Source organism: Adiantum capillus-veneris, chromosome 6, assembly GCF_014529385.1.
Source record: "Adiantum capillus-veneris isolate H3 chromosome 6, ASM1452938v2, whole genome shotgun sequence".
Classification (NCBI taxonomy): Eukaryota; Viridiplantae; Streptophyta; class Polypodiopsida; order Polypodiales; family Pteridaceae; genus Adiantum; species Adiantum capillus-veneris.
Window position 1 is genome coordinate 127,954,611 of NC_140936.1, and position 144,179 is coordinate 128,098,789.

Genomic DNA, 144,179 nt, shown 5'->3' on the forward strand with positions numbered 1-144,179 from the left:
AAAAACATAGACTTGCGCCTGTTTACATATGCTTAGGGGATGGTTCTGCAGTCTCTTCTGATTCTTTCTCTTCCCTTGGCTGCCGATCTTGTTGTGTGGGGAGAGGTCCCTAGCCTCGAGGCAATGTCTTCTCCCCAATGGCCACCCGGTGTGTGCGCAGTATTTTATCTCTTAGCCATGGTGGATCACTCTCTGATTCAATGTCTATATGGACCACCCGAGTCTTGGATGGTCCTGCTTGTGATTGGTGGCCCGACGGCTGCTCCCTATCGGACTCTGTTGTTTTATGGCCCTCTTCTTCTCTCCAGCGCTGGGCACGTTGCTTCATTCTCTTTCTAGGTGTTATATCTTGATGAGGTGGAGATTCAACAGTCCTCGATGACTCTCGTGCCCTACCACCATGCCCACTACCAGAAGAGTTCCTGGAACAGCCAGGTGTTCGTGGCCGTTTTCATGTGCCTTTAAGCCATGACAACATCTCACATCCTTGGAGGGTGTTTTTGTTGGCAGGCGGATGCTCTTTCGCGGTTTTTTTGGTGCGCGCCATTTCGTTGGTAAGAGCTCACCTGTTCTTAAGAAATGAGTGGTTTATGGGAGCATCGAATATTTATAAGGGCCCTTTTAAAAAGGGCCCTGTTCACATTTTTTTTAAAAGTATTATTTTTTAAATAAACATGTCGCTAAGAGTTGGACCTTGCGTTCACGTTTAGTGACTCGTGAAGTATCCACTTTGATCCTTGTCGCACTCTGCATCGCCACCATGCAGCATGCTTGGTGGGACCTTGCGACATTTGCCACTTGTTGCTATGCTCTTGAGGACTCCATTTCCTCACTTCAATAGCAATCTTGGATTGCCGCGCACGCTCCATTGTGAGCTTACGAGCAAATTTTGTGCAAAAAAACCAGTTGAACATCTCCTCCAAATAATTGGATTGCACCATTCCACCACCATGTCAAGTATTTTTGAAGTACACTCCCCTTGCTCGATAATGGGACTTCTCCATTCCTTGAGTGCTAAAAATTTCAAAAAAAAATGCTTGTGCATAAAAAATGCACCATGCGCAAACAAGATATTTTGTTCACATGAGTAAACGATCCACATTATTAAATAAAAACAATCCCTTGTAATGAATACACCATGTAAAATGACTTACCATGTAATGTGTGAAGTTATTTTCACCCCAAGAAAGGGTGAAGACCTTGGTAAAATCCGCCAAGGCTTCTTGAAATGATTGGCGTTGTTCTTCTGTTGTGCTGTTAAGGCCCATAAACTTGACCATTTTATCAAAATGTTCCCAAACTTGCTTGCGCTTGTTTGCAAGCTCGCCATTTGAATCATTGTCAGTAGTAGCTTTGCATAACTCCTTCCAAAGCTCCCAAAGGTTACCTGCCTGCTGGTTGGAGCTGTTTTGAGCATCATATCGACTTGGCTTTCCTTGGGAAACTTTCTTCAAAAAGTGTCTAGCTTTTTGTCCACTCATTGGCAACACTTGTTGAGCAATTTCATGGGCCTCCCCTGTGTTCTTTGCAGCGACAATAGACACATTTCCACCGTGACAGCCAATGGAATTCAAGAGTACCCCCACTCTTTCGATCGCTTCTTGGGACTTTTCCAATGGTTTCATTGTGAAACCATAGTCAATGTGGAGCTTCAATAGCCTATCAAAAATGCGCATGAATTCGTGTAATGTACAAAAATGTACATTCGATAGAGGAAATAGAAAGATTGGATTCCAAGCGTGGTCCTTTTGATCACGGTCTGGGGCATTGAGCATGGGACATCTCAGAATAGATGCTTCCCATTCTCTACCTTCATCTCCGACATCACGACAATCTAACCCTTGTTCTCCATGCTCTTGCCATGGAAGCATGGAACCAACCTTTGCAGTGCTGCCCCTTGTTTGCAGCCAAGCAAACACTTTATGGTCTTCAAATCCCCACCTAAGTGCCACTCCACGTCATAACTACCAAAACCCTCAATCTCCAACTTTTGACCTACAATTTGGGAGTGTATTACTTCTGTGATCCATGGAGTTCCCTCAAAAATTCATGAAAGTACTCCATTGGTCTCTTTGGGCACCTCAATAGCACCCAACCACCAAATGTCTTTCTCTGATTGCACGCTAAAAAATGGGGGGGGAGATGGCTCGACTGAATCCCTTTGCTTGGTTTGGAGAAGGGCCTCGTTCATTAGAGTGACACTTAGCCTCTCTAACCTTCGGCCTTTCACTATTTGACACTCATCGAGTTTCAGCACAAAAGTGACTTTTGTGCCAAGCACTACAAAATAAATAGTGCTAAGACCTTAAACTTCAGAGTCTATGATAAGAATAATACCAAAGAAAAAAGTAAAGTGTGTCACCTTCTTCAGGTAACTCATAAAACCTAAGCATGGCTTCTTGAAGCCTTCTAAGATCCACGAAAATATTGTTCCACATTGTGTAAGGAAAGCCCTTCTCCGAAGGTCTTATGGGTTGTTTCTTACCTTTTCCCCTTGTCTTTGTTGCGCACGAAGCATAATGGGAAGTTGGCATTGTGTCCTCAATGTGTAGGTATGTCCCAATGCGGGAGAACACATCTTCATTTGTGGCCTTCTTTGTGAGCTTCACCTCGTGAGGAACGGAAAATAGGTTTTTCACAATGCCATGTTCTTTGAGGGCATCCTTTAGGAGTTGGAAAATAGCCTGATAGGCTTTGGTGCTGATTCCAGCCTCATCACAAGCTTGTTGAACGTCATCATCACTAACCACATTTCTTAATTTACACATAAGGTCCTTGGTGACTACATCCTTAATGTGCTTACCTCCAGGTGATTGTAAGATAGAAATCACGTCCTGGGTATTGAGACAGTTGGTGAGAAGGTTGACTCGATCATCTTGGCTTGATCCACCGCATGCCTCCTGGATGAAGTTTCTAGCAACAAATAAACATAAATGTTAGAAAATAGTGTGAAGTAAGAATGCATCATGCAAGTAAAGACCAAATCACCTTGTGGCTGTAACTCGTCATTTGCGTGCTCCTGTGCAAGAGTTTCAATGGATGAATACGTGTGTTTGCGTTCCCTTGCACCAAGGGGTGTTTCTTTCAAGTATGTGATGGTGTTGGTAAGCTTTTGGATGTGGGAATCCTTTTCTTGCATTTGTTGTTCAAGAGTTTTAACTACCCTCTCGGAAGAGGCAACACTCTCTTGTAATGCCGTCGTCTTGAGGTGAAGAGCTTGACATTCATGCATCCACATATGCAAAGAAGCACCTGCACCCATACACAACCTCTTGCAATAGCCTAACAAGCCTGCTTCTCCCCTCCCAAGAAATAGAAGAAATGTGGAAAGGCTATTAACACTAGAATGGTAACACGACACTTTTATGCCCTTGGACACTTTTGTGTCCTGTTAAGTGACCATTTTGCTTGAATTATTTGAAGAGTATGAAAATGAATTTCTAGGTTCTATATATCCACAAATTTGCCTTATGAGTTGAAAAAAACTTAGCACTTTTTTTTGAGTATCGATCTCACCATTAATCTTACTCTTGCACAACATTTTTGAACCTAAACTGTGTGAAAAAACGGGCTTGTTTTTGGCCTTTTTTCAATTTTTGGCAACTATACCACTCTAAACGTCATGTTTGTGAGGTTTAGATGGCTAGAGGTTAGGCCTTCATAGTTCTCAACAAGTTTTGAGGGTTGTAGAGAGAGCTAAGTGTTAAAATTGAAAGTTATGACCAATTTATAAGAGTTGCATAATCCTGTTTTTTGGCCAAAATTAGCACTTTTATGATTTTTTTGGTGGCTTTCTTGATATCCAAATTCAATTTTGATTGTGTAAGTGTAATGTAGAACATAAAGCTAATCTTCCTGGAGTTTGGGGGACCTAATATGCTATATAGCATAGTATATGATGATGGTTGAGTTTTTTGATTGCTGAAGAATACGATACATTTTAGAGTAGCAAGTATAAATTTCTCAATATTGCTAGTTTCTTAGGCCAATTTTGTGTATTTTGTAGGTAGTAACCATATCTAATCATAGACTACAAATTTGGCTAGATATTGAGTAGTTTTTATGGGTTTCTAGAGGTCATAATGCTAAACCCAGTTTTTTCATGTTTGCTGTATTTAGCACTTTATCATTGCCCCCAAGGTTCCAATTGTAAGAGATCCATTATTCTTTTGACATGCTCCATGGCTCCTTTTGAATCCAAAGGCCCAAAGGAAACTAAGAAAACATGTATATAGTATGTGTATTGAGCTTGACTATAGAAACTTTGATGATAGGTCCGCAGAATGGCAAAAATGCAACTTTTTTGTACCTATTTTTTTTTACCAAAAAACCATTAGTGAGGTAAAAGCAACCATATGTTTTGGTCACCAACCCATTGAAGTTAACGGGGCATTTTATCTCATGTCCTACAAAAACCCCTAGTCTTATTTATATGCAATCAACCATAAGAAATTATTGTTTTGGACAAAATGCACTGGTCCATCAACTTTGGAGGCTTGTAGTGACCAAGGGATGAGAAAAATTACAAGTTTCTCATTTTTTCCATATATAGTAGTTATTGAACTATAAGCTCATGAAAGGATTTTTCAAAATGAGTGGATCTACTATGGTTTTGGAATTTTTTCCAAAACCCTTAAAGGACACTTTTATGTCCTGTTAGGTTACCATTCTAGTGTTAAACGGTGGATGGAAGCGGCTTATAGGATCGTAAGGGTATAAATGGCCATCCACCCAAATGTCAACATTGGTCTCACAAGCGGTGCGACATTCTTGTGATGACCTTTGATCACCCTCACTAGCGGTCTTCGGTGCAAATTCCGTGGGTAAGCGAATATGTATGCTTTTGGTGTGCGGAGTACATGGTGGTGGAAGCAAACCATTTGTGATGTCCGTGAGCACCATGAAAGCTGTTGCGTGAGGAAGCAAATGATGAAAAGATAAAGGGGAAAGGGTAGAGAGGTTGAGGAAGATGGGAGGAGAGAAGGAGGGAGGGGGGGGGGGAGGGAGAGATTGGGGAGGAGGAGGAAGGTAGGGGCAGGGAGGGAGACGGAGGAAGGAAGGAGGAGGGAGGAGGAGGAGAGAACAAAATGTTTATTACTTTTTGGGGGAAAAGATTTTTGAAAAAATGGACTTTCTAAGCTTGTGGGTTAAAAAATGGGTCAAAAAATGACTTTTGGATATGTATATATGTTGGGAGGGATTTTTAAGTAAAAAACAAGTAAAAATGAAATTTTTTTTTAAAAGTCAATTTTTGACTCTTTGTAACCCACGTTTTTGCTGATGTGGACACACCCCTATGCTTCCTTCGCTTTAAAAAAAGCTAGAGAGATAAAGTAACCCTTTAGGTCCACATCTTACATTTGTCTACAAAAAAGGCTAGAAAAGCCTACTCAAAACTACCTTCTTCAATGCCCTTGCCCCCTAAATGCCACACAACATTAATCTTAATCCATAAAAATTAGGATTCCTTACAAGGCCCATGCAAGGTTCATATTTCTCCTAATGGATAGTCCAAGTGCAGGGCACCCGGGTATTAGAAAGACTTATGCTCTCGTATGACGATAGTTTTACTGGTTAGGTTTACATGGCTTTGTTCAAGCTTATGTCTTGCATTGCCAAAAATGTCAAGTTAACAAAGCAGAGCGCCTGAAAGCAAGTGGACTCTTACATCCTTTGGAGATTCTCAATGGAAAATGGGAAAGTTTCTCTATGGACTTTATTGTGGGTTTACCAACTTCTGTACGAGGTCATGACTCGGTATGGGTGGTCGTAGACCGGTTGACTAAAATATGTAAGTTTATTCCAACCAAATCAACGGTTAAGACTCCAGAACTAGCCAAGTTACTGGTGGACAATCTATGCAAGCTGTATAGTTTTCCAAGTAACATTGTCAGTGATCGTGATTCCAAGTTTAACAGTCACTTTTGGAGGGCTGTGTTCAAACGATTGGGTACACAACTAAACCTCAGTACAGCTGATTATCCAGAAACAGATGGTCAGACTGAACAAGTTAACCAAGTACTAGAGGATATGTTAAGAGCATACATTAGCAAAAAACAGTCAGACTGGGAAGAATGCTTACCTATTCTCGAGTTTTCCTACAATAGTGCTAAGCATGTCACAACTGGATTTAGTCCTTGCCTGCTCATGTATGGGTTTCAACCTAGGTCACCTGTTACGATGGGGTTGGCAACTGAAAAGCAAGGATTTTCTCCAAGACCACATGGATATGCTGAAACTCGCTCATCAGAATGTCCGACAAGCGCAGGATCGGTATAAGAAGTACGCTGTCGAGAAATTTGCGGTCTTGCCAGGAAAGCACCGAGCTTATGGTTGTGAGAGTTTGTGAGAGAACTCAACAAAAACTATATGAAGGAGTTAAACCATAGATTCCATGAAGACTAGGGTTTGGAAAGAAGTGCAATCAAAGAAGACCCACTCTTTCTCTCTTGCACTCACAGACACAAATAAAGAACACCAAAGAGAATGTCAAAAACAACACAATGATAAAAACATCAAGGCTATGGTCATATCGTATCATGGGTAATATGAAAGGGTTAATAGATGAGTTAATGGCATTGAATCTTGGCTGACCAAATAGGCTACGAATTGTTCTTTGGAATTGTAGTTTTGTGCTTACCATAATATATATATTTTGTCTAGTGATTGGGATTAATTGTGTGTACAAATCCTCTTGGGTCATAGCAAGATAACCACTCTTATGTCAAAAGAAAAGTTATAGTCTATGAGAGGTAGTATGATGGGATCCGATGATAGAAGTATTTCATTGAGCCTTTCTGGCCCAAAGAGAAACACTATAGGTTGTTGACAGTGTATTTTACGGCTAATCCATACGTTAATTCTAATACATTGTACAGAGTGAAAGCGATAGAAATTATCATCATGTGGATTATTCATCATAACTATAGTACGTGTAAAATGTAGATATGAGAGAAGAGAAGGGAAGACAAGAGAAGAGAGTTTCCCTCCCAACCCCTATTCTTGCCTGTAGGCAATAAAGATACTGCGGGGAGAGATGTACCTGTAGCAAGGAGAACCTAAAATTTGTAGAGAGGATGAACTACTAAGAGTGAGAGAAATAGATTTGGTTAAGGAGATGATATTAGATATATATATATGTTGGATTAGAGATGAAAAAGAAAACAACAAGAAATCAAGAAAAAATCAATGTAGAACACATCTTACTTGACAAACCCTTTGGCACCATTATTGATGGAGAGAGAAGAAGAGGGGAGAACTCCACTTTGATTGATACGCCGAGAAGACCTTCTTTGATTAGAGTTGATCTTACAAGGTTAGCTTGTTGCAATAATGGCTAGTCTTCTTCTAGGAGAAAGTGTAGGCTTGGGCTTATGTTAATGGCTAAGTACAATTTGGCATTTCTACTCACTCCCTCATGAATTCCTCTCATCCATGGCTTGAATGCTTGAGTCGTTTTTCAAGGAAGAAAAGGTCTCTTTTATAGGTGAAGGGAATCCCCAAGGGTTTACACAAGAAGAGAGGAGCCAGTGTGAACAGAAATTGGAAAAGTTGAAAATGAGTTGTCCCTGCATGATGTGGGCAGACTGGGATCCAGTATTTTGATCATATCTCCTCAACCCTGGCTCCAAATAAAAAAGTAAAAATATGGACAAAAAATTTAGCTCATTAGCTACGACTTTCATTTTAAAATTGTTTTCCAATTCGGATTGAAACCTTGTGTAAAAGAATCATTAAAATAGGGTCCATTTCTACCAGCAAAAGTTTTCCTGTGGTCCCCTTAGCCTAGACTTTCATTTGATTCCAAAGGACACCTCATGCCATATGAAAGCATGACATTTCTCCAAGAGAAAGTTTTGTAATCATGCTTATAATAATGCATTAAAATAAGTGTATCTTTGAAATCATGCCACCTAGTGTCCCACTAGGATTTGATTCCCTCCTAGCAGCTATTTAAAAAGAAATATAAGAAAAATATGAAAAATACATAGAATATATATATATATTGGATTTTACCCTAGATATAGGATCTAGCTAGGGTGTGAGATGATAATGAGATAGTAGAAATAAATAATCAATGCTTTTTGCCCCAAGTTAAAGAGGCGGAGCTATTGATGCTTTTTCCATAGTATTTTCTGATGGTAAAGTAAGAAGAGGTTACCCTTGAGAAAAATAATAGGATGAGATAGAAAGCATATTATTATACTTAAATATGCATATGTAAATTATAAAAAATATAACTATGTATCTAAAAAGTTACAAGATAACTCTTGTAAGATGCGTTCCCACTATGTACGTGTCAGAGCACGACATCCACCCCCTCTAAATCTGCACATCCTCTGGCATGTGCCAACCTCATGGTAACTTGTGAAAGCAATTGTATCCCCTGTCATCCCATGACCTCCTTCAGGATCATATGGGTAACTCAAAAACTTATATTGTACTAAGCATTGAGATTCTCCACATATTTTAATTCCTGTCGGATCAGAAGGAATTGTTATATACATCTGTCTCCAAAACATCTGTAACAAATCTCCATTATGCGCAAAATCTTCATGACGTAGAGACATAAGTTCCTCATCCTCCTCTTCAAAAAACACTTCCAGGCTTCCTGTAATATACTTGAAAGATTTTTGAAACTACACTTCAACCTTCTCACCAACCTCTAAATCCATATGTACCTCTTTCGCATAGAAGTCTGAATCTGCATCTTCATTCTCAAAAGAATCCTCTAGATAGCCTTTCTCAACATCGAGAGAAACCTCATAAATATGCATGGTAAACCTCTCATCAATTCTCTCACCTTTTACCAAATACCTCTCCAGATTTACATCATAAAACTTTGCATACCTCTCAAATATGGTGTCTAATTCCCTTTCCAAATCATCCTGGTAGGTATGCTCCCGGTCACTTGTAACCGACTGCTCAAAAACCTCCTTGGAGTTAGTCTCTGACACAATATCCTCACCCCTTCTTCCTTTTTGACCCATTGCTAAATTATCTTCAACTGAATCATGTCTCCACTCATCTAGAGAGAACCCTTCTTCATTACATGACTCTGGTGTCAGCATAGAGCTAGCATCCTCTTCTTGCTTCAAGGCATCACCATGTATACCCTTCCTATCCATAGCAGATAGATGCTCACAAACCTGCTTGCAATTTATACCTTGTGACACAAGACCTAAATCCCTTTTATGCCTCAGATATTGTTTGCATACCTGCAGGCAACCGAAATTCTTAGAACCCTGTATAGTAGGCACTTTATGGCAAGCATCTTTATTTGCATCTTCACACAGATAAGAAATATCACCTCAATCACATACCATATCCGAAGAGGTTTCTTGCTCTTCTACTCTATCCTCTGATGTCACTTCAACCTGTATAGCATAACCAAACACTTCTCTATCTTTGATTTGTGAATCTTGAAGATTCATAGCTTCATTCGCAGAACCCCAATCCTCATGTAGAGAATCTGCATCTGTCATTCCTTCCTCTACCATGGAATTGTGAAAGCTTGCTGCATCTAGCTCTAAATAAGGCACAATTTCATGAGTCATCTGCATCACATCTACTACCCCATATATACAAGACATACATATTACTCTGTCAATGCACTCCTCTTCTTCCACCTCGTCTAGCTGAGGTACTTCACAATCCGCAATGCTACTAGTAGAGCTATACTCACAAAGGAAGAGATTTTCAGTCACCCCCTCTAAATTAGCACTTTCGTAGCTAGGCATATCCATTTGGGTAGTACCACATGCATCAAAATCGCATAGGAAAGCATTGATAATGGCTTCTTCATCCTGGTATATGTCTTCAATATAGGCATCCGGCTCTTCTAAACTTGGTAAAAGCTCCTGGATCTGCTCAAAAGTAGATTGTAGCACATCACTAATATAGACGTCTTCCACCTGTTTTCCCTTCACATCCTCTGTCAAAACCATAGCATCCTCATCCTTGTATATACACTCATGTGCATCTTCAAACGAATCAAAAGGAGCGTCCAAATCATCTATCATAGCCGATGAGTTTGCATCATCCTCTAAGTCGCTTTGAGCCATTTTAGGCACTTGGATAGCATCATGAGAGTCATTATCTTGAGATACGAAGGTTACAAGACCCAAGCGTTCATAGATAGCTTCCACTATGTCTGCTTCATCTGCATACAATAAATTTGCATCTTGCAAAAGATGTGCATCTATTACTGCTTCTAAATTATCCTGTATGGATGTGTTGACACTTGCATGGCTTACAGGAGACACCAACTCTAGCTGGTTACATCCACTTCCACTCTGCTCCATCTCTTGGTCTTGATGTTCCAAGCATACCTGTGTTATAGCTGTAGAAAACTCACCCCAGTTGCTTGCATATACACTTGCATAGTCTTGAACTTGGTGCTTGAAATCATCACTCACAAGTTCAACAAATGCTGCAATCATCTGAGCTTCTGGAATTTCTTGAAGCCTCATCTCTGTCACATAGCACTCAAGATATCCTTCTGGATCATAGCCTTTGAATATATTAAGCTCATTATATACGGATTGCCTAGCGCTTTCAATCGCTTTTTGAATCCGGTCTTCTTCTTCAAGCCATTTGCATCTGTTTGCAAGCTCTTTCATTTCAGCATATAGCTGCTCCACTTTTCTAGCCATCTTTATGTACTCTCACCCTGGCTTGTTCACGTCGGGTTCACCAAAAATATGTCGACAAATTTGCGGTCTTGCCAAGAAAGCACCGGGCTTATGGCTGTGAGAGTTTGTGAGAGAACTCAACAAAAACTATATGAAGGAGTTAAACCATAGATGCCATGAAGACTAGGGTTTGGAAAGAAGTGCAATCAAAGAAGACCCACTCTTTCTCTCTTGCACTCACAGACACAAAGAAAGAACACGAAAGAGAATGTCAAAAACAACACAATGATAAAAACATCAAGGCTATGGTCATATCGTATCATGGGTAATATGAAAGGGTTAATAGATGACTTAATGGCATTCAATCTTGGCTGACCAAATAGGCTACGAATTGTTCTTTGGAATTGTAGTTTTGTGCTTACCATAATATATATATTTTTGCTAGTGATTGGGATTAATTGTGTGTACAAATCCTCTTGGTTCATAGCAAGATAACCACGCTTACGTCAAAAGAAAAGTTATAGTCTATGAGAGGTAGTATGATGGGATCCGGTGATAGAAGTATTTCATTGAGCCTTTCTGGGCCAAAGAGAAACACTATACGTTGTTGACAGTTTATTTTATGGCTAAGCCATACATTAATTCTAATAGATTGTACAGAGTGAAAGCGATAGAAATTATCATCATGTGGATTATTCATCTAGGATAACTATAGTATGTGTAAAATGTAGATATGAGAGAAGAGAAAGGAAGAGAAGAGAAGAGAGTTTCCCTCCCAAGCCTTATTCTTGCCCGTAGGCAATAAGGATACTGCGGGGAGAGATATACTTGTAGCAAGGAGAACCTAAAATTTGTAGAGAGGATGAATTACTAAGAGTGAGAGAAATAGATTTGGTTAAGGAGATGATATTAGATATATAGATATATATATATGTTGGATTAGAGATGAAAAAGAAAACAATAAGAAATCAAGAAAAAATCAATGTATAACACATCTTACTTGACAAACCCTTTGGCACCATTATTGATGGAGAGAGAAGAAGAGGGGAGAACTCCACTTTGATTGATAAGCGAAGTGCAACACCTTATTTGATTAGAGTTGATCTTCCAAGGTTAGCTTGTTGCAAGAATGTTTAGTCTTCTTCTAGGAGAAAGTGTAGGCTTGGGATTATGTTAATGGCTAAGTACAATTTGGTATTTCTACTCACTCCCTCATGAATTCCTCTCATCCATGGCTTGAATGCTTGAGTCATTTTTCAAGGAAGAAAAGGTCCCCTTTTATAGGTGAAGGGAACCGCCAAGGGTTTACACAAGAAGAGAGGAGCCAGTGTGAACAGACATTAGAAAAGTTGGAAATGAGTTGTCCCTGCATGATGTGGGCAGACTGGGGTCCAGTATTTTGATCATATCTCCTCAACCCTGGCTCCAAATAAAAAAGTAAAAATATGGACATAAAATTCAGCTCATTAGCTACGATTTTCATTTTAAAATCGTTTTCCAATTCGGATTGGAACCTTGTGTAAAAGAATCATCAAAATAGGGTCCGTTTCTGCCAGCAAAAGTCTTCCTGTGGTCCCCTTAGCCTAGACTTTCATTTGATTCCAAAGGACACCTCATGAAAGCATGACATTTCTCCTGGACAAAGTTTTGTAATCATGCTTGCAATAATGCATTAAAATAAGTGTATCTTTGAAATCATGCCACCTAGTGTCCCACTAGGATTTGATTCCCTCCTAGCAGCTATTTAAAAAGAAATATAAGAAAAATATGAAAAATACATAGAATATATATATAGGATCTAGCTAGGGTACGAGATGGTAATGAGATAGTAGAAATAAAGAATCAATGCTTTTTTCCCCAAGTTAAAGAGGTGGAACTATTGATGCTTTTCCCATAGTATTTCTGATGGTAAAGTAAGAATAGGTTACCCTTAAGAAAAATAATAGGATGAGATAGAAAGCATATTATTATACTTAAATATGCATATTATAAAAAATATAACTATGTATCTAAAAAGTTACAAGATAACTTTTGTAGGATGTGTTCCCACTATGTACATGTCATAGCACGACAACGCTGATGAGAAACGTTGCAAGTTACCTTCGAGGAAGGGGAGGAAGTATTTTTATGTGTGCCAGAACATTCAGAAAGTCTAAAAAGTGGGCCAACACCTAGATTATCTCAAGGATATTGTGGGCCTTTCAAAATACTCAAGCGAGTAGGTGATCGTGCCTACAAATTATTGCTACCAACACATTCTCTTATTCATCTGGTGTTTCATGTAAGCCGTTTACGTAAGCGGTTACATGGGGACGACAATGTCATTGACCAACAGATTTTGGTTGATTTCGTTGAACCTCCTACCTTACCGCATTACCCTGAATGTATTCTCGACTATCATGAGTTACATACGTGTCATCATGTACGTCAACAAGCCTTAATCAAGTGGAAAGATCAACCTTAGGAAGGTGCCACTTGGGAAAACATTAGTGTTCTTAAGAAGAAGTTCTCAACTTTTGTTTTCGAGGACGAAAACTCTTCTTTAAGGGGGGAGTAATGTCAGGACAACGGCAAGGCCGGGCTAGGCAGTGTGGAAAGGGAGTCCAACTAGGAAAAAGGGCTAGGAGCCATGCTATATAGTGGGTGGTTGGGAGGTGGACTCCTAAGTTCTAGTTCCCCTTGTCTGACATCCCTCTTAGGTACCATGTCTTAAGTTCAAGAAATTTGAGGTCTCTTGATGTGTTCCTTTAGCATTAAAACCTCTCTCTCTCTCTCTCTCTCTCTCTCTCTCTCTCTCTCTCTCTCTCTCTCTCTCTCTTGCATGATGCATAGAAGCATCGAGCGCTCAGGTTTTTTTAAGCTCTTTAAGATGCAATATCAAAGTAGAGTCACCCATCAAGTTTGAGGGCTTGACTTTCTTTTTTTTTTTCGAGAAAAAGATCCTTCTATTAGTTAATGAAAAATGCCCATAGGGCTACGTCCACCTCTGCAGGAGAGGGCTACAACAAGCATGATGGGGAGACTCTCCCAATGAAAAAAAAGCATATATACAATGGGGCTAAATCAAGAGATGGGAGGAGGGAAAATCCACACAGGTGGATAGTAGTGTCATCTGAGCACCCCCTGGACCATGGTGTAAAAAGGCCCAGGGCGCCAGAGTCGAAGGAAAGCCTCTCGGCGCTCCCGCATGCGGTCAGAGCTACCCTGTAGTCCCTCAAGCTGTCCTCTGAGAGTATGAATCAGCTCTAGCCAAAAGTCACGAACAGTCTCTGCTGGTGGCACAGGGCGAGCCTCAAAGATGCGGAAACAGCGGACCCGCCAGATGAACCAGAGAGCTAAGCCGCTGATGAGCTCCCAACACTCCTCCCTCTCACTGCTCCACTCCTGTGGAGTAAGATCTGTAACAGGCTGGAGTGTAGGTCGCCCCCCCTGTATCACTATCATCCTGCTGGTGGAAGATAGCTCAAACTGAAGTGCCGGGCCCGTGAGGGTGGACCAAGCTGCTGCCCCCCAAGTGTACTGTCGAGCCGTGGAGAGGGCAGGCATCAGCCGAAGAGCTCGTAGCCACATCTGCTAGGCCGAGGGACAGTCCCAAAGACAGTGACGCTGACTCTCCACCAACTGGTCACAGGCTGTACATGCGGCCGAGAGACCACTATGCACAAGCCAACTCCCAACTGTTGTGGCTCTGTGTGCAACCAACCACTGGAACAAAGTGACGCGCCTCGGCTGTCTGGAGTCCCACAGCCTCTGCCAAAAAGCTGCCAAGAACTCAACTGTGAGGCCCTCCTCCTACCAATGGCGTGCTGCAGCGGGGCGGGCCTCTCTCTGCGCTGCAAGTATATGACGTCCTAGCCGAACAGTGTACTAAAAGAAAGGGACTCCTGGGCGGTCTGTAGAAGAGAAGGGGTCCCTCCATAGCCACTCACCAGGATCCCACTGCACTCATGCCAATGGACAACACTCCCAAGCCCATAGCCTCCAGTGCCCTGTCTCAAGAGCTGTTGGGTCAGGGTCTATGACGCAAATCCTCCCACAGATGCCCACAACACGGATGAGACCCGAGTACTCCACACTCTGTCGAAACCAACCCCCACTCACCCGAGGCAAGAGGATGACCTTCGGGAGCGTGTGTGTATCTGACCAAAACTCGAACTGAAGGGATGCCAGCCGCCTTGGCAGCTACTGATGCTGCCGTACGAGGTGTCTCCAGAACAGTCCCGATGGCGGAGCCAATCCTGGAGAGAAGTGGAAGGTACTCCCTCCGTAAACTCGAAAAGCAGACTGAGATGGGGATGTCTGCCTCCTCTACTAGCACATCCGAAGTCGGGTCAAAACCATGTTGCCACTGTCGAAAGTGGGCGCGTGATGCTCGGATAGCCAGTGGACTCATAGCTATGACCTTGGAGGCCATCTCAGAAGTCTCGAACTCGATCTGGTAGTACCCCCGTCCGAGGATCTGAACATCCAAAATCTTGCCCACCTCTGCGAGAAGGCGGGCCTGGAGAAGGTCTCGCAGCTCTCTTCTGCTAGGACGGGTGCCAAGAACCTTACAGATGACAGAAGTCGCCTGCAAGCGCTCTACCTCTGCGGCAAGGCTCGCTTGCTCTGTCGGCAAAAGAGCAAGTTGAATGGTGGGCTCAGCGAGGTCAGGCGAGGGGGCTTCAGGCGAGTCCCTCTGTGGCGGAGCTGGAGCCTCCATCTGTGTCTACTGCTGAGTCGAAGAGGCGGACGGAGAAGAACAATCTGCAGCCGAGGACGCCGAACACTTGTCCGAAGAACAAATGTTGCAGAGCCAGGCGCAAAGAAACCTTCGGGGATAATGCGGACAAAGGGGGGGAGGGGGGCGAGGGGGGAGCAGCGGGTGGGCTAGGGGGCAGCTAGGGGGGGAGGGCGGCGGGCAGGCTTGGAGGGGGAGACAGCGCAAGGCGGGAGGGGGTGGGGGATACAGCGCGAGGGCGAGGGGGGGGGGCAGCGCGAGGGGGGCTGATTGCAGCGCGAGGGCGAGAGAGAGAAGGGAGGTGAGGGGAGGCGATGGCGCAAGAGGGGGGGGAGCGCGCAGCAGCAGCAAGCAAGACACGACGCACTACTTGGAATTACAATCTTGTATTTGCTTGACTTTCTTTATGTCCTTCAATTGAAAAAGTAGAGTCTCACTTTAAATGACACATGGATGCCTCTAGGGTTCATCTCTCTCTCTCTCTCTCTCTCTCTCTCTCTCTCTCTCTCTCTATCACACACACACACACACACACACACACACACACACACACACACACACATGCGCACATCAGTATCCCATGGGAGGTTGTAACAGATTTTCAATAGGCATAGCATGTCCTCGAGGTGGTGAGAGAGTGATTGTGGCTATAGTGGGCATTCAACCTTTCTATATCTTTTATACTCTTCCATTTTGGGACTATTTGAGATTCCCAATGTTTGCAATAAGCCAAGGTTTAGTGTAGTTTTACCACTAAAATTGCAAATTTTTGGCTAGATTCCAAGCTTGCCTTGAAGAAAATCGGCAAATTTTTGTAAGTTTTAGTGTAAATATCCTCAATTCTTTAAATTTTGACTTAAAATTCAAAAGATTTTTATCGTGCAATTTTTTAATAAGATTTTCCTAATTAAAATATTATTTTTGGGTAGGTCCTATTCAAGACCTCTCTCTCTCTCTCTCTCTCTCTCTCTCTCTCACACACACACACACACACACACACACACACACACACATACACACACCAATTCAAGTCTGAGACCATTCGACTATGTCCCTTCACACAAAGCTACAATGTGCAATGTGCACATTCTCGGAGCTAGAAGGACAATTATACATGGAGGTGCCAAGTGCGAGATTTTACTTCAACATTATACATTGCGTGGAATCTTTGAAAGTTCTACATTTTTTGAAGCTCAAGTATAAATTTCAAGGCTAGGCGTGCATTTGTATAGAAAGGAAAAGGGACTTCTTTATCCTCTGCACTATCTAGCACGGGCACATTCAAATGGGATGGATGGTGGGGTCGTTCGGATCATCAAATTCAAATTGCTGAGTAAATTTAGTGCAAAAAAGTAAATTTGGGCCAGCAAGTAAATCCGAGCTAGTCAAGATTGTCTCACACCTTGCACATTGAACCCACGACTTGCCCCGTTCAAGGCATGGACTCTAACCACCACGCCCGCACGCTTTTACTGAAGATCATGGTACTTCAATGCATTACATTGTAAGTGCGGACTGATTTGTAAATTTGTGTGTCAATCGCATGGTCTACAATGCATGCATACCATGATCCGTCACCTCCACCGTTGATCCCATTTGAGCATGCACATGCCATGTAGTGCTTTGCATTCTTTATGGCCTTCAAAGTGCAAAGTAGAGCAACCCTTTACAAAAATAGAAGTAGTCAGCGTTCAAATTTGAAGGTTGGAGTCCGTGTTCAAAAAAAATGTGTCTTAGATTCGCCTTGAACGAGCTGAAAACTCAAAACAATTCCTTGAAGGAAGAGGTAAAAGAAAAATATCCATTTGAATAATCTATGATAAAAGAGGTGCATTGTAGAAAATACCTATTATGCGAGAAAATTTCCTCTTTAGATCTACCCTAAAGAAAATTTTGTATGTTTGTGAAATTGACTTTCCCAACACTGCATGGAGTTTCACTCCATGGAAGGTCAAGGACTATAAATAATGGCTTGGTCAAGGACTATAAATAATATATATTGGATGAAGTACTAAGAACTTGACTTTTTGATAGAACTCAAAAGTATGTCTTTTTATTTTCTACAATAGTAGTTAGTAGTACTTACCACCTACCCTTCACACTTTTGCATTTCAAACCAAAAGTGTTTTAAGGCTTTCTTTGAAATGATGAAGAGTGTGACACATGTGGATGTCCTCTCCTTTCTAGGAAATTTTAAACTGCATTATATATATAGTATAGAAGCAAAAACTTTTAGTTTTAAAAAGCTAGAGGAAGCTTTTTAACTAACGTTAAGGATTTTAGGTTAAAAAGCTAAAAGAAGCCTTTTAAAGTGGACGGTTTGTGAGATTTTCGACCTGCAGAGACCATAGGAGAAGGTGTTGAATAAACGTGCATTTTTTGGGCCATTGAAGTTTGGACGGCTAAGATGCATGCTAGGTGGGTGGAGAGGAAGAAGTACTAGGGCCTAAGGTCTTTTCGTTTTGGTGAAGGACGTTGCAACGCGTGCATGACAGGACCAACGTGAGGTGACGCTTCTATAAGGCAGCGCGCGGCGTTCTCTGTACTACGTGCGTGACAACAGCGCTCTTTGCAGCGCGTGCGTGATAGAATTGACTCAGCGTGCACGTCTCTGGTTGCTTTCACAACCTGCATCACATGCAGCAAGGCTGCTTCAAAGTTCGCTCTCTTCTCTCTCCCAGGATGCAGCCACATACGGGTACATATATGCAGGTTGTGCTTGAAATTCTGTGTATGCGCGTGGGCCTGAGGCTGCTTTCTCTTCATGTATGCGTGTTCATTCGGTGCATGCCTAGGGCCTTTTCGACTGGTGTGCAGATCGTTTGGTGAGCAGCATTAATTATCTCTTAACACCATGTGCTCAGAGACTTGCCTTCATCACTTGTGCCCCTTGCAATGCTTGCATGCCTGCACCACCCTCACAGCGTCTGTGGCATTGAATGCTTGATGGAAAGCTGACTTTCTGCAGTCGAACAGTAAAATCCTCTATTATATTATCAAATTGTATAAAAGCACATTCTCACACTGTGTTCGAGAAAAATGTGTTGCAACTTAATGTCTTGTCCTTCATGGCTAGAAAAATACATTTTTGCTGAACAGTGAAAATAAGAGGGAAATTGAAATTCTCTCGCTTTATAGGTAAAAATTTGAATCTTTTGTTGACAACTACACCAAAATTTGTGTAAATTTCATGGTTTTCTTAAAGGCAATCTTAAAATGTAGTTGGGATTTTCAAATTTTAACCGGTTAAAATAGACTAGATTCCGGTTTTTTTCTAACACTACTGCCGTTTCTAATCTCAAAAATGTCAATTGAGAGCAAGGAGAAAAGGAGAAGCTCCACCTCGAAATAGATAAAAATAATGTAAAAACTTGAAAAATAAATCTAATTTTTAATTTTTTCTCTGGGCATATTCAAGAAAAGAAATTTTGTATGTCCGTAAAAATATTTCTTCCCGAACACTTTAATCGAGAGAGAGAGAGAGAGAGAGAGAGAGAGAGAGAGAGATGCACGTGCGTGCATCAATTACACTAAAACTTGTGTAAATTTGACGATTTTCTTAAAGGCAAGCTTAAAATCTAGTCGAGATTTTCCAATGTTAACCAGTTAAAGTAGACTAGGTTCCAGTTTTTTTTTGACACTAGTGCCGTTTTCAATCTCAAAAATGTCAATTGAGAGCAAGGGAAAAAGGAGAAGTTCCACCTCACAATAGAGAAAAATAATGTAAAAACTTGGAAAATAAATATAATTCTTAACATTTTTCCTAGGCATATTCAAGAAAAGAAATTTTGTATGTCTGTAAAAATATTTTTTCCCGAACACTTTACTGGGGAGAGAGAGAGAGAGACAGAGATGCACGTGCGTGCGCGCACACACTCACTCATTTTCATGATGAAATTGTTCAAATGAATATACTAAGGCTTGAAAAGACTTGAAATGTCACCTATAAAAGTTAATGTGAAGGTGACTACTTCAATTTAAGCTTGTGCATTCAAAAGCTGTGTGGAGGCAAATATTAAAATCATATTATGTTATCAACTTCTATAAGAGTATAAGAGGAGCCCTTCTTTTGCCTTTCTGCATCTCAGAATTTGTAAGCTCATATAGTTATAGATTACCTTTAGCTTTGCTTGCCAATGGCTTTTATAAAATTGTGAAAGAGCAGCCCTTCTTTTGCCTTTGTGCACCTCAAAATTTGTGAGCTCATTTACTTATAAATTACCTTTAGCTTTGCTTGCCAATGGCTTCCAAAGAACATAGTGAGAGTTCTCTTGTTGTCGAAGGACGAGAATGGTATGTAAGCAGTGGAGACTCCGATGGTGCTAACAGCATGGATTTCGAAGGCGGTGAGGCTTATTGATGCATTTTGTGTTGTAGTTGCTCATTTTGGCTCGCCAAACTTTCGAACAATTTGTATTGTGAAATCTATCTCTAACTTGTGTTGCGAATGTGGCGCCCGTTCTAAATTTGGCGAATATCAATTGGCGAATGTTGTTGTTCAATAATCGTTATTTCCATTACTCTTTTGCAAATGTAATGTTTGTTTTGGTCATTCTCTTGTTTCTATATTATACTACGCTTGAATCCTTCCATGGGCTTCGCTTCTCTTGAATCGCTACTCACATTATCAAAAGATAGTCAAAATGCAACAGTAGGTCAATAGTAATGTTGCTCTAATCAATTGTTTTACCTCAAGAAGTAGAAGAAGGCTTACCAGTTAGGGGTTTTTAGAAAACGTCAAATGCATTGCTTTTGAAAATAGTGATCGAGCACATCGCATGTCTAACGTGTAGGGTGCGCTCCCATAGCAATATTTCGAGTGCTTGAGCCTATGCGCACTACCTCTTGAATACACCATTTGATGCACAACGAGATTTTGAAACACTTAGGTTTTATTTTGCATCCTTGAATTGTGCATTGTCTCCAACACAGTAGCTTTGCATGCGTAACACGTGCACACAATATGCTTGCATGCTCATTCTCATTAGATAGCCATCGAATCTGTGTGTGTGTGTGTGTGTGTGTGTGTGTGTGTGTGTGTGTGTGTGTGTGTGTGTAAGTAATACACAGAAGTGTACGTAGACCTTTATAACAAGTACATTCAACACTCTCATATGATTATTTATCACAAGTACATTCACCACTCTCATATGATTACCCATCTTCCTATAATTGCAAGCACATCTATACCTTCTAGTTGCATTAGTATCCAAGAAGTAACCATACGAAAAGGTTGTCACGCAAGAAAATTTCTATCGCAAATGAGTGCTTCTATTTCTACCTATCGTTGCCCAAGTTTTCCTTATATGTGAAAGGCATTACGTCCTCATAATTGATCTTCTATAGAGCTCCAAAGGTTGACAGAAGGTACTCCAAGCTCAAGTCGTAAATGTGTCGACGTGTCCTCAATTGCATGCACATCATCGCCGCCTCACAAAAGATCGAAGGAAGAGGTGCATAAGCCCCACAAGCCTATTCCACGCGCATTGTTTCATTTGAACGACTCGGTGAACTCTGGATGTGAGCCTTTAGTTTTTCGAAAGTGTCTTTCTTTGAGAGTTCTTTTATCGAGTCGTAGAGCTATTTCCTGATTTTACTATCTTTTGGATTATGTAGGCAAGCAAGTTGTGGAGGACCCCATTAATTGTAAAGAATGAGGATGCAAGAGAGCTACACAAGACAAGCACAAAGCACACAGAGATGGAAAGCTTCTTCTTCTTCTTCACAGAAAAGAGAGTACAAAATGACTAAGTGCTAAAGCTGAAAAGTAGCACATATGTACATGCGGTCACTAAGTGTGAACTCGCTAGAAGCGTACTAGGCTGGCACTATAAGTGTAGTCCAGCTGTAGAATCACTGGCAGAGATCCTCCGTGTCGGTCACCTAACGCGCCAGTGAGTAAATGTCGTAAGCGGCCAAGACCCGTAGTGGATGCCAGCTCAAGGTGTAGAGCTCGACATCTCAACACTCCCCCTCGAGCTCTGCATGTCGCAGAGTCCAAGCATAGTCCGAAAACGTCGAAGCTTCTCAGCTCCGAGGGCCTTGGTAAAGATATCCGCTATCTGCTCCTCTGTGCTGACGTAGACCAAGTCGATGTCGCCCGCCAACACTCGCTCTCGAACGTAGTGGTAATGGACCTCTATGTGTTTGGTCCTGGCATGGAACACTGGGTTCCTAGCCAATTGCATGCTACTGAGGTTGTCACAATGGATGAAAATCTGCTGGTCCACCTGCACTCCCAAGTCCTCAAGTAATGTGCGTAGCCAAGCTACCTCGCACGCCGCAACTGCTACACCTCTGTACTCGGCCTCTGTGCTCGATAAAGCAACCGTAGGCTGCTTTTTGCTGCTCCAAGTAACAGCAGCACTCCCAAAAGAGAACATGAAGCCACTCGTAGATCTCCTATCAACAATGCTACCTACCCAATCTGCATCTGTATACCCATACAATGCTAATGGTGCATCTGCTACATAGAACAATGCGTAGTCAAGAGTACCTTGCACATACCTAAGTGTGCGTCGTACTCCATCCAAATGTGGCTTCCTCGGAAGCTGCATGAACTGCCTCTCCAAGCCTACTGTGTAGCTCAAGTCTGGCCTCGTGATAGTCAAGTAGATTAGACTACCCACAATCTTCCTGTACATGTTGACATCCTCAACAACATCACCCTTCTCTGCACTCAGCTTTGCATTCACATCCAAGGGAATAGAAATTGGCTTACAATCAGCCATACCATACTTTGACAACATGTCCAAAGCATATTGTCTCTGTGATAGCCATACACCCTCTGGAGTCCTGATCACTTCAATGCCAAGAAAGTAGCGCAACTCGCCTAAATCTTTCATTTCAAACTCCTGTTTGAGAAGACCCTTCACATGGTCAATCTCCATAGCATTGTCACCAACAATAATAAGGTCATCTACATATATGGTAATGACCACAATCCCCACATCACTCTCACGTACATAGAGTGAATGATCAGCATGAGCTCTCCTAAAACCAATACTGACAAGATACTTGGCAATCCTGTCATACCATGCTCTAGAGCCTTGCTTCAAACCATACAAAGCTTTGAGAAGTCTGCATACATAATCTGGGTAATCTGGATCGACATAACCAGGTGGCTGATCCATATACACTTCCTCTTGCAACTCACCATTCAAGAAGGCATTCTTTACATCCATTTGATGCATAATCCATCCTCTAGATGCAGCCACTGCTATGACAGCTCTCACAGTCGTCATCTTTGCCACTGGAGCAAAGGTCTCCTCATAGTCTATTCCATACGTCTGTGCATAACCCTTTGCGACCAGCCTTGCCTTGTGACGCTCAATGTTACCATCAGCCTTATGCTTGGTTTTATACACCCATTTACAGCCAATAGCTTTCTTGCCACTTGGCAATGGCACCAACTCCCATGTGTCATTTGCTTCCAATGCAGCCATCTCTTCATTCATTGCATCATCCCAATGCATATTTCCAACTGCATCCTCAAAACATGTGGGCTCCACATCCTGTATCACCTTAGCCATGTAGGCTTGGTGATGCGCTAGATACCCATCATAAGTCAATTTCTGAACTGGATTTCTGACTCTATTAGATCTGCGCGGTCCTGGGTCACTCCTTTGCCCTCTAGCATCTTCTTGTACTTTCCTTACACCAGGTGTCCTGACAGTCGGAATCCCAAATTCCTCATCAAGACTTTGTTCAGAACCATCTGAATCCATGTCTACATGTGAAAAACCTGATGATGCATCAACCATAAAGGGAGGTTCATCAACCTTTTCCTTTCCTTTTCGTGATACATTCCCTGTACCTGTTGGTGGAGTAACCTGCGTACGTAGTCTACCATTCCATGGTTTCTCAACAGAGCCACGAGAAGAGGACTCTTGTGGTCCACTCAAAACCTGTGACTGTGGCCTCACATTTTGTACAACCACATCATCTTTTACATCAGCCCCAATAGTGCCATGTGCATTACTGTACCAGCTGCTCATCTCATCAAAGACTACATCTCTGCTCACTCGTAATTCTCGTGTAGTAGGATTGTAGCACCTGTACCCCTTTTGTTCAAGGGAATATCCCACAAGAATACATTTCTCTGCTTTAGGATCCAATTTCCTACGCAACTCATCTGGTACATGCACGTAAGCTATGCAGCCAAACACTTTCAAGTGTGCCAAATCAGGCTTTGTACCTGTAAACTTTTCCTCAGGTGTTACATCATGCACCGCAGCTGTAGGTGTCCTGTTCATAATGTACACAGCTGTATTTACAGCTTCAACCCAGAAATGATGAGGCATGTTCTTCTCATTCATCAATGCACGTGCAACCTCTGCAATGTGCCTGTTTTTCCTTTCTGCGACCCCATTCTGCTGTGGAGTATATCTGCATGTAAACTGCCTGTGTATACCATGCATTCGCAGAAAATCTGAAAAATCATTGGAGAAGTACTCTCCCCCTCCATCTGACCTCAATGTCTTGATTTGCATATCTGTCTCCTTCTCAATCATGACTTTGAAGTCTTGAAAGTGACCAAACACTTCACTTTTGTTACGCATGAAGTAGACCCATACTTTCCTTGTATGGTCATCAATGAAAGAGACATAATACCTGCAACCATGTATACTTGCAGTATCGGTTGGACCCCAAACATCTGTGTGCACCACCTCAAGTGTCTTTTTACATACATTGCGCTCATGTGAAAATGAGCCCTTTGACTGTTTTCCAAACTGGCATGCTGCACACACTTTATGCATACCATCCACCTTGAATTTGGGCAAACCTTTTACAATCTGTTTTGATTGCATGCTGCGCAATCTCTGCTCATTGACATGGCCAATGCGTTTGTGCCAAATGTCAACATCAGCCACAACACCTGTGCCCTGTGCAAATAATGCAGCTTTTACCTCAGGCATGTCTACATTCAGCGTAAACATTCTGCCCACACATTTGCCCTCTGTGATCAGCTTACAGCCATTCTGGAAATCTTCTACATAACAGCCATTTGGATTGAAGCGAACCTGCAAACCCTGCTCAACCATTTGTCCAACAGAAACAAGATTCTTTGTAATGTTTGGGACATGAAGTACATCTGCTAAGTACTTTGATTTCCCACTCTTCGTATTTAGAGGTATGTCCCCTACATGAGCAATGGGGTGAGCTGTGTCATCTCCTGTCTGCACATAGCCTGACACATCTGGTTTGCGCATATCTCTAAACCACTCTCCACGAGACGTCATGTGATTAGAGGAACCTGAATCCACATACCAAACATCATCTTGGGTGGAATTCTCTGTAGTCATTGTATTCATTACATGTTGCATAACAAACATGCGCTCGTTTTTGCTGTCATCTGCATCTCTGCTAGTAGATGCATAGTTTCCCTGTTCTCTCTTTCTACTTGCTTTTCCCTTTGGACAGTCACGTGACATGTGACCTCTTTCACCACAAGTCCAACATTCTCTACTATCTGGAGTATGTTGCTGCCTGCTTGATCCTGCACCACGACCTCTTTGACTCCCCCTGCCTTGAGACTGGTTTCCCCTGCCACCTGTATTGTTTTGATTTGATTGACCTTCCAGAAATTGGCCCCTGCAACCCCTTGGGCCTCGGCCACGACCTCTACCTCTACCTCTGTTGGAGTTAGAATAGAAGGCCTGTTCAGAATTATTTCTGCCATGAGAAGAAGATGTGTCAAGGTTCTTCTCCTCAAGAATAAGCATAGAAATCAAATCTTGGAACACGGGGATGTCGTCTCTTGTATTCATGGAAGACCTAAAATGTACATACTCATCTCCTAGACCATCCAAACATGCACGGACAATGTCATCGTCTTCCACTGAGACTTTAATAGATCCAAGAGCCTCAATGATACTCTTGATCTTCAAAGCATAATCATTGATGGAGAGGTTGTTCCTCTTAACCTGATTTAGCTCCGACTTTAGTTGAAGCTTCCTGGCCTTGGTGTTCACCTCGAACACTCTGCCTAAGTTTTTCCATGCAATGGCGGGGGTTTCAGCATCCTGTAGATAGCCCATCATGCCATCTGTGATGCTCATAGAAAGCCAATACATCACTTTGCTCTAGCCTTGTTGCCAGTCCCTCAAGGCTTTCCTTTGTTCTGCTGTAGCATTTGCCTCCGAAATCTCTGGTTCCTTTTCATTGTCTCCTTCTACATAGTCCCAATAACCTTTTCCTTTTAGGAAATTTGTTATTCTGAACTTCCATGCAGGGTAGTTATTTTTCTCAAGCTTCTTAGTAACAATCTGACTGAAACCGTAAGACATCTTGAAGCACTAAGACAAAATAGCTGCAATTTGCAAAAACCTGCAAATCTGCTGAACCTGCTATCGTGGTTCCTGTAACGCTTTCTACACTCAACGAGTGTCCACAATCAAGCGTTTCACAACCACTATACTTGTACAGTAAATCTCTGTATACTGCACTTTGGAGACCTGTTCGGCATCTGGTCGTGGATTGCGAACGAAGGGATTGTGATGCTCTTGCTCTCTTAGCCTCTCTTGCCTACACCAGGCTCTGATACCATGTAAAGAATGAGGATGCAAGAGAGCTACACAAGACAAGCACAAAGCACACAGAGATGGAAAGCTTCTTCTTCTTCTTCTTCACAGAAAAGAGAGTACAAAATGACTAAGTGCTAAAGCTGAAAAGTAGCACATATGTACATGCGGTCACTAAGTGTGAACTCGCTAGAAGCGTACTAGGCTGGCACTATAAGTGTAGTCCAGCTGTAGACTCACTGGCAGAGATCCTCCGTGTCGGTCACCTAACGCGCCAGTGAGTAAATGCCGTAAGCGGCCAAGACCCGTAGTGGATGCCAGCTCAAGGTGTAGAGCTCGACATCTCAACATTAATGTCAAGAAGGAAGCATATCTTGAAATACCTATTTCGCCTTTGTCTACTGAGCCTCTGGTGCCACTGCAAGGAACAATCGGCCTAAACCATATTGAGGGCACACCTCTGAACATTGCTAATGATCCAAGTCCGATTGAATTCGAGCCTTCTATTCAAGATTCTAGGCTATATGGACCAGATGAATCATCTCAACTACATAGCAAGTCTATTGAACTTAGTATTGTTCCATTTGCTCAAAGTCTTCTACCACAATTCTTGATTACTGACATCTCTGATTCTAGCCCGCGATTCTGTATTGAGGGCAAGATATTGAATCTGTATGGCACCTACAAAGTTGTCCTTGACCAGCTGAAGTACAACCGCTACTTGAAGGTCGACCTAGTTGATGAAGAATGCACGGACACTATCACGGTGGTGGTGAATGATCCATACATAGAGATCTACGTCGACAAGCTCCACCTCAATGACTTTGCTCACATCGACAGCCCAATTGTTAGGCGCAAAAATAGAGCAAATGGGGGATCAGCATTGTATTCCTTGTACATTGATGCTACAACTGTTGTAAGCGCAGCAAAACCTTTCCCAGTGTCCCTCACCTTCGCCCCTGATTGCAAGATACGTGCATTTCTTGATGACATAGGTGCACAACAATTCAACCGGACGTTCTCAGTTAAGCACACTTGCTTTTGTTATTTTACAAAAGCACGACTCACAATCAAGAATTTGGTGGACCTGTCGGTGACCTTCTAGTTGCAGATGGTCCTCTCCCATCAGATAGGGCATTTGTAAGAATTGACCTACCTTGCTTATTGTTTTCTAGTCTTCTATTATAGATTTGAAATCTTCCATCATATAGCCATGGTCTTTCTGATTTGATTTACATAACTAATATTCTCTTGAGCTAAGTTTTGTGAACTCTCGCAAAGATGACTGCCAACAGTTGCTTCAAGAAATGGTTGTTGATGGCCCTGTAACGTGTGTCGCAAGAAACATTGGAGCATTCCTCGGCAAACCAAACACCTTGTCGATACTAGATGTCACAATTCTAGTGCCTGTTCGTAGTGTGCGCCTCAGAGAGGAGCTTGCTACTGTCTTCCAGACTCAAACCGAAAATTTGGGGTACAATCATGAGGTGTGCAAGTCCCTTCTCTCAAACTCTGACATAGTTATCTTGTGTAGGTTGTTGGCACGCTTCGGTTCATCAACTTCAATAGCGTGTTGTTGGAGAAGCATTGTTCGAATTGTAAATCCACAAAAGTCTACAGACTAAGCCAAGCACCTTATTGCGGATCTTGCAATAAAAACACCACAATAATCACGACACCAAAGTTGGAAGCACATATTGCAACAAAAGACAAAAAGCTCCTCGATGTGCAAGTCATTGGTGCAGGAGTTGATTTAGTCCTTGCATTGGATAGGACCTTCAACGAAATCTACATTGAGTCTGCTTTTGAGGCAAGAGACACCTTGGCAACAACCTCACGCTTTGGCCACTTCAAGATCAATGCAAGTGGGCATGTGGTGGCATAGCAAACCGAAACTTAGTGTTGTGGATGTCCATCTTTCATTATTAGCTACCCTTAATTTTGCATGCTTGTTCTAACTATATGCTTGAATGAAACCAATTCTTCCATCCTCTACTTTTTTGTAACGTGCTTTCGCACAATTTTGGTTGTGCTCCTAACTATTGTGGTTGTTGCTCAAAAGATTGTCTATTTCTCTTTTCTCTCTCTCTCTCTCTCTCTCTCTCTCTCTCTCTCTCTCTCTCTCTCTCTCTCTCTCTCTCGCGCGCGCGCCCTCCTTCATACACACAGACATACAAACACACACACATAGACAAATAGCCATATTGATATTTGCATACGTACGTGTGAAAACATAGAGACACACACCCAAAAACAAAAAAACACACGCACACGATTTTCACTAGACATGGAGAATGCTACTGATTTGAGTATTCCAAAAGAGATAGACGTTCAGATGATATTCACGCAAACACATCCTTTTAATCAACAATTGTTTCTAGCACTCCATAGTGTGTTGCAAACAAATTAAGCTTTGGATCATTTAGGCTTATGATGCAACAATGCTTGTTCGAGAACTATTTAACGAATTTTATCATGCACTCTTCAGCTTCATTGTTCTTTGCATCACAGTTGGAGTCCTTAAGTGAAAGAGCTACACAATTGAATGCTTTATATCAAACTTGCAAAACATCGATGACTCTCACAATGTAAGTCATAAATATTTTCTCTCACAAATTCAAAAAAGCACTTGTTGTAATCCTTCGCAATGCTACAAGCGGACACAGCAAACAAGAAGTAATTGAAAAATCAATCGAACAATTTAAAAAAGGGCTTCTAATTATGGATGCATCTACTATGGGCTTAATCTATTATCCTTTCGTAACTTTGCCATCACATAGTAAGCTTGTCCACTGGACAATTGCAGAGTGTGATGAATTAACGCGCTTATGGAGGGAGAACGTGGATAAACTGGCTACTCAAATTGCAAATCTTTTTCTTGAAAAGAAACCACTTTGTGTCCATACACACTCTGCAATTACAACAAAACTAAATCGACTACGACATATAGAGCTGACAAAGACTACCTCATCGAAGCAACAGGCTTCCATTCATCCACAACAAAAAAGCAAAATTTTGATCAAGAGGCTGAATGACACACCTACATATCCATGCGAAAAATGTGGCCGTTTGTTTTTCCACTCACAAGTCACACAATTCACTCCTCCACCATGCTCACATGCTGGAGGTGCAAAACGAAAAAGATGTTGCTCTCTATTCTATTGTCGCGCATGCAAACACAAACCAAACAAATCTAGGGTCCCGTTTGAGAGCTTGCATACATTCGGCTTCAACGACCCGCTACTGCCAATCATGCAATTAAACAATGTCGAGGCACGCCTAGTCTCCATTCGCATACCGTTTGCAAAGATTCAAGAGCTAACTTATGATGGCCAATATGGTTTGCGAGGGAGTGTCGTCAATGTTATTGCGAATATCGAAAAAACACAACAAGTGCTTCTTCGTTTTATCCAGGATGAGGCTTCAGTCTTGATAGGTCTCAGACGCAAGCTCGAGTACACACATTGCTACTTGTCTGGCCTTGTTAGACCTTTATTGACAGTAAAGGCCACACACGCTCTTCTTCACACCTCTCTGTATAAAAAGGAAAACATAACCATAAATAATAAATGGCTTGCACAATTTCAAGAAATCTCGCACTCATCACTTCCCCTACACACAAGCACATGTGAGGTAGAGGACGAGGAAACTATTGACAGCATCACTACCGCTGAGCAGGTCGTCGATTATAACGATAAAATTTTGCACGTTGCACCATCGGAGGGCAACACACCACTTGGTTTGTTTGTTGATGAGTTTTGTGAGGAGCTTAGTTTTCCTACAATCTTCTTTGGAGAGCCTAGAAAATACCACCAACACGTATCTAAAAATTACCAAGCAGTAGCCAAATGGGAGCTAATGCACAAAGATAGACGTTTTGCGCTCAACATCGAAAACTTGTTTTTCAAATCAGTGAAGATTATGACACAAAAAATACTATCCTCCATTTGGATATGCCTCCGCAAAGAGAAACTCGAGGGAGCAACCTTGTGTGCCGGACAGGTTTGTTATGACACAAACATAGAGAAGGTAGTCTCGTCTCAACTCGGCTACAGAGACTTCGAAGCGCTTCGTACCTCGCCGGATTATAAAGAGAAGTTAAAAAAAAAGGTTTTCGCCATGATTCGACAACTAGGGCCCGCAACTTTCTTTGTGACATTTTCCTCTATTGAGAAACGTTGGGACAAGCTTGTCGATGCCTTGCAATAACTAGTCCCATTGAAACACGATAGCAATGAGAGCGATAGCTGCTTTCGTAGACGCTTGGTACAAGCAGATCCAGTGACAACATCTTGCTTCTACCTTAACCGCTTCACAACCATGAAAAGAATACTGCTTAACGACAGCACATTCTGTGGAAAAATCCTTGATTATTTCTTTGTTACAGAGTTCCAAAGCAGTGGCAGCCAGCATGACCATGGTCTTCTATGGGTTGAAGAAGCTCCTATATTAGACCATGACACAGATGATACTATTGTGACATTTGTGGACAAGTACATAAGTACAGACAGCTCTAAGCTACCATCAGAGCTTCGTGAAATACAAACACATTTCCATAGAAAAACTTGTCTCAAGAAAGGCAAGTCTTGTCGCTTCGCTTTTCCAAGGTTCCCCATGCCATTCACAATCATTCTCAGACCCACCATCAATGACTACGAAAATCGAAAAAGAAGAAAGAAAACTTTTAAACGCATTAAGAACAGCCTTGATACACTTCCGAGTGGAACTACCGTTTCCTTTGAAGAATGGATACGAAGCCTCCATTTGACATTCAAAGAATATACTTTGGCAATAGCAAACTCACTATCCACAACAACAATCTTCTTGAAAATCTTGAAACGAGATATAACAGACATTTACACAAACAATTTCAACCCCACGATTTCCACACTATGGGATGCAAACACCGACATTCAGTTCGTCTTGAACGCACATAGCGCAGCAAGTTATTGCACATCATACATGACAAAAATCGACAACACATTGATAGGAGCAATAAAATCTCAATTCGATAGTTGTGTCGCCAATAATGCAACAAAAATTGAGCGACTACGTAAGCTCGACAACACTATTGTCAACACACAACAAATTAGCACACAACAAGCATCTTACATAGCATTATCATTGCCACTCCATTCCACAACTCGTGACTTTGTATACATAAGTACTAACCCTCCTGATCAACGTGCATTGGTCCTCAAAAGAAAAGCATCTCTACAAAAACTTGACTCATCCGACAGAGACATATTCTTCCAAAACATTATTGATAAATATGTTGAAAGACCACAAAGCCTCCATCATCTATGTTTGGCTGAATATGCATCAAAAATTAAACAAGAGGGTACAACATACAAAGAATTGCGCAAACCTAGGATCATAAGGTTCGTCAAATATAACCTTCTTAAAAACCCAGAAGACCACTATAGAGAACAATGCTTGCTATATCTCCCTTGGATCAATAATGAAAACCAACATCTGATAGAATCGTCTACAGGAGTGATGTATATAACCAACATCTACAACTCATAAAATCAAATGAAATCAAGTTCAATAAAGACCCAAGCCCAATAGACAAATTAAAGATGCATTGCACTTCCACCCCAAGCACAAGTACTACGACCAACAACGACTCACATGCTTCAGATCATGCAGACATTCTTAATGACTTCCAAATAAATACGCACTCTAGAAACTCTTTCCACTTATAGCATTTCAAGTACACCTCCATGACAAATGATGACTTCCACGCAGGGATCAAAAAATTAAATGAGCAGCAACGACACATATTTGACGACATCATGTTGAAAAAAAGAACTCAACCCAACAAACAAATACACCTCTTCCTCACAGGAGGTGCAGGAACAAGGAAAACATTCACATTGCTATTGTTAGTAGAAGGACTTCAAAGATTTTACAGCCATAGAAACGCTTCAAATCCAGAATCTCCAATAGCATTGCTCATGGCGTACACAAGAAAGACAGCTTTCAGTATTGGTGGCACAACAATCCACTCGGCGCTTCACTTGCCTCTAATTACTTCTGCACATACAAGATTGAGCGCCAAAAGCTAGATGCCCTTTCTCTCCTTTACAAAGACTTGAGAATTGCAATTTCTGATGAGGTGTCTTTGATAGGCTCAAGCATGTTTTCCATGGCCGAATCACACTTGCGAGCAATCAAGCGCGTTCACGATAAACCATTCGGTGGGCTGGACGTCATTCTTTGTGGTGATCTATGTTAGGCAAGCCCTGTTAAGGATAGCGGATCTTCACGCAAAAACATGAACTTTAGAAGCAGTTTCTCCATCGTATTCGCACATTCATCCACAATGCTACGAGCTTACACTAACAATGCGACAAAACGATCCAACGTTCGTAGAAATTCTTAACAGACTTCACGTTTCACAACATACTTCTGAGGATTTGGAATATCTTAACAGCAATTACTATAGACCCGTTCCAATCAGCCATCAAGTTTCTCATCTATTTTACTCCAACAAAGAAAAGGACGCTCATAATCTTGTTGTTTTCAATCAAATGGAGGCAACAACCCAAACTTTCATCGCTATTGATAAAAGAAATAACTCATGCAACAAAACAATTAACATCCCTACAGATCCCAAATTCACTAGAGGATTGCACTCAACACTAAGCCTAAAAACAGGTATTGTTGTCGAGCTATGCGTAGGAAACTTGGATATTCTTGATGGGCTGGTTAATGGAGCAGAAGGCGAGTACAAAACCTTTACACTAGCCAAGGAAAAAACAATAATCTGGGTTCACTTCTCCAACCCTGTGATTGAAAATAAAAAACGCTATAAAAATCAAACATTGTATTCATCAACCATTAACAACCGATGGACCCCAATAGAACGTGTGGTTCGTGAATTCTAGGTCGAGAAAAACTACTTGAACGTAATCTCCAGATACCAGTTCCCATTGCAAGCAGCTAGTGCTTGAAAAATTCATTGTTCCCAAGGTCTTACATTGCAAACACTAGCCTTCAATCCTGGAAACATACGAACACATGGTCTCGCATACACAGCATTGTCACGCGTTAGAGACCCAGCAAACCTTTACCTGCTCAAAACAATACAACCTTCCCATATCAAAGTCGACCAAATTGTACTACAAGAATTGGATCTGCTAAAAGTGCAAGCTAAATGGATCTCCACCCAAAAGTCATTGCAATCTTACTCAAACACACATATCATCATTTAATCTCTCAATATTGTGTCCTTTAATAGACACATAAGAAAGATTACAACAAATTCCATTCTAATGACAGCACATGTGCTTTGTTTGCAAGAGACAAGACTAACAAAAACAATACCGCATGCAATACCAGGCTTTCTAATGCAAAAGTGGGTGTCTCGATTCTCCACGAAGAAACACTAACCCACTTTGCCAATGGGAACATATCTCGTCCAGGAATTGAGATGTTACATACAACGATCAAGTTCACAAACAACAAAATCATCAAGATAGTTTCCCTCTACAATTCGCCTTCGACACGATTAACAAACTTAATAGACGCATTAAAATCATTACTTGAACAACACACTATGGAAATTCCAATCATTATCTTGGGTGACTTCAACATTGACACTAAGGTTCCTAACAGTTCATACAACCACCTCTCCTCTTTCCTGCACAAATATGACATCAGACAATTCATAAAAGATGTTACAACAATCTATGGATCTTCTTTAGACCATATTTGGGCTAGCTCGGCAATATTCGAATACGAATCAGGATCCAACTACATGTACTGGTCCGATCACTCTGCAACATACATTCTGCTACCATTTCACGACCTTTGACATTGCCATTCCCCATTCATTTATCATCCTGCAGGCCCCCGTGATCTTTCACCTTGTTTTCCCCTCTCTCACAATCACATTGTACAACCCCGAACGAGGAGGGACGACCAAGGGCACGTGACACTACCACAAGGGAAAGCAAGGGTGCACATGTGCGCGTAATAATACACAAAAATACACCCCCCCTCTCATAAAATCCAAAAACATAAAATAGAATTCAAGAGTCAATTAGAAAGGAAACCAAGGTGGAAAACCATACATGAGTATATAGCAACCACCCCCCGAATATGACATGCAGGGTCATCAAATATTCGTGTCTTATACCTGCAAGATTTGGAAGAACTCATGCATGTTTACCGTGTGACAACTATAGGAAGGGGGCAAACCCAAGATTGCATGTATCAGCAACAAGGAGTAGCAGGCTATGATTATCAAGGAGTGAATCAAAATGCAGGGTGCTCTGCTAAACACACTGTAAGCCACCAACATTATCAGCCTTAGAAAGAGGAAACTCGTCCTTGTGTGGCTAGTGGCAACAACATAAGGAAATGGTTCTCCAATGGGTTCCAAAAACCACGCCAAAAATTAGGAAAAGGCCTCGTCACCAAAAATGGCCAAAGAGATATAAATCTTTAAGTTGTTGGTTGCCCAAGAACCTTCTTCAGGCACAAGAATATTATGAAGGCAGGTGGGGTCTTGCAATGATAGAAAATAAATTACTTCATGTATAAGACATAAATGATCCTTTATATCTATGATGTATATGTAGCATACCTGCTAATACACTGTGTTGGCCTTATTATAGTACTAGAAAGAAAATTGCAACCCCTACTCTTTTCTTGTGATAGAGAAACTTACTACTCTAGACTTGTAAATTTCACAAAGTTTTACTCCCTCGATCTTCTACGTACTTAATGATATCCCACACTTGACAAAATGCTAGAATAGTTAGAGAGGGGTGAAGAGGCAAGAAGAGGCACATGAGTATGATTATCATGGGTACACACTATATTTCATTTCATGTCAAACACTTTGACAACCATTTTTGTGTGTTTGTGTGTGTGTGTGTGTGAGAGAGAGAGAGAGAGAGAGAAAGATCGAGAGAATTTTGTGCAAACTCAAGGGACCATGTGCTAGAAAATCTTCCCTCACCACCAATGGGTTCCTCCCACTGGATAGGTAACTTGAGTGTCATCCTTGTAGCACTGAAGAGACAAACAAACGGAGAGAGAGAGAGAGAGAGAGAGAGAGAGAGAGAGAGAGAGGCCCAAAGAATATGTGATTTCATCGAGAGAGACATGTTCACTTCACATCTGCTCCTTGGTCCTGCCAAGTTGGGCATATCTTGCAATTAGCACATTCCTAGAGACAACATTTTGAGACAGGAAGCTCTTAAAGCACTTTTTGTCACTACAAGAGGTTGTGTGCTCTTGTGACGCTGTCAGCGACGGAAATACACTGGGTTTTTATAACCCTCGGCGTCGCTAAAACCGTCGCTACTAGCGTCGCTATGAGAGCGTCGCTATAACCGTCGCTATAGGCGTCGCTATGAGCGTCGCTATATAGCGACGCTCATAGCGACGCATATAGCGACGCCTATAACGACGGTTATAGTGACGTTTACACAGAAGACTATAGCGACGCTCATAGCGACGCTACAGAGCCATAAATAGCGACGGTTATAGCGACTCCCGAGAGAATTTTTTTTTGGTGACAAGGCATTGAATGCCCTGCCACCCATCAACCATATTGTACTTGATTCACTTTTTTAAAAAAGTGCAAGGGTAGATAATAGACCCAAAATAGTCACCCACAAGACGCATTGTTTGCAAAATTGACAAGCGTAAAATTGACAATTGTACACATCATAGGCAACATGAATTGATTGGCAAATGTAATAATGACAATTGTACAACATCATAGGCATAAAGAATTGATTGGCAAAAGGAACTGCGGTGACAAATGTAATAATATACATGGTTCAAAAAGACGTATAAAATCCGTCTCATGATACATAAGCTATGAGAAACCCTAAACTAATGCTATCTAGCTACGGATAAACTGACGTCGTCTAGTCAGACGTCTCATCGCGTCCAAGCGGCGTATCTATCGGATCCTGCAAAAAAAGACAATAAGACAACTTTCAGTAAGTATAAACATATAACGACATTTATAAAACAATACAAAAAATAGAAAAGAGTAAACCCTAATACTAACCATGCCGCCGCGAGAACTGAGAATGTCCATCAGGGCGTTTAAGCCCTTCCTGCCTGCGTACTCGCGCCCGTACGGTGTGGGATCACGTCCTGTCATCGACCACTGTCAAAACATACAAAGATTTCATTATGTTAGAATTAAAAAACTCATAAACCCTAAACTATCGAACATAAAGAGCAATGCGAAAACACTTACAAAATTGGCCTCAAATGATGCCCATCCATCGCTCCCCAAGTGGTGCGAGCTCCCTGCCTCTACTCGCGCTCTGGCTGCATCCTTTTGTTGCTTCCACTTGTCGGGATTCTTGCGCGCTGCTTTCTTCGCATTCTTCCAATCTTCTTTGGCCAGCCAATCTAGCCTGTTCCACCCATTCTTGATTGCTTTTTGCACTTCGGAACGCTTGAGTTTGCAGTATTCGCGCATTCGAATCTTCATCAGGTCTTCATTGAAGCGCTGATCCCGTGTTGGAACGGGAAACTCATCATGAAGTATGCTGATGACTCTGTTTTTTAAATCACTTGGTACTTCACTCCATTTGTTTAGTATGTAGTGTCTAAACAACTGAGATCAAAGACCACGCATGCGCGAGATCACCTTCTTGCCCTCATCATCCATGATGATGCCGCCGCTGAAGTCGACGGAGTAAGGCAAGCCCTCTGGTCGGTGACGCGTGAACCTGGGTGTCCCGGCAGGGGTCTCTAGCGGCGTGTCGATGGGGGTACGGACGTCAGGTGTCTCCACCGGTGTCTGGGCCCCGAAGCGAGGAGTGTCGAGTGGGGTGGCTCCTGGCGGAGTAGGTAGAGGTGTGTAGCTGCTAGGAACAGTCAGCCGCGCAAAACCTGGTGTAGATGACGATGCTGTGGCTGGTGTGGGGGCGGGCAAAGAAGGGGAGGGTAAAGAGCCTCGTCGAACACGAGGCGGTGTGGAGGCATCGGCGGCGGAATCCCCACAACAACCGCCACCACCACCACTAGAGCGCCGGTGTCTAGACGAGTGTGAAGATCGTCTCGTTGACGCCGAAGCTTCGGAGCGCGCCGAATGCTCCGAAAGAGAGGGAGATGCGGATGGAGTAGGAACGCGCGATGATGCACGAGAGCGATGACGCTCCACGTACCACTGTTTCTGCTGCGGTGACAAAGAAGAAAGAAACTCCTCATCATCCATACCTGCATTAAACACACAAATATTTAAACTTAATATTGAATGAATAGAGTAGACAATGACGCAAAGACCATTAAATACAATGACGTAATGACGCAATGAATTGAGTGATAGAAGAGGCAAGTCGAAAACTCAAAATTTTCAATCAAAAGATGTGAGCGCGAGTAGAAAAGAGCGTTATACACCATGGAAGGTACTTAGAGAGCCAGAGCTTTTACAACACGGAGCAAAATTGTTCAAATACAATATTTGTGGCTTTAAGAGATCTCTCTCTCATCCTCGCATAACTCAGCATAACTTCCTATATCTATATAGAGCTCTCCGTTTAAACACATATCCTCTGTTTCATTTTGTAGCTCCTCTGCATGCACCCCATATAGAGTAGTAGCATCTTGATGCTCGTCTGGCACCACCGCAGCGGCTTCTGATTGAGCATCTTCTCTGATCTCCTCCATTGATGCCGTTGTGATTGGCACATGGTAGCCTTCATACGTCCTTGCACTACGAGGGGCTACCTCTATGACGTACCACCAGTTTGATGTAGACTTTGTAGGATGAAATATTACCTGCCAGAGCCACATAACTTACATGAGAGCTTTCAAGCACATAACTTGTAAAAGGGGGATGTTAACTATTTACATACTTACTTGTTCACAATGCTCTGGTAGTACGAAAGTGTCTCATAGTTCAGTCCATTTCTTAGTAGAATCCACCTCAAGAAAACCAGACTCTCCTCTACGCACAGTAGCGTTGCGACCCTCCATGATTATCTTGAACCATTGCACGTCGAACAAGTCGACAAAAAATCCTCTGTAATCGATCCTCAAAATCTCTTGCAGCGTGCCGAAGTAAGTGAGTTCCACCACCACAGGATCTGCATCAGAGGAACGTCGTCGACTAGACTGTTCAAATTTTGCTATGATTCCACAATCTTGAGTAAAACGCTTTTTGTCGATCCGTTCCACCCTAAAATGTCGACCTTTACACCATGCTGCTGTGTATGACTTATACTACAACGAACAAAGATTATGAGTGGCCGTTCAAACGTTTAGAAATAAAGTCACTAGCATGTCGTACATTGCAAACTTACCTTGGTCGCGCAACCCCGAGAGTACTCCCACTCTTCCTCAGTCACTTCGTCACCGCATTGTTGTGCGCTTTTCAATTGGTTGTGCAACCATCTTAAGCTCATGAAGGTTGGTAGGCTCTCCAGACCCGTCGGATAGTGCATCGATGGTCGTCTTCCCCGTCTCCACTCGATTCGTGCCCTTTGTCGCTCTTGCTTTGCATCCTCATATTGTGAAATCCACTTTTGCATCACTGGATTGTGAAGCATGCAAAATCGGTTGATTTTAGCCTCTAGATGTTCAGTCATCTTCTTCTCAACACCGAGATTGCACATGACAATCCCAGATATGCGCTCATCATCTATGGTTCGCCATAGCGTGTCCCGGGCTTTATCAAATCCGTCTAGCCACTCTCCAATGTACACTAGGGACTCTGATACCAACCAACCTTCTGCCATGCTACCCTCCGGACGTGCCTTTTGACGCACATATCCCTTAAGCGTTTTCATGAAACGTTCTAAGAAGAACATCCATCTGGAATGAACTGTGCCAGCTATTTCCACCTCATCAACTATGTGAACAAGAAGATGCACCTGAATGGTTAGCATGGTAGTAGGAAAATGTTTCTCAAACATGCACACAAGCTCCGCAGCATTTAGTTTGGCGAATGGTATGGAGTCTACGTTGATCTCCTTTTGTGAGATCCATTGCACCAGCTTTGCAAGTTTGTAGATTGTGTTACGGATGTCGAGAGACAAACATCCCTCAATGGCAACCGGTAAAATAAACTGTAAAGTATGTGCAGCAATGATATTAAAGTCCACATTTTATGCAATGATATTAAAGTCCACTATGAACGTACCTGACACATTTTATGCCAATCGTGTGACTTCAAACCGGTAAGCTTTCCTTCTTTAGTAAAACACGTTCGGAGCGAGTGCATTACGCCAGTGGGGGTCCGCAAAGATCGAATGGTCTCTTTTACTTTGCGTTCTTGGGCTCCTGTGAAAATCCATGGTGCTTTAGGGAGTTTTATCGATCCATCAGACGCTGTTTGCGGCCAATATTGCTCCATACGATCCACATTTCTAAGGTCAACTCTGGCTCCCAAAGTATCTTTCTTGCCGGTCAGATGGTCCCATAGTAGATTACCCACATTCTTGAATATGTGCATTGGATCGAGCAAGTGATTGATCATGAGTCGGGGCCAGTATGGTAACTCGTACCATAGAGATAGTCTCTTCATCCCTGGAGGCAATCCGTCATCGCACATCTCCTTTTGCTCTAACCATGCTTGTGCAGACATCCTTGGTGGCTCTCTTCCCAAAAAGCCGTCGCGTAACACATGATTCTCTGGAAGATACGCTTGATGACCTTCGTAGATTTGCTTCTTCAGTGAGGGCGCCCTACGTGCATTCAGTCTAGGTCCACATGTGACACATGCTCTGTATCCGCTTGTTTGAAGCCCTGCATGTATACACATGATAATAGATCAACTATGGGAAAAAACAAGATTTACAGTGTCTGAGTGAGGAGTGTCAATAGATCACCTGAGCATTCTGTTAGCCCGGGATAGTCATGCATGGTCCACATTAGAATGCCTCTGATCAAAGCATTCCGTCGTCCTGTGTGTCGGCTCATATCCACCACCTCTATGCCAATCCACAATTGTTGTAGCTCTTCCAATAGTGGACGAAGATACACATCCATATTCTCCACTTTATATCGCCCTGGCACAATCAAGCTTAGCCATAGGTGCCCCTTCTTCGTAGTCAACCACGGGGGAATGTTGTAGTTGACGATGACAACGGGCCATACACTGTAAGATGTTGATCTTTGACCAAATGGATTTACGCCATCCATAGCCAGGCCTAAGCGCAAATTTCGAGCTTCCCTGGCAAAATCCGACCATGTTCCATCTATATGTTTCCAGGCTGCGCAATCTGCAGGAATTCGTAGCACACCATCCGAAGATTTATTCTCCTCATGCCATGATGCTAGGGCGGCCATGGACTTACATTCGAAGAAATGCTTGATGCGAGGAAGCAGAGGAAAATGTCGCAAAACCTTTTGTGGAATTTTTGTCCCGTGGAGATCTACTCGATATCTTTCGGAATCACATTTCGGACACTTCTCCATGTCTATGTATTCCCCTCTGAAAAGAATGCAGTCATTAGGACAAGCGTGGATAGAATTGTAATCCATCCCCAAGTTTCGCAAAATCTTTCTTGCTTCATCTCGGGAATCTGGCATCACATTGTCAGCTGGTAGTATGTGCTCTTTAAGCAATCTACACAACATAAAAATACGATACAGTCGTGTAAAAATCTATCAGATCATTATACATTTAGAGTTTTATTAAAGTAAACTAATTGTAATAGATCACCTGAAAAGCGCTGTGACGCTAGTGTCACTCCATCCAAACTTTGCCTGCATGTTGAGAAGAACCAGGAGTGCTTTCAATCTAACATACGTGCTCCATTATACAATGGCGTATCGGCTTCACTTTTCATATCATCATAGATAAGCCTTTCTGAATCCATGATCGTCTCGATCATTTCATCAATCTCGGGCTCAAACATTGCCTCGTTGGGAATGTGCTCTGCATGATCATCCCCCGAGCTGTCAGAGGCTACATCTTGTGGCCTCACATATGCTGCTTGACCAAAGCGCCTGCGAACACGTCTATTGGGTTGCAAGATTGCTGCTTGTTGGACAGCGTCAGAGTCGGACGAGTTATAATTGGCAACAACTCGATCTATAATAGATGGATCGAACTCGCCAAATTTGCGAACGTGCTGCAAAGAAACACGTCTTGTTCGTCGCACAGCATGCTTGCATTGATTACAAGGACATAAGACCCTCGTTGAGAGATAGGTGTTTCGGTTGGACGGTCCCACATCCTCGTCACTACTCATAATGAGGATAAAAATCTTATAACCTGGACAACAAATTTAATATTCTATTGGCATTCTTCGTCTCTCTCTCTCTCTCTCTCTCTCTCTCTCTCTCTCTCTCTCTCTCTCTCTCTCTCTCTTTACCTCACATTCTCTAGTCATGTCCAATCCCCGCACACCTCGGTCTAGAGGTGCACGGAGATCAGAACCACCGGGTTATAATCTCGTCTTTATTGGTCAATACCTATATTTGTGGGTACAAGAAATCTACAGACCCACGTCTACATGATACTGCATGTAGTGGACAAAACCCCTTTGCCTCTTCTCTAGCTGTAGCACTTCACAGCATCTTAACATCTTTTCACAGTAGATCTTTTCACTGTTCGTCTAACTCTAAACTCTAAATCGTAAGTAATTCTTGCGTGGACTCGATCTAACGTAAATAAGCGTAAATCTAACTAAAAATAAACATAAATCTAATTTAACGTAAGTCTACATCTAACCTAATCTTTAACGTCTTTTGGGATAGTTTCCTATGACGTTAAAACTCGCTTCTTCTTGTGTGTGTGTGTGTGTGTGTGTGTGGGTAAACCTAAATAAACCTAAGTCTAATCTAATATAACATAAATCTAAATCTAACGTAATTTATGTTATATTAAAAATAAAGAACTAAACTAACAGGGATTATAAGAACCTTAAAACTGATTTAACACATAATTTTTCACATAACTCGGCAAGAGTTGGCATTCTCATCACTAAAGATGTGAGAGTTAACTTCCGGCGGTGACGCTCCCTCATCTCCATCCACATCTGACGACAACAATTGGCCCTTTAGACCGTTCTTGCTCTTGTTACTAGCTTTGAAGTTGCTGTTGAATGACTAGAGGTTGTCTAGATGGTCATTGTGTCGGGGATGTAGTGACTCTTGCCGCCCTGAAGATCCACCTTCTTCCCTATCTTCTGAAGACATTTCACCAGTACTTTTGGATCGACGGAGCCCACCATGAGTGAAGGCAGCAATACCCTATATTCCATTGAGGGCTTTCTTCACCCGCTTCATGCAGGCATCGCAGTCTATGGAGACCTAAATCTAATCTAATATAACGTAAATCTAAATCTAGCGTAAATAAACATAAATCTAATCTAATTTAACTTAAATAAACCTAAATCTAATTTAACGTAAGTCTACATCTAACCTAATCTTTAACGTCTTTTAGGATAGTTTCCTACGACGTTATAACTCTCTTCTTCTTGTGTGTGTGCGCGTGTGTGGATGTGTGTGCCAATAAAAAGAGATAAATGGTATAAACTTTCTATCACCCATGCCAAGTATGATAGATTGGTTATGCCATTTCCCTCTTGAATAATAGGTCTTGAGTTCAACTCCTCGTCGGCTAGATCTTTAGGTCTTTTAATTTTAATTAGTTTCCTACGACGTTAAATTAGTTTCTCTCTCTTTCTCTCTCAATGTGTGTGTGTTTTTTTGGATCCTATGCATGTTTTCTCTCTCTTTTCCTCTCTCAATGTGTGCGTTTTTTGTTTATGCATGTTCTCTCTCTCTTTTCCTCTCTCAATGCGTGCGTTTTTTGTTTATGCATGCTCTCTCTCTCTTTTCCTCTCTCAATGTGTGTGCATTCTTTGTTGATGTATGTGTGTGTGCGTTTTTGTTTATGTTTGTACTTTCTCTCTCTCTCTCTCTCTCTCTCTCTCTCTCTCTCTCTCTCAAAAACACTATGTGTGTGTGTGAGAGAGAGAGAGGGAGAGAGAAAGAGGGGAAGGGAACATGAGAGTGAGGAGAGGGAAGGAGCATACCTGGCTCTCCTTCCTCTCCTCGTGTGTGTGTGTGTGTGTGTGTGTTTGTGTGTGTGTGTGTGTGTGTGTGTGTGTGTGTGGAGAAGAAAAAGAGAGAGAGAGAGAGAGGGAGAGCGTTACCTGCTCCTTGCTTGAGGGCGCCGAAAAACTCAGATCTAAGATTTGAGTTTTTGGGCGCGCTCTGTTATTTTTTTACCCCAGTCGGCGTCGCTATGAGCGTCGCTATGCGCGTCGCAAATTTCTTTGGAAATTTGCGACGCGCATAGCGATGCTCATAGCGACGCCGGGATTTTTTTTTTTGAGCGTCGCTAATATGAATAGCCTCTTGTAGTGTGTGCTTTATGAATTGCACCATATTTGGCATACATGTTGACCAAGGCAATGCCAAGCACGATGTTTTCTTTCAACAACCCCTGACTAACAATATCATCGTGTATGTTTTTGTATGTATTAGCATCTTGTATAATGCCACATGCTTTCAAGGTGCAAGTGTATGTGATTACATCTAAAGAGATGCCTCTCTCTGCATTTATTGTAAACAACACTCTCTCTTTTTGCATCTGACCATGACCTTGCTCAACATATCCTGCAATCAATGCACTCCATGAGGCTACATTGCTTCTGAAGAAACACTTGGACAGACACCCTCGCTCGCTCTTACCATGACACACATGGTATTGATAAGGAGTGCCATAAAGTGTCACTTCACTTTTACTCAATGCTGAAAATAAAACATAGGATTGAACCTAATTCCTAAAGTTTGGTATTTAATGTATGCAGCTACATACCAATTTAGATTGATATACATATGCCATATTGATATACATTTGGGTGCTTACATATCAACAAAACTTCAAGCATTGAAAAAACATCTTTAACATCCTCAATTACATGCATGCAAAGTGTGGCAAAAGCTTTAGGAATAGGAGTAGGCGCAAATGCCACAATCGACTACTTAAAGATATAGATAGATAACCTTAGACAGTCTAATTTCACAGATAATGCTAATGTTATTAGCTGGAATCTGAGAAGATTTGACTTGTTTCCACCTCCAAACCTGCCTTCAGATTCACCAATAAAAAAAGGCAAACCTAGATTCGAGCTGTGAAACATTCTTCCTCCTAAGCCATGCAATTGAATGCCCGTGCTACACTGCAGATACAACTTTATTTATTCTAAAGAAAATATCCAAGCCCCTCGTCTCCATGAGCGCATGTCCCCTTCGTCCTAGTGCGGTGGACGATTCCATTGCGGTGGCTCATGCTAGGTGGTGCTCAAGCGTCTGTCCAGTTGCTCGTCCCACAATACTGACGACGCTACTTGTTGACGACGCACAACACTATAGCATGTCGCCAACTACTGTGGTAATGTTGCTGCCGACAACGCAGTAAAGTTGATGTTGATTGTAGCATACTCGCTCCACTCTCTTTCCTTTTAAAAATTTCCATGCAGGCACCCGTATGCCCACCTCTTCTTCCTACGACGCCTTGCCACCGGCATCGACGCCTAGCCCCACTGCTGCGCAGGAGCTTGAGGCTATCCCTATGCCATCATTGTCTCTACCTTCAACTCTTGCTACAAACCCAACCCTCACCTCTGCTTGCTACTGCGTTGGGCAGCTGCCTTCGACTCCCACCTTCCGCCAATGCCAAGCCATCCAACATCTACCGTTGATAATTAACCTAGTTGCTTTTCAACAGGCTCAGATGCGGGCTCCAATCGGGTGTGGTGTGTGTGTGTGTGTGTGTGTGTGTGTGAGAGAGAGAGAGAGAGAGAGAGAGAGAGAGAGAGAGATGTCTGAAGGACTGGTGTCTGCTGGGCAACTGCAAGAAGCAAAAATTTTAGGTGGGATTGCACTAAACCAAAATACTTTTGGACCGACTCCAATGTAGCCAAGATGGACCAGAGAGAGAGAGAGAGAGAGAGAGAGAGAGAGAGAGAGAGAGAGAGAAGGGAGCTATTTGGAGAGTCGGCTGGTGGGCAGCTGCAGGAAGAAATGCTATTTGGAGCTGCCGTTGGTGCTGCATCCATTTCTCCAAAGCCCCTCTCTCTCTCTAACTAAACCTTAGACGGCCATGGAGCCATGAGCCCAGAGTCTCTCTCTCTCTCTCTCTCTCTCTCTCTCTCTCTCTCTCTCTCTCTCTCCGGTGGCTCTCTCTAGATATGGGAGTCTCACGGATGTGGCATCCTTGAGAGTCCTCCATGTGGCAAGGAAGTTGACCGGCCCAGCCGGTGCAGTAGATCATGGTTCGAGCACTTAGGCGTTTAGTAAGTTGCACAAAGGTGGACATGCTCATTCCAAAAAATGATTAAACATTACGCGAGAGCAGGCTCGGGGGTTTGAACACGAGCGTCCACGGGAAGAGGTTAATGCTCAACCACCAGCATAAATTGTTTGCTCGTTCCCCGACCCGTGTTTAAACCTATTTAATGTTTAAACTTCGGGGAGGGGGGGGGGGGGGGGGGGGGGGGGGGGGGGTTGTTTTAAAATCACCCACTTGCCGGTAAGCGGCCTCCCTGCCATTTCGGCTCAGAGTCCGAAATCTAGGGTGAGCCCTTTCGGGTGGCCATGGAGCCATGAGCACATAGGCTCTCTCTCTCGTGGTCATATATAGACCTCCAAGGCCCACACCTCACTGAGAAGATAGCATCCAATCAGGCCAAAAATGGGGTATAGGGTGGATACAAAATGTCCTTGCTCAAGAGCTGGAACCCATGACAGGCTGCAAAAGTCCAGCCTTTGGAGGGGCTGCTCTTATTGCATGGGGAAAGGGTCGTGAAGATCAGCTTTTCTTACGCGTGAAGACCGTTGCGTGGAGAAGCGCCAAGCTCAACACATGATAGGTAGAGAGATACAGAGGTACAGAAAAAGTGGGAATAGGCATGGCCCCACCCGCTCCTCTGCCGTGTATTCAAAGAGATTCATCTCCATGGATGGCGGTCTCTGCTCGACAGTGCCCTGTCCCTTGCACCTCCTCTCATACCTCTCCCAAGGCCCAAGCCAAGAAATTATGACACGTGCAAAGGCTACGTTTCATGATGGGCACGACATAGGATGTGCGGCCTGTTTGGACCGAGGGAGGGAGCTACACCGAGGAGCTCCCGTTGTAGAATGGCTCAGGTAGGGAAGCAGAGGGTCGATGAAGCCAAGCACAGCCCTGGAGTTAGCTACAACGCTCAAGGCCTCGCATGTTGAAGGAGAGGCTCAATGAAGCCAAGCACAGCCCTGGAGTTAGCTACAACGCTCAAAGCCTCGCATGTTGAAGGAGAGGCTCGATGAAGCCAAGCCTAGCTATGGAGTTCAAGGGTTGTTTGTCTACAATAATGATGTCTCGAAGCAGCTTTCGCTAGCTCAGGCCCGGACACGTCCTCTCTTCAATGTACCGGCCAGCTTGACTGAGCGAGAGTGGGCGTAGGCAAAGGCGTGCAGTTGCCTGGGCATTGCGGGCACGAAGGTTGGAGCTACAGAGTCTAGAGAGCATTACTGGAAATCTAGGAACTTCTCTCTCTTAGCGTGTGCACATGGAGTGCGCCCGACGTCTCAAGCGGTGAACAAAGGGTTATGGACCACTGACAGCGTTGCACGCATCTGCACGTTTGAATTACAGAAGCGATCGGCGGCTCACCCTCGCCATCGGAACTGAGAGGAGCTCGTCCTAATGGTTACTGCCAGTGAAGCACCCGTTGCTTGGCGGGAAGATCCTCCATTGGGCTGCAGCATTTTGCACTCTGTCAGATTAAAGACTTTTAGCTCTCTCTCTCTCTTGCTTTCTCTCACTACGACACCTCATAGCTGCTTGCATGTGCTTGATATCCATCGGTAGCCGTCGGCAGTGCAGGCAACCTTTTTGACACCAGTTACTGTGCATGTGCGCAATCTCTCTCTCTCTCTCTCTCTCTCTCTCTCTCTCTCACACAGCATGAGTACAAGGCGACGGCCAGCCAACCAAACAGAATCTTGCAGGAGCATGTGTCAACATGGCGCATGCTTTTTTTTGGCCGTGGAGTGGCTGGCTGGCCGTTGTAGCCCAACCCTCACCTCTTATATACTGGCCAACTCGTGCGCATTCATTCCAACCAATCACCGCGGGCCTTGCCAACGGCTTTCCCCTCCTCTCGCGGCTACTTCACATGCGCACCCGCAGTTGTTTTCTTCCCCTTCGTCAACCTTCCATAGCGCATTCAGCTCGTGCAGTTCTGTGATTGCAAGTCAAGCTTGCTTGCTTTCTCGAGGGTTCGCGTGACCAAGTGCTTTAGATTGCATGCGCAGCTCTTACGATATCGAGCGCACCGTTTCCAGCTTGCATTAACTTTGTGACTGCATGTCGTCAACCTAAAGCTCATTCTACTGCAATACCTGAGGTAACATTATAGCAATTCCATTTCAACCTTGCTACTGGTGTACATTATTAGCTCGGGATTTAAGTCGTAATTAGGATCTCATATATGCGCAGCTCTCTGTTTTCCTGAAGCAAGGAGGATTGGACGCCTACTGCAACGCCCACAATCCATCGTTGCGAGCTCCCACTGATTGCAAGGCCAAGGCCACCAGGTTACCAACTCATCTCAATCAATTCGTTGTCTTCATTTTATATTTTTGGTGTAACATGTCCTCAATAGTTATTTAGCTGCCTGGTATGAGTGTTTGTTTTAGTGAGTAAGTCCCAAAACTATTTTTTCATTTCTTTTTAGAGGAATCATTCAGAGGAGATGCTTGGGTTCATCTAGTTTGAAAAAAAAAGGAAAGTCGAAGGGAAAGTCTATGTATCTCTCTTTTAACTTTCCAGCTTACCTCTTCGAAGATGCTTAGGTGGTTTGAAAATTACCAAAATACCCTCTGTAATTTCAAAAAGTCTCAAAATACCTTTGTATCTATTTTGGCTTGATTTTTCAAGATTTTCAAATCTTTATTCCTTTTCGACAATCGAGATCTAGTTTTGAGCGCTTAGCATGTAATTTGTCACAAATCACAAGAGATCCATTTTTGAGCGCTTAACACGGATTACATCGCAAAACAAGGCGACTATGTCTAAAAATAATGAAGCGATTACTCTCCAAAGCCTACATAACGAACTCAAATTCTGTCATTTTGAAGTGCCTTAGAGAAATTGGCTTGGTTGAAAAGGCCAAAGGGGAAGAGGGCACGTGGAGGAAGAAGAAGAGAGTTTTAACGTCGTAGGAAACTATGTCAAGAGACCTTAAAGATTGGCCAACGAAGAGAGTTGAGAGAGAGAGAGAGAGAGAGAGAGTGATTTTTATGGATTTAGAGCTAGCACCCCTAAAATTTCAAAAATTCCAAAGGCTACATGACCAACTCTAGTTCTGTGATCTTCTATTAATAGACAATGAGTCTTCTTATGAAAAGAAGAATTTTGGGAATTTATGACAAAATACTGGGGAGCTTTGGGAATTTTTGAAATTTGAGGCGAACATCTGTCAGCGGATGATTTTTGGCCCGGCTGTGGATCGCGACAGACGACGACGTTGGGAAGAAAACGAGAGAGAGAGAGAGAGAGAGAGAGAGAGAGAGAGAGTTTCTTTTGTTGGCCTTTGAAGGCATGCGTATTTTGTGCCTGTGGTCACCGCGATGAAGTTGCAATGGTGCTATGGAGCGCAAACTTGCCCAATGCCTTGGCGCATGATGGGAACCTACAGAAGGGAAGGGGTGGAGGGCAGGAATGCGTCCGCGTCAGAACATCAAAGCGTTGCTGATAAAGGCAACGAAGGAAGCAAGGATGGGGATTGTGTGTGAGGCGCAGGTACTGAGACAGTCAGATGCGACGCGAAGAAGAGGGAAAGGGGAGGGGGTTCTATGGCTCCACAGTGGCAGTGGTGAGGGTGGCCGCAACGTGGGAACCAGCAAGGAGCAAACTTTTGCTTTTGCAAAGAGGAGTCAGACGAAATCTTTCGACTTAATTAATTAATGAAATGTCCTATAGACCAAGTCTGTATAGTATAGTAAAAGAAGTATAGTGAGTAAGTAGCCAAAACGTTTTTTTTTAAGTCTTATTAGGAAGAATAAACCAAGATTCCCACTTGAGTGAAGAAGAAAAAGGTGGCTGAAGTAATGAAAAGCACAAACCAAGCTTTAGCGGATAGTGCACATGGAAAAATAGGTGGCGCATGTCGATGCCCAAAATCTTTTTTTTCTTTCTGATTTTATTGCGCTACTCTCATTAGAGGAGAATCAACGATCGCGCGAGGCTAGGAAAATACATTTTCGCTAACCAATGAAAATAAGGACAAACTTGAAATTATCCCAAATTTTAGGTTGAAATTTGAAGCTTTTGTCTGTAATTACGCTGAAATTTCTGTGTCCCGATTTTCTTAAAGGCAAGCTCAACATCTAACCTAGATTTCAGAAATTCAACTAGTTAGAATACACTAGAGCCTGGTTTTTTTGTGGGCGACTTGAAATTATCTCGGTTTTAGGTCAAAATTTGAAGCTTCTGCCTGGTAATTACACTAAAACTTGTGTAAGTTTGTCGCTTTTCTTAAAGGCACTAGACCTCGATTTTTTTGTCCGCTGCGGGTGTTATCAGGTCGAGGAGAAAAAAAACAGTGCACCACACATGGAAGAGAGAGAGAGAGAGAGAGAGAGAGAGAGAGAGAGAGAGAGAGAGAGAAGAAGAAGAAGAAGAAGAAGAAGAAGTAGTGAGTTTTAACGTCGTAGGAAACTATCCCAAGAGACCGACGAGGAGGGTTGAACTTAAGAGAGAGAGGCCAGCTGGCAGGTGTGTTAGGCCAATAGGGGGTGGACGCAGAGAGACAGAGAGATCTGCATCTCAAAAGACTGTTGAATAGTTGTAAGGGGAAATAACGGTGATCGGCATGTGGAGGAGGGAGAATGGAACAGATGTAGAGAGCTGCATCACGACATACACAATTTCTTGTATTCTTGGTGAGCGCAAGCCAGTGGTCTTGCTGCATCACGATCCCAGGAAGGAGAGTGGTGATCTTGCTGCATCGCGATCCCAGGAAGAGAGAGAGAGAGAGAGAGAGAGAGAGAGAGATGGTTGATCAGAGTTCCACTATGGACGATTGGAGGAGGGAGGGAGAGAAGGAGAGAGACGCAGATTCTTTTGCTCCATGACCCTGAGAAGGGCGCTTCCTGTGTCAAAGTGCGGAGCCGTTGCTGATTCTGGAATGGCACACTGCTCAGCCATTGTGGGATGGTGCAGTCTCAACCTTTGGGGACGACGGGGATGCCCAGAGGAAGGGAACGCAGAGATGGTGGTGATGACGAGGCCAATGATGGCGATGGCAAGGCCGATGATGGCGATAGACGGACTTTACCTTTAAATTTATAGATTCCAAGAGAATCTCAAAATCTAGGGCGTTAATTAATGAATATGAGAAGAATAGAGCCAATAGGTAGCTCCCTTTATTTTTAAGGTGACTCTACTACTTTTGTTTTTCATTACATAGAATCTCCCCAAGATCCTTTAGCATCTCCAATTAGCATGTCCACGCACGTCAGTCCATGCACGTCACCATTTAAAACCAACCTTAATGAGTAGCATTTGAACTCATCACGTATGTACTATGAAACTCAACTTAAACCACTAGGCTATTCGTCTTGGCTACCCTTAGGGCTCCCTTAAGCACTAAAAGAAACAAATACCCCTACCCTACCCTACCCCTACCCCTACCCCCCTTTCTCCTTTGGCTTTTTTTCCCCCACCCTTTCCTATTCCTTTCTTTCCCCCCCCCCCCCCCCCCCCCCCCCCCCCTTCTCTCCAAAAAAAGAAATAATAATTAATTAATGGTGTGTGAAAAAGTCGTTTTGGCTGCCTACTATCATTGAGTTTCAAGGACTAACTAAAGTTTCCTTGAAGTTTTCTCCCGTTGGAATTGTTTAACATATGAAGCTTATATACATCCACAAATACAATCTTCATTCGTGATATTTTTTTTGCTTTCCACACTTTATTTTTAAGCTGCATATTATCATTGAGTTTCAAGGAACTAACTAAAGTTTCCTTGAAGTTTTCTCCCATTGGAATTGTTTAACATATGACGCTTATACACATCCACAAATACAATCTTCATTCGTGCTATTTTTATGCTTTCCATAGTTGCTTACCAAATGGTTATGAACTCTCACATACACAATTTGAACATTTCTGATGATACTTAAAGGATACATGCTGTTCAACAAACACTATTAAAATTGCACTGAACTCTCTCAGTCACACATACATTTTTTATGATATCGTATTGCCACCAGCTTGCCAATTTGTTAAGTTGTTATGTACCTTACACACACACAAAGCGAATAAATCTTAATATATGAAGTCTGGTTTCATTGTCTCGCACAAACACACATTAAAATTTTTTATTTTATTTTTTACACAACATTTTGTGACTTGGATGGATGTGTGGGTGCCAGGGTGAACAATGAGCCATTTTAATGTCCACATTCCAAAACGGTCGTCACGGGGGGGCACTAGGCCAAATAGCGTTCAGAAAGAGAGTGAGTCTAGGGAAAAGGATGTGGTCTTGGCACGTAAGTGGGGAGTGATGCGAGCCTTTTGAATATGCTTCAGAACGAGAATTGGCTAGATTCCCAAGTCAATGATTCCATCGGGGACTCCCAAGACCGTAGTGCAACTTTTTATGATCCCCATACACTTCCTGTGGCTGCGACTCTTGATCGCCCCCCTAATTTGCAGCCTATTGCTCCAAATGCCCAACTCTTAGCTCCTAGGGCTCCCATGCAACTGCTTATTGGTGCACGATCGGCTCCGTTTGTGCAGGTTTTTGGTGTCAGTCCTTCACTGATTGCGAGTACTTTCACACGTTCTTGTTCAGTTCGTGGTCCCTCTTCCATTGCCCGAGGCTCTAGTACGGCTGCAGGACCTTCTATTGCAGCTCATACACCCCATGTTGCTCACGTTTCCACTGCGGCCATAGGACCTCCCCCTACTGTTAGACCACCCCTAGTTGCTCCATCCATAGTGCCTCCCGCTACCGTGAGACCATCTCCAGCTGCTGATGTGTCTAGCCAAAGCACATCTCCAGGCTGAGGAGGATGGAGAGGCAAGGCGGGAGGTGGATTTAGATGATGGTGGGGAGGTCGGTGGCACAACAGGGGACATGAGCGATGGCACAACAGTTCAAGATAGCAACGAGGCTTTGGGGCAGGCGTTAAAGCACAAAAGGTGAAGGAGCCTAAGCGTGCTTCATTGGGGACCTTTGCTCGCGCTCTAGGGGATGGGTGGAAAGGGATGTCGGACACGATGAATATTATTGACAAAGAGAGACGTGAACATGAAGAGAGAATGGTGAAGGACCTACGTGACCATGAGGAGAGAATGCTCAAGCTGAAGCAGGAGGAGGACACAAAACGGATGGAGATCTACATGCGGGTTCAAGCTGAAATTGCAAAAGCACTGGGGAATTGATTCAAGGTATGCTTCTTCACCTCTATATAGAAAATTCAGAGAGGGAGGGAGATTGCACATTGTGTGTTCATGCTCACGTGCAAATGTTCATTTTTGTTATCTTTGCATTTAACGTGTAGGATGGACGAGGCCGCAGAAATATTTTGGCTACTATCGTCTAATTGGCATAGCATATGCCCTATTGATGAAGACCTCTACCACATTGCATGGTTGACTGGGAGTACTCTATACACCTACTTCTTGTTCTTATCTTGCATGTTGTTACTTGTATCATCTGTGTGTATGTTAGTTGAGAATGGTTTATTGTCCATTCGGCCACGCATATGCTGGTGTTATCCTAGGCAAGCGGCATTCTGGCAAGCAATTCACTCTGACTTTTGAAGTGCAGCTTATCTTGAAAACCAAGCCACATTCAGGATGTATTATAGAATGTCATATGAGGCCTTCCATGATCAGTTGAAAGATCTCATTTTGCCCATCTACCATGTGGAGAGGTATGTGAGTTTCGTAGGGAGCCTATCCAAGCTGACCTTGCCCTTGCATGTGTGCTTTGGCATTTTGCTCATGGTCACTCTTCTCGTACACTGTCGCAATTGTTCGGGCTTGGGGACTCCACTATGCGAAAGTACACCCATTTGATAGTGGGTATTCTATGCACAGAAGAAATGTTGCATAGATGTCAGATTGAGGTTCCACATGGTGCACGACTAGCCCAAATCATTAGGGAATTTGAGGTTATCACTGGCCTTCTCAACATATGTGGTGCGATTGATGGCACACACATCAAGCTTGCCCGCAAACCAATTCATGATTATTTTTTGCACAATACGTTAGCCGCCATGAATTTCACAGTATTTTGTTGCAAGGCATAGTAGACTCCAAAAAGCTGTTTTGGGACATTGTGTGTAATGCACCAGGAGGCTCACATGATTCAACTGTTTTCAAGGGTTCTCTAGTTCATAGACAAATGAAATCATGTCAGGTATTGAGTGCACCAATTATAGATTTGAATCAGGTGTCCATTAGACCTTACATTGTTGGTGACGTTGCATATAAGCCCACAAGCTTCTTACTAAAAGCATTCAAGTCAAAACCGCGACAAGACTTGGTTTCAAAGAATGCATTTGACAAGCAAATTGCAAAGGGTAGGGTGAAAGTAGAGAATGCGTTTGGCATTTTGAAGAATCGTTGGCGCATCTTGCGTCATCTCAGTGTGAATTTTCCTTTTGCACGACAGTAGTAATAGCATGTTCTGTGTTACAATCATGTCCAGTTAAAAGGAGAACCTGAGCCTAGAAATTCAATTGATCGACATCCAAATGATGATGATCCCTTAAGGTGGCGATCAGTAACTCGACAACGTACTGCCGGGCTCAAAATGTGCGCCGCATTGTTTAATGATTTTGTTAGACGTAATTCAGGTCAGGCTTAAGATGTTTGCAAGTAATTAGGAGTCTTGAGTGTGCATGTTTCTTACTTCGATGGCACTAACTACTCATTGTTTACGACATGTTTTTAAAGGAGTGATGATCAAAGCTCACCAGTAGGTTGTTTTATTTTTTTGGATAGGTTTAGGGTTTGTATGTACTATCTAAAAAAAATTTCATTGTTAGCATTGTGTGTGTGTGAGTGTATGCATCTGTCTATGGGGGTTTGGGCACCCCTCATGGACTATGTAGGCATGGCCTGTGGAGGTTCCGAGTTCGATTCTCGGGTGACTTTCACGGATTGGATCCCCTGGTACCACGCTGTCGTGCCGTGGCACGTACATAGTGTGAAATAAAACATTCACCTCACTCTTGACACTTCTCGATGTATGCAAATAAAAGCAATCATGTGCATATTGTGATATATGTTGGAGCGTCTATTACGGTCATTATCATGTACATACCTATCCGGGGAGTCGTGGCCCTGGATGTGGCGCATCTGCATGCTTTTCCACTTGATAAGATGCTTAATTTGGTTTTACAATGTATATATTCCAAGTGTTTTATGGTGGCACACTCATCTCGCCTATAAAGATTAATGCGGGCAAAAATTGCCAAAAATAGCAGCTAGCAGGCGTTGTTGCATAATTGCATGGAAAGTGACCTAAAATGGTATATTGATGGAGAATGATGCTTATCTATGCTTTTTATGCTTATGCGAATGATCCCAAAAATTTAGGGATTTTTTGGACTCCGTTTGGGATTTTTTGCAAAAAAAAAAGGCATTTTTTGGGTAAAAAATGAGTTGAAAATGACATAGTTTTGGTCCAAAGTGGAAAAATGGCCCCAAATTTGACACATCAGCTGAAAATGTCGTGGGGAAGAGAGAGAAGGGGGATTTTTACAGAAAAAGCCAGCAAGTTTGATCTACTGTGTAATAGCTTCCATGGTTGCCCAATCTATGTGTGCTGCAGTCCTGCCTCTTCGCAATCTTGTATCTGAGCTTGTGAGGGAGTGAATTACGGTTTCCCCTTATCAAAATGGTGTTTGGGGTTCAATATAGAAGCGCTTAAATCTCTGAAAAATCAGAAAATGGTCGCCAAGAAGATGGAAGCTTGAGCATTCCTTTCAACTGTTTGATGCTACAACTATGTAATTGGGGGCGAGGCTACATGATACCATGAAAGAGGTTTGGGTTTTGATTGAGAATTGTGCTTGTATGAGCATCGAGGTTTCATGGCTGAAAAATTAGTGTTTTTCAATGGTCGTTTTAAGTGAAATTGAATGTGATTTGATGATCCTCTCATCATTCTCTCGACTACGAAAACAAGCAATTTCAAAGCACGATAGGAAAGAGGGTTTGTGACTTTGCTGTCAGGAACACTCTTAGATTCTCTGTCACCCTTAGCAAGAGGGTTGGTGATTCTTCGTAAAACGCTTTCTCGCAAAGGGTTTGTGACTCTCATCACGAACTCTCACAGTCAGAGGTTCTGCACCTTTCCAGCTAGACCGCACACTTTGCAACATTTCTGGTGAACCCGACGCGAAGCAGCTGGGATGGGGGTTCAAATACTTGTTTTGAAAGGTTTAATTACAAATAATTAAAGCTATGGATCAACAAGAGCAACAAGGCATGCATTTTGATCGAGGTACAATGCAAATGTTTCAAGCATTTGCCATGTTTATGCAACAACAACAGGCTGCAGAAAGAAGGGAGGTGTCAGCAACCAAAGCCCTTCAAGCTATTGTGAACAAAATGGACCAATTTGAAGGGAAAGATGTCACAAAGTTTCTTCATGGTTATGTAAAGGAGATGGAGCTACAACGGGTTCCAGAGGTGGACATGATTCGTAATTTTGAGCTTGTTGTGGTCCCCGAGATTAGAGACCATGTAAGGGGAATCAGGGAGGAGCATGGAGAAGGTTGGGAGAAATTCAAATTAGCCCTAAAGGAGGAATACTTCATGGAGGACTCTGAAAGGGTTACCAAAAAGGACCTTCATGGAATGGGTTGCAAAGCCAAAAGAAGGACTTTCCATCACCGAACTATTGAGAGAGTTTGAGCGACGCTATGCTCAACTGTCAGGAACAGAGCGGGCTACTTTGGATAGTGAAAAGACCGAATTGTTCCTTCAAGCTGCAGGTCATGAGCTCCACAAAAAGATAGAGCTACTCCTTGAAGACAAGAATACATAATAGGGTCTAAAGGCTGAGTGGAAAGAGGTTGAAGACGCAGTCTCATTGCTTGCTAAGAGGCAACGTCATAGGGACAAGATGGTGGTGAATGGTACTACCTCTCCTCCTAGTACGTCAGAGATTCCACCAAAGCCTACAGTTGTGAGTCCAAAAGTTCATAATTCAATACTTGATAAGCTTGTTAAGGGCATGTGAGAGATAAAGTTAAAGCTAACAAGGCTTGAAGAAAAATGACAACCCTACAGGACAAAAATCCCAAAGCAAAGAAGGATTTGTGCACAGATGCATATGGTGTGATGGCATGGACCATGGCAGAAGGGATTGTGATAGCTTTAGGGATGCCTTAAAAAGAGATCTTGTGTTTTTTAAGGATAGCAAGATCCATCTGCGGGAGACAACTATGCCATTAGGAACTAACTTTGGAAAAGGTGGTATGAGGAAGTTAGTGGAGGATATAGCAACTAGTCATGCTATTTTTGCAGTGGAGGCTGCTACCTATGGGGTAAAGATAGAGCTTATTCCGAAGAAAGTGTTAAAGTATACTCCAGATGATTTTGAGGAGGTTGATAGCTTGTGGCCATATGCAGTAGCCTTAGCCGAAAAAGGGAAGGTAACTAAGCAGGTGTTACATGAAGCCGGTGATTGCATACGCCATACAACAGGTTGGGATGACCCTGTGGACTCTTTATCAGTGCATGCCTATCTTGAAAAATGCTATAACAATGAAGCAATTGTGGAAGAGAAGCGCAGATGTGAGAATGGAGATGCAGGTCCTTCTACTTCAAAGAGGGTTACAAGAGCTGGTGGAAGAAAGGATCCAGGACCTTCTTATGAGGCTCCACCACATGTGCCTCCTCCTCCTAAGATTCCTATGGAGGAGGCATCTACAGGAAAGAAGAAAGAGCAAGGAAAAGCTAAAGCAAAAGGCCCTACATACAAACTACAATCTGCCACAAATTTAAAGCAGATATTGGAGGAAAGGATTTTGAATAGCAAAGTTGAGTTTACCTTGGGTGAGGTTCTTGGCATTGCTAAACGCAAGTTTCATGAAGAAATTATAGATGTCATAAAAAGAAAGAGGCAAACTCTCACTGAGTCTATTCCTCCACTGTCTGAGGGTGAAGGGGAGTCACTTAAGGCACATGGAATACATGTCCAAGAGAGTGATTGTGATGAAAATGTGGTAGGATGCTACCAGTCTTCTCAAAGAGATGCACATGCTCGATTTGTAGATGATGATGATGATGATGAAGCCTCCTATAAAAGCCACTTCTCCAAAAGTCATTGGGCAAGAGCTACAACAGAAACCTTAGTCAAGGTGGGTGATCTTGAGGAGCCATATGTTGCATTGATAGATCATGGCTCTGAGATCAATCTTATGTCCAAGAGTATTTACATGAAGGGTAAGTGGCCGATAGACAGAGACCATGAGTGGATGATTAGAGCTGCAAATAACTCATCAGGAGAGTTGTATGGGGCTTGTCCAAATGTGAAAGTGACGATTGGTAATGTGAAGGATGAGAAAAATTTCTTTGTGCAGGAGATGTCTACCTATCCTCTTATCCTTGGGCAGCCATACATCACAGCCGTTTGCATGGAAACAAAGGTCTTGGATGATGGTTCTGCTTATGCTAGGGTAAAGAGCAGAGATGGGAAGCGAGCTGTGAAAATTTTGACTATGTGTGTGAATCACGAGAGGAACCGCAATAGTCTTCGTGAGTATCCTCTACCAAAAGCGAACAAAGAGTTCAGAGAGTACAAGGAGACAAGGGGTTTTGGCCATGTACCATTGTGAAGCGGGATTGCAATGGTACAAGAAGAAAAAGATTCTCGCCTGACCCAAAGCGAGAAGAAGCTTTTTCTACAGTTTTCCAGGGATTAACAGAGCATGGGTCAGTATGTTTTATGAAGCTTGAGGATATGAAAAGAAGTGCACGACAATATGTATATAGTGTACATAAATACATGAAAGAAAATGGTTTCATAGAGGATATTGAACACATTTCAGGTTTCTTTGAACAAGTTTCTCATGTAGATACTATGCTTGAGATTGAGGCTATAATTCTAGCATGCAAGATGGAACCCACATTGTGGAAGAATGCTCTATGGAAATATATGATGTGATTGAGGCTTTTGAAGATAAAAAAGATTTCAATGCTAATGAAGGACGGGAAGTGCGTGCGGAGACCAAGTACAAAATGGTGGCAAAGAAAGTGAGACCAGTGGCCTTACCTTTACCATCAGATTGCAGGAAAAGGCTAGAGCAAGCTTCTTCGTAGCCAAGTCTCAAGGATCCAAAAAGAACTGAACACAAGTTCACAATGGAATCCCTAAAAGAGATAAAAGTTGGTTGTGAAGAATTTTAACAGAAGAAGAGTTTTAAAGAAATCCTTTCAAGACATGGTAAGGCTTTTGCTTTCCAGCCACATGAGATAGGGTGTGTTGATCCTAATGTTGTTGCACCTATGGTGATCTTCACTATCCCTCACGTACCTTGGAATCTATGCCCAGTTCCAGTTCCAAAAGCAGATTTGTCAAATTTAATAGAACTACTCAATGAAAAGATTAGCATGGGTATCTTGGAGCCTTCTTGTGCGCCAAATTCAAACAGGTGGTTCACTGTGCCAAAGAAGAATGGAGCTTTGCTGAGTTCATACAAGATATGCAACCTGTAAACAAGGTTAGTATCAGGAATGTGGGTACAGGACCTAGAGTGGATGAATTTACAGAGGCGTTTGCAGGAAGGTCAATTTACTCAATGGGAGATCTCTATTCAGCGTACGATCAATTTCAACTAGATATTGAGAGTAGAGATCTGACAACTATGAAAACACCTTTGGGACTGGTAAGGATGTGTACCTTACCTCCAGGAGAAACAAATTCAGTTGCACATATGATGAATGGGATGAACAAGGTTCTACGTGACTTCATACCTCAAATCACAATGCCATTTCTTGATGATGTGCCCATCAAAGGATGTGAAGACAAAGATAAAGATGAAGCTATGGATTCAAGGGGGTGCCGTAAGTTTGTTGCAGAGCATATCGAAGATTGTGAGAAGATTTTGTCAAAGCTGGAAGAAATTAACCTTACCCTGTCCGGGCAAAAATCTGTATTTGGTGTTAATGAAGTGTTGATTGTGGGGCATATGCGTGGTCCTTATGGTAGAAGGCGTTGTCCAAAAAAGATGGATGCAATCAAAAACATGAAAGAAACATGTACAACTATAACTGAAGTTCGAAGATTTCTTGGTGCATAACTTATGTCTTCTATCTTATTTGGATACCACATTATGCACATGTAGCAGATCCCCTTTATAGGTTGTTGAGAAAGAATCAAAAGTTTCGATGGAAAGAAGAGCACACAAAAGCCATGAGAAAGCTAAAGAATCTACTTCTTTCATCGCCAACCTTGAGAAAGGTAGACTATGCATGTGAGAGACCTGTCATTGTGACAGTGGACACGAGTCCTATAGGGATAGGATGGGCAGTAGGGCAAGATGATGATGAAGGAAAAAGGTATGTGGTGAGATTTAGAGCCAAGATTCTCAGTTCTCGCCAACGCGATTATGCACAAGTAAAAAGGAAACTATGGGGGGTGGTTACAACATTGAGGTGTGACAAGGAGTACTTGATAGGGGCATCAGTGGTTGTGGAAACTGATTGTTTGCCTCTTCTTGGAATGATCACAAACTGTTCGACTCATGATATTGCAATGCTGCAATGGATAGCCTACATAAAGTCCTTGAATCCTGAGTTCAAGCATATTGCAGGGAAAGACAATCCAATGGAAGATATGCTATCTAGGGCAAGGTATGAAGATGAACAGGACATGATTATTGAGAGAGATGATGTTGGCACAAAGTTTTACACTATTGCTCATGCAAAGAGTAGTCATGCATGTTTTGTGTCTTCACTTGGGTCCTTTTCAGAGGAACTATATGAGGATGAATGGCTCTTGATAGGTCGCTACTTAAGTACTCTATAGAAGCAAGATGATTGGACTCAGCAAGAATTTAAGAGGATAAGAAGAAAAGCATATGGATACTTCTTGAGGGATGGCTACTTATGGAAGCATCCAAAACGAAGAGATGGAACACCATTTCGTGTAGTATGCGATAAGGTTACTCAGCAACAAATCATCAAGGAGCTCCATGAAAGTTTATGGGCGGGACATCGAGGTGTATGGGCAACATTTGCCAAAGTAAAAGAAAGGTATTGGTGGAAAGGGATGTATAAGGATGTGGTTGAGTTTGTGGAGTCTTGTGTGACATGCCAAACATATTCAAATGTACGGCATCATGATGGACTACATCCTACTTATCCATTAGCCATGCATTACAAATGGGTTGTGGATTTGGTTGCAATGCCTTTGGGACTTTGGCAAATGAGGTATTTGGTGCTTGCAAGAGAAGATTTGTCTAATCAAGTTGAAGGGCGTGCCTTGAGGACAAAGAGTACACAAGCTGTTTGTAAATTTCTTCTTGAAGATGTGATCTCTCGCTATGGGTGTGTGGGAAAGATAACTGCAGATAGAGGAGAATTGGATGCTGATGAAGCAAGGTAATTATTCTCTAGAATGGGCATCAAACTAGCTTTAACTTGCGCTTATAACCCAGTGGGAAATGGCAAAAGTGAAAGAGGACATCCTCCAATAATCAAATCTTTATCTAAGGCTTGTGAAGGTAAGCTTGGAGAGTGGGGTTACTGCCATTTGCATTGTGGGGTGACCGTACAACACATAGTTCAGTCACTGGCTATATGCTTGTTGAATTGATGTATGGTCAAAAACCTGTGATGCCAATTGAAGATGTAGTTCTTACATGGAATGTATTGCCATGGGAAGATGGAATGAGTAGAGAAGACCTTCTTGCATTGCGCATACGGCAACTAGAAAGAAGGCCTGAAGACATTGAGCTTGCAAATGCTCCACTAAAGAATGCAAGGTTGAAAAACAAAGATAGAGTTGACAAGATGCATAGGCTCAGACCGAAAGACATTGAAGAAGGTGATTGGGTGTTGGTGTACGATAGTAGCCTTGAAAACCCGTACTCTATAATAAGGAATCTTGCAAAGAGATGGTTTGGTCCTTATGTTGTCAAACATGTGCCTGGCAATGCAACTTACACCTTGCGTGAACTGGATGGGATAGAACTGAAAATTCCCATTACAGGTAAAAGAATTAAATTATTCAAAAGAAGAGGGGATTTCGATCCACTTGATGCACAACCAAGTGAAGAGGATGATGAAGCCAACTATATGCAAACTGAGGATGAAAGTGAGAATATGGCGTTTGACCATGAGTTTTAATGCTCTACAATGTTGTCCTGGCACATACCAAAGGATGTGCAGGTTCAGAGGGGGTGGATGTCGTGCCGTGGCACGTACATAGTGTGAAATAAAACATTCACCTCAATCTTGAAACTTCTCGATGTATGCAAATAAAAGCAATCATGTACATATTATGATATATGTTGAAGCGTCTACTGCGGTGATTATCATGTACATACCTATCCGGGGAGTCGTGGCCCTGGATGTGGCACATTTGCATGCTTTTCCACTTGATAAGATGTTTAATTTGGTTTTACAATGTATATATTCCAAGTGTTTTATGGTGGCACACTCATCTCGCCTATAAAGATTGATGCAGACAAAAATTACCAAAAATAGCAGCTAGCACGCGCCGTTGCAGAATTGCATGGAAAGTGACCTAAAATGGTATATTGATGGAAAATGATGCTTATCTATGATTTTTATGCTTTTGCAAATGATCCCACCAATTTAGGGATTTTTTGGAGTCCGTTTGGGATTTTTTGCATAAAAAATAGCATTTTTTGGGTAAAAAATGAGCTGAAAATGACCTAGTTTTGGTCCAAAGTGGCAAAATGGCCCAAACATTGCTGTCACGAACGCTCTTAGATTCTCTATCACCCTTAGAAAGAGGGTTGGTGATTCTCCACAAACGCTTTCTCGCAAAGGGTTTGTGACTCTCATCACGAACTCTCACAGCTAGAGGTTCTGCACCTTCCCAGCTAGACCACACAGTTTCTAACAACGTTCCTAAGCATCTACAAAATAAAATGAACTATTTAATCCTTCTATGTGCTCTCTTTGACTGCCGCGCACTGGACAACATGTGCTGAAACCTCACGGCCATTCCACGGTCGACGACCTTGCTTCATAAAAAGTCACTGGCCGATGGCCGGCTCGAGCCTTTGTGCCCAAGATTGCCGGGGCCGGCCATGGTATATTCCACAACATCATTTGGTCGCCGCTAACTGGCCACACGGCTAGAGGTGCTAGTGCTATCTGTGTGTGCGCAGTGTTGGCAGCCAGTGTACACTCGTTAAATGATTGCTAGAGGTAGGAGAGAGTGCCATGTGTTAGGTGAGGCCTTCAATTGCCTCTCCCTCTCTCTTTGCATAAGATTTTCTACCTCACTGAGAACGCTGGCTGCAGGGCACAATGATCGCATTGAAGAGACATCGACACGTGTCCCAGGGAGGGAGACAAAATCCCTTCCCCTTTTATAATAGAATAGATAGATTGTTAGGTGGGGTCTTTGACCGCCTCTCCCTCTCTCTTTGCAGAAGATTTTCTCCCTCACTGAGCATGCTGGCTATAGGGTACACCGATCGGATTGAAGAGACATTGACACGTGTCTGCGGGAGGGAGCAGGGCACACCGACCGGATTGAAGAGACATCGACACGTGTCAAGGGGAGGGAGCCGGAATCCCTCCCCCTTTAATAAAAGTATAGATAGGTGGGGCCTTTGACTGCCTCTCTCTCTCTCTCTCTCTCTCTCTCTTCCAGAAGCTTTTCTCCCTCATTGAGCACGTTGACTGCAGGGCACACTGACCGGATTGAAGAGACATCGACGCGTGTCTGGGGAAGGGAGCCGGAATCCCTCCCCCTTTTATAATAGTATAGATTGTATCATGAGTTAATATATGGTGACAACCAATGATGACAATGATTACTTTGTTTTGTGTATTGTTTTGACGTTCATGGAGATTTTTTGGTCTTTGTAAAGTTGTGTTTTGAAATGTGTTTTCCTAAGAGATAATTTGTTTGGTCTCGGATGGTTTTTATTAATTATTGCATTTCATCTTTCATCCCGTAGCATTGAAGTTTTAATCTTTAAAGAAATGATTATTTTTATGTCATTTCATCTTTCATTTACTATTCGCTCGCACAAGAGAACAAGCAACACCAACAAGCTAAGAAGGCCTACGAGCGACTCAAAGCTCTCGCACATGGCATGACTGCCCACAAAGCAACTAGAACAACATGCAGACTCTCCAAATGTGCAAATCCCACTCATGCCCAGTTCAACGATATAAATAAATAGGTCACAAAGGAGATGATTAAACAGGTATGGCCGTTGCTAGAAGGTGAGATTAAGAAGGAAAGATGGAAGGTGTCACAGTGCGAGAGTGATGTCATCAGACAAAGTGCCAAGTGAATCTTCCTAAAGGTGTACGGCCATCCTCTCCACAACGCAGACGCACCACTCTACTTTGCCAAAATGCTTTATCACCATTTTATCCTAGAAAGGCCAATGGACTGCGCATCCAAAAATTTCATTGTCAACACTTACGACATACGTGAGGAGACAGTGACGTTCACAAGACAAGATCTTGATCTAATGGGCAAAGGGGTTGGACTAGAGCTGAGCAAGGTTGAAGAAAGTTTGGGGGTGAAGCTCGCAGATAAAGAAAAAGAGGCAGTTAGACTATTGCACGCACACACTCCTCCCCCAACAAATACAAGAGTTGAAGCTCAACTCACTAAGCTGAGTCAAGATGTGCAAGGTTTGACTCAATGTCTAAACCTTCTCTGCCAAGGCAATGATATCTCCCTTTTTTGATACATCCTGAGCTTGTGGGGATATCAAATGTGGCTACCAGCTCCTCCACCAACCATTGTTCTATTTGCTACAAAGTATTCGACGGTTGGAGAGGCCATTATATGTTGCCATGTGGACACTATTATCATCTTATCTGCTTGGTGAGAAAAATGCAAAACGTGTCCACATGCGCATTGTGCGGTAGCAATAATTGATGAAGGCTTGTATAAAATGCTTGGCATGGCCAGTGAATACAAACCATTGTGATCTAGAGAGGGGACTCCTAGTGTGCTTCAAAATCTCTTGCAATACAAAAACTACTTGTACTCTTTCACTCAAATGACATTCTATATACAAAACAATATTACAAACATCAAATGTGACTAAAATTAGTTGTGCTCTTCTTCTTCTATCGGGTCTTTATTTTCCACTATTCTTTGAGTGTCTACTTTGTTGCATGCTTGATTGAACTTGTCTAAGTCAATATTAAGATTCTTCTCTATCTCAAGCTATGTGCACAGCGTAGGCCCAACGTCGAAGTCTATGTCTTCTACAACCTCACAATCGTACATCCATTTGGGCATATCTTATTCATATTCTTCACTTTCAATATGCCGTAGAATTTTTTCATTGCAGTACATGTAAACAAGTTTATCTGCTCGATCTGTAAGAAATCGATTGCGAGAATTATTGTGAATGTATTGTACGTGCTCCAATTTCTTTATGAGCTTGAATTGAAAGAATACTGACTTAAAACCTGCATCACAAGATTACGCAACAATGTGTAGTGTTCTCCACCATTCATCATCCAACATTTCTATGCAGGCTGCTAGTCTGTCATTTGTTGAACAATGGAGTTTGCAAATAGACCTTCTTTCAATCGAAAGGAGGGACATTTCCTTTATGCATTTTACTCGATTGTCAGCATTGGCATAGAAAGTGTTTACCACTTTGTAAAAATCATGAATCACTTCAACATTGGACATTAAGTCCATACTCCAATATTCAGGATCTAACATGTAAGAATCAGTGTGTAGTGGTGTATGTGCTCCAATCCATCTAGCATGAAAGTACTTCAAGAGGATTTTCCTTTGTCAAGACAAGAGAATGGAACACGCCAATGCTTTTCCACCATCGAATGCTCTAATTTTTTAGGACACTCCAAACTCCTTTGGACAACCCACCATTGCATCCATACTTTTTTGAGACAAGGCGCGCTCTAGTCCATATTATGAATGGCATACATAACAGGCATCATTACATGATACACATCCATCACACTACTCCACCAACTTCTTTTCATAAGCACTGCCTTCAAGACTTTGATTTTCTCTTTTACTTTTTTGGTCTAAGTTCTCTCCCATTCATGAAATGCCATACATGTAAATGTAGTTATGACTGCATCTTTGTTTCGAAGGAGAGACTCAAAAGTGTAGAAATGAGTACAGAATCTAGTCTCTACAGGAAATTTGAACATAACTGACATGAGAGATCAAAAAATATATAGTACTCTGTCATTTGAGCATTAATCTCACAAGTTGGCGAGCAATATCGACAATAGAGGCGGATTTCTTGGTATCAACATTTTGATACCAATATTTTAATAAAAGATTCAAACGATGTGTATTCCAACCAAAAGGAAAAACATGCGGTCTTTCGTACCCCATTTAAGGATACTTTACACAAATCAAACCAGGGATCTATGTTTGCCCAATACTCTAGTATAAGACAATAGACCCCTGTCTAACGTGGATTATATCAAATATCAAGAACCAATACTAGCCCCCAAGGAGGACTATTGGCTCCAACAAACCCTAAACCCTAAACCCTAAAACACTGTAAAAGAGCAAGCATACTATAATCTACATGTGCTCCAACAAGTGACTCAAACTTTGTCCCTAAATCTCTACATGTATTAGCTACGAACTATACCCAGTCCACAATTAGAATTGAAGACTAGTGCGTCAATAGCCTTAGGTGAGGTTGTAAGGAAAGATGATCATCCCTAAGATAAGGATGTTCTTCCCCAAAGGACCCTCCTAGCCAATCGGGAGCTCTACATGAAGTTTTTGGAAAGATGTTATGTCCCAAACAAGGACAATCTTTCCCAAAAAGCCTAAACCGCGGCTGTTGGCAACGTTTTATAGGTAAAACACTATCCCTCTAAGCTTTTGATATTCCCGATGGACCCGCTGGGAATATCAAAAAGCCCCGTGGGGTAAGAGGTGGACCAAGTTTATGCCTGTCATTCCAGAAGGTGTGTGAATATTCATGTGATCACAAGAAAAAATAATAACTAGATTTGTTAACGTGTTCGCGAATTTGTGAAGACGAATATAAAATCCCTTATAGCAAATCCATACATAAATCCCTTATATTTCATTGAATGCTAATGGAAACTACATTGGACTAGTGTTACAATGGAATAAGCCAAGGTTTACATTTGATCCTGGTGGAAGCTCGTAATCTTTGACTGCTAGCACATGAATGTCTTGCAGGCTAGAAGGAGGGAAAATTATGAAACTGAAATGATGGCATACACTAGTACCTATGCATGTGTCTACCTATCTACATATAGGGTGCATTATGTGTTCTAGTAGATTATATGAGGCAGTTTTTTTTCCAATGAATTTCTAATGCACGCACTTTAATTTTCTTAATAGGCAATACTAGTGGTAACAACTTCTTTTGTAGTTAAAAGTCTAGGAGAAGAAACATAGTTTTCTTGCATAAGTGCACGGATAGCAAATGCTAGATTTGGAGGCCACAGAGTAGATGCATGGAAAGCCAAATCAAGGTGATTGAAGATCATGGAATATGCTTGGTTATGCTAGGAATAGGACTATGAAGCTATTTTGGAATTGGGAAGCTTCAGCAAAGAAGAACCTTGCCCTCAATGTGTGGCAAATTTTATCAGGCAAGAGGTCCGAAATCTGAAGCTAGAAGCATGAAAAGGGCCCATTTTTCAAGCCCAAAATGGAGGTCATAATGATGAGATAATGTCAAGCCAGGTTTCTTAAGAGTATTTTATCAGGTGGACAATAAGCCTATCCAATTAGCTTGGTTATTGGATATGTCAACAAGAAGTGGCAAAACTGAGCAAGTTGGCCACTTTTCCTTGGGGATGAAGATGAAAAAACAAAATTTGGGTTTTGGGCAGATTTTGAGTTTTTCTAATTGTGGCATGGTGAATTACCCATTTTAGAAATATTGCAATTCTAGAAATACACCAAGGAAACTTCTAGAAAACTCCAAGGGGTTGTCCCACAAGATAAAACAACCAAAAAAGGGAAATTAAAGAAGAATTGCTGAGGAGAATAAAAAAACGAAAACTAGTTTTAGTGATAAAGTTGGGAAATTCTACAATTTAAAAGGAAGTATCCAAGGCAATAAAATATTGCAAAGAAGTTTCAAGAAAGTTCCAAGACATGTGGTCAAAAAAAAATTTATTACAGCAAACCTCTAGGGAAATCCAAACAATCCATGGGCACTTCCAAGAGCCCCTAGGTCGAGAGGAAGAGTTAATGGTTTTTGAAAAAGTGTAGCGCATCTAATTTCAAGAAGCTTCTCACTAGATTCCAATGTGCTTTAAAGGTGGTTTAAAGAAAATTCTTCAACGGTTTTCCATGGGAGCTTAAGTAGCACACAATTTCTAGATGTTTCTAGTGTTGACCACCTCCCTTGATCCCCTAACTTAACCTCCTTATACTATAAAAGGGCAATAAGTTGTATCATTGAAAGAGAAACATGGATATATGTATGTATACCTTGTGAGTTATAGAGGCCTCATTTTCCATATGTTCAAGAGAACCACTATGTGCATCAAGCTATTCTTCTTTTGTGTAAAGAGAGAGGTATATGTATGTATACATTGTGAGTTATAGAGGCCTCATTTTCCATGTGTGCAAGAGAACCACTATGTGCATCAAGCTATTCTTCTTTTGTGTAAAGAGAGAGATATATGTATGTATACATTGTGAGTTATAGAGGCCTCATTCAATCCATAAGTGCAAGAGAACTACTATGTGCATCAAGCTATTCTTCTTTTGTTTAAAGAGAGAGAGATATATGTATGTATACATTGTGAGTTATAGAGGCCTCATTTTCCATAAGTGCAAGAGAACCACTATGTGCATCAAGCTATTCTTCTTTTGTTTAAAGAGAGAGATATATGTATGTATACATTGTGAGTTATAGAGGCCTCATTTTCCATAAGTGCAAGAGAACCACTGTGTGCATCAAGCTATTCTTCTTTTGTTTAAAGAGAGAGTTGTGAATTGAGTTTTTTCCACCTCTTAGTGCTTCTGAGTTGAGTATGTTACCATTCTCTTCTTCTTGATGCCACATTGTGTGTGAGTATATTTGTAAGAGAGATATGTGCAATGCTTGCTGATCCTAGTTGAGTTCTTGTCCCATACATCCCAAGAAGGAGAGTGAGTGTTGTCCCATCGGTATTCCTTTTCTTTGAGAATAAACCGCTTCTCCCAAATGCACCAAGTTATTATTGAAAAGCCAAACAAACGAATCATAAACATCAATAGAGTCAACATTTTCTAGAGAGCAACGACTAGATTATTTAATCCATTTTGCTTCCTTGTAAGTAAGATTAATTTTAGAGAACCCCAAAGAATGTCATTAATTTTCAACAAGATATCCCTTAAATCCTGTATGAGAATATTTTCATAGCATTGAGTGATGTTGGCTATCATAATGTTGATAATTAAAGGAGGCTGATAGCGGGAAAAAGAGCAGTGCAATCGGGTGGCCTCTGTACTCGTGCACACTCCACAAACCACGCCTCATGCAAACAAGCAAAGAACAAAACAAAGGGGGCACCACCCTAAATTAAGAGGTTTAGGGACCTCACACATAGTGCACATAGGCAAGTGAGACTTCTGGCATTATGATGGCATCAAAACATATGGCAAAACAGATAGAAACGAAGCTTAGGGACCTTATGTAGCATATATATACACAAGACATCAGCTTAACAATACAACGACATCTGATCATACATAACAAGGATATAGAGAAGCAAGCCAAGGATGGCATAATCCCTTGTCAAAAACAATCAACCCAGCAAGTAGGTATGATCCTACTAGCAACACATCAATACCTTAGAGAATGATGGCGAGGATGGTGGCCATGGAGCATGAGAGAAGACTCCTTATTTAGGTTTTAGGGCTAGTAATGTAGCATACTAGAGGGAGAGAGAGAGTAGAGCTCCATCCATAGATCCTCGTTGTGAGCAATGTCGTCATAGCTTCATTGCTTGGTGAAGTGGGTGAAGTGTTGGTTTTGAGTGAGAGAAGGCCTCCTTATATAGGTTTCTGAGAGGGTTTAGGATTAGGGATAAACATGCTTAAATCCGCTGATTGGGATTACTTTTTGCTTAGGGTGGTCAACAGATTGAGGTCACCTGATATGTCACCATCAAGATATTCTCTAGAGTGATGTGAGAGGGGAGGGTAAATGCTGATTTTTCTGATTGTGACACATGGGGATAAGGCCTTGACCAGCATTTAAGAGCAGGTAGGTGGCTGTTGAAACTGGAGGTTCTGCACATGTGAGGGGGGGACCTACGGGGGGGAGGTGGCAGCTGGGTCCTCCTGAATATCAAATTCTCAAAAAATCCTCAACCATGGCTTCTTTTGATATGTGTTCTTTGAAAAAATCAGCATGTCTCTTTTCAACTCAAAAGTCTTTATCCCTGTTGACTCACCTTTACCATAAGATTTTCCCTTTTTCTCCTCCTGTAACTGCATTGTTGATGCCCAATCACTGCTTCTAGTAACAGTGAACTGTTACCTACCAAATACTTATGGTGCAGTAAAAAATATTTACCATGGGTAAAAAAAGTTACTGTAGGTAAAAAGTGATTTGTATTTACCATGTAGGTGAAAAATATTTACTGTAGGTAAAAAATATTTACTGTGGTAAAAAATATTTACTGTCGGTAAAAAAAGTGAAAACGGAGTATGTTGTGCTGTGAGTCCACACAAACATCCTCGTGTAAATTTCACTAGAAATTCACACCTAGAATGGGCTATTCTGTAAGATATAGGTTGTAGGCATGCATAAGAGCTCGTTCCTACGTATCTTCTGTCCATGGCACTTTTTACTCTTTGGTGCTTGTGAAGTAGAGTTTTCTTCTCTTTCGAGATCCCTTGGACTAGAGTATCCTCATCTCCCCAACAACTGACTGTGCCTTTATTGCATCTTCAGAAGGGGTCCTAAAAACCATGCATCATATAGCCCTCCCCCTTAAGCTAGAGGTATTTGATGCCTCTAGCTGTAGGTTGTGCTACAATAGGGTTCTCTTGAATACTTACCCACCTGGTACCAATTGAATTTGCCATGTTACTGCTTTCTTGGATGATGCACCCTATTTAGTCCTTTCTGATGAATAATTGTATCCATCCATGACTAACAACTGGTCTCCTAGATCCTTGAAAGCCATACCCCATCCATTGTCAATATCCGCTTTCACTGGTAGCATTCTCTTTTTTTCTTTTTTTCTTCTCTTTTTTTCCTTTTTTTTTTTTTGAAACGACTATGTACATGATTGTTACCTTAGTTGGAGCTCGAATATGATGAGCTCTCCTCTGAACCATCCTTAGCATTGATTTCACCAGCATATGGCTGTGAAAGACGAAATTGGTAGGCCTTCAATCGCCAACCATTTACCGGGGTCTGATGTACCTTACCATCTAGGTCACCTAGTTGGTAACTACCATTTGAGAACCTCTGTATCACTACAAAAGGGCCTTCCCACTTAAGAAAGAACTTACCATCCTTCCTGCGATCAAAGCGATTGTCGTATCTGAGCACTAAAGAACCTTCCTTGATACCTTTCTTGACAAGGTTGCGATTGAACTTCTTTCGTTTCTTCTCTGCCTAGGTTGCATAGTACTTCACTGCTGACTCTCGATCTAGCCCTAACCTCTCCAAATCGATGATTCTTCCTTCCACCTGCTTCTCTTGACTATCCTCTTGATGTGCTTTTAGAACTCGGAGGCTCGCTAGCTCCACTTCTATAGGCAATAGTGCCTCTTGCGCGTAAACCAAGTGAAAAGGTGTATACCCCAAGGATGTTTTAAAGGATGTTCTATAGGCCCAAAGTGCTGCATCTAGGTGTTTGTCCCATGCCTTAGGATGTAAATGCACTTGCTTAGTGATGATTTTACATATAAGACCATTTACCTTTTCCACAAGACCATTGCACTGAGGGTAGTATGGTGTAGAGTGCCTGCGCTTGATTTTTAACTTGCTCATCAATTGCCTGACTAAATCAGCTCGAAATCCCGGTCCCCTATCCGAGAGAATCTCCAAAGGTGTGCCAAAACGGCAACAAAGGCATTCAAAAATGAAATCACTCACGTCCTTGGCACAAAGTGCACTCGAACTTCTTTAAAACCCTTCAACAAGGCCTTTGCTTCCCTCATCTTAACAGACAATTTGTCATTTTTACAGGCCCATACACCAACCATTTGCTTAACAATCAACATGAAGTCACCAAAAACATTTAGCTTTGTGATGCCCTGAGAAAGACAACATTGCAACCCTAAAACAAGGGCATGGTACTCTGCTTCATTGTTAGAATGAACCTCTTTTAGATGAAACCCTTTTGCAAAGATCTTCTCTTCTCTGGACCTAATATTACTATGCCTGCTGATGCCTTGTCTTTGGTCCTCTTATAAGCCCCATCAAAATACAGACTGTGTGCTCCCAGTAGAACTTCAGGCTCCAGGATAGGCGGTACCTTACTAGGTGCCTCTTTCTTGGCCTTCTCATAACACCTTTGTGTGAGGACATCTGCCAAACAAGCACGGGTGGAATCCTCTACTTATAGTGTGTAGTCAAACTCTTGAAGCTGCACCACCCACTTTGCTATTCTTTGAGACAATTCCATGTGTTGTAGGGCATATGGAAAAACCTCGTCAGTTGTGATCACCACAAATTGTCTCGGAAGTAAGTAAGCCCGAAACTTCTCCACTGCAAACTTAAGAGCTAGCACCAGTTGCTAAGTTGCGTTGAAACCCTTTTCAGCAGCTGTCATCACTCTACTATTCTTTGAGACAATTCCATGTGTTGTAGGGCATATGGAAAAACCTCCTCAGTTGTGATCACCACAAATTGTCTCGGAAGTAAGTAAGCCCGAAACTTCTCCACTGCAAACTTAAGAGCTAGCAACAATTGCTCAGTTGCGCTGAAACCCTTTTCAGCAGCTGTCATCACTCTACTAGAGAAGTAGACTGGTCTCATGAGAGATGTCTTTGGGTCTTTTTGCATCAAGACAGCTCCTAGAGCTTCTGGACCTACACTAGGATTTACATAGAATAATTCACCCCATGTGGGTTGTAGGACGACAGGCAATGAGCTCAAAATGGTTTTAACTTCTTGAAAGCACCTTTCACCCTCCTCACTCCATGTCAATGTAGTGTGTTTAGTGAGCTGCTGCAAAGGATAGATTTCCTGAGAAAGGAGATGTATGAATCATCCCATGTAGCGAACCTTTTGAATGAAGGAGACTAGTTGCTTCACGTTTGAAGGAGTAGGTAAAGCTAACAATGTCTTTACCTTTTCAGGGTCAGCCTCAATACTAGCTTGAGACACAACATGGCCTAGTAGAGTGACCTTGCTCTCACCTATGTGGCACTTGTCTTTATTCAATTGCCCACCCAATTGTGCCAGACGGGTGAAACCTTCATCAACCTTGGACAGATGTACTTCCCTAGAGCTGTAAATGCAAAAATCATCAATGAAGATTCATATGGACTTACCAAAGTAAGGTTGAAACACCAAGTTCATAAACCTCTAGAAAGTAGCTGGGGCATTAGTTAAACCAAAAGGCATAACTCTATAAGCAAAACACCCCCAAGGTGTTATGAAGGTAGTCTTTCTTTGGTCTTCATCTGCAATTCTGATTTGGAAGTAGCATGAGTACCCATCACACACTGTGTACCTTTCATGACCAGCCACTTCATTTAGTATTTCATCTTGAAAAGGTAAAGGAAAATGGTCCCTTTTTGTGCCTGCGTTTAGAGGCTTGTAATCCACACATACCCTCCACTTCCCATTTTTCTTTGGTGCTACCACAGCTGGAGACACCCACTCAGAATCTTCCACTGGGTAGATAAATCCTGCCTTGAGTAATCTTTTTACTTCTTTTAAGAGTGCATCTTGTTGCACTAGCCCTAATCTCCTTAGCCTTTGCACCACTGGTTTGGCACCTTCCTTTAATTGGATATGGTGTTGGGTTATCGTCACTCCTTTAATGTGCTCGTAATCAGTTATAAAGAGGCTAGCATGCTTCTTTAGTACGTGCAAATAGGGTTCTCTCTCTTCTTCTAGTAGGTCCTTAGCTAGCATCTCCTCTAAGCCTGTGGCTTCTTCCTTGTTTAGAGAGTCTTGACCACCTTCTCCTTCTGGGTTTCGCAGTATTATACCCATGACTTCCAAAGAGCTAGCATCCTCCTCAGATGACTCATCCTCAGATGAAGAGCAACTGCTTGTGCTCCATTCATCCATAGAAGTCTCCATCTCTAGGTCTTGTTGTCTACCCTGCTTCATGTCATACACAATTTTTTGTTGCTTGCCACCTACCTTATGATTTGGTCGCAACTCAAGGGAACCTGTCTCCCAATCTTGCCTAGCTTTCATAGCCATAAGCCAAGGTCTTCCAAGGATTAGCGGATAGCCCTCCCCCTTAGTTGGGATCACATAAGCATCAATTGAGATTGCCACACCAAAAGCTGAAACCTTCACTCCATTAACCTTTCCCACACAAGCCACCCTTAAATTATTTGCCATCTTAGCTTGTAAGGAAGTTTGCTCGTTTACTTCCAAACCCAACCTGTGCATTAATTTCTCTGTCATAACACAAATCTCTGCTCCACCATCTACGTACACATTGGAGACTCGCTGACTCTTAATCTCTACATCAATGACTGGCACGATATCCTTCATGCCTCTTGCACTAATAGACCCAACTGACTTTGCCTTAGCCCTCCTGGTGCTAACCATCTTAGACCAGGTTCTACGCATCTTTGGGGAAAGGTGGAGAAGTTGCTGCCATGAAATCTTTGGTCCTTGCTTACTCACATCTGCTACTAGGTCGTAAGGTATGGATCCTACCCCAAGTGGAAAGTCTTCTACTCCTATGTGCCTCCTTGACCTACTCTTCCTTTTCTTGTCTCCTATCACTTGGGAGGAACCCTCATTCCCTTTATCCGGCTCTGAAGCTTCCATTTCATCAGTTCTTTGTCTCATAACTCTCTTTATTGGCATGGCAACAGCTTCCTCCATTTTTTCTTTCCCTTTATCCTTACCATTGCCAAGACTTATGACAGAGACAGCCCTGTCCTCCCCTCCTGATGGTAGTGGAGGGATCTCTGCTGGTGCTTGTGGTGGTGGAGGAGGGGGTCTCAATATTTGGATTGGTGGAGCCGCGTGTGCATTTTGTCCATTTAGTGGCCTAGCTCGAGGAGGAGTGACTTGCTGGCGAGGAGGCCGTCTTTGATTACCATTTCCTTGATAGCGTCATGGATGGGGGCAATAATACATGCCGTGACCTACCTCTCCACAGTTGTAGCAAATGTACTCACGTGCTTGCCTTTGTCCTTCTTGTCTATTTCGTTCATTTCCTGGCTGGGGAGCCCTTACACCTTGAACCAGATTGATGGACAGGCTCTCTAGTTGATTGGTGATTTGTTGAAGTAATTCTTGTTGAGAGGACTCTTGGTCTGTTGCTCTAGTCCCTGCTACTACCCTTGCCATAGGTTGAGCTAGCGGTGGAGGCTCCATTCCCCCTTGTAGTTGAGCTTGGAATTTTAACTTCCTATCCTTCTCCCTTGCATAAGTCATAGCTTTATCAAAGGTATCTAGGAATTTACCTTTTACCTTTTCTCAAAGGATGGGGTAAAGCTCTGCCAGGAAACAGTCCTTCTTTAGGCATTCTGGCGCCCTTTCTCCTTCACCTAGTGATGCACACCATTTCTCCCACAGGTTGGAAAACTTTCCTTCATAGCTTCTATAGTCATTGGGTGATGTTTGGCGTAGCTCTAAGAGCTGTCTCCATATCTCCTCTGGAGGCTCATGGCGGCAAAATTCTTCGATGAAGGCCATCTTTAAGGACTCCCAGTCTCTTCTTTCTTCAGGTGCCAAAGTTTGATACCATAATTTTGCACCTTCCCTCAAGACCAAAGGAAAGGCCCTTAACTTAGTAGCTTCGTCATCCCTTCCCGATACCAGAAAGGCCATTTCCAAATTATCCAAAACGTTTGGAGCAACCTCCCCAGGCTTACCATAAAAGTTAGGGAAGGCCATAAGTGAGAGAGTAAACAATTACACAAACAGCTCCAATTTATTTTAAAATAGAGTATGGTAATTACAATTTGGAGCTTTAGCACAACTTAGCTCAAAATAGGATGAAGATCGACACATCAAAGGAATGGTAATAGTCTAGTAAGGGTAGAATGACAGGATGAGGAGAGCGCAAGATTTCCCCAAGTCTCTCGGCTGCAAACAACAGGGGCTATTCTTTGCTGATAAAAGATTTTTCTATCAATACAAATATTCACACGGATATGACGCACAAAATGGAAAGGAAACATGCGGGGATCATCATTCTCGTTATTGGCATCCATACTTACACACAAGATCCTAGCTTAGTTGCACCACCTTGGGGCCAATGAGCCTGATCAGCCACAGAAGGTCAGCACCTCGGATCACTTCGACTCTTCCTGATGCATCTGTGAAGACGTAAGGCGTGATGGAAACACTTTGTACAATGCTGAGCCTTTTAGCAATCAACAATTGGATGCTATTACCATAATCAGCATGACGAATGAAAGTGACACCATTAATGTGCAGCACATCATCAACTAAGATAGTTTCCTTAGATTGAGATAACTTCTTGAAAATTAGCAGCAAAGGTAGGGCAGGGAGGCTTTTTCCCGGTCTCCAAAGCACTTTGGACAATATCCAAAGTGATCTTCACACGGACAGGAGGTTGGCTTGGGATTGGTGGTGTCTGGATTCACAAAGTGCACTGGGAGCACTCGCAGACGGGCGGCAATCTTGTAGGCAAGCCTTCGCCTCTTTGCTTCAGGAGGATTTAGGGGTGAGAGTCGTGGTTGCAAGTTGGAGGGTTAAGTTGGTTGCTCACTAGCGTTTTTCTTGCCTGTAGTGGTCATGTAATCCCTTATTAATGAGATTAAGCCAAATGTTACCTTACGCTTGAGCACGCGCTGGGGCCTTGGGCCACTTAGGTGTAGAGGTGATCTTCCTCCTCTTAGTCGGCTCCTCAGGAAAGAGAGGTCTGGTGATGCTTTCTCTTCCCTTAATGTGTGTCACAGTACCTTCATGTATGTTGATGTAGAATATTTCAAGCTCGTGTGCGTTGGAGGTTTCTGGAGCACTCATAGGTTGAGAGGAGAGGTATATCAAGCTCTTCTTCTTACTCTCCTTTGTTGGCGACGATCACGAACAAGGCATGTAGAAGAACTTACTTCTTGAATTTCAATGACACTGCAACCTGGTAACAAGACCTCGATGAAAGCTTTTAAGGACTCTAAAGCCTCCTCATCTTCTGTTCTCCAATTTGCAAACTCCTCACACCATTCATCCATGTTGTAGATTGCACATCTTCATTGCTTGTGGACTGAAGGTCTTTGTAGCCCTCCTCCGTGGGGGCACCAAAATGATAGCGGGAAAAAGAGCAGTGCAATCGCGTGGCCTCTGTACTCGTGCACACTCCACAAACCACGCCTCATGCAAACAAGCAAAGAACAAAACAAAGGGGGCACCACCCTAAATTAAGAGGTTTAGGGACCTCACACATAGTACACATAGGCAAGTGAGACTTCTGGCATTATGATGGCATCAAAACATATGGCAAAACACATAGAAACGAAGCTTAGGGACCTTATGTAGCATATATATACACAAGACATCAGATTAACAATACAACGGCATCTGATCATACATAACAAGGATATAGAGAAGCAAGCCAAGGATGGCATAATCCCTTGTCAAAAACAATCAACCCAGCAAGTAGGTATGATCCTACTAGCAACACATCAATACCTTAGAGAATGATGGCGAGGATGGTGGCCATGGAGCATGAGAGAAGACTCCTTATTTAGGTTTTAGGGCTAGTAATGTAGCATACTAGAGGGAGAGAGAGAGTAGAGCTCCATCCATAGCTCCTCGTTGTGAGCAATGTCGTCATAGCTTCATTGCTTGGTGAAGTGGGTGAAGTGTTGGTTTTGAGTGAGAGAAGGACTCCTTATATAGGTTTCTGAGAGGGTTTAGGATTAGGGATAAACATGCTTAAATCCGCTGATTGGGGTTACTTTTTGCTTAGGGTGGTCAACAGATTGAGGTCACGTGATATGTCACCATCAAGATATTCTCTAGAGTGATGTGAGAGGGGAGGGTTAATGCTGATTTTTCTGATTGTGACACATGGGGATAAGGCCTTGACCAGCATTTAAGAGCAGGTAGGTGGCTGTTGAAACTGGAGGTTCTGCACATGTCAGGGGGGGACCTGCGGGGGGGAAGTGGCAACTGGGTCCTCCTGAATATCAAATTCTCAAAAAATCCTCAACCATGGCTTCTTTTGACATGTGTTCTTTGAAAAAATCAGCATGTCTCTTTTCAACTCAAAAGTCTTTATCCCTGTTGACTCACCTTTACCATAAGATTTTCCCTTTTTCTCCTCCTGTAACTGCATTGTTGATGCCCAATCACTGCTTCTAGTAACAGTGAACTGTTACCTACCAAATACTTATGGTGCAGTAAAAATATTTACCATGGGTAAAAAAAGTTACTGTAGGTAAAAAGTGATTTGTATTTACCATGTAGGTGAAAAATATTTACTGTAGGTAAAAAATATTTACTGTGGTAAAAAATATTTACTGTCGGTAAAAAAGTGAAAACGGAGTATGCTGTGCTGTGAGTCCACACGAACATCCTCGTGTAAATTTCACTAGAAATTCACACCTAGAATGGGCTATTCTGTAAGATATAGGTTGTAGGCATGCATAAGAGCTCGTTCCCACGTATCTTCTGTCCATGGCACTTTTTACTCTTTGGTGCTTGTGAAGTAGATTTTTCCTCTCTTTCGAGATCCCTTGGACTAGAGTATCCTCATCTCCCCAACAACTGAATGTGCCTTTAATGCATCTTCAGAAGGGGTCCTAAAAACCATGCATCAGAGGCAAATTAAAAAGGGACTAACGTCTATCCCCCAAATCTTTTGTTTCTTTTTTTGTTTGCAAAACTCACAAACTGTGAGTGAATGAATTAAAGACAAAAATAATTACATAGATAACCATGCTCAATACGAGCCATGGCTGCATCAGTACAACACACCACCTTAAGACCTCATATATCGGCTAACCAAGGGAGCCACCCTACCACCATCATAATTTCCCACATAAAACAAATACCCGAAACACCAGAATGACTGCAGAACACCGGACACAAAACACCAGTCGAAGCTAGAGAAGAAGAGAGCATACCGCCGCAGTAAGGGCAGAGCCAAAAACTCCATCACCAACGAGACTCCAACATTGCAAAAGCACTCGGGGTGAATCACGATCGAGTGCCAGATCAAACCAAAGTCAGTCACACTCTATAACCCATGAATACAGGCTATTGAGGTGAGCCATACACCTTCTTGGTCGCAACCCAGACACCGAAGACTGCCACCTGAAAGAAGAATAGTGCCACCATCCCACCTTCCGTCGTCGGCTTCGAGCCCTACCCACAAAGCCACATCGTACGGGCCAAGCCTCATGCATACCATCTTCCACCTGTACCCAGAACACCCATGGAAACATCTGAAACGCCCCTAGCAACTGGGCAACAAACATCGGAAACATCACCGCTCGTAGCAAGTCCTTCCAAACCAAGATGCACGCTTCACCCACGGAAAGGGGGCAGGATTCCGCCAAGACTGATGGCCAAAAAGAACGTCCAGATCTGACCTTCCCCACTTCGCCAGGTCGGGCGAGATAGCCGAGAGAGCCATCCCAGACTCTCTCTTGTACTCGGGCCACGCCACCTCTCCCTAGAAAACTCTGCACCTGCAGGTAGTGCATACCTCTGTGATTGTAGCCCAAAGGACCTCCAGAAGATGCACCACTGGGCCCCCCAACCCTTATGCAAGCGTTGCAGCTGCCCTTCGACCCGCGCGCACAGAGTAGGGGAAGGTAAACGCGGAGACGAAGCGCGTTCAGTCTTCACCCAAAATCTTACTTATATCCTTTTGTGAAAATCTGAAAAAAACATATTTAGGATTTTAGTAAAATAAGACCAGTGGTCTCTGTGAAGGCACGGATCCATCTAAACTTATTTCTATGTATTTTGTAAGTAGGAAATAATACGCGAAGGTTACTAGGATGTCATGTAGATCTTTAACAAGATCAACTAGCTCCAAAGGAGACAAAAGAACATTTATAAAAATCCCTTCATCTAGCCCACTTTTTGTCGCATTTTACATATAAATGAGGGGTTATGACGAGCTTTATCTAACCCAACCACCATAAACTTTCAACTGCAAATTGTCTTCAATCAAGAAATCTCTTGAGAGAACTGATTTTTGTCTTCAATCAAGAAATCTCTTGAGAGAACCAATTTTTGGGAAGTAAAGAGATGTTTTTCTCAAAAATGTCACACACCTTTCTAGCAATTGCTAGACGTATGTCACCTCCAAGTTGACAATGTCTACCAGACATGCAAGTAGGGCACTTAAATCCAAATGAGGGTTAAGTGGTTCTAGAGGAATATGATTAAAACCTATTTTAAGAAGCTTACAAACATCTTTGTATTTGATCACGTTTAAAGTAGTTGTGGAAACATGCTTACCAAAGTTAGCAAAGTCAAAAGTAAACTTAAGAAAATCATAACAGATATAATTAAGGATGATATCAGCTTTACATTGGATGGTGTGTACTTACATCCAAATTGAGCATTTTCTATGTACTCATGGTTTCCAATGACAGAATCAAAAGTATAAAAAATTACCTATTTTGGAGAGACAAATTCTAATAATTTGTTTGCAAAAAGGCAATGAGAATATATGCATGAAGAGTCATCTTCCTGATTACAAAGGGTGAACGTGCTAGTAGGTCCTTTTTTCACATGAAAGCATCACATATTCAGGAAGTTACGAAGTGGGAGATTTTTACCCCTTTCTGTAGGGAAGGATTTTCTTGTACTCCTAGCACTACTAGCACCAGTAAAAAGGGATAAAAAAGAAGTACAAGAGGTAGGTGTCCCAAGAGTATTAGCAAGCATTGCAGGGGGTGAAGAAGTGTTGATATGATATGGTAGTGATTTGTGTGCACACATAGGACCGTCGGGGTCATTTTTCCCTCACTAGGAGTTTTTTTCCATGTGCATTGTACATATGCCCATCCTCATTCTAGGGCATCTTTATCTTTATACTTGCACACTAAGTAATACTACTTGCGTTGTGTGCTCTTGAGCTTCTTCTTCTCCAAGCTTTGTGTGCATTCCTACAATACTTAATCCAAATGTTCTTCATCAAGATTTTGCTTGTTCTTCATCAAGATTATCTGATTTCTCACTAATTTACTATATTGTCTCTATTTGTGTCCCCACAAGTTATATTAGTACATTTTATTTCTTTGGCAGGTCATTGCTTTGGCCATTATAGGCTTTCGTCTCGACAATGTCTGATAATGATATATTTTGCATGTTGTCTGCTAATGACAAGCCTGATGGTAACAATTATCCATTGTGGGAATACATGATGTATCATGTATGGGTTTCCAAAGTTTTTTGGAGCATTGTACATGGTATTGATATACATCCAAGATCTGTGGCAGATTCTGGTACTATTGTGAGGATGTCACAGGTTCTAGCACATCTAGTAATGTAGCAGTCTTGCCCACTCTTGAATAGCATTATTGGGATGGCAGAGATGCATAAGCACATGCCTTGATTGTTTTATCTATTAAACATACCATTGTACCGCACATTCGTTCAATAAGGATATCCAAGAAAACTTGGGACATTCTTGCACATTTGTATGTAGGGTGCAATGAGGCACATGTGGTTAAAGTCTAAGCATATGGAGGAAGCAAACTCTATGGAAATTTTACTTATAGAGATTAAAGATCTCAAAGAGAAATTAATTGTTGTAGATGAGATCATTCCTGATAGTTCACTTGTGCAGATAGTTCTTAACGACATGCTAGATTCTTATCAGAGTTTTACATCTACTTGTGACAAAGGGAAATCTAGATGCTACCAAGTTTGATGAGTTGGTTGCTATACTCTTGCAAGAATACCAGTCTAGGAAAAGGAGGTGTAAATAGTGTGTTGTAGATCTGGTCTTTGTGACTATTCACAAAGAGGTGATGCAAATACCTCTTTGAGCAACAAGCCAAAAGTTACACCTTCGAAGATTAATGATAAGCCTCATACGATTGAGCACTAATAAGTCCAAGAAGAAGCTATGATGCAACTATTCTAAGACTAATGATAATCTTATTAAGGATTATCCTAAGTTGAAGTCGAAGGAGGCAAAGAAAAAGGAGGCCAGTATGGTTGTTGTAGATACCTCTCCTTTTACTTCCTAACCACAACAAGTATGGTACATGATAAAAAATGGGCTTTCAGTGTACACCACAATTTTAAACCATCTCTCCATGACATATTTATGTCAGTTGTAGATTCTCGTGTGTGGTACTTTGATAGTGGTTCCACAAAACACATTACTTTGTAGCGTGACATGTTCAGTTTTCTTGAGTCTACCCCTATATGGAATATTGTCACATGCACATATAACATTCTGCTTACTACTACAAATGGTATGCTTTCACATTAAAAGATGCCTTGTATATTCCTAGGAGCAAGAAAAATTTATTGTCAATTTTTGCTTACTAGGTTTGGCCTAGTTTTCAAATTTTTGGATGACAAATGTATAGTTCATGATCTCAATTTTGGTGACACAATTATGGCATTTGGTTTATTAAGCCATGGGATTTATAATTTGAATGCTTATGTGAATTGTGTGGAAGATACAACATGTGTAGTTTCATATTTAAAAGTTGTTTTAGATGCAAAACTTTGGCATGCACATTTTGGTCATTTGAATTTTAGTAGTTTGTTGCGCCCATAGAAATCTAAGATGGTTTCTTCATTGCCTACTTTACATGCACCAATTAAACATGTTTGTGAGGACTACATATTGGGTAAAATGCGACATTCCTCCTTTAACACCTATTTAGGAAAATAGGGAAAAATTCACACATTTGGGACGATTCTATGTGTCTCATGGACTTGAGGTAAGGTTGTATTGTACTAGGTTGTTGCACATATGAAAACTGAGATACAATGTTTAGTGGATGCTTATGAGTCTGCAAGATCCAATATGGTCCGTTTTCAACAACCATACTATACACTAGAGTGTTTTTGCACATGTTAGTTTACAAATACACACACACACACACACACACACACACACACACACACACACAGACACACACACTCATGCACCGAAAATTTTCTTCCCACACATGCTTCATTTGATAAAACAATTAAAATGTAAGTTGCAAGAAAAACTTGAGTGACTAATGTGAAAAAAAACACCATTCATATTGAATAAGATTTCTTGAAGATTACAAAGGTGGGATGCCATTATCAATGTTGATAATGACCATATCTATGGGTGGACTAATTGGACCCATTGCTAGAAGATTACAAAGTTGAAAGGGTTGAAAGGCGAATGCTAAGAGATCATTCCTCTTCATTTGCATTGACATTTGATGGTGCCTCATGTTCATCAAGTTTCAACTGACTCTCTTTGGCCTTGAGGATTATTGCCTTTGGAATCTTGATTTTTTCAAGAATTCATCCACCCTTGGGCTTCCATGCCCAAATGATGCAGCTAGTATCTTCCCAACGTTGAGGATCATTGATGTTCTCTCTCCAATACTTGTTCCAACAATCCTTGTAAACCTCCACATCACTTGAATTATTCTTCTTTGAAATTGGTGCCTAGTATTGTATCTTCACTTGAAGATAGGTTGCCGAGTCATTGTTCTGATCAATATCTGTTGCTGCCACTCCTAACCAAATTGGGTAATTTTCATCACAAGGTTGCACAAGTACAAAGTCTCCCTTTGCCACATCAAGAGTTGGGTTGAACTCCTCAGCAGGGTTGTTGCGCATTGGACCACAATAGTGGCCCTCTATTATGTCAAGTGCTTCATCTAGACCATCTTCCAATGGAACTTCAAGAGGATGATCTTGTTCACGCATACTCCTTGGACAAAAGTCATCAAATAAAGTGTTTTCACTTTGTCCAGGGTTTTGCATAGCTTTCATGAGAACTGGGTTGATCCACCTAGCATACTCACTTTCATCTCCTTTCTTTTTCAAGTGATCTTTCCACCAACTAACATACTTCTTTATTCCTTCCATAACTTTCTCACTATCTTTAACATACTCAAAGGGTGGTAATACTTTTGGAACACCTTCAAGAAGCTTGGATCCTCCTTGGTCATTTCTCTTATATAACTCTATACCATTTTCGGTTAACCAATCCACATTTTTAGGGTGCACTTTGTATTGCATCAAAGGTATTCCATCACTCATATAGAACCTAAATTGCAATGGCTTTGAATGACCCACTAAGCTATCTGCTCCATCATGTAAGAACCCCTTTAAAAATCCTTTAAAGTCTGCCACCTTTTGTAGGAGAAAAGGTGCTGGATGCATGCTAACACACTCACTGAAGATCTTCATCAAATGTGGAAATGTAAAAATGGCTTGTTTTCTAAGCTTCTCAGAAAAGCGACTGAACAATGCATCAATGTCTTCATGAGTGTGACCAACCATAAGAAATCCAAGTTGTACAGTGTCAAAGACTCCTCGTGCAGCCAACAATGATAGGTATGCAAACACATATCGATTCTTATTTTCTGAACCACAATTGTCAAGTTGCAACAACAATGTTCTTGGCAACCTCTTGAACCCAAATACATTGCCATCCTCCTGTACATGTGCATTAGTACCAAAGATTGATTGCATCCTTGGGCAATCATTTCCCTGTCTAGAAGCAAAATTCTCAGTGTCCACATTCACATTTGTAATTAGATCAGTCTCTGCCTCTTCATTCTGAGCACTCTGTTCCTTACAGTACAGGTTTTTCTCCTTAAGCACTTTCATATTGTGATAGAGAGAAGCTGTAGACAAAACACAATCAAAAAGATTTGTTCGTGGTTCTACACTTGAGTTTTCTAAGCTTAAGTCACCAAACATATGTTTATCTCTTCTTTCTAAGTTTATTAGATATTTTGAGAGAGATGCAATTGTGAAGTTGGGATCACTCGGCCATAATCCCAATGCAAAGTGACCATAAGCTGTTTGTCCATGTCCATGAGTGAGAATTTCTGTCAAGGACACTGGAAGCCTCTCAACTCCATTGAGAGATTTTGGAACTGGTTTAATTTGTGGTATAGCAGTCTTACTTTGGTCCATCTTGTCATGTATAATGCACAAGAACTTGGTTGTATTCATTTCTGAAGAGCTCCTCCAAGCATAGTACAGATTTCTCCTCTGTGTGATCTCCTCTGTGCCATGTATCTAGCACGCTCCACCTGATTTTTGGTAGACTCCAGCTTGACCTTTATGGATGTGCAAATGTCACATTTAGAGAATGTACTTGATTTTGATAAAGTGACTATCTTGAAGACTGTGTTCCACAACCTTGAGAATGTTGGCTGTGACAATGTTTTGTATTCCATTGTGACAAGTGTGTCGTTTACTTCCCACAAAATGTCCACTTGTTTGTACATCGTTGGTAGAACACGTTGAGTTTCCCAAGTGCCATGCATGGTTGTCCTTGACTTATGTGGCATTTGATCTGTATTATTATCTATGAAGCCTTGTATGAGTGCTTTTGCCATATCAACATGTGTCAAGCTCTTCCTTATTGTTCCAGTGTTTCCATGATTTCCATTGCATGCTCCATCCAAGAATTTTTTACGCAGCCTGTAAAATGTTGACTTTCCTATTCCATGCATTACATACCATGCTTTACTACATACCTTCTTTCCATCAAAAGTAAACTCAAAGCATTCCTCTTCTTGATCTTTTCTATGAGCCATGCTCATACAATCCAATACTAATGTGCATCGACTAGTGTAGCTTTGTCCCCAAAAGTCTGCCCTCGCTTGCATGATTTGGATCTATTTCCAATCTGGCAGCATCGCATCTCACAACAATCAATTGTTGCAACTTTGTGAATGTTTGCAGCATCACATTGTTTGTTGAAACCATGAGCATTACCTTTTTTTTCTTGCTAGGCCTAACTTTATGTACATAACTCCTTTTCTTACCTGTCCCATCTCTTATATCATAGTCACCGGCAATGGCATCCTGCTCTCTATCATTTTGAGTATGAAGAAGAAGACCTAGTTCTGTACTGGTGGTACCTTCTTCAAAACTAGTTTCAGTGTTGTTATGTATGCCATCATCCTCATAGTCATCACTGGAAGCATATAAGCTGTCAAGGGAATCTCTCGTTTCTTCCATGAGGAAATCTTGAATACCCTCAATGGCAGAAGAGGATCCAGTGTCTTTGATCAAGGGCCCACCATTCTCAAATGTGAGCTTCCTAATAGGCCATCTTACCAAATTCAAACTTGAAATATCACTTTGATGTGGATGCATCGACCCTTCCACAATGACACCCAAGCTACTCTCACCTAGTTCAGTACAGTTTATAGCCTCATATGGGTGGACCAGCAATACCACTCCATTACCAAGTTTTGTAGATCTATTGTCAGCCCAAAGGATAACTCTTTTCTCTTTCCAACTCGCTCTATCTATCAAGCCATCTTCTTGACCAACAATAAAATCCTCATCTATTGTGTGAGATTTTCCTCTGTCCATAACAATATTATGCAATGGCCATTTGATGATGCTTCCAACTGCTTGAGAGATGGTTCTTGCATCCATTGTGACGAATGGAATCAAGAAGGTGTCATCAAAACTTTCTAGTACATGTATCGCCACACATGTTGTGCCAATCAATTCAAAACCACAACGTTGAGATACATCAGTGGAATGAATAACCCCACGAGCTTTCCTTGTGGAACCATCAACAAGAAACACTGAATCACCTTGTTTTGGACCTTGTAATTTTTGAGAAAATCAAGAGATATCAGTAAAATTGTATGTCTGAACATATAACTCAAAATTTAATGCATTCCCAAGATACACTCACAATTTTGGCAAAATCTTGCATCCCATTTAATTAAGAAAATCTACACTGAGTCAATCCATGGAGGATGGTAGGAGGCTCGAGCTCAAGTTTGAGCCTGTATGTACATCCAAGTGCTAGAAATATAAAGCTGACAAGAGTTGCAAGGTAGGGACTATGTTACATTGAAGAGGCACCCATGGAATTTGATAGAAGGATGGAGCCTTTATGCACATCCAAGTGCTAGAAATATGTAGCTCACAAGAGTTACAAGATGGATCTCGAGTTATACTGAATCAACCCATTGGGGATGGTAGGAGGCTCGAGCTCAAGTTTGAGCCTAAATGTACATCTTAGTGCTAGAAATCTAAAGCTGAAAATAGGTCCAATATGGTTCCTAAGTTACAATGTCGGAGCATAGATGGAGCCTAAATGTAGGTCTTAAGTGCTAGAAATCTTTAGCTTAAAATAGTTGCAAGATGGATCTCAAGCTATAAGTCAACCCACGCACGACCGTAGGAGGCTCAAGCTCAAGTTTGAGGTCAAGTTTGATCCTAGATGTACATCTAAGTGCTATAAATACCTTGATAAAAAGAGTTTCACAAAGCCAAAGTTTCATAGAGGCAAGCATGGAATTTTTTAGGTGGCTCGATCTCAAGTTTGAGCCTAAATGTACATCCAAGTGTTAGAAATCTATACTTGTCACACGGGTTGCAATATGTAGCCCAAGTTACATGGAGGCACCCATGGAATTTGGTAGAAGGCTCAAACTCAAGTTTGAGCATAGATGCACATTCAAGTGTTAGAAATCTACGAGCAACAATAGGTGTGAGAAAAAACCCAAGCTATGTTGAAGTAGCCTTGAATTTGGAAGGAGACTCAAATTGAAGTTCTAGCTATATTATACATTTAAAGAGTTGTAAGGTGGAGCCAAGGTAATGATGAGCTTTACATCAAACCCAAGTTTCCTTGAATGACCTATCAAAAGAGTCGGAGCTTACAAGAAGGTGAGGCTTCAAAGTAGTTGCATGAGTGGCTCAAACTTAAGTTCGAGCTTAGTTAGTCATATAGTTTTCTTTTAGGATAGGACATTAGTTCAAGTATAGGTGGCCTTGGAGATTATGCTATGACAATTGAGCGTTGATGGACATTCAAAATACAATGAGGTTTTTTTCTCAGTTGTTTATGTGTAAATCAATTCTTGGTGATTATAGTCCTGGTGTTTTACGTGTTGTAGCAGGACAATTTTACATGCAAAAAGGTGCGATGAAATCGGTTAAGGAAGAGGGTTGGTGGAGGTGGGTCCCTCACTCATTGATCCTAAGAGGTTTTAGCCAAGGGAAGTCAAAACTATGTCCAACTTGTGAGTATTATTTTCCCAAAACTCTCAGAAAACTAGTTCTAGACACCCCTAACTTCGTCAAATTTTTTGACCCCTTAAACATCGTTTTGTTCAGAAAAGTGTAGAGCCGCTCTCAAGCTATAGGCTCATAAAAAAAGTTTTGCAATCGGACTCCGTATGTGAAAGTTATGCTGATTTTCGTGAACAGTTTTTTTTTCACTTCTTTTAACCATCGTGAAAACCATTAGTTTTGGTCCACACATGTGAGTTTGCTAATCTAACCATGGTAGGGTTGGTGGGAAAAGCTATTAAAGGCTTTTTAATGCTTTTAAAACCTTCTATATTATAATATGTTTGGATTTTTCTACAGACTGTGACGAATTCGACGACGGCGCGACATGTGAGATTCTTTACTCCCGCATCTCCTTGCCCTCTGCAAATCTGCTCGCGGCCCCACAAGGCTCTTTTTCACAACTCTAGATTAATTCTCTATCTCTCTCTCTCTCTCTCTCTCTCTCTCTCTCTCTCCCTCTCTCTCTTCTACATTAAAACAGGGTTTCGGTTTTTTTGCAGACAGTGAAAAAACTGAGGATGAAGTGACAAGTATGGCTCTTTTCTTTCCCATCTCCCTCTCCTCTATGAATCTATTTGCAGTCCCAAAATGCTCTACATTAACTCTGTGTGTGTGTGTGTGTGTGTGTGTGTGTGTGTGTGTGTGTGTGTGTGTGTGCATATCTTTCTCTTTTTGATTGCAGGTGAAGATCTGATTGTAGTTTAGATTTGAAATTTGAATTTCAAATTCGAAAGGCTTATCCAGGTGCACTTCTTTGTCTCTCTCTCTCTCTCTCGTGTGTGATATCTTCTTCTAATCTTTCTATGTAGTTACCATCAGCTCCTCTTAATCACTCCCTAATCTCTCTGTGTAATCTCCATTGCCTCCTCTTAATCACTCCCTAATCTCTTCCAGTCTCTCTATGTAATCTCCTTTGTCTCCTCTTAATCACTCCCTAATCTCTTCTAATCTCTCTATGTAATCTCCTTTGCCTCCTCTTAATCACTCCCTAATCTCTTCTAATCTCTCTATGTAATCTCTCTTGCCTCATCTTAATCACTCCCTAATCTCTTCTAATCTCTCTATGTAATCTCCCTTGCCTCCTCTTAATCACTCCCTCCCTTCCTCTTAATCTCTCCTAAACCTGCATCTCAAAAGTTCAGTCTTCAATATCATTCTATTAGTTTCTAATCTCTATTTAATCTACTTCTAATGACTACTTATACTCATTATTGTTTGCTACCGTCTCTTTGATACACCTTTTAAACTCTATCATTAAGTTAATCAAAATACAACTATGTCTAAAATCACGCTCTATAAATTGAAAGTAAGTGGCTATTCTTTAATAAGAGTACTTAATCAATAAGTACTTTAATTAACTTTTTTAAAAACTATAATTAAGTAATTAATCTACTTAAAGAAAAAGATAGATAACAACACTTACTTAGTTGGGTACTAAGTGTGACATTTCCACTTGACGTAGATTCTTTGCTTTTGATATTTAGCTCGTTTTTGGTGCCTTGTTTCCTTGTTGAGAAACTAGAACAATGAGCTGATGTAGCTTAAACCTCACCTTCTAATGCTCTCAAAGCACTAGCATATTCCACTCTAGTGTGACCTCATGAGCTTATTGTGGATATTTTAGCATGATAGTGTTGCCTCATGCAAGTGCATGAGACTTAACTAGGGCTAGAGCATAATAGCTCTAGGTAAAGCGGCTCAAATTTAAGTTCGAACCTCACCTACATATGCTATTGTAGCAAGTCTGGCTTAATGACATCCTTGTGGCTACTTAGGGAAAGAGGCTCCAGCTTAAGTTCGAACCTTGGCTACATATGCTAATATAGCAAGTCTGCCTTGAACTTAAGTTTGAGCCTCAACAGTATATGTTACTTTAGCACTAGGGTGTATGGTTAGCCTCATGACATCTGTTTGTCTACCAATGGGACTAGGCTCAAACTTAAGTTCGATCCGCACTTGCATATAGTAGAGTAGCACCATCATGTAGGGCTTGTTGCTACACGGGGCATAGAAGAACACCTTTAGGCTCGATCTTAAGTTCGAGCCTCAAGTGCATATTCTTTAGAACTAGGATGCAAGGGCTTGCCTCCTAACATCCTTGTAGCTACCAATGGAAAGAGCCTTGCTTGCTGTGTAGCCCTACTATGCAAGGGCACAACCTCATGACATCCTTGTGTCTATCAAGGACATGGAAAAATATCTTTAGACTCAAGCTAAAGTTTGAGTATTTCATACTGTAGCACTAGGGGGAAAGGTTAGCCTTGTGAAATCCTTATAGCTACTAAGGTCATAGAATAGCATCCTTGTGGCAAACAATGGGAAAAAGCTTGCACTTAAGTGTAGACCTTGCCTACAAATGTCAGTATAGCACTACGATGCATGTATAGCTTCATGACATCCATGTGAATACCAAAGGAAAAGAAAAACACTTTGAGGCTCAAGCTTAAGTTCGAGCCTCAATTGTATAAGCTATTGTAGCACTAGGGAGTATGTATAGACTCATCCTTTAGAGATACTAATTCCAAGAGGCTCGAACTTAAGTTTGATCCTCACTTGCATAGGCTAGTGTAGCACTAGAATGCAAGCCTAATGCCATCCTTGTGGCTACCATGGGTATAGAATAGCACCTTAAGTTCAAGCCTCATTTTCATATGCTAGTGTAGCACTAGGATGCAAGGATTTCCTCATGACATCCTTGTGTCTACTAAGGGCAAGAGGCTCGAACTTAAGTTTGAGCCTTGCCTACATATGCTAGTATAGCACTAGCATGAAAGTCTAGCTTCATGACATCCTTGTGGATACCAAGGGAACATAACAACACCTTTGGGTTCAAACATAAGTTTAAGCCTCAATTGCATATGATATTGTAGCACCAATGTGTAAGGCTAGCTGAGGGATATCCTTGTGGCTACTTAGGGAAAGAGGCTCGAACTTAAGTTCGAACCTCGCCTACATATGCTAGTATAGCAAGTCTAACCTAATGACATCCTTGTGAATACTTAGGGAAAGCGGCTCAAAATTAAGTTCGAACCTTGCCTGCATATGCTATTGTAGGCTATCTTAATGACATCCTTGTGGCTACTTAGGGAAAGAGGCTCAAACTTAAGTTTGAACCTTGCCTACTTATGCTAACATAGAAAGTCTAACTTAATGTCATCCTTGTGTCTACTTAGGGAAAGCGGCTCAAATTTAAATTCGAACCTTGCCTACATATGCTATTGTAGCAAGTCTGGCATAATGACATCCTTGTGGCTACTTAGGGAAAGAGGCTCGAGCTTAAGTTCTAACCTTGCCTACATATGCTAATATAGCAAGTCTGCCTTGAACTTAAGTTTGAGCATCAACTGTATATGTTACTTTAGCACTAGGGTGTAAGGTTAGCCTCATGAAATTTGTATGGCTACCAATGCCAGTAGGCTCAAACTTAAGTTCAATCCTCACTTGCATATACTAGAGTAGCACCAGCATGTAGGGCTTGTTGCTACCAAGGGCATAGAAGAACACCTTTAGGCTCGATCTTAAGTTTGAGCCTCAAGTGCATATTCTTTAGCACTAGCCTTGGAAGGCTTGCCTCATGACATCCTTGTGGCTAGCCTTATTTGCATATGCTATTGTAGCACTAGGGTGTAAGGCTAGCCGAGGGACATCCTTGTGGCTACCAGAGGCAAGAGGCTCGAGCTTAAGTTTGAGCCTCACTTACATATGTTAGTACAGAACTATCATGAAAATCTAGATTCACTAAGTCCTTTTAGGATTCATGCAAGAATAGAAAAACACTTAGGATTGAACTTAAGTCTAGCCGCATGGCATCCTTTTGGTTACCAATGAAAAGAGGCTCAAACTTAAGTTTGATCCCCACTTGCATATTTGAGTGTAGCACTAGCAGGGAAGGCTAGCTTGATGACATATTTGTGGCTATCAAGGGCATAGAATAGCACCTTTAGGCTCGATCTTAAGTTCGAGCCTTAAGTGCATCAGGGAATAAAAAATCACTTTTAGGCTCAAACTTAAGTTTGAGCTTCCTCTCCATATGCTAATGTAGCACTAGGGTGCATTCCTAGCCTCATGACATCCTTCTAGCTAGAAAAATCATAGAGCTTCACTTTTAGGCTCAAATTTAATGTATCACTAACTTGCAAGACTACTCTCATGACATCCTTGTGGCTAGAAAGGGTACAAAACAACATCTTTTGACTCAAACTTAAGTTCGAGCCTCGCCTACACATGCTAGTGTTTTTTTAAAAATTTTCTATATAACTTAAACATATGCTCTTTGTTTAGGTTCTAATATTGTTGTTTTTGGTTGTTTCAGGAATGGAGGATTCCAATGTACCAAGTATACCAGAGCAGGGTGCACAAGTCTTCACACTCAATGTTCTTGGAATGTCCACTCACGCCAAAACTACTGCTCCAAGTATAAAGGTTGACAAGACCTTTGAGTTAACAAAAGAAGAAGGAGTGAAGTGGTTTGTGGATACCTACAATACAGATGCAAACTACAAAGGTGGCATCCATCTATATTTGTCACAAGGTGATATGAAATATGGAGACATGGGGATTGTTGTGGGTGTCAAAGATGATGTGGATGCAACAACAATGCCATGATTTGCATGTAGTGTGCTACCTATTGGAGAGGCCACAAAGGAAAACAAGTTTTGCTTATCATTGGGAACTTTTCATGTAGCATACATGAATGGTAGCAAACTAGGAAAATAAAATTCTATTGTAAAATTAGGATTGAAGATCTCCAGCTTCACTAATCAAGAAGACTCGGGTGTGGACTGTGTGGAAGACCTAGTGAAGGCAGTGAAACATGCAAAGCGAGTCTTGAGCTTACCAAAGAAGATTTTACGTGCAAAGATTTTACCAAAGCGAGTCTTGAGCTTACCAAAGAAGATTTTACGTGCAAATATTTTGCCATAGTTAGGAGTGCACTTGCAATATCAAGAGGTGCCCGTGCAAGCGCTTCAACACATGTAGAGAAGATCACTACCACCATTAATTTAGAGGAGCAAGAAGGTTCACAAGGGCAAGATGCACAAGGACTCAGAAGATGCCTTGTGATCCTTCCAAAAAACATCCTCTTGACAAACTTGCCAAAGAGGATGTTCGCAATGTTGATTACTGGATCATCTCTGGACAACACTCCATTAGTGCTGCAAAACGTTTGCAAGGTGCAAACATTGCAAAGGTTACCCCTCAATTGCGTCATCAATTCAAATATAGACGATCAAAGATTATTCTCAATTGCCCACCAAATATCTCTCATGAAATCTCCAAAGATGCGAATCTATCTGTTGCAATGTCAATGCAAAAGGAGCCATTTCTTGACCAACTTATGCAAGCATGAGCACAGTGGCATGCAAATGGTTGTCCTTTTAAGCCACCACCTGCTGTCAACCAAACCAAGAAGGACTTTGAGGCTTGGAAGGTACTTGTTTGATTCTTTGAAAACATGGATGTGAGTCTTTTTAATCAATATCTATTTGTAAACTAGAGTCTATCATAGGCTCAAGCAAGACCTCCATGTGCTCATTTAGAACTTAAATTGAGGTTTTAACTTAAGATTTAGTGTCACTTGCATATGAGGCTAAGCGAGGCTCGAACTTAAGTTTGAGCCCCACTTACATATACCCATGTATTTTGGACTTTGCATAGATGTATGTGAGCATATAAAGAAACAATTCAATCTAGCTAGGATTGAACTTATTTAGTATACGTCTGAATCCCACAAGTTAGAGACTTGTCAATATTGATGTTGCAATTTTGAATTTTGCAGACCTTTGTTGAGACAACAGAGCACACACTTCAAAAGGGATTTGTCAAGACCGACTTGCATTTGCTTCTATGTGATGAGAAGATATGGAAGAATTGGGTCAAGATCATGAGACAATATGCTCGAGGCTTGCTACCAAATACAAAGCGAGAAACAATTGACGAAGGTTCCAACGAAAATCCTAAATTTCTAACTATGAAGGGTGTCAGATTCGACAAGCACCTGGCACAGCAACACTGGCACCTACATTGTTCAGGTGCATTTTAGGCCTCGAGAATAAAGAAGTTCTTGAACTACAACATGCAATCCTGGACAAAACCATCTTGCTAAAGAAGAGCAAGGATACCCCTCATAGAATGGACATGGATGAGATGGATTGGAAGCTAAAAACAGATCGAGTGTTGAAAGAAGCAATAATATCATTCTTCTTTGATTTGACAAGGGAAAATTTATCTTGGGAGCAAGTTTGTGAGAAGTACAAGCTAGGAGAGTATGAGTACAATCAAATGAGGAGCTATAGCCAGTACTATGTCAAGGACTCTCTCAACAGAGCAAAGAAGACTCCACCCTCACTTCCAAAAAGTGTAATAACTCTCCTCAATAATCTTTATAGAGCTAATATGGGCATAATATCTCAAGATAAGTCTATTCCATGGAGAATCAAGGGGGTGGGCTTTGATATGGGGAAGATCAAAGACTTTTACAATACAGAGCACGTACCATTTCAATTGGTTGTCTTGGATCTTCACGGTACTAAAGAAAATCTCTCTATAGTTTTTTTTGCAAATTTGGCACTCAATCTAAACACATTCAATGCACAATACGAATATGTGCTAGTGTGTTTCATTGATTTCATCAATATTGGAATGCTTGTTGAAGGGGTTTCTAGCCAGTAAACTAAGATCCATATTGAATATGGAAATATCCAAGCAACAAGAGATGACTCATGGATAGATGGAACTGTGGACTCTACAATGGTTGCTCTTTTTGTTAGCAAGGTTGATAGATTTGAGGCTATTGACAAATCTCACACAAAAAGAGTCTTTTTCTCAGGCTCTTGTGGAAAGGATCATGAATTTATTGATAGAAACTTCATTGATGGCCTTATTACAAGGTTTTGTCCTGAGCAAAGCTATGTGTTGGAAATTTTTTGCGGTGGAGTTGTGTTGGAGCAAAGCTTGTCAAAGAAGAGAAGGGCAATTGCTCTATGTAAAGATGATTTTGAAGCAATGGAGTTAGAATCTCAATGCTCTAGTATTTTGGAGAGCAATCCGTCCTTGCAGGAGTGGTGTGGTGCAAGTCAAGCATCACTTGCGAGACAAACAGTGGAGCTGGATGATAAAGAAAAAGAAGACCTTAACAATCTTAACATCGATGAGCAACAAATCAGTGGAGAGGATGTTGATGGAAATGAAGACAACGATAACGTAGACAACACGGATGATAGTGAAGTTCAAGAAGCTACGAATTTTGATCATCAAGGGGGGGCAGACAATGTTGGAGAAATGAGTCCAGTTGTGGATGTTGAGTGTGCAAAAGAAAATGATGAAGATAATGAGGATGATGATGCAGGCAATGAGGATGCACAAGAGGATGCTAGAGCCCCTCAAGGCATTGTAGTAGCTGATGAAAAAGGTGTGAATGCTTCTTAGAGTATTTTTGATACTAGGTTTAATACTGCATGCCATTATCATGTACCAACAGACTCCTAAAGTATAAAAAGGCAGGATAGTGTATTGAATTGATCAATTGTGATACTTTAGGTCCTTCAAACACTATTTTCTTAATACTATCTTGTGTATTTATCTAAAAGTATGTCATTTTAATTAGATTTAATTGTTGCTGTTTTAAAAAATGATGGGGGGGATCAAACTTGAGTTTGAGCCATCACAAAGCACATGTCTTTATTTAAAGTGTCAATTAACAAAGCATAGCTAACATACAGATGTGTTTTAAGAGTAAGAAATTTTGGTTTTGGTGAGATAATAATGAAGCATTACCAAACACTAATGAGGCTCAAACTTAAGTTCAAGCCTAACAAGGAGAGATAGTGAAGCACTTGTGTATGAACTTCAATCAAAAAAGTCATGGCTGAGTTGTTCTGAGTGATACTTGAACTTCCTTATCCTAGTGTAGCACTTGCATATGTTACATGAAACTCATAATGTCTTTGTACCTAACAAGGCATTGAAATTTAGTTTGTAGGCTCGAAACTTAAGTTTGAACCTTGCCTCCACATGTTAGTGTAGCACTACCATGTGAGGCCGAGCTCATGAGCACTACCATGTTATGCCAATCTCAAGAGCATTGTAGTAATATAATCTTTCAAATAGCAATACTTACAGATCATGAAGTAAAAAGGATCATACCTTGAAAAATTCATAGTTAAGAGGTTTTTTGAATAGGCCTAGATGTGCACAATATAATAATTTTATACATAGTGAATGCGTTGCGACTAGACATGGCTTGAGATTTATGTCTTACACTTGAAACATAAGCTTAAGGTTAAGACTTAAGCCTTAGGCATGAACTTAAGTTTGAGCCTCAAAAGTCCTTGTCATAGAATCCTACCTCAACAACAAAAATCCTTGTCATAGAATCCTACCTCAGTACTTCCAAGTGAAGCTCACAATTTCATATCCTATTGTAGCGATTACATATGTCAAGAAAGAGAAAGAGTCATAATCTATAACAAGAAACTAAAATTTATTTTTTAGGATCGAGCCTTGCCTTTGTATGTTAGTGTAGCACTACCATATGAGTCCAGTCTCATGAGCATTGTAGCAAAAAAATGTTACAAATAACAAAATACTTATAGATTATGAAGAAAATTGGATGATACCTTGAAAAATTCATAGATAAGGGGTTTTATAAATAGGCCTTCAATGCATATAGTATAAAAGGTTTTTACATAGTGAATGATGAAGACTAAAAAGGGCTTAGGACTTACATTTTAAACTACAAACATAAGCATAAATTTTGAGACTTAAGTTTTAGGCTTGAAACAAAAGCCTAAACTTTGAGACTTAAGCCTTAGGCTAGAGCTTAAGATTAATCCTCACTTTCAAATGTGCTTTAGGTATCATTCTAGGTTAGCATTTTTATGTTAATGTGCTAAATGGAGCCTTTCTAGCATAAAACGTCTGGGTTAGATGATGGAAATGAAATGGATTCTATGGTTATTGAAAATCCACTAGACTATTTTCTAAATAGGTAAAAATTTGTCTTTTTTCATCTTTCAAATGAAGACAAAAAAATAGAAGACGGAGATAACATATCTCAAGCAACACAAGTGCTACCCACCATTGTTGGAGAGACCGAGTTTCATAAAGGTGATCTTGTAGAGCACAAAAGTGATCTTGTAGAACAAACCTCTCAAAAAACTTCAAATGACATGACTAAAGAGAGCGAGAACATGCTACCTACAATTGGAGAGACCCAAATTCATGAGAGTGACATTAGGAATAGTGAAGAGGAGATGGTGGCATCAAAGTGATTTTGTTGTGCAAAATTCTCCAAAACCTTCACACGACACTAACAACATGCCTCAAAGAGATGAGGATGCAGAGGGTAGTGAGAAGAAGGGTGAAGCCAATGAAGAGCTCCAAGCAACCCTTGCAACCAAGGACATTCAAGAAAAATCTGACAAAGGGACAGGAAAAGCGACGCCAAATACAAACAAAGTCCAAAGCATTCAAGAAAGGGGGCAAGGGATTGAAGTTGGTGAGAAGAACAAAGGTACTTATTTGTCCAATGTGATTAGTATAGATATGGCCCTTTTTGGAATATAATACAAATTTCTATTATGTTGTCTTTGAAGGTGAAATTGACATTCAAAATCAAGGATCCAGTGTGCCACAAGTAGACATCAACGTTGAGGAGCTACGTCCTGATGCACGAAAACGTAGGACACTTGGAAGCTTATATTCTTTTGAGAGAGATGGAGATAAACTAGTCTTTCAATCTTCCCACATCAATAGAGAAATGCAATCACTTTTAGGAGACATCATTATAGATGAGTATGGGAGTATGAGACGTAAATAAACGTGTGCAATTTACAATTGTGGACTGCAAATATATGGTCCCTTGTTTTGAGATTTATAAATGCAAAAACTTAAATTGTTATCATTCTTTTGTATCGTATGCAGAAAATATTGCTCATGCAATCAGCATGAAGAAACATGCACTCATTCTTGATCTTAATGGGGTTTTACTCAGCAAAGAAGACAAGAGGCATCCATGTATAGAATGTGTCAAAATTGACCTTGGTCACACCACAATTGTTGTTCGCCCGGGTTGTTTTGAATTTTTGGATGATATATGTCAGTACTTTCATGTTGGTATTTGGTCCACCATGCTTCAAAAGAATTTTTGCACTTATGTGAACACTCTTGAAAAGCATGCACATAAAAAATATCATTTCTTTATGGTATGGGGACAAGAAGATTGCTACATCCATAATCTTTGAAAAGTGTATAGACCGGATAAGCCTAATGTTGAGGCTATGTTTAAGCCTTTGTTGAGGGTTTGGTATCAGTGCAGGAATTTATGCAGTACAAAGAATACATTAATCATTGATGATAGCCCTTTCAAGGGATATATTAACCCAAATGATAACTGCTTATATCCTGAAGGTTTTCAAGGGAGGCCTGACTATCTTCTTTGCAATGAGCTTCTACCATACCTTTTAAATCTAAATAATACAGATGACATTCGATATGTTATTTCACTCAATCGGCTAGGAAAATCTCCAATCACAGAGGTTCATGAACTATTTACAAAGTTTCAAGACATTATGGAAGAATGGGGCATGTTCAATGTCCAAGTTCTAAGGGAAGAACTTGACAACAATTTAGTCGAAGTGGAAATTTCATCTTGTGCATCTTCACAGCTACCATTGTGCAATAACAAGTTAAGTTATGTTCAAGAAAGTAGAGGCAAGAAAGTAGTAAACTCCTTAAGCAAGGATCCAGCTATGTTGGCATCCAAGTTTGGTGTGCCACTATTATCTTCAAACGAGCTAAGCTTATTAAAATTGTCTCACAAAACAAAAAATTTGAGTGATCAACATGCTATTGCTTATGCTACTAGCTTGGGGTATGGTCGTGGTCATTTCATTAGCGGAGCTGTAGCAAAAGCATACATATCAAAGCTACAAAAGGCCTACTTAAGCTTATGGGTAGGACTCACTTTAGATTTATCAAAAAATATAAAAAATAAAATCAAATTTTTATCTAATCTAGCATATTTGTTATTGCAGGTGGAAGAAAACAACCAGTAAGGGCTTGGCGTGCGCATTGACTCAGTCACCTGGAATGTTCACATACATCTAGAGTGGTGGAAATGTGTTAAGAAGATTTTGACCAAAACAATGTGTTAGGCTCTAGTATTGCGGCCAAAACAATGTGTTGGGTCCAATTATTTGAACATGAACCAAATATGTACACTTTTATATTTCATCAACTAGATGTTATTCAGCCTTGGAAAATAATTTTCTCTTTTATCTTTGTGGTTGGAGATCTTTGTACAAGATTTCTTCTGTGTATTGAAGAAAAATATTTTCTTTTGTTGTCTTCTCAAGGTTTAAGTCTATATATATCATGGATAAAATAAATAATGTTGGTGCACAAAGTGTTAATTGAAAATAATATCTCTTCCATTGACCATCATGCCTTTTTTTTGGAACAGGAGATTCTGAAGCATATAACTTTGATTTCAAATGTACAAAGCATTTACTATTGAGGTGGCACATGTCATTGAGGACTCATAGGCCTAGAAGGAAATTGATTCCACCACCCTAAGATACTATACGGAAAAAAAGAAGAGTATTGATCCTTGAACTCAATGGTGTTTTACTTAAGACCATTGAAATGCAACATGGTGATGTATGCCCAGATTGGGGAAAACATATGCATCTCGTTGAAGAGAGTACAAATGTGTGGCATTTTATTCGCAAAGATGCATTCACTTTCCTTGATTTTTGCATGCAATGGTTTGAGGTGTGGATTTGGAGCACTAATAGATTGCAAAGGGCTCGTCGTATTCTTGAGTTATGCTTTCAACAACACCATTAAAAATTTAATGTCATAGCAGGACAGGCAGCATGCCAAAAGACAGATCTTCTAATTGGATATCGATTTGTATACCACAAGAACTTGGATGTAGCATGGAGAATTTTTCATGATCTGGATGGAAATAATACCTTAATTTTTGACGAAGCCCTTTACAGTGTAATGTGGAATATGCCCGGAACCTACTTGATTTTTCCAAAAATGTGGAATCAATCAAATGAAGAGCTTGAAAGTTTTTTGGAGAGAACAATCACTGCATGGTTACTTGGTTGGATTTATGCAAGGGACAAACGAGAGTATACTTGCAATACGTTGGTAAATGAAGCAGCTTGTGATAGAGAAACCTTGTACGTATTGGAGAAAAACATGAGAAAACGCAAAGTTTAATGATGTATTTATAGTCATTGAGCCTCTTGACATAGTATCATTTCCTCAGATGAGTTGTACAATAGTTGGATCCATGTAAATATGTGAATTGGATTTTATTTTTTTATCCTGGTGTTTCTAAACACCACACTATTTTGAGGTCCCTTCAATTCTAAAATTTGTTTTTGATTATTGTAGATTCTTTTTATGATTGTTGATATAGCCAATTCTTTAACGTTAATGTCTCAAATCTGAGCTACTGATTCAAAGAACTTTTTCTACATGAATAATGTAGTATAATGTAAATTGAGTCAGTGCCATGCTTCCCTCATTCTTTTGATGCCATTGTAGTTGATGCATATAAGTATGTATATAAATACACATATCCCTATAGATATGTGTTAAGGGGTATATGAAACATAGAGTGTAATAGTGAATAGATGATAGCTCAAACTACACAAAAATACTAAGTTTTTTAATAGCGTTATAAGAAATGGGACTTGAATAATTCCCAAAATTCATGTCTTCTTTCCAAAAGATGGTTCAATCAAGGTTGCATGCAAACACCATTCTTTGGTGATTACCTATACTTCATGACTTTCATTGATGATTACTCTAGGCATGCATGGGTATATCCTTTGAAGGAAAAGTCCAAAGTGTTCTTGTGCTTCAGACAATTTGTATATATGGTTGAAAATTTGTTAGGATGTGAAGTGTGCACTCTCCATTCTCATCATCGGGGGGGAAGTATATGTCAAAATAGTGTAATGCATTTCTAGCTGAACGTGGGATAAAAGACCAATGTACATTGCCTTATACATTAGAGCACAATGGTGTAGCTAAGAGAAAGAATAGGTCTCTCGTGGAGATGGCACAGAGTATTTTCAAGAGTCAAGAATTACCTCATGGTTTTTGGCTTGAGTCTGTTATGTGTGCCACATATGTAGTAAACAAGTGTCCCACTAAAGCATTATATTTTGCCATTCCATATGAAACCTCACATGGTAGAAAACCATTTGTTTCTCATTTGCATGCTTTTGGTTACTTGAGCTATGCATTGGTCCCTCAGTAGAGAGCATCATAGGAAATTGGATGACAAGGCTGTCAAATGCATCTATGTTGGTTATAGTTATAAGAGCAAAGGTTATAGGATGTATCAACCCACAAACAAAATGTATTTTTGTTAGCTAAGATGTAGTGTTTGTGGAAGATGTTGTGTAGCCATTGCTTTCTTGTAATAAAAAGATAGATGTAAGCTCGCGTAACATGTATGACACTTTATTGCCTCTTTTTGGTGGTGATCCATATCATGTAGATCATCATGAGGCACATAACCAACCATTCTAGGTTTCAAATGAGTCCATAGCTCAGCCTAACCTGATTAGCCAAAGGCACCCCAAAGGAAACCAATGGAAGAGCCATTTTCAATTGTAATGCAACAAATAACTAAGTGAGTAGTAGCAATGCTACTCACCTCGCAGAGGAACCCAATATTTATAGTTAATCCAAGTAGATAGGAGAGTGATAGATATTGTAGCAATCATCATTGCTCCATACTAGGCCAAGGGGAAGTTACGAACATCTTGCAAGAAGTAGTCTCCACTCAAAACTACCATGCAAGCACATGCATGAAACCCTTCCTACAGGGCTAACACATGCATGAAACCACTCCTACAGGGCTAACACATGCATGAAACCACTCTTACATGGCTAACACAATAAAGTTTTATGTTCAAAAAAACCCTATGATGAAAATCTATAAAAGTCCAAAATTTTATTTGGAATTGAATCACATGCTAGAAAATATTCTATAGTTGGTATGTCAAGTGTGAGAAAAGTTGTGTGTGTGTGTGTGTGTGTGTGTGAGAGAGAGAGAGAGAGAGAGAGAGAGAGAGAGAGTCCCTAACCCAGGCACCATTCCAGAATTGAGGTTGTAGGCCCTAAGGAATGGACCTACAACCTCACTAATGAGATGAGTATACTAGGCTAGAATTTGAGTCCAAGCCAGTCTCATTAGAGATAATCTTCTCAATAATTTGGTTAATTATATCATTTTTTGAAAAACCATTGGAAGAACTTGTTAATAAATTGTATAACATCTTCAAAATCATTGTATACATTGCTACAAGAGTACATGATCAAGTACAATAAGCTAAAAATAAAGTTTCTAGCCTAAAGCAAAGGTCTACTACTTTTCCTTTTTATAAATTAAACTCAATTGGGATTAGAGGTAGGCTGTCCCTTTTCCAAAAGACCATGCCTTTCAAGGCATGGAAGATCTCCATTTGGAGCTCCATTGGGGCTCTATTGGAGCTCCTCCATGCCTTGAAAGGCATGGTGAGAAAGCAATGCGCGTTTTGCCTTCTCACCATGCCTTTCAAGGCATGGAGGAGTTCCATTTAGAGCTCCATTGGAAGTTCCTATGGTGGACCTACACGCACGCACGCATGCGTGCATGCGTGCGCACACACACACACACACACACACACACAAACACATACACGGAAATAGCCGTTCAGTGCAAGACTTTACACATAGACACACACACTCACACACACACACACACATTTGCCTGAGTGGACTACGCGCACCCACATACACACCCATGAGTACAATCTCTTCTTCTTCACAGCGAAACAAGACCCCTCACTTTCACTTCACTTGATTCAACTTTCATTTCACTTTGCATGTATTATATGTATAAAATATATACATTAAATCACTAAACATGTATTATATTTTTGAAAGATATACAGCAAACACTTATAATGAGTATATAATCAAACAAACTGAACATATAATGATTATATATTTCAAATAACTAAACACTTATAGAATAAGATATATATATTAAACACTTACAAAATATATATAAACACTTATAAAAAAGATAAATTAAACATTTACATAAAAAGATATATATTAAACACTCATAGAATATATATAATAAACACTTATAAGATATAAACTAATACTTGTTATGCAATTTGAGGTTTAACACATAAGGAATTATATACAAGCTACTAATTTAAATTATAAAATAAATATATAGTAAATGCATAAAATACATAAATATAAATTTTTAAATTCTTAAATAAATAATTATATAGTAAACACATAAATACTTTAAAAATATTTACTCATATAATTGCAATTCATATTTTTCACATAATTGAAGCAGTTCATATATTCTCTCTAAAAAATGTCACGTTGTATATGTAACTTAAACATATACAATTGTGTTCACACACACATACACACTCATATATATATATATATATATATATATATATATATATATATATATATATATATATATATATATATATATAACACACCCCACTTGGAGGCACTATTAGATTGCATTAAATGCAACCCTTGAACCACCATCTAGAAATTAAAAGGCCAACCAAATTGATGCCAAATTCCATCGGCAAGCACAAAATTATAGCTTGTATATATTTAAAAATGATAATTTACCAGTTTGAATGCACATAGATTCACAACCATCATGTATTAAATGACGTACTAGCCAGTTTAAATGCACTTCTTCAATTATGATTTTTATTATTTTTTTGAGCCTTTTGAGTTAATGCACAATATCTTATGCAATTATCTTGTACACAGAATCCATGGGTCTTTTTGTTTACCTACCAATCTCTTTAACACTAGTCTTATAAAAAACCAGCCACTTTTGTGGCTTTTTGAGACTTTTGTAAATAATTTCTCAACACTATGTTAGTTATTCAAATAGAAAATGGTTTCAGGGAATTATGACCAACACTCAATACGAGTTGATAAAAAATCGTATAGATTTAAATGAAGGTCTAAAGGTGTCTTTCCATTGCTATCTTCTACAACTAAATTGTGCAGATGTACAAAATTTTTCTATTTTCTTTTGAAAGTAAATCAAATCATTGCTAAGCAGGCCCAAAATTCTTTGAAAAGTCCCTCAATAGGTATGTGATAGATGTACCGAGCTTTTTTAACCCATATACAAAGACTGCCGACATTTTTTACTTCTCCAAGTTAAGTGTTAAAGTGCAGTTTTACGTAAAATTTACTAATTTTAAAAAATATTTTTTTAAAATTTTTGAGCTTTTCATGTAAATTGTGTATTAAGAAACCTTTTTCATATCTTGAACCCATAATTAAGGAGTTTCATGAAATTTTGATGTCATACACAAAAGTTATGTTTCATTTACTAGAATCCTGATGTAAGCCATTTTTGTGGCTTCAGCCACTTTTGTGGCTCATTACAAGTCTAGTGTTAAGCAATGATCAAAAGTAAACTCCATCTTTCACCTTCATTATCCTTCACCACCTTGACTTATCCTCTTGCTGTAAGTTGATCTTATATTCACAAACTTTGTCTTGAAGCCCCTGACTTCAACAACCCACCACAGCTTTCTTGCGTCTCCACCTTGTAGTCTTTTGCTTAAGATAATACGTCCAACATAAAAGCGACAATGACTTGGAAGGTTGGTGATCAGATAGTCAATCACGCCATTCAGTTGAGGGGAAACTCTTTGTTGCTTCGTGCTTACTATTTGCAGTCTCAGCTTGTTGCCTCCATCTTGCCATTTTCAATCACTATTTGCTCTTATTGAAAGTGATTGTGGCCTAACAAAAGTATTATTGCAACCACAGTGGGATGTTGAAGGTCATCAATAGTTCTTCATTCAGACACATTTATACAGGTATCTGGTCGTGAGAAAGAAAACGATAAAGAAATATCTGAAGAGGTTTTAAGAATTTTGCATCTTGAAAGTAGTGGTGAAGAAATAGGACAGCTCAAAACTCAGTCAATCGTCATTTGGATTCATCACAATCTAGGGACAAAAAATTTAAAGAATCTATTAGCATTATGTGGAGCTCCTTTGCAAGTTATTGAACTTCCACAACATTATGATGGAAATTTGTGCTTTGAGTTGTTTGCAACTCACGATAAAACAAAACGAATGTTAGGGATGGAACAACATTTTGATGGTCACTTGTGGACTTGCCCGTCTGTTACAACCATGGTGATAGCATGCACAACTCATCTAAGCCATTGTTTGGGATGCATGTAATGCAATTATTCAACATGTCGTCATTATGTTAATAAGCAAGAATTTAATGGTAGAGATTTTCATGGATATTTGGACAAACAGGTCAAGTAAATGGTTTAAATGATGGGAGCAGCGAGTTTCTCAGTAGGGAGGAATTGGTACAGATGTAAGTACCTTTATGACAATTTATATTTTAAGAAAAAAATTATAAATTTTGCATACATGAAATCTATAAATTTTAACACATGTTTGTTTGAGTTTCATAGGCTGATTTAAGTCTGTGGGAGTGGGCACAAATTCCCAATGTTAATTTATCAGAAAGTGTGCATTCAGTTGGTTAGCAGGTGAATGTGGAACTAGAAATATTTCTTTGTATGATGCCTATGTAGCAGATGTTATAAATTCACATATTCAATGTGCAAAGTTTTTGGGATATACTACTAGGCGTTATATATAGGAACGAGTCGCACAATGGAGACCTTGCTTTCTCGAGTTGAGTCTCAACACACTCCAACTCTGGCCAACGTGGCCTATCTACTACACGAGGCTGTTGCAGGGACTCCAATGTATGTGCAACCAATTTTTCATGGAAACAAAGAAACAGTACAATGCAAAAAGAGGGATAGAACAGGAACAAGTAGCTCCCATCGCCCAGAATATGTCATGGAATTTAGGTAATGAAACCATCACGGTCGGCCCAAAAAAATAAGGTTTGATACCCAAGGACCACGCATTTCTAACATTCCACTGCAAATTAATGACAGTGATGATGATATTGGATCTCATAAAGAACCAACCAAATCTTTGTCATCACAAAGAAATAGTGTGTTTGAGAGTGATGTTCCACGCACTCAGTGGGCCCTGAGGAAAATGCCCATTCAAAGTTAAAGAAAGTGTTTTGGAATAGTGGGGAGAAAAAATTGTGACAATCTCTCGCATAGTCACTCTATTGGTCTTGTTGCTCCATGTATATGGTTCGAAAGAATTTTCAAGGGTAAAACAATTGAGTAATGGTTATGGTTTTGTAATCATATTATTTTTTATACTCAATCAATCAAAAAACAAGTCAAAGATTTACCTCATGCTCCAAATGTTTGGCTAGTAGCGAGAGGGACAGATATCTCCACATAGGAACTTGTAGCACTACATCAGAGTGGATTTAGGACAGAGAATGCAATGGTAAATGCTCAACCTTCAGCTGGAGATTGCCAAGAAGGTGGTGGCAGCTCACAGAAGAAAAAGTGGAGGCAAGGAATTTTTAAAGAGGCCATGAAGAAATTGGAAGCATGTAATATTATGACACCTTTATTTTTGGATGAAGTGAAAAAGTCTCAAGAGCATGTAGTTTTTTGAGTGCTCATTGAAAACATTTATGAGATTCGTATAAAAGGGAGTCCATCATGCACGTGTCCGGATTTTCAAAAGCAAGAGACGAAAAACAAATCCTTTTTGGCATGCAAACATATGTTCTATGTAAACATGAAAGTGCTCGAAAGTTGAACCTAAGGAGCACATGATTATTTATCAGCCAACCCTCTCACCAATGGATATCACCTTTATTCTCGAACTAAGGAGGATTTCGCCCCCCATTAAACTACTGCTGGTTTGGTTTGCATCTTTCACTAAACTAGGTAATTGCTCTATGATAATAAAGTTTTTTTTTGCATTTATTTTAGCTTATTCCACTTGTGATCATCTATCTTTTAAAAAAATTGTTTATGCAACGCAGGATTTAAAATGTTTCAAACAAAAGATAGAAGCAGTTTGCAAGCTATTTGGGAGAAAATTACTTACCTTTTAGAGTGATCATTATATTTTTGGTCCTATCTTGTGGTAGATTAGTGAATGTACTTACATCCGCAAACTTACGTTGATTCAAAAAGATCAAGCTTAAGGAAAATGGTATTATCTCTATTTGGCATGATTTTGGACTTTATCGCATGTATATGTTGTGGACTTATTTGACTCTGATGGCATGCACTATGAACATATTTGGCTCTGATGGCATGAGTTGAGGTTTTATTTGCTTTAAAAAGTCTATATGATTTTGTCTCTAATGTGTGTACAGTGCCAATCTAAGAATATATATACATATGTATATATTTATTTATTTGTATGTGTGTGTTTATGTACATAAGCATTTCTTCAAATAAGTAAAGTGTATTTAAGTATTGGTTTATATATATTTAAATAAATAAACAAATATTTATTTATTTATTTATATGTGTGTGTTTATGTATGTAAGCAGTTCTTCAACTCAATAAAGTGTTTTTAAGTATTGGTTTATCTCCACCAAGGTCCCACCCCTAGTGATTTCAAGATAATTATTAAAACATGAAGCAAAGGTTTGAATCAATACACCCACAAAAATATATAAGCTTTGTTTAGTGCATCATATAATTAAAATAAGTTGTTTACAATATTAGGTGTAGGCATCAAACTTGAGTGTACAATTTGTTGATTGCTAGTGTATAATTATTAAAATATATTAGTTAAGAATAAGTCTCACCTCAATCTTCCACCACATTAGAGCCAGAGATATCCACCACATTGATAGTACGTTTGCACACGAGCAGATGGTCAATATCAGCTTGCAAAGTGGCTCTCGGAGTGCTGTCAATGTAGCCCCATGTCTCCCACTCCGCTAGACCACTTTCCATTGTCTCCTAGCCTTGATTGAGTTCCTAGTCTCCAATGTTGCGAGCATGGTTTAGATGGTTGAACATTCTGATGGCTTTGTTTATGTCACGCTCCCTCTGCATGAACATCTTCTTTTCTTCAAGGGGTGCGTTGAGGGAAGTTTATGAAGCTCTTTGTGAATTTTACCAACGACCTCATTATCGGTTGCTACATACCCTATAGGCATTGTGATAAGAATAGGTAAATGAGTAAATTTCTCTTGACTAGCACAATAGAAGCACTTGTGTTGCATATTCTCCTTGACTCTATGTCATTTATATAGGCTGAAGTAGTATGGTCTCAAAAATCATCTGATAGTGCCATGAGTGGCGCAGGGTCTCACATGCATGTGTTAGTGCCATGAGGGGGCCCGATTTTAAAAAAGAATATGCTGGTGCCATGAGTAGTCCCAAATATTGAAAAGCATCTACTAGTGCCATGAGTAACCACCACTAACTTTTTTAGTGGAGTGTGCAAGAATATATGAGGGGCCCCAATTCTCAAAAAGCATATCCTAGTGCCATGAGTAACCACCACTAACTTTTTTAGTGGAGTGTGCAAGAATATATGCTTGATTTATGCACTTTGAATATTATGCCCCTATCATTGCACGATTGACAGCTTGACTATTGTGCATATGATTTTCTTTCTTGACTGTCCGCTTCCACTTTTGAATTTTCTCTCTCTGTGTGTGTGTGTGTGTGTGTGTGTGTGTGTGTGTGTGTGTGTGTGTGTGTGTGTCTCTCGTTGTCGGTACTCTCACACCCCTATCCTATCTCTATTCCACAAGTATGTTTTTCTCTCTCCGTCTAATCCTTCTTCTCTCTCCTTCCCTTGGTACTTATTTCACCTACCTCAACGCCACCATAGAGGGCATACATATGAGAGAGATCCATGCTTATATAAACTCAAAAAAGCATCACCTTTAGCCAAAAAACATGAATTGATTAACTCGCCAATAAAATTAACCCCTACATGGCATAGCTTCGAGGACTCTATGAAACCCTCATAATGAACAAGGGGCCAATACTTTGTCAGTAGTAGCAAAGGTGCCATCATAGGTGAGAAAAGAGATACTCTTTCCCTCTTTCAACTTCTTTAGCTTATAGGGCCTTTCCCAAGAAGCATAGGATTTGCAATGTCCTCTCCTCTTGTGTTCTCTAGGAGAGTAGCCGCAAATTTTGTTAGAAGAGGAGGAAGGTGAAGAAGATGGAGAAGAGGGTGACCTCTTTCTTGCATTTTTCTTACCTTGATTCCTCTCTTCACTTTCCAGGTGACAACGAGAAGGACTATAGGACAGTCTTTTCCTCTTGGGAGGAGTTGGAGATTGTCTAGACCGTCGTCTCTGTGGAGACACCTTTTCAAAGGAATTCAATGAATCACTTATTTCTCATTCATTGGACTCCTCTTCTTCTCTCACATGAGAGAGTTTTCTTTTGGAAGTCTCTACACAAGGCTTCCTAAGCTCTCTGTCATGTTGGAGAGGTAGGGAAATTCCATAAGCACAAAGCTATTGGGTAACTTTAGCTTGCAAAGCAAGGTTGCCCATAGATTGTTGCAACCTAGTAACAAGATAGTTCACAAACAGTGGGGCATCACCATTAGCACCTTCACGTGCAAAATCAAAGTTGTCAATATCCATTCTAGTCTCTTTATTATTGTCAGCCATGTAAATTAAACTTATGTATTTTCTACTTTAAGCTTTGGTAACTCAAAACTTTATTGCTACTCTTCTTAGCCTTAGAAAATTAGCTCTCAAGCAGCCGCACCCATGGTTTAGAGTGTACTGATTGCAAAGAGTAGTGCAAAGGCTCTAATGTTTCTTGATTGATTATGGCTCCTTGTTGAGATTTCTAGTAGCTCAATAATGGTTAAGCCAAAGGAAAGCCACAGAAGACTCCATTATTAAGAGTATAGTTCCCAATGATGTACCTCAAACTAAGTCCTTTTCAACCAAGTTAATAGATCCATGTCCCACTTACCCTCTTGCAATGAACATGTCCAACTGTTCATGGAAAACTTAAGGACCTCTCTTCTTAAGCAAAAAAAGAGAAACCATTATCTCTGATACCAATGTAATGAAATATGAGTATAACATGGAATGCAGCAGAATTAAAATAAGCATAGTGAGCATTTCCTTTAAGAGAGCTCTTTATAGAGCATAAGCAAAGTTTTGATTAAAAGTACCAAACTTAAAATTACACTTAATTAACTTGGCATGAAAAATACTTGTGTGTGTGTGTGTGTGTGTGTGTGTGTGTGTGTGTGTGTGTGTGTGTGTGTGAGAGAGAGAGAGAGAGAGAGAGAGAGAGAGAGAAAGAGATAAAGAAATTTGACAACAGTTGAGGACCGGACGTACTTGGAGCCGGTCCTCCTCCAAAAGGCTTTTGTATTATAAATTCTCCCATGTAGAGAGACTTGGTAGAATACAAGATTTGTGTTCCTTGAGACCTCATTGATGCAATGAAGATAGAAAGAAGTTTATGCACCAAGATTATGCCCTTAACTATCTTACCAAAGCATTATCTTGTCCCCGGCCTCAGTCTCAAGACCTCAGACACCTTTGAAGGTGGAGAGAGCTAGCATGGATTGAGGGTAGGGAAGAGGAAGAAGAAGTCACAAACATAAAAGAAATAGACTCCTCACTTGATATTACTCTTATTGCTTAGAATAGAATAATAGCATATTAGTGGAGATGAAGGAGATGGGAAGCATGCACTTTGGAGGATGGCTCTTGGTTGGATTCACATTACATAGCCAAGAGTTGTTGGTGTAGGCTCTCAACTTCTCAAGCTTGGAGAAGTAAATGGTGTTCTTGCACGACACACTATGAGAATGATTGTGTGTGTGAGGGAATGAGAGAGGGTATATGGGCAAGCAAACCCTCTCCTTGCTTGGGTTGACCCCTTCTTCTAGCTCAAGCCTGAAGGTGATTGGACCTCCTCTGGCCGATCACATCCTAAGTGCATATCAAGAAACAAGGGTAGCATTAGGACAAGTGTCCTTCTTAACCATTTGAGAGAGAGGACTTGAATAATGCTTGAAAAATTAATGAAACAAACTAAATTCTTATTGGACCCTTATAGAGGCCGACCAATAGGATTTAGTCACCTTATGAGGGAAACATGGAGAGGAGCTTGACATGTGTCCTTGTTGCCTCTTTAGACTAGGATTGCCTTGAGTGAGTGTGTGTGTGTTCTCTCTCATGCCCCTACTTGTAGGGCTCACTCCCCCTTGTGTAGAGTTATGCGTTACTTTTGGAACACCTTAAGCCCCTCAAGTATCTAGTCATGAAGCACCTTAGCACTAGTCTGGTAGCAATAGGATATAAAAGTGTCCTTTCAAGGTTTTGGAAAAAATTTCCAAAACCATAGTAGATCCACTCATTTTGAAAAATCCTTTCATGAGCTTATAGTTCAAGGACTACTATATATGTGAAAAATGAGAAACTTGTAAAATTTCTCATCTCTTAGTCACTACAAGCCTCCAAAGTTGATGGACCAGTGCATTTTGCCCAAAATAGCCATTTCTTAGTGCTAATTGCATATGAATAAGAGTGGCGATTTTTGGGGATTTAACATTTGCGAGTTTTTCATTTCAAGTTTTTTTGACAATTTTAGCAATGTTTAGAGTTTTTTTAACTGTCATACCATAAAATATCTATTTAATGTAATTTTGAATCATCATAAGACTCCATATATGTGTGGTTGATGGAGAGAGAAAGTATAAATTCTAGAGAGATAGTATTTATGCGCGTTACCATTGGAAGAAGAGATCATAAATCCTTAAGAAAGAGAGTGACTTCTCTTCTAGAGAGAGAAAGTAAAATCATAGAGTTGTATATCACTACGCACACGCACACGCACACACACAGACACACACAGTTACCAAGAGGGCATAACGACGTGAAAATGTAAACAAATAAAATCACCATTTCACAACTCATGCCATTAGAGTCAAATATGCTCGCAGCGCATGTCATCAGAGTCAAATAATCCACAACATATAAACATGCGATAAAGTAAAAAATTATGCAAAATAGAGACAACACTATTTTTCAGAGTTAAATAATCCACAACATATATAAATGTGATGAAGTAAAAAATCATGCCAAATAGAGACAATACTATTTTTCCCAAGCTTGAGCTTTTTGAAACAAGGTAAGTTTGAGGATGTAAGTACATTCGTTAAACTACCACAGGATAAGATCAAAATTAGAGTACAAAAAAGGATAGCCGCCATAAATGTAATGGTCACTCTAAAAGGCAAATAATTTGCTCCCAAATAGCTTGCAAGTTGCTTCATGTCTTTTGCTTGAAATTTGAAATCCTATACTGCATAAACAATGTTTTTTCAAGATAAATAATCACAAGTGTAATAAACCAAAATAAATACAAAAAAACACTTTAATATCATAGATCAATATTCTAGTTGAGTGAAGATGCATACCAAACCATCTGTAATTAAATGGAGGGAGAGATCCTCCTTGGTTGTCCAAGAATAAAGGCGATGTCCATTGGTGAGAGGGTTGGCTGATGAATAAGCATGTGCTCCTTAGGTTCAAATCCGAGCACTTTTGTGTACACATAGTACATATGTTTGCATGCCAAAAAGGATTCGTTGGTATTCTCTCGCTTTTGAAAATCCAGACACGTGTATGTTGGACTCTGTTTTATATGGATCTCATAACTATTTTCAGTGAGAACTCGGAAAACTACATGCTCTTGAGACCTTTTCACTTCATCCAAAAATATAATTGTCATACTATTACATGCTTCCAATTTCTTCATGGCCTCTTTAGAGATTTCATGCCTCCACTTTTTCTTCCTCGAGCTGCCACCACCTTCTTTGAAATCGCCAGCAAGAGGTTGTGGATTTACCATAGAATTCTCTGTCCAAAATCCACTTTGATGCAGTGCGGCAAGTTCCTGTGTGGAGATATCTGTCCCTCTTGCTACTAGGCAAACATTTGGAGCAGGAGGTAAATCTTTGACTTGTCTTTTGATTGATTGAGTATGCAAAATATCATGATTACAAAACCATAACCATTGCTCAATTGTTTTACCCTTGAACATTATTTCGGACCATATACATGGAGCAACAAGACCAATTGAGCGACTATGCAAGATATTGTCACAATTTTTTCTCCCTACTATTCCAAAACATTTTCTTTGACTTTGAATGGGCATTCTCCTGAGGGCCCACTGAGTCCTGAGGGCCCACTGAGTGCATGGCACATCACTCTCAAACACATTGTTTCTTTGAGATGACAAAGGTGTGGTTGTTTCTTTTTGAGATCCAATATCATCATCACTATCACTAATTTGCAGCGGAATGTTAGAAGTACCTGGTCCTTGGGTATCAAACTTGATTTTTTGGGTCGACCGCGATGGGTTCGTTGCTTAGATTCCATGACATATTCTGGCCGATGGGAGCTACTTGTTCCTATTCTGCCCCTGTTTTTGCGTTGTACTGTTTCTTTGTCTCCATGCAAAATTGGCTGCGCATACATGGGAGTTGGAGTTTGCTGAGATTCAACTCGAGAAAGCAAGGTCTCCATTGTGGGACCCGTTCCTATATAACGCCCAGTAGTATATCCCAAACGCTTTGCACATTGAATATATGAGTTTATAACATCTGTTACACATGCATCATACAAGGATATTTTTCTCTTTCCACCTTCACCTGCTAACCAACTGGCATGTACACTTTCTGATAAATTAACATTGGGAATTTGTGCCCACTCCCACGGACTTAGACCACCCTATGAAATTTCAAAAAAACATGAATTAAAATTTATAAATTTCATGTATGAAAAGCTTATAAATTTTTATAAAAATATAAATTGTCATAAAGGTACTTACATCTGTTCCAATTCCTCCCTAGTGTGAAATTCGTTTGCTCCCACCATTTAAACCATCTGCTCACTCTTGTGATGCTCTTTGTAGATAGATGTTGTCTCCACAATTTTTGAATTGAAAGTGACTTTTGAGATGCAAGCACAATGGTCTTACAAGCTCTCCATTCCTCACACATATCAATGTGTTGATTTTCTAGATGTTGATGTATCCACTTTTTAGCATATTTGTGGAGACTCTGCTCCAAATGAAATAGGCATGACCGTTCATGTCCCTCCATGATATTATCTGGCTTGCCATTGAAGACTGTTCGAATAGCATTCCAATTTGCACCAGCCTCATCAGACATAAAACCTACAAAGTCAGTTGCACCACGTCCGTACTTTTCCATTGTGGAATGGAGATTCTCCCAAAACATAACTTGAGTCTTTGCATCCTCCTCTTTAGTTTCACATATAGCAATTATTTGTAGTGATCGTATGCTGCAAGATATTCAACAAAAACATTTTCACTCATCTTCTTTTATTTAATGATTAAAAAATAGAGATATTTAAATACTTAAAGATTCCCTTGGATCATAAACTGAGCATGACATTGTTGCCCATCCATCTATTCTATGGGTAAAATCAAAATGTATCCACGCATTTCTTAAGTCACCAGTTTCAGTTCTTTTCATCCGATTTACTAGATCAATCCCAGAACCTGGTCCCTTAGTGGACATTTTAAATAGGAAGCACTTGTCATCCTCTCCACCCTGTCCAGGAAATCTACTCCCATGGAAAAAAGGAAACATGCACTTTTTTTGAAGCAGTAAAATATTATCATATCCATCCCCAATAACAACACCTTGACTCTTCCTCTCCTTTGAAATAATTGAAGAAAACCTACACGATGCATCACAAGAAAGCTAAATTTATAATAGTTAAATTCAAGGAACAAAATTGAGTTTCTCTTACCCTTTGGTTTGAACCAGCGGCATCATTTCTTCTAAAAAATCACTAATTTGTACATCAGATGTAACTTCAGCTTCCTCACCAATCAAGGAGTGAAGCACAAGTTGTTGAACCACCAACATTTGAATTTTTCTTGGGCCACCCTTTTCTATTTTTAGTACTGCACCTACCAGTTTCCGCACTCTTGAAATAGCAGCCCTAGAGGTTCCTGCCTTAACATTATGACAATGTTTACCAACATGTATTTCCAGTCGCAACATTGTACCATCTCTAGACAAAACATAATAGATTTTGCAGGGACAAGCAGCAACACAAGTAACAACCTTCTGACAATAATGACAAGTTATTGTTGTATTCTCTTCCATTGCAAGGTAGTCCTTTTTGACCTGTCTGTCCAAATATCCATGAAAATCTCTACTATTAAATTCTCGTTCCTTAATATAATGAGTACATGTTGAATAATTGCGCTGCATGCATCCCAAACAGTGCCTTAGACGAATTTTGCATGCTATTTCCATGGTTGTCACAAATGGGCGAGTCCACAAGTGACCATTAAAGCATTGTTCCATCCCTGTCATTCGTTTTGTTTTATCCTGAGTCGCAGGTAACTCAAAACACAAATTTCCATCATAATGTTGTGGAAGTTTAGCAACTTGCAAAGGAGCTCCACATAATGTTAACAGATCATTTAACTTTTTTGTCCCTGGATTTTGTTGAATCCAAATGAGGATTGACTGAGTTTTGAGCTGTCCTATATCGTCACCACTACTTTCAAGATGCACAATGCTTAAAACATCTTCAGATATCTCTTTGTCATTTCCTTTCTCATTGTCAGATACATGTATAAATGTGTCTGCATGAAGCAGCTCAAACAAGCTCGAAAAAGATCCATCTATTAAGAAATGCTGATGACCTTCAATATCCCACTATGGTTGCAGTAAGACTTTTGTTAGGCCACAATCACTTTCAATAAGAGCAGATAGTGATTGAAAATGGAAAGATGGAGGCAACAAACTCTGCAAATAGTAAGCACTAAGCAGCAATGAGTTTCCCTTCAACTGAATGTCGTGGTTGACTATCTGACCACAAACCTTCCAAGTTATTTTTACTTTCATGTTGGACATATTCTCTCATGAAAAAGATTACAAGGTGGAGATGTGAGAAAACTGTGGTGGATTAAGTGAAAGTTAATGAAAGTTAAAGATAACGTGAAGGTTGATGAAACTAGTGAAGGATAATGAAAGATGTGAAGGTTAATGAAAGTGAAAGATTGGTAGGTAGACGAAAAAACAGTTGCATAAGATCTTGTGACAGCTCAAAGAATAATGAAAATCATAATTGAAGAAGTGCATTTAAATTGGCTAGTACGCCATTTAATATATGACGGTTATGAATGTATGTGCATTCAAACTAGTAAGTTATAATTTTTAAATACGTAGCAGTGGAATATGTCATCAAATTTTAGGGGCCATTTAATTTCTAAATGGTGGTTCAAGGACTGCATTTAATGCAATCTCATAGTGTCTCCATCTTATGTGTGTGTGTGTATATATATATGTGATTGTGTGAGTGTGTGTATAAAAAACGTAGCTATTTTTTTAGTTAAGCCATATATATGCCTCCATCTTGCCATTTTATATATATATGTGTGTGAGTGTGTTTGGTAGTGTGTATGTTGGAATTAGGGTTGCAAAGAAACACACACAGCTTGGAGAAGACGTAGGAAGCTCAAGGCACACAATAGAGAGTGTGTTACTTAGTGTGCAATGGAAAAAAATAGATAGCCCTAGAGGGATGGGCGTATATACAATGTACGGGGGAAAAAACCTCCTAAAGAGGGAAAAAAATGCCCCGGCGGTCCTAGTGTGTTCACACACATCACTACCATATGTATATGGTAACAAATCCCCCCTGGAGTGATGCGGTGAACGAGAGCTGGCACATGAGTAGAGGGAAGTGCCATGCCCTGAGGACAGGATCACTCCACAAAGGGGAGTAAGCCCAAAGCTTTGCGGAAAGCTTCAAGCTTCTCACGAGACAATGCCTTTGTGAAAAGATCTGCAAGGTTTTCCTGTGTTGGCACATAAGCCAAGCTGATCTCTCCTGCTGAGAGCCTCTCCCTGACATAGTGGTAATGCACCTCAATGTGCTTTGTGCGAGCATGAAAAACTGGGCTCCTCGCAACTGCCAATGTTCTCTGACTGTCAGTGTAGATAGTGTTGGCAGTGTCCTGTCCAACACCCAAATGAGCCATAAGGTCTAAGCCATAGACACTCAACCGTAGCTGTGAAGAGTGCCCTGTACTCAGCCTCACAACTCAAAGTGGCCACAGTAGGTTGCTTCTTGCAAAACCATGATATACATGAACTGCCAAGCATGAAACAAAAACCACTTGTGGACACTCGCGTGTCAAAACAACCAGCCCAATCTGAGTCCGAAAAAGCATGTAAGTCTGGCGGAAATGATCCCCCCTTGGGATAAAACAAGCCAAGATGTAAAGTGCCACTAAGGTAGCGGAAAATCCTCTTGACAGCCTGCCAATGCTTAGACCCTAGGCTATGCATAAATCTGCTGACCTGTGAGACTGCAAATTGAATATCCGTCCTCGTGTTGCATACATAAATGAGGCATCCAACAACAGTTTGGTAAAGAGTGACATCAATAAGATCACCAGCATCATGTAGACTCAACTTCAAACTTGTTTCCATGGGAGTGGCAATAGGTTTGCAACCCTCAAGTCCAAACTTACATAGCAATGTCTCTATGTAACTTTTCTGACACAAGGGAATACCACCATCACACTGCTTAAACTGTATACCCAAGTAATGATGCAACAACCCCAAATCTTTCATCTTGAAAGTAGCATTCAAATCAGCCTTAAATTCAGAAATATGTCTCTCATTTGGTCCAGTGATCAGCAAATCATCAACATAAAGAACCACAATGAGAAGTACATCACCCTCACGCTTTACATACAATGTGCTTTCCGTTGGACTGTTACGAAAGCCTTGTTTGACCAAATGAGTGTCAGCTTTCTCATACCAAGCACGAGGAGATTGCTTCAACCCATACAAAGCCTTGTTACATTTGCACACTTTGTCCTCTTGTCCTTTTATGACAAAACCGCAAGGCTGCGTTACATAAACTTCCTCAAATATGTCACCATTCAAGAAAGCAGTAACAATGTCTGATTGATGTACATCCCAACCAAAATGAGCTGCCAATGCACATAGAAAACGTACAGTAGTCATACGACAAGTGGGAGCAAAATTCTTTTCATAGTCTATGCCTTTTTGTTGTGCATAACCTTTTGCAACAAGTCAAGCCTTATGGCGATCGATCTCACCATCCGGCTTGCGTTTCAACTTGTAAACCCACTTCGTACCAATGGCCTTTTTGCCAGGAGGCAAATCACATAAAGTCCATGTGTCATTTTCTATAAGTGCATCATATTATGATTGCATGGCAGCCATCCAATTTTCTGAATTTTGTGCTTCATCAAAAGTCAGAGGCTCCTCAACATCATGTAAGCTAGACACAGCCAAATCATAACAATCTGATGCATAAGATGCATGGCGAGAGCCTGAACGAGTACGGCTAGACAAAGGTGCATCCAATTTATTGTCACGCAAGGTGTGCACCAGCCATTTTGGCATACCTCTAGCCTGCTCATTTTCAGCCCTTTCCTCATCAAGTACATCATGTACATCTACATCAGTAATAGGCTGATCTAGAACATTTTCAGAAACCCCCATAGGTTGTACTTTTGCCTCATTGGAACTTACATTCGTATTTCCACCACTGAAAAGAGGCAACAAAGTGTCATAAATGTCCTGTGAGCTTACATTACTATCTCTGGTACATGACAGCAAGGGCTGAACAGAAACTTCCACAAACACTACATCCCGTGAAACCAGAATACATTTTGTTTGCGGATGATACAACCTGTAACCTTTGCTTTCAGCACTATAACCAACAAAAATACATTTGACAGCCTTATCATCCAATTTTCTGTGCTGCACTTGTGGCACCAAAGCATATGCCAAACAGCCAAAAACATGCATGTGCTTAATAGAAGGCTTTCTATCATGCCATGCTTCATATGGAGTAATAGACTGCAAAGCTTTCGTAGGACACCTGTTAAGTACATAAGTGGCACACATGATGGCCTCAAGCCAAAAAGAATGCGGCAAAGCTTGACTTTTGACCATACATCGCGCCATTTCCGTCAGTGACCTGTTGCTCCTCTCAGCAACACCATTTTGCTGAGGTGTATAAGGCACTGTACATTGGTGTTTTATCCCAGGACTAGCCAGAAATGCATTAAATTCATGAGACATGTACCACCCCCCTCGATCGGAATGGAGGGTGCCCATAGTACATTTCGAGACATTTTCAACCATAGCCAGAAATTGTTTGAAGCACATAAAAACTTCGGACTTCGCTTTAAGCGGAAATACCCATGCATGCCTGGAGTAATCATCAATGAAAGTAACAAAGTACAGGTAATTGCCCAAGGACAGAGTTTGCATGGGCCCACAAAGATCACTATGCACAAGTTGCAACCTGCATGTAGCCCGAACTGAACCATCCTTTGGAAATTTAGAACGCTGCATCTTACCCAAAATACAGCCTTCACAAACATGTTTGACAAGTGCTTCAAGAGGTGGCAAAGAAGCAACCATATCAGATTTCTGCAAGCGCAGCAAACTGGCAAAATTCAGATGACCAAAACGTGCATGCCAAAGTTTTGCATCTGAAATAGCCCTTGAATCTACAACAGCATTTGCAAAATTTTGTCCACACTTGTCATACAAAGTGAGCTTATACAGCCCACGGCACAAAAGGCCAGATGCAACAATTTCATCACCAAAACTGAGATCATGAACTGTACATCTGTCATCCACAAATTTTACTACAAGTCCAAGTCTAGCAAGTGCGGATACAGACAAGAGATTCTTCTTGATCCCAGGTACATAAAGTGCATCAACAAGTGTGAAGGAACTGCCATTATCAACACTGAGCACAATCTTTCCAACTCCCTGAACTGGATAAGAGGCATTGTTGGCACAAGTGACTGAATTCCCATGAGGGATAGACTCGAGAGAGGTAAATAATTCACGATGTGAGGTAATGTGCTTTGTAGCACCACTGTCGAAATACCACACATGTGAATTTGCAGCAACTGACAAGCATGCATCATGGATAGCAGGATTGTAAGTGCACTCTGCGCTAAAAGCCCATTCTGCATCAACATCAGCAACACAATCTCCTTTCACAAAAGACTCAACAATGGCTGCATTTGTAGTGGAACCAGCATTTGCAGTGGAACCACCCTCTTTCTTCTTTGCCTCTTTGGCCTTCAACTTAGGACACGACTTGATCAAGTGATCATTGGCTTTACAATAATGGCAATGCATCTTCTTTTTGCCCTTATCACCAGAATTTCCAGACGAAGTGCTGCTAGCAGAAGCATTATGAACAGAATTTTTGCCACTCGCAGCAGAACCATAAGAAGTGGCTGCATTACTGTTACCACCCTTTCTTTGAGAAGCAATAAAAGCCTGTTCAACTGCACGCTACCTAGTCCTTTTTTTTCTGGAAAGTGACTCTTGCAACAGCAATGTGCATAATGCATCAAACTTGACAACTTCAGGATTTCCTTGGGTCATAAGTCTCCAAGTACTAGCAAAAGTCTGGTAAGAATCTGGTAAGGCATCAAGAACAGTCTGCACTAGGGAATTGTCTGAAATGACTTCACCTGCAGAAATGAGTTGCTCCTTGATGTCCTTGACACTAGCAAGGAAAGTGTCCATATCATCTTCCTCATGCATAATCTTCGACTCCAGCTCTTTATGCAGAAAAGCAATTTTAGCCTCATTGCGGCTTGCATAAAGACCTGCTAAAATATCCCAAGCCTATTTTGCAGATTTTGCAGAACGGATGTGAGGAACAATGGTGCGCTTCATAGACAACGCAATCAATGCATGAGCCTGTGCATCCTTAACATCCCAACGAGCTTGTTCTACCATAGGCAAAACAACTCTAACAGCTGCAATCCTTGCAGCAAGACCTGCAACATCCTCAACATCGCCTACATCCTCAGAACTAGGACGTACATCAATGCCCTGCACAATGTTCCAAACACCCTTTGACACAAGAACATGTTGCATCATATAAGCCCACATAGGGTAGTTTTCCCCATCCAACCTGTCCTCAGCAACAAACTTGAAAACTGCCCGAAAATAGGAGAAACAGAGCGGGAACAACCTGTGCTATATAGCACAAACCGTAGAAGACTATAAGGCACCTGTTATGCAGAAAATAGCACTGACAGAAATTCTGCACAAAATGACGAAATAGCCTGTGCAGTACTGCCTGTAGTGGAAACGGAGGCCGAAATGAGCCCAAATCAAAATTCTGAGCAGACCAAGCTCTTAGAGCTTGTCCAAAATATTTGTCGACCTGCGAATGCTCGCCAAAGCTCACTGAAATCAAAGAAAGTGAGCAGGCGTGTGCTGGAGCAGCTAGCGACTAAGCCCGGGAGGACGCGACCTGCTCTTATACCAATTGTTGGAATTAGGGTTGCAGAGAAACACACACAGTTTGGAGAAGACGAAGGAAGCTCAAGGCACACAATAGAGAGTGTGTTACTTAGTGTGCAATGGAAAAAAATAGATAGCCCTAGAGCGATGGGCGTATATACAATGCACGGGGGAAAAAACCTCCTAAAGAGGGAAAAAATGCCCCGGCGATCCTAGTGTGTTCACACACATCACTACCACATGTATATGGTAGCAGTGTATATATATATGTTTTAGTTAAGTTATATACATTATTGTGTGTGTGTATAAATGATTTTGTGGGTGTGTGTAAACAATGTAGCATTTTTTTAAGTTAAGATATATATAATATCTCTAGAGAGTGTATGTATGACTGTGCACATAGTTTTTTCATCTTGTGTGTGCGTGTGTGTGTGTGTGTATAACTTAACTTTAAAAATGCTACGATTTTTATACACACAAACACATACAATCATTTTTTTTAATATATGGTTGTGTGTGTGTGTGTGTGTGTGTGTGTAAAAAACGTAGTATTTTTTTAGTAAAATTATATATATGAGTCCATTTTGTGTATATCTTTGTGTGTGTATACATACATACATACATATATATATATATATATATATATAAATGAATGTGTGTGTGTGTGAGTGTTTATACCACAATATCATTTTTTGTAATATATGGTGTGTGTGAAAACGTAGAAATTGAGATGAAAGTGGAGTTTTGCTGTGAAGAAGAAGGAGTAAAAGAAGACAAGGTACTGTGTGTGTGTACATTTTCTACTCACGTGTGTGTGTGTGTGTGTGCTTACCTGCGCACGCTCGCCGATCCACCGAAGGAGGTCCAATAGGAGCTCCCCCATGCTTTGAAAGGCATGGTGAGAAGGCAGCGCGCGTGCTGCCATCTCACCATGCCTTTCAAGGCACGGAGGAGCTCCAATGGAGCTCCTATTGGACCTCCTCCGGTGGATCAGGCGAGCCTGCACAGGTAAGCACACACACACACACACACTCACACTCACACAATGATACTCATGCATATACACACATCACACTTGCATACACACACACACACACACACACATTACACTTGCATACACACACACACTCAGTAAAACAATGACACATACACATATACACACTTGCATTCACACACATCAAAACACTTGCACACATAGCACAAACACACACATCAAAACGCTTGCACACATAGCACAAACACACACACACACACAATCATGCATACGCACACACATTACACTTGCATATACACACATAGATACATACACACACACATATATAAACACTTGCATTCACAACATCAGCACACTTGCATACATAGCACAAACACACACAATCATGCATATAGACACACACATATTACACTTGCATACACACACATACATACACACACACACACACACACACACACACACATAAACACTTGCATTCACACACATCAACACACTTGCATACAAGACACCATGCATACACACATACACACACTTACAGTAACATTTACAATGATGTAAGAACAACTCGTTGTAGAGGAGAGGTATACAGATGTCAAAGTGGATTTGTATTTTTCCTTGCCATGAGCAAGTTGAGAATGGTTTTTTTAATTTATTTTATGTTTTACACCGTTATGCTGCCGAAATTTAGAAGTTTATATTTGTATTGTCATTGCTAAGAAGATTTTTGTTGTTTATGGTTGATAGATTATGGCTCGTACACCATCTGAACGTGGCAGGACAGGTATCTCTCAAAGTAAGTTTAAATACATTAAGCTATTTGTGTTCTTTTTATTTGTCTCCACATACTCACTAAACTAGTTGTGTTCTTATTGGTTTTTGCTTGTAGGAGTAGGATACACATTAAGGTCTGGCACTACAGGGCATAGGGCCAATGCACGATCTTCCATTGCTTCTTCCAATGTTCGTTGAAAGGAGGATATTTTGGGTGATGTTCATGAAGAAGAGGATATATTGAGTGATGTGCATGAAGAAGAGGTGTTCATAGATATTCATGCTACACAATGTGAATTGGTGGCCCACACCGTGTCTGAAGCAACGATAATTGTTGCTAAACCTGCCGATCATCCAATAGTATTTGGAAAGGATGTTCACGGTCGAATATTGGAGGATATTGTAGAGGGTTTTATTGTAAAGAGAGGTGGGGGAACCTCCATGCATTCCTCTCTGCAGATTGATGGAAAATGAAGCCATTAGAGCGGTGGGTCTAGGCACTGAGGGCTTGGTGTAAAGGTTTGAGATGATTGGATACGATGTGCTTGGAGCTCCATTTCTTGTGTCATTTAAGAAGCCAGGCCATCATTCTCTTGCCATTTAATTTAAGATATTGTGGTTTAGGATTGGTAGAACCACTGTGAGCACAAATTTTGGGCAGGAGATCTTCTTGTTCCAAAAACTAGCTGTGGCAAGCAAATATTCTTTAATGAAAGACTTTCCCCAAGATTGGGTTTGATGGATAGAGGTAGATCTTTCTTGTGAGAAGAAGGCATCTAAAAGGAGTTGGTACAACGGTCCTGCTCTTTTATTAGCAATGCTCATATGGAAGATATGTTTTTTTGCCTTAAAGTACACTTTTTATGTAATTTCTAAAGCTTGACATTATTTTGTTAAATCTTACTTTATTTTTCATTTGCAATACAAAAGGAAGACTTTGACTTGTCTCTTATCAAAGAGATGCAAGAGATCAATGATCCCTCGATTTCATTGCCAAAAAAGGAAATGGTTGCTCGAGGAAGAGTAGAAAAAATATTCAAAGAAAGAGCTTATAAGGTAAACTCTTTCTCTTCTCACCATTCATGTTTGAATTTCTACAAAATTGTAAGTTGACATGTCATTTGAATTTGATTTATTTGATTGAAAAATTGATTTGATTTGATCTCGTGCTAATGCAACATAGATGTTGGCCATTGCCAACCCGGCAAATGGCCAGGGGTTCTTCTCTTTGTTATTAAACTTCAATTGGATAAGAGAAAAGGATCAAGTGGGCCTTACAAGAGACAAGGTCCACTCTTTGGCAACTTCTAAAATATCACCAGAGAGGTAATAATTTTTGGATAAAAAATACACATCAAAACATCAAATGAATCAATGCATTTATGGTTTGTTTATTGTTTGCTCTATATGAAAAAGGAAATATTGCACTCTTTGATGCATTTCCGTGTAGATGATGTTACTTCTGAGCATTATATTAGTGCAATGAAATTTAGAATGTTCTTGTGTAAAGAGTGGTATTGGGGAAGTATCTTGAAGCAATGCTTGAGGATCAAAGGGAAAATGATTGAAGAAATGCCGGAGGGCTTTGAAGCATGGTTTCATCACCAATTGAGGGACCACATTAATAAAGCTTTTGTGGAGATTTGGAGTAAGATGAACACAAAAGAGTCGGATGAAAAAATTCCAGAGCATATGGAATCTTCGAGGAGAGTATTATTTAGGTAATACAATTGACATCTTTATGGTTGTTATTCTATTTTTTACTTAGATTTTGTATAATAAATAAGTCATTTAGGAAAGGAGCTCAAATAAAGTTAACTGCATTTTATGTAGATGGCTAATTCAGTTTTACGATCAAACTTTGTTGGAGAAGTTGCCAGTTGCTATTGAAAGTTGGAGGGATTTCTCTTGTGAGGAGTGTATGTATCCACTATGGATGACAGATTATGGTTTGATTGCTTGGGAAATTGAGTATTGCCCTTGGTGGCTAGATTACACTCGAGGCACCTACCCACGTGATGAAGGGAACTTATATAAAGGTTATTTTTTGGCATTTATAAAAACTACAAAATTGTTAAAGTGCTCATACTATTTAGATTATGTTTGTGAGAAATATATTTTTGTTTGCTTTAGAGCACGTTCTTGAAAGAAATGAAAATGGTATTGAGGAGATTGGCTCTTCCAAGAAAGCCACCTCTTCGAAAAGAGTAAACAATAGTACAATCTCCTCTATAAAGAAACGATTGGATTTTGTTAGATCCAAGAAGCCCAAGAATTCTCCCAAAAAGAACAAAAAAGGTGCTCAAGGCTCCACAGGTAAACTTGCTTGTAAAGATATCTAGTTGTCACTTTCTTATACTATAATTCTTGATGAAATATTTTATTTTCTGATTATGCAGTGCCTTCCATAGATTGTGATGTGACCGTTATTGGAAACATGCTAGATGTTTACAAAATTTCTCTCGATAATTGATGAGAAATGGTAAACACATGTGAAAAGAAAGACTAACTATGTGTGGTGTGTGTTGTGAATGTTTGAAATACATGTATTTGATCGTATGTAGGATCTTCGATTTTCTTCATTCAGCCCATGTTGATGGGGAAAAGAGAAATGAAGTGTCCTCTCTTTTGTTTGCAGATTTTCCAACAAATTTTAAAGTTGAAAATTTTTCGAAGAACGAGGTATGCATCCTTCAAAACCACAATGGACAGTCTATGATAGTTTTGGAACTTTAATTAAATTAACAATGAAGACCATATTAGATATTTTGGTAAAAATCTCACATTATGGGAATCTCCAAATCGACCGAATTCATGTAATTTGGGAATTTTCCACTTAAAGTGGGAAAAATTGAGGTGTGTGGCTAGTAAATAAAGTGAAAATCTCATAGGATTGTGGTGTTGATAAACACCAAAAGTCAAGAGGATGTACAACACATGGATTTGAATAATAACTATAAATTACATAAAACAAAGGAAGATACAAAAAAGATTTTGTTTACAAATTGACTAGTATAGTCACAATAGAAGCTCCACGTAATTCTACTCCACATTTGATACCATATCTGAACTTTGATCCAAGTGTGGCTGATGTGCACGAGTGAGGCCTTCTTTGGCTTTTAGAGCATGTCTTTCTGGAATCTTTATTCTAGAAAATGGTCCTTCTTTGTTGGGTCTCCAGGACCAAACAATTGCATCTATAGTTTCCCACACTTGTGGGTCCTTATAGTTGACAGCCCAATAACCCTTCCAACAATTACTGTAAGCTTGAGTATCTGTCATCCCACTTTTTCTCGCGCAAGGTGCCCAATATTGAATCAAGAGTTTTCTGTAGTTTGGTGATGTAGGCTCATTATCAATGTCAGATAAAGCCATTGCAAGCCACACTGGATAGATTTCTGTGTCACTCGGAACAAGCATAAGAAAGTCACCTTGGTGCACATCAGACATAGGGTCAAACTCTTCCCTTGGCCTATCTCGTTGAGGCCCACAAAAATGATCGTTCAACTCTTCAAGGCCTAGGAATCTTTCTGCTCCTTGTTGCAAATTCATTGTAGTGCTTTGTAGGTGAGAATATTCTTGAGTTTTTGGCCAAAACATTTCATACAAGACTCCCTCTGATATGATTGCTTTTCCAATCTCTTCAATTACCTTACTCCAATAATCTATCACGGGTCTATAATATCGCGGAATACTTGAACCATTCCCTAAATTTTTCCAAAATTTTATATAGTTCTTTAGCCCCAAAATGACTTCTTCGTGGGCCTTGACATACTCCGCCATTTGTACTAGAGGTGGATCTCCATGTGGTAACATTGGCTTGCCTTCTGTGTCTATTTTCCAAAGGCGAATACTTCCACTCCAACTTGATACACCTACATGTGCCTTATATTGCATCATTGGTGTCTCATCCTGCATAAAGAACCTGAACTGAAGCGGTTTGGAATGTCCAACAAGTATGTCTTGTCCATCACAAAGATAGCCATCACAATATTGCTTGAAATCGGGGATCTTTGTGAGAAAAAATGGAGCTGGAGATGAAGATGAGCTGTTTCGTAATGTATCCATCAAATGTGGCAAAGTATAGGTTTGTGTAACTCTCAACTTCTCTGAAAACCTACTAAACATGGCGTCTATGTCCTCATGTGTATGCCCAACCATTAAAAATCCCAGCTGGATGGTTTTGAAAACACCCCTTGCAACAAGCATTGACAAATAGGCAAATAAGTATCGATTTTTGTTTTCCCCTGCACAATTATCCAATTGTAGCAACAAGTTCTCTGGCAATCTGCGAAATGTTGACCCCAATTCCTCTTCTGCAATTTCTGACGACTGCACAATGGGCTCTTTTCCATCACTCAAGTTATGGTAGTCCAAAGCATCCCTTGAGTTCAAAGCATGTAGTAGTGAAATATTGCTCCTTGGAAGTCCATTTGTTACTAGATCACCAAGAGGATGCTTATCTATCCTCTCGAGGTTATGTAAACAATTAGCAATTGAGCCAATTGTAAGATTTGGATCAGCTGGCCACAAACCATTCAAGACAAAGTGTCCGTAATTACCTTCTCCATGTCCATGAGTGATCATGCCAATCAATGCCACCTGCAGATTATATCCTGAATCCACACCCTTGGGAACAATGCGTAATCTAGGAATGGCAGTCTTCTTTTGATCCATCTTATCATGGATTATGCATACATATTTGTGTGGTTGAGTTTCTGAATACGTGCGCCATGCATAATATAGGCTTCTGCAACTCTTTTGTTGTGCCATGTTAACTTCTCTCTCCCTCAAGAGAAGAGCTCTCTCTTCAAGAGAAGGTTTAGCTTCTAACCTTGCCTTGATTGAGCTACAAATATTGCACTTAGAGAACTCACTCGTCTTTGTTAAAGTGACATGTGGGTACTCTTTGTTCCAAATTCTACCAAAAGAAGATTGGGATAGCTTCTTCTCATAGCCCATTTGGTCAAGTGTCGTGTTGATTTCACATAAAATATCCACTTGTTTGTATGTTGATGGAATCACCAATTGAGTCTCTCTTGAGCCATCTAGCAGTGTTCTACTTCTATGTGGCATCTTCTCAGAGTTGTTTTCCACAAACTCATTTAGTAGTGCTCTTGCTAAACTAGTATGTTGAAGTCCCCTTCTCAATGTACATGTGTTCCCATGTACATATTGGCGCACACCATTTTCAAAGTTCTCCTTGTATCGATAAAATGATGTCTTTGGTATTCCATGTAGCTCATACCATGCTCTACAACAAACAATAGAGCCATTTAGCCTGAATTGGTATCGTGACTTCTCATCTTTCTGATAACATATAGAAAGAACATCATAAACATAATTAGTGCGTGATTTTTGAGACTCTCCCCAAAATTGTTGTCGTAACCTTGTCACCATATCACGATCTGCAAATTGGCAGCATTTTTGTGCACAACAATCAATGCATGATACCCTTTGAATTGATTTGTTTGAAAGGTAAAAAGTCGAAGCTGGTGCTGCTTTTGATTTTTGAGTCCTGTTCATGAAAGTGTATCGTCTCTTCCTTGACAACTGGACAACATTACTCCCATCAAGTTTTTTTCCAACATTGCCATCGTTGGATACATCCTCATATGTAGCATGCATGCCATCAACAGGAACAAAGCGTTGTAATGGGCTCCCATTCAACATTGTTGTCTGCTTGATGGGCCACTTTAGCAAAGTGATGCTACCCACTTCAACCACATCATCAATGCTTGCATTTTCTCTTTCAATACCCACACCCACACAATCAGGACCAAGTTCCTGAAAGTTGACATAATCATGTGGAAATACATATAAGATGGTCCCTTCATTCATGGTTTGCATCATTGTGTCATCTTTTAAAAGGACCCTCTGATTTCTCCAAGACTCTCGAATCATTGCTTCAAATTCTGGGCTTGTCATAGGTATTGCATCTGTAACTAGAGGATCAGAATGATCATGTTCTTCATCACCATTGTAGCTTTCGTGTGGATCAATTAAGTTCCCATTTAATACAAAAGATTGCAAAAGAAGCTTTGACCATCGAACAACACTCCATAATGAGCCTTGGAGAGATGAAGTATCCATTGTAGGAAAAGGTAGGACCACATCCTTCAAGCATTCCTCCACTAGTATGGAGACATTTCCCAGCCCTATCTTTGTACCACCACAAGTGGAATCTGGATCTGTTCTACACACACAACCAATACCAACGATTTCATTGTCAAGTATCATATGTACTTTCTCCCTAGATTCGAAGTCCATCCTGTAAGTAAAAAGATTACATTGTTAAATCCATAGTTATAGAAAAATACTCTTCAAACAAAAAATCATGCTACAACATGAAAAAGGTTTGCATAGGTTGGACAAGTGGTGAACCTTGAGACCAAATCCTCCTTGCTATATTAATGGAAGCAAGGTTGGACAAGTGGTGGACCTTGAAACCAAAGCCTCTTTGCTATATGAGAGCATAGGTTGGACAAGTGGTGGACCTAGTTGTAATACCCACTGCCACCTATCAACTACTATAGGACTATGCTTTCCAATGTCCAAGTATCCCTTGAGTCTTTCAAGGTTGAACACGTGGTGGACCTTGAAACAAAAATCCCCTTTCTATATCAGAGCATAGCTTGGACAAGTGGTGGACCTAGTTATAATGCCCAATATCCAAGGTGAAATACCTTAGGACTTTGCTACCTTGCTTGCCAATGTTTACGTAGCCCCTCATTTCTTTAATGGAAGTAAGGTTGGACAAGTGGTGGACCTTGAAACCAAAGCCTCTTTGCTATATAAGAGCATAAGTTGGACCTAGTTTTAATACCCACTGCCACCTATCAACTACTATAGGACTATGCTTTCCAATGTCCAAGTATCCCTTGAGTCTTTCAAGGTTGAACACGTGGTGGACCTTGAAACGAAAATCCCCTTTCTATATTAGAAAGGTTGAACACATGGTGGACCTTGAAACAAAAATCCCCTTTCTTTATCAGAGCATAGCTTGGACAAGTGGTGGACCTAGTTATAATGCCCAATATCCAAGGTGAAACGCCTTAGGACCTTGCTACCTTGCTTTCCAATGTTTACGTAGCCCCTCATTTCTTTAATGGAAGCAAGGTTGGACAAGTGGTGGACCTTGAAAGCAAAGCCTCTTTGCTATATGAGAGCATAGGTTGGACCTAGTTGTAATACCCACTGCCACCTATCAACTACTATAGGACTATGCTTTCCAATGTCCAAGTATCCCTTGAGTCTTGCAAGGTTGAACACGTGGTGGACCTTGAAACCAAAATCCCCTTTCTATATCAGAGCATAGCTTGGACAAGTGGTGGACCTAGTTATAAAGCCCCTCCTTTCTTTAATGGAAGAAAGGTTGGAAAAGTGGTGAATCTTGAAACCCAAACCCTTTGGCTATATATAGAGGATATCTTGGACAAGTGGTGGGCTTAGTTGTAGTATCCAATGTCCAAGGTCCAAGGTGAACTATGTAAAGACCTTACTTCCAAAAACAGAGTCGTACAAGTGGTTCTCCTTGAAACCAAAACCTCCTTAGTGTATTAGAACATAGCTTGGAGAAGTGGTGGACTTAGTTGTAATGGTGAATGTCCAAAGAAAACTATTATAGGACCTTGCTTCCCAAATCAAGTTTGGACAAGTGGTGGATCTTGAAACCAAAACCCCCTTACTCTATTAGAGCATAGCTTAGATAAGTGGTGGACCTAGCTGCCATGGAAAATGTTCAATCTGAACTGCTGTAAGACCTTGCTATTAAATGTCTAAGTAGAGCTAGCTTCTTTAATGGAATCAAGGTTGGGAAAGTGGTGCATCTTGAAACCAAAAGCCCTTTATTGTATTAGAGCATAGCTTGGACAAGTGAGGGACCTAGTTTTAATGTGTGATGTCCAAAGAAAAGTATTACAAGACCTTGATTTCCAATATTTGAATTGGTTAAGTGGTTAAAACTAAGTATAAAACATTGACCATTTTCTTCTCGAATTGCCAAAAAGCTAGTTTTAGCCACCCCTAAATGAAAATGGTTTAGGGTGGCCTTAAACAATGTTTTTTCAAAGACTTGAACAAAAGGGTTGCCGAAGAGTAATGACAATTTATTGTGGCTTGAAGTGCCTGAGTATGTGAAAACAAGCCTAGGTTTTCCATGAGGCAAAAGGTGACATAATAAGAACATTGGAAAGTTAGGATTGACCATGTGGGCTAAACTTTGGCAAGTGAAGTGGTGGCCAAGTTTTGTGGCACAGTGTGCACTTGGTCCTATATGTGTTGACCACTTGGCTAAATCTAGGACCATAAGGCCAAACCTTTGGCACCTTAAATATAGTATGGGACATAATCTAGAACTGCTATAGTAAATTAGTAGTATAGCTAATATGTTAATATTTGTATTATATTTAAGTATATGCTAATATAATTTATGTTCAAAATTTCACTAATGAAGAATGTTCCCATTTAGCACTCCAGATGCGGGGTCTTAGGGCAATGCCACAATGGGGTGACAAGGCAGTGCTTCCACGTGAGGTTTGGGGGTAGCGCTCTTGATGGGGATGTGGAATATAGCGCTCTCGATGGCGGGGCTTGGGAGGTTGATTTTGGGATATTGTTCTGGGCGGGGTCCGGGGCAGCGCCCCGGGCGAGGTCAAGTGAATTCCTAGTATAGAGTTACGCATGTTTTTCATATTTTCAACCATGATTTCTTTAATTTTGGCCGTGTGAATTGGTTAATTTTTTATATTGCTTTTGTTTTTTTTAATCCTATGATAAAACATGGACTTGTAGCATACGTGGCATTCTAATAAACCCTATCAAGATTAGGCACACAGAGAGCGCACGAGAAACGCACACAGAGAAAGCAGGCGAGCAGCAAACACACAGAAAGCGCACACGGATCGTACACAGTTGGAGTATACGCGCGCGTAGAGGAGCAAGCTCGGCATCGTACACAACACACAGGTGGAGTGCACAGGATTGAAAGTTCGTGCACAAGATAAAGAAACAGCAGCGTACACAACTCTTTCCAGAAGGGCAGGATCGGGCAGTCTTCTCAGGAGACATTGCACACCTCACGAATAGAGAAAAAACAGGTATTTCTCTCTCTCTCACTCTCTATCTTTCTCCATATAGAGAAGATGGTTCTCTGTAACTCTTCTTGCACACACACTCTCTCGTCAAAAGACAGAGATACATAGTTTAAAAGTATCCCCGCACACATACACATATTCCCACACATCGTCTTCCTCTCTTCCACATACATAACCACAGTGAAATCTGTTATCTTGCTGTCTCTCTCTTGAAAATACATGCACATATTCCCACACATCGTCTTCCTCACTTCCACATACATAACCACAATGAAATCTGTTATCTTGTTGTCTCTCTCTTGAAAATACGTGCACATATTCCCATACATCGTCTTCCTCTCTTCCACATACATAAACACAGTGAAATCTGTTATCTTTCTCTCTCCTCTCTCTAAAAAACAGGTATTTATCTCTCTCTCTCTCTATCTATCTATCTCTGTATCTTGCTATCTCTCTCTTGAAAATACATGCTCATGTATGTGTGCGTCTGTGTTATCTATGTGTATGTATGTATATTTGTGTTATTTCATTGTAATACTCATACATAATGCAGATACACAATTACACTTAATTACGATATGCACACATAGTATATATACATACATAAATATCACAAATAACTAACACATTGTAATACTAGTAAAATTGAATGGAAGACTTACTTGCGTGATCTGTTAAAGTCGATTCTTGTAGCGAGTTCTGGATGTATGCTGAGCTGATTTTCCTCTAATCCATTTGTAGATATGATTGTAACTTCTGTTTCTCAAAAATAGTAGTGTTGTTTAGTGATACACCTAATGGACATAGATGGTTTAAACTAGGACATGTAGACCAAAAATACGTGTATTTCTTTGGATGAATATATACACTTTTTGGTGACCCTTACCACAAGTGGTGGACCTTGAGACCAGTGGACTATAAGGACCTCCAAACAATACCTTGTACACTCAATCCTTCTTGGTATCTAGGTTGGACAAGTGGTGGACCTTGTTCAAATTCTCTAACCACTCTCTCTAACATGGTGACATAATTTAGGTGTGATAAATTCATATCTATGCAAACTAATATCAGTTTAGGCTTGTTAATTTGAATTTGTTTGAATTTATGTACAATATAATGATTTGAGGTTTGCATATTTGAATTTAGGTGGTATAATGATATCTTTTTGTGGTAAACTTGAATTTAAAATCAATTTCGCGTGGAATATTTTAAATAAGTAGTAAAATTTAAATTTTTATAAAAAAGTTTGAATTTTAAAATTTGGGCGGGATAGTTTAAAATTTAGGCGGGATATTTAAGATTTGGGAGGGATATTTTAAATTTAGGCGGGAAGGTTTTGAATTTATAGCGAGATCTCCCTTACATAAGAGAGTATAGGTTGGACAAGTGGTGGACCTTCAAGCTAGAGCATCCATGCTACTGGACATGATAGGTAGGGAATCTAGTTGAATATTGTATGTATAATATATATGTAATAGATCTAGCTTGGACAAGTGGTGGACCTTGGAACAAAACCCCATGTAAAACATATCATGCACATTCCAAGTGGTCAAAAAAAATATCATTTAGAATATAGCCTTATAGGTTGGACAAGTGGTGGACCTTAACATCCAGATATTCTTCATATATTGACATAGAGTGGAAAACTGGTGAATCTTGAGACCAAACCATGCTACTTGCGATAATAGCTTGGACAAGTGGTGGACCTTGAAAGTAAACGCCCCATCTACGAAATATCGTGGGTTTAAGGTATTTCGATGGAGCCTAGCATCTTGGAGACATCGTGCATCTTGCTTCTCTTCATGTTTCAATGGAGCCTATCTTGGACAAATGGTGGAGCATTCTTCTCTCCATGTTTCAATGGACCCTAGCTTGGACAAGTGGTGGACCTTTGCTTCTCTCTATTATTCAATAGAGTTAGCTTGGACAAGTGGTGGACCTTGGAACCAAACCCCCATTTAAAACCTATCATGGTCACTCCAAGTGGTGAGAAAGAATAACCTTTAAGATATAGCCTTATAGGTTGGACAAGTGGTGGACCTTAACACCCTAATATTCTTAATATAATGACATAGAGTGAAAAAGTGGTGAATCTTGAGACAAAACCACTCATGCTACTAGCACTAATAGCTTGGACAAGTGGTGGACCTTGAACGTAAACCCCCCATGTTTCAATAGAGATAGCTTCGACAAATGGTGGAGCATCCTTCTCTCCATGTTTCAATGGAGCCTAGCTTAGACAAGTAGGTGGACCTTTGCTTCTCTCTATGATTCAATAGAGTTAGCTTGGACAAGTGGTGGACCTTGGAATCAAAGCCCCATGTAAAACCTATCATGGTCACTCCAAGTGGTAATAAAGAATAACCTTTAAGATGTAGCCTTATAGGTTGGACAAGTGGTGGACCTTAACACGCGCATATTCTTAATATAATGATATAGAGTGGAAAAGTGGTGAATCTTGAGACCAAACCACTCAGGCTACTAGCAATAATAGCTTGGACAAGTGGTGGACCTTGAATGTAAACCCCTCATCTACGACATATCGTGGGTTTAATGTTTTTAAATGGAGCCTAGCATCTTGGAGACATGGTGCACCTTGCTTCTCCTCATGTTTCAATGGAGCCTACCTTGGACAAATGGTGGAGCATCCTTCTCTCCATGTTTCAATGGACCCTAGCTTAGACAAGGGGTGGACCTTTGCTTCTCTCTATGTTTCATTAGAGTTAGCTTGGACAAGTGGTGGACCTTGGAACCAAACCCCCATGTAAAACCTATCATGGTCACTCCAAGTAGTAAGAAAGAATAACCTTTAAGATGTAGCCTTATAGGTTGGACAAGTGGTGGACATTAACACCCACATATTCTTAATAAAAGTGGTGAATCTTGAGACCAAACCACTCAGGCTACTAGCAATAATAGCCTCGACAAGTGGTGGACCTTGAATGTAAACCCCTCATCTACGAAATATCCTGGGTTTAATGTATTTCGATGGAGCCTAGCATCTTGGAGACATGGTGCAGCTTGCTTCTCGTCATGTTTCAATGGAGCCTATCTTGGACAAATGGTGGAGCATCCTTCTCTCCATGTTTCAATGGACCCTAGCTTGGACAAGTGGTGGAACTTTGTTTCTCTCTATGTTTCAATAGAGTTAGCTTGGACAAGTGGTGGACCTTGGAAGCAAACCCCCATGTAAAACCTATCATGGTCACTCCAAGTGGTAATAAAGAATAACCTTTAAGATGTAGCCTTATAGGTTGGACAAGTGGTGGACCTTAACACGCGCATGTTCTTAATATAATGACATAGAGTGGAAAAGTGGTGAATCTTGAGACCAAACCACTCAGGCTACTAGCAATAATAGCTTGGACAAGTGGTGGACCTTGAATGTACACCCCTCATCTACGACATATCGTGGGTTATAATGTTTTTCGATGGAGCCTAGCATCTTGGAGACATGGTGCACCTTGCTTCTCCTCATGTTTCAATGGAGCCTACCTTGGACAAATGGTGGAGCATCCTTCTCTCCATGTTTCAATGGACCCTAGCTTAGACAAGGGGTGGACCTTTGCTTCTCTCTATGTTTCAATAGAGTTAGCTTGGACAAGTGGTGGACCTTGGAACCAAACCCCCATGTAAAACCTATCATGGTCACTCCAAGTAGTAAGAAAGAATAACCTTTAAGATGTAGCCTTATAGGTTGGACAAGTGGTGGACCTTAACACCTACATATTCTTAATAAAAGTGGTGAATCTTGAGACCAAACCACTCAGGCTACTAGCAATAATAGCTTGGACAAGTGGTGGACCTTGAATGTAAACCCCTCATCTACGAAATATCGTGGGTTTAATGTATTTGATGGAGCTATTATCTTGGAGACATGGTGCAGCTTGCTTCTCGTCATGTTTCAATGGAGCCTATCTTGGACAAATGGTGGAGCATCCTTCTCTCAATGGTTCAATGGACCCTAGCTTGGACAAGTGGTGGACCTTTGTTTCTCTCTATGTTTCTATAGAGTTAGCTTGGACAAGTGGTAGACCTTGGAACCAAACCCCCATGTAAAACCTATCATGGTCACTCCAAGTGGTAATAAAGAATACCTTTAAGATGTAGCCTTATAGGTTGGACAAGTGGTGGACCTTAACACGCGCATATTCTTAATATAATGACATAGAGTGGAAAGTGGTGAATCTTGAGACCAAACCACTCAGGCTACTAGCAATAATAGCTTGGACAAGTGTTGGACCTTGAATGTAAACCCCTCATCTACGACTATCGTGGGTTTAAGTTTTTCGATGGAGCCTAGCATCTTGGAGACATGGTGCACCTTGATTCTCCTCATGTTTCAATGGAGCCTCTTGGACAAATGGTGGAGCATCCTTCTCTCCATGTTTCAATGGACCCTAGCTTAGACAAGGGGTGGACCTTTGCTTCTCTCTATGTTTCAATAGAGTTAGCTTGGACAAGTGGTGGACTTGGAACCAAGCCCCATGTAAAAACTATCATGGTCACTCCAAGTAGTAAGAAAGAATAACCTTTAAGATGTAGCCTTATAGGTGGGACAAGTGGTGGACTTAAACACCCACAAATTCTTAATAAAAGTGGTGAATCTTGAGACCAAACCACTCAGGCTACTAGCAATAATAGCTACGGATAACCATTAAGATAAGTCTTTCAAGGGGTGAGAAAGGAATAACCATTAACAATATAGTCTTATAGTTGGACAAGTGGTGGACCTTAACACCAAAATTTCTTAATATAATGACAGAGAGTGGAAAAGTGGTGAATCTTGAGAGCAAACCACTCATGCTACTAGCGATAATAGGTTGGACAAATTGTTGATCTTGAATGTAAACTCCCCATGTACAAAATAACGTGGGTTTAAGGTATTGCGATGGAGGCTAGCTCTCTGGAGATATGGTGCAGCTTGCTTCTCTTTATGTTTCAATAGAGTCTATCTTGGACAAATGGTGGAGCATCCTTCTCTCCATGTTTCAATAGACCTAGCTTAGACAAGTGGTGGACCTTTGCTTCTCTCTATGTTTCAATAGAGTTAGCTTGGACAAGTGGTGGACCTTGGAACCAAACCCCCATGTAGAACCTTTCATGGTCACTCCAAGTGGCAGAAAGAATAACCATTAAGATATAGTCTTATAGGTTGGACAAGTGGTGGACCTTAATACCAAATATTCTTAATATAATGACACAGAGTGAAAAAGTGGTGAATCTTGAGACCAACCCCTCATGCTACTAGCGTTAATAGGTTGGACAATTGGTGGACCTTGAATGTAAAACTTCCCTGTTTTCAATAGAGTTGCTTCGACAAATGGTGGAGCATCCTTCTCTCCATGTTTCAATGGAGCCTAGCTTGGACAAGTGGTGGACCTTTTGCTTCTCTCTATGAGAGAATAAAGTTAGCTTGGATAAGGGTGGACCTTGGAACCAAACCCCTATGTAAAACATATCATGGACATTTAAGTGGTGAGAAAGAATACCCTTTAAGATATACCCTTATAGGTTGGACAAGTGGTCGACCTTAACACCCAGATCTTCTTAACGTAATGACATAGAGTGGAAAAGTGGTGAATCCTGAGGACCAAACCACTCATGCTACTAGGGATAATAGCTTGGAAAAGTGACTGGCCTTGACGTTAACCCCACATGTAACAATATCGTGGGTTTAAGGTATTTCAATGGATCCTAGAATCTTGGAGACATGGTGCAACTTGCTTCTTTTCATGTTTCAATAAAGCCTATCTTCCACCAATGGGGGATCATCCTTCTCTAAATGTCTCAGTGGAGCCTAGCTTGGACAAGTGGTGGACCTTTGCTTCTCTCTATGTTTCCATAGAGTTAGCTTGGACAAGTGGTGGACCTTGAAACCAAACCCCCATGTAAAACATATCATGGTCATTCCAAGTGGTGAGAAATAATACCCTTTAAGATCTAGCCTTATAGGTTGGACAAGTGGTCGACCTTAAAACCTAGATCTTCATAATATAACGACATAGAGTGGAAAAGTGGTAATTTGAGACCAAACCACTCATGCTACTACGATAATAGGTTGGACAAGTGGTGGACCTTGAATGTAAACCCCCCATGTACGAATATCATAGGGTTTAGGTATTTCAATGGAGCCTAGCATCTTGGAGACATGGTGCAGATTGCTTCCCTTCATGTTTCAATGGAGCCTATCTTGGACAAAATGGTGGAAAATCCTTCTCTCCATGTTTCAATGGAGCCTAGCTTGGACAAGTGGTGGACCTTTGCTTCTCTCTATGTTTCAATAGAGTTAGCTTGGACAAGTGGTGGCCTTGGAACCAAACTCCCATGTAAAACTATTTGGTAACTCCAAGTGGTGAGAAAGAATAAAGTTTAAGATATAGCCTTATAGGTTGGACAAGTGGTGGACCTTAACACCAGATATTCTTAATATAATGACATAGAGTGGAAAATGGTGAATCTTGAGACCAAACCACTCATGCTACTAGAGATAATAGGTTGGACAAGTGGTGGACCTTGAATGTAAACCCCCCATGTACAAAATATCATGGGTTTGAGGTATTTCAATGGAGCCTAGCATCTTGGAGACATGGTGCAGCTTGCTTCTCTTCATGTTTCAATGGAGCCTATCTTGGACAAATGGTGGAGCATCCTTCTCTCCATGTTTCAATGGACCCTAGCTTGGACAAGTGGTGGACCTTTGATTCTCTCTATGTTTCAATAGAGTTAGCTTGGACAAGTGGTGGACCTTGAAACAAAACCCCCATGTAAAACCTATGCTGGTCACTCCAAGTGGTGAGAAAGAATAACCCTTAAGATATAGCCTTATAGGTTGGAACAAGTGGTGGACCTTAACACCCAAATATTCTTAATATAATGACATAGAGTGAAAAAGTGGTGAATCTTGAGACCAAACCACTCATGCTACTAGCGTTAATAGGTTGGACAAGTGGTGGACCTTGAATGTAAACCCCCCATGTTTCAATAGAGTTAGCTTCGACAAATGGTAGAGGATCCTTCTCTCCATGTTTTCAATGGAGCCTAGCTTGGACAAGTGGTGGACCTTTGTTTCTCTCTATGTTTCAATAGAGTTAGCTTGGACAAGTGGTGGACCTTGGAGCCAAACCCCCATGTAAAACATATCATGGACATTTCAAGTGGTGAGAAAGAATACCCTTTAAGATATACCCTTATAGGTTGGACAAGTGGTCGACCTTAACACCCAGATCTTCTAACGTAATGACATAGAGTGGAAAAGTGGTGAATCTTGAGACCAAACCACTCAGCTACTAGAGATAATAGGTTGGACAAGTGGTGGACCTTGAATGTAAACTCCCCATGTACAAAATATCGTGGGTTTAAGGTATTTCAATGGATCTTAGCATCTTGGAGACATGGTGCAGCTTGCTTCTCTTCATGTTTCAATGGAGCCTATCTTGGACAAATGGTGGAGCATCCTTCTCTCCATGTTTCAATGGACCCTAGCTTAGACAAGTGGTGGACCTTTGCTTCTCTCTATGTTTCAATAGAGTTAGCTTGGACAAGTGGTGGAACTTGGAACCAAACCCCCATGTAAAACCTATCATGGTCATTCCAAGTGGTGAGAAAGAATACCCTTTAAGATATAGCCTTATAGGTTGGACAAGTGGTGGACCTAACACCCAATCTTCTTAATATAATGACATAGAGTGGAAAAGTGGTGAATCTTGACATCAAACCACTCATGCTACTAGTGATAATAGGTTGGACAAGTGGTGGACCTTGAATGTAAACCCCCATGTACAAAAATATCATGGTTTAAGATATTTCAATGGAGCCTAGCATTTTGGAGACATGGTGCAGCTTGCTTCTCTCATGTTTCAATCAAACCTGGCTTGGACAAATGGTGGAGCATCCTTCTCCTCCATGTTTCAATGGAGCCTAGCTTGGACAAGTGGTGGACCTTTGATTCTCTCTATGTTTCAATAGAGTTAGCTTGGACAAGTGGTGGACCTTGGAACCATACCCCTATGTAAAACCCATCATGTGCATTCCAAGTGGTGGTAAATAATACCATTTAAGATATAGCCTTATAGGTTGGACAAGTGGTGGACCTTAACACCCAGATCTTCTTAATATAATGACATAGAGTGGAAAAGTGGTGAATCTTGAGACCAAACCACTCATGCTACTAGGGATAATAGGTTGGACAAGTGGTGGACCTTGAATTTAAACCCCACATATACAAAATATCATGGGTTTAAGGTATTTCAATGGAGCCTAGCATCTCAAAGACATGGTGCATCTTGCTTCTCTTCATGTTTCAATGGAGCCTATTTTGGACAAATGGTGGAGCATCCTTCTCTCCATGTTTCAATGGACCCTAGATTGGACAAGTGGTGGACCTTTGCTTCTCTCTATGTTTCAATATAGTTAGCCTATATTAGACAATTAGTAGACCTCGAATCTCTCCATGTTGTCTAGAGCTGAGCTTGGACAAGTGGTGGACCTTACTTCTCCCTTCCCTTAGTTTACTAGCTTAAATGATCACTATGTATACTTGCTTAGATCTAGCTTGAACAAGTGGTGGAACTTGTATTCACACAAACTTAATCCATTACAAAAAAGTATATGTTAAAATAACATTTGGTTTTTTTTGTTTCAGGAAAGATGGCTCCAAAAAAACAGGTTGCAAGGGTTGCTGTCTCAGTTGACTATACTTGCAATGATCTTAGGAAATGGTATTTGGACATACATGGTATAGAGGGTGCACAATTTCATAAGGTGCATCTATTTATTGCCAAAAAGGAGAATGACAGCTTGTTTGAAGATGTTGGACAAGTTGTGGAAGCATCTGTCTCTGTAGTTGATAGTCATCCAGAGGTGGAATGCATTGACATTCTAGTTCCAATGAATCTAGAATTTCAACTATCTCCAGGAGCATATGCATTGGAGCGCATGTCTAGAAACAAAGAAGAGACAATGTTTTCTCGAGGATGGAAGTTTGCAGAATCAAATCCAAATATCACAGCAGATCAACTTCAAAGCTCCATCATTGCCACACTACAACGAAAAAAGGTGAAAGCTTCACGACCACCATCCACAAAGAAGCAAGCAAAAGTGCAGAAAGTAGAAGCTAAGCGAACTAGTTCCATTTTGGATGTAGACAAGGCATCTTTGGCATCCTCATCAACAGAGGGTTCAATGTCAAAGATGAGAATTGTGGATCCAATGTTTTAGAAGCTGAGGCCATGAAAGGACAAGAAAAAGATACAGGTGGAATGAATAAGTACATAAATTATTTTCCTTTCCAATATAGGGAATTTGATATCCCTATTCAAAATTGTTGGCTTGCTCCTGATCACTATAATGCACGTATTATGGATAAAAAACACGCTGAAAGTGTGTTATTTGGATTTTCACGGAGTACGACCAAGCCTGCAGCATGTGCATATTTGATGCCTGTTCGAAATGCAAAATCAAAGAAGGGGACTCCTTTGGCAGTAGAAGAGGTAGAGGAGCAAAAAATTAAAGATTATCATTATTGGATTCTTGATGGGCAGCATTCAATCTATGCTGCAAAAGTTTTGCTTCACAATGAACAAAACAACAAAGAGATCTTTGAAAGACTGATTAGCGTGTATAAATTTAGAAAGGCTCGCATTGTTGTGAATGCTCCTCCATTTGTTGCAACTGCTATATCTGCCATTGCAAATGAGGAGGCTCAGGCATTGTATGTCAAGCAACCTTACAGCCAAATATTGAGACATTTACGGAGTCAATGGATCTTCTCAGGACGACCACCAAAGGCAGCAAGTGGAATTGCAGAGGGACATGCATCTCGTGCCGGATGGGATGTAAGTTATTTTCTGTCTTTTTTATAGTGTTTAATTAACAAATCTTGCTCAATAGTTTAATTATTTCTCTATTTCTTTTTAGGGTTTTCTTCGATTGGCAAGAATGAGTGCAGCAGCAAGTTGGATTGCTAAACAGGCACACATGGTCACGTACTCTGATTTAGTTTATGATTACTGGATAGAAATCATTGAAAATCTAGAAGAGGAGAATAAGAAACCCCCAACAACTGTATTTAGATACCTTTGTGGCCTTGAGGAATCAAAGGTAAAGACTATTCAAGAAGAGATTAGAGATGATAAGATTTTACTGTCAAAGAGTGCAAAGGATGGTGATGCAACTAACATGTATGATCGAATCAAGCAGTTGAAGCAAGACAAATTGATTCAAGATGCACTTCTTGAAGGCTTCAACAATTTGAATGAGTCTTCACCATGTAAAGACTGGGAGGAGGTGGTCAAAATGTATAACATCAATGATGTTGTTTATAAAACAATTTTAATGCTATGCGAGGAATGGATCAGATCTAGTTTGACGTGTGGAACAAAGAAAATGGCTTTTCCAGATGGAGCAATAAAATACATGCAATGGGCAATTCACCTTCAAAAGGAGAAAACTGAGCCTAGAGATTTGCCATGGTCAATCTATGTGGTGAGCCTACAAATGGAAGGCAATCTCTACTTGATGCGCCACTTCAATAATAAAGTGCCTATTGGCTTATGTGTTTTAGATATGACAAAAAACGTTGGAGGCAATTTGAAGTGGAGTGAGGAGACATTTAACAATGCTTTGGATGGGATCTTGGCTATTGCTGGAGGGTCAACAGATCCTGGATTTGTCTTTCTTGCATTTGTGGATTTCACTAACTTCACAAAATTGCAATGTGCCTTTCACGCCATGGGAGATAATCTGAGCTACCATTGTTGTGGTGCATTGCATCACTTTCCATCAGCTCCTTGCAAAGGAGCAATTCAATTCCTAACAGTTATTGCCTTCTTGGGACAAGGCAATGCATTTGAAGACCTGAGAAGAAGATTAGAGGAACATCCCATGCCAATTGATTGTTCTCTTCTTCAAGTAGCAGATAACGATATGTCAGATTTGCAATATTTGGAGGCCAAAAAAAGAGCTTTGGTCAAGCACTACATTCGTACATATTGTTTTGAAGACCGCAAGCTTGTTGATGTTTTTGGTGATGGCTCCTTGGTTGCACAAGAAGGAATACAACAGAAAAAAGAAGTTATCTGCTTAATTGATAGTGTGGAGGAGGCAAAAAGCGTGGAGACCATGCTGCTAGACTTTGTTAAGTCTCATGAAGATATAGAAAAATGGGCTGGACTTCAACAATCCACTTCGCAATCAGGCGACATTGTGCCTGTTACAGAGGAGTGCTCTCCACAAAGAGAAGAAGAACAACAACAACACCATCCTCTGTCAATGGAGGACTTTTTGGAAATGGAGACACGTATGTTTTGAGTTTCTTGTGCATGTTAGTGTTTCTTGTTACTGATTTGATACTCTTAATGTTAGATTTTGCTTTATATAGTATTGATTGAGTTTGTATTTTTTATCTCAAGCATTCAAGGTTTGAATGTAAATAGTAAATTACTTGAGTTTTTGAATGGTGGATCTGTAGACTAAAACTATAACATTTAATACTCACAAAGACTTAATTACTTAAGAGCTTGAACTCAATAAGTTTTGGACCTTTTATCAATACCCCCTTGATATGATACATTAGATCGTAGCATGGTTAAATGGTGATGCTTCATAAATTGAACCTAGCTTAGACAGGTGCTGGAGCCTAAATTTAAACTAACCTTGCTAGAAGGGAGCTTATGTTTGGACTTTGAGAACTAGCATAAGTAATCAATTAGAGCATAGATTAGACATGTGGTGGTGGCCGGCCTTAGAGACCAAAATCTTAATGAGCTTGGAAAGGTATTTAAGTACTGCAATTTACTTAGTTTTAGTACTCATTAAATGCATAGCTTGACAAAAGGTGGACCTTACATGGATCCTAATTTCAAGAGGTGTGGTAGACCTTCAAAACAAGCTCATATAGCTTGGACATGTGGTAGACCTTGCATGAAGACTAGTTTAGACAAGTGTGGTACACCTTGTAACCAACACCCATTTGTTATATTAGCTTGGACAAGTGGTGGACCTTGCTTTTATGTTTCAATGGAGCATATTTTGGACAGGTGGTAGACCTTGTTTCTCTCCATGCTTCAATGGAGAGAAACTTTAGCTTGGACAAGTGGTGGACCTTGTTTTTATGTTTTAAAGGAGCATATTTCGGACAAGTGGTAGACATAGTTTCTCTCCATGGTTCAATGGAACCCACCTTAGACAAGTGAAGTACCTTGAAACCAAACCCCCATAATACAACCTACTAAATAGGTTGGAAAATTGGTGGGATATGAAACCATCCATGATAGAGCATAGTATAGGTGAAAACGTAGTGGTCCTTATATCAATTACCCATGCATAGCTTGGACAAGTGGTGGACCTTGATTCTCTCTATGTTTCAATGGATCCTATCTTGGACTAGAGATATATCTTACTTAGTTCCATGCTTCAATGGATTGTAGCTTGGATAAGGAGTGGAACTTCAAACAAAACTCCACAGCATAGCATATATTAACAATTCATGGGTTTTATAGAGATTGTCTTGCCTATTTTGGAGAGTTGGTACACCTTTATTCTCCATTCTTCAATGGATCTGAGGTTGGACAAGCGGAGCTGGAGAAGTGGTCAACCTTAAAATGAAACCTCCCATGCTACAACC

At 40.7% G+C, this 144,179-nt stretch overlaps 2 protein-coding genes across 3 annotated transcripts; both read left to right on the plus strand.

Annotated features, from left to right (window-relative positions):
- The first annotated feature begins 19,594 nt into the window (after window positions 1–19,594).
- Window positions 19,595–27,816, plus strand: LOC147456254 (uncharacterized). Its single transcript, XM_086515429.1, is given in 6 exon segments — window positions 19,595–19,700; window positions 20,971–20,993; window positions 26,227–26,470; window positions 26,989–27,017; window positions 27,134–27,364; window positions 27,412–27,816. Coding segments are annotated over 6 exon segments (1,038 nt in total).
- Window positions 27,817–45,788: 17,972 nt separating this feature from the next.
- On the plus strand, window positions 45,789–94,958 carry LOC147456255 (uncharacterized). 2 transcript variants are annotated; one of them, XM_086515430.1, is made up of 6 exons: window positions 45,789–47,215; window positions 47,308–47,405; window positions 87,693–87,925; window positions 88,078–88,139; window positions 91,708–92,826; window positions 93,175–94,958. In XM_086515430.1, exon 6 carries the CDS (start codon window positions 94,146–94,148, stop codon window positions 94,821–94,823), a length of 678 nt encoding a protein of 225 aa, XP_086371556.1. In that variant the 5' UTR covers window positions 45,789–47,215; window positions 47,308–47,405; window positions 87,693–87,925; window positions 88,078–88,139; window positions 91,708–92,826; window positions 93,175–94,145; the 3' UTR covers window positions 94,824–94,958. The 2 variants fall into 2 exon arrangements, with proteins under 2 accessions (XP_086371556.1, XP_086371557.1); XM_086515431.1 differs by lacking the exons at window positions 45,789–47,215; window positions 47,308–47,405; window positions 87,693–87,925 and having other exon boundaries at window positions 87,950–88,139.
- The last annotated feature ends 49,221 nt before the right edge of the window (window positions 94,959–144,179 follow it).

Excerpts from the sequence above, each read along its gene's own strand:
- LOC147456255 (XM_086515430.1), top strand. The coding sequence starts at position 94,146 with ATGGTTGCTCTTTTTGTTAGCAAGGTTGATAGATTTGAGGCTATTGAC.